The sequence below is a fragment of the Anastrepha ludens genome, chromosome 3, assembly GCF_028408465.1.
Source record: "Anastrepha ludens isolate Willacy chromosome 3, idAnaLude1.1, whole genome shotgun sequence".
In the NCBI taxonomy this organism is placed as follows: domain Eukaryota; kingdom Metazoa; phylum Arthropoda; class Insecta; order Diptera; family Tephritidae; genus Anastrepha; species Anastrepha ludens.
In genome coordinates this window covers 47,041,691-47,163,586 of record NC_071499.1, presented here as the reverse complement: position 1 = coordinate 47,163,586, position 121,896 = coordinate 47,041,691, and the positions used below count along the sequence as shown (strand labels likewise).

The following is a 121,896-nucleotide window of genomic DNA, read 5'->3' as shown; positions in this document are numbered from 1 at the left end:
TACCACAATATACATTCAAGGTTTTAGAACTGAAAATTAAGAAAACATTCAACAAATTTTCTTCAAAATTTAACATTTTTTCACCAGAATTTTTAGACAAATGTTAAGTATGCAGTTTTATTACCCATTAAATTTTAATGCAAGAAAATATCTATTCTAAAAACTTTGATTTTTTATTTATTTTTTCTGACGTTGTTGAGTGTTTTCTTTAACATAAAAAAAAGTTAGCATTTCTGTTATAAGTTTGAGCATTTATTCATTTTATATGGAGAAAATGCAAACACCACCAGCAAAAAAGAAATAATTTTCTTTCAAGTCAGCGCAATTCTTTAGTTACTTGTACTTTGTCATGCCAGAATTCAATGGAGGAAAAGACTACACATCCGAAATTGTTCTAAAAATTTTGCCGAATATTTTTTAAACTTTTTTTTAATTTGCTCTAAGTTCGAAGCTTTACTTTATGTGGTTTTTGTAAGAGAATGAGCTACATTTTTATAAAAAAATAATAAAACTAAATAAAAAACAAATAAATTGTCAGAGCTTAACAATAAATCCTTGTGCTATAGTTATTTAATGGTGGACAAAACTGGCAACTCTGCAAGGCAAAGGTTCACCCCAATTGTATTATGGGAATTTGCGACATAAATGCTACCTAAACAGAGATAACAATAAAATTCGCATATATACAGGCTTACGTATACAGATGCAGAGACATGTAAGTACACAGCAAAACAAAAGAAACAAACCACTCTCAACGCGTACGCGCTCTGTGCTCGCTCCCAAAGCCAAAAGCCAACAGGCGAGTGAATAACAGAAACAATAGTTAAAAGGTGAGCTTAGACACTGACTAGGGCCATCAGAAAAAAAAACAAAAAAAGTGAAAAAATGAGTAACCGACATAAACAAGATAAACAACTACTCTGCGATTACGCAGGCGCAGTGCTGCAACAACAAAAAACAGTGCACAATGAGCAGTGCGAACTGCAAACTGCGCAGTAGCAGCGACAGTAGCAGCTGTTGGAGCTGGTAAGCAACAACATCAAAGGGGCAATGCGAACTGCAAACTGCGCAGTCGCAGCGATAGTAGCAGCTGGTGGAGCTGGTAAGCAACAACACCAAAGGGGAAAAGCAGCAATGAACGCGAAATAAGCAACAGTAGCCATTGTCGACATTACGCAGAGTTGGAGTTGTACTTCAACGCAGAGACAGTATCAGCAGAAGCAGCCGCAGTCGCAGTCGCAGCAGCAGTATCAGCATAATAATGTTGGTGATGGTAAATGTGACGCCAGTTTGTGGCCGTTGTAGTGGTGTTGGTCGTAGTGGCTTTCAAGCTATCCGGCTAAGTGACGGGCAGCGTTGTTATGACTTCAACGCTCGCAAAAGCAACCAGTTACGATTCAACTTTCATTCCGTGCTGACGTATCCGGGCGTGTTGAGTGTGTGCGCAGCGAGCGCTTTGAGTGGTAAGCGACGTCGATAATCGTTCTGCAAAACAGACCAGCAAACAAGGAACTAAATGGTATTTTAAAATAAATGTTTTCGGAATATTTAAATATTTGCAAATTGTACTTTTGTGGTAGCCAGCAAAGTTGTTGGGGTAACATTAGTACACAAAATATTCGCAGCACTCTTATTTGAAACAAAGTGATTTCAAAAGGCTTCAACAATCAAAAAAAAAAAAGTGTAACAATGAGCCAAATAAGTACAAGAGCCAACAACAATTGTGCACAAAAATAACAAATGAATATAAAAACGAACGTCGCGTTGGCCGCTTTTGAGAGCATTCTGCGCATATGTGGGTGTGCAATACGCCAATTGGAATGAAATTGTATTGGAAGTGTTAAATGCAAAAAAAAAACAAAAAAATATATATATAACAAACTGTAAATGAAAACGAAAATCGTAAGGTGTTCGAAATATTCGTTGAATGCATAAAAAGTTGCCTACTCATATATGTTTGCCATGAATGTGTACTGCATATAGGAACAAGTTAAGCGAATGCGATTATTTATTATTCGTGTTTTTTCCCCTCTTTTTGTTAAATGAAATAGTAACACGAGGTCAATTTGTGGAAGAAAACATGCTAAGCCAGGTATTATTTGCTGGCGAAGGGGTGGACTGGTGAATTTAAAACTACGCTAAAGTGAAAGGGAATTAAGTGGTAGGCATGTGGCAAGGAAAATAGCAAAAATGTTAAAGGAAAATGAATTTTAAAAAATTTCATAAAAATATAAACTAGTTTGGCGATATATAAAATGAGTGATTTAACAAAAAGAAATTTGAAAAGTAGTGTAAAGCATAGTAAAACACAAATTATATATCTATTTTCCTTAATGACATTTTTATCCACTATGCTTTGTATGCCTGTCTAAACTGTAGCGGCTTAGCCGCTATTTCATTTTAAACGAAAGACTGAAGCAGCAAACTTTTGTAAAATTTTTACTGCCGTAATATGAACGTTTAAGATCCGCTTTGTTTAAAGTAATGCGATTAAGTCTCGAAGAATAGTAAGAATCAAATGCATACAAACAATTGAATTCAGCACAGTTGTGTACGCGGAATTATCATTGAAAGGAACTTAAATATTCTTCTTTTAATTCATATCTTCAATTCATAATCAAATAGAATTACGTTTGTTTGTGCGTCTTTTGTAGATTAATAGACAATAATTTCGTATGAGGCATTAGTCTGAGGGTCTATTGTGTGAGAAAGAATTTTTTCTGTAGGGCGCGCTGGAGTCGAGGCACTGCTAAATATTTTCTTTTCAGCCCTTTCGGCTTTTCTTCAGCCTTTATATTAAGGGGGGAGCCTGGTTTATAAGGTCAAAAAAATGAATTTTTTTTTTCGTTTTAAGCGATTCCTAATATATTTCAGAATATTCACACAAAGTTACAGAGCCTAATTTTCAATATTTCCGTAGATACAAAGCCAAAGGTAGGCGAGCGTTAGGTAGTTACGCTGTGACCGGACAGCTATAGTGCAAACTTTCTCGACTTTTCATTTTTATGATTTCTTTGAATTGGCGTACATGAATGAAAAAAAAAAACTAATGAACCTTTTGAAATGAATCATAGCTTGTTTCCTTCAGTATTAAATTCTCTTCTATTTGAACTAATAAAATATTATAGATAAACAAAAATTTTTTCAAGATTTGTATACCAAGTTGAAGTGAATTTTTTTTTTATAGAAAAGCATTTTTTTCTTTAAAACCTCCAAAAAGTTGAAATTTTGGAACTTCTCTCAGTTTTCTTAGTTCATCTAGAATAAAAAATTATGATTATTAGAAATCCATTTGAATTTTTTGCTTTAGATAATAATTACGAGCTGTATCTTGTACGCCAGTTGGAAACACCCGCGTTGCAGCGATCTACTAATTTCTATGTTAAACATTTTTTTCAACTTATTTTAACCAGTACAACAATTTTTTATACTTTTGAAATGTTCATTAAAAGATAGAAGAAACTTTGCAGTGCTAAATTAATTTTTTCCTTAAAAAAAAAAATCGCAAAGAGATGTAATTTTTAGACCTCATAAACCAGGCTCCCCCCTTAATTATTCGAAAAGCAAAACATTCTACCATTCCGAAGTGCGTATGCTCGACTTTTCGTGCATGAAATACCAAATGATAAAAACAAGTTTTTTTTAATAGCCGTCACCTCTCGGCAGACAATGGCAAGCCTCCGAGTGTATTTCTGCCTTAGAAACATCTGCCGCTTAGAGGCATTTCCCTCCATTTATTTAGAATGCAGCACAATTGCGAAAGAGGAAGAGCTGTGTCACTGCCCTGCTCTATCCAGACCTAGACTCGCCATTTTGGGTGGGCAATCCTTTATTGAATTAGAAGATCTCGGCTCTGTCGAAATTAAGTATCTTACAAAATTTTTGAAAACTACACATTGGTTTTAGGAGAGATAAGGGCTAGTGCCCCACGCGGCATCACAATGGGCCATGAGCCTGAGTGTGTCCTACAGTGGACAACCGCTTCAACCTAACCTAACCCAACCTAGTAAATTTTTGCGCAGAATTTATCTTACCCGACCCGACCCGACGTTTATGCAAAAAAAAAAAACTAAAAATCCTAATTTTTTAACCTCTTCAGGGACATCGGCACATATGTGTTCGTTTATGTTTTTTTTTAAATCTTTCCATTCATAGATGAACTCTATGTTAAATGGCCACATATGTGGACATTATTTTTTGTTTTTTGTTAAAATTACTATTTTCTATTTTTTTCTTATCTTACTGAATTGTTATAAATGTAAGCTGAATAACTCGTAATAAAATGAAAAATAAAATTAATGTTTTTTACTTTAAAAAATGTTTCCCTGAAGAGGTTAACGTGGAAAGAAGGTTAACATGTTTCACAAAAGTATTCCGCGGAAGATTTTAGTAGGGGTCTTCTCTGCCAAACCCAGTCTGCGGTAACGGACGAAAGTGCACCAATAATTTGTTTCCAACTTTATTAAGTAGAACTGGCCTATATGTATATGATAAATATTTCCAACTTGTTTAAGTTTTTTGTAATCACAGAAAGGTCACGCAGTTTTTGTCTTTTTTTTTGTCGGGACAGACTAGCAAGTGCAGCACTTAGACACAATTACATCCATTCTGAGTGGATCTAAATCCAAATATGAGTAGATCTTGTGATGCCAAGGAGCCAAGATGGTCGCTACTTAACACATCAGTGCCAACGACCTCAATCCTGATTCGAGCGAAGGGGGCAGATGCGCAGAAAGTGGTCCGCCGTCTCATACTCCTCTTCACAAGCTGGGCAGAGTACGATGTCTGAGATGCCTCTTACACGTGTAAAGTGCTATATTCGCTTTCTTTACCCTGTACTCTACATTGGGCTTCCAGCTGAGTTTGGGATATAAGATGACCCCTAGGTATTTTGCATGTTGGGTTAGCGTGAGACTGACACCGTTTAGTTTTTTGAGATTAAAGTTTGGTACCTTGGTTTTCTTGGTGAATAGCATCAGTTCAGTTTTTCTCGGATTTACACTTAAACCACAGTCCGTGGCCCAATTGTTGAGTAATACCAGAGCTCCTTCCTTAATCTCACTGATTGTGGTTGGAAACATTCCTTAGACCATAAGCACTATGTCGTCCGCGTACGCCACTACTTTAATGCCCCTTCGGTGGAAATTGGTAAGGATGTTGTTAGCGACTAGTAACCACAGCAGAGGGGATGAGACTCCTCCCTGAAGGATTCCCCTGTTGACAGAGCGTTTTACCGTGCTGTTGCCTACCTCACCTCTAAATCACAGGTAATTTTTTTGAAGAGCGTTTCCATGTGATAAATATGTATACAATGGAAAGTTTTCAATTGCCACAGCGAGATAAGAATTTTTCTCACAACTTGTTGTTTAATGTCACCAGACACAAAAACGGGACCTACCGAAGGTCCTGTCGTAGTCGGTTCTACGTTACAAGAACGACCCAGGCTTATATCACGCCAAGAACTGTCACTTCCCGTAGATGTATGGGGGATGTTTGTTTACGCTGCTACAATAACCCACCGAACGTAGTCGTGCAGAAGTGGTCAGTGCTGCGAGTGACGTCAGAACAAAAAAACCTTGTTATTTATTTCAAAAAGAGCCAGTAAAGTACAAAGACTTTTACAAATTATAGGGTTAGGAGTAGTCAGAGGCCCGAAAAAAGTATGATTTTCAATCCTTTTTTTTTGCGATTAAATGCCTTATTTTACAAAAATAAAGACATAGCATTAATACATCATGTTTCGACTCGACTTTAGCAAAATTTCATAAAAAAAAATTAGTAATTGTAAAAGTTATCGCTGTTTGTGTGTCCTTGGAAGTTCATCTGAAATCACTCGAGCAAGAGAAATTATTTTTATTAATAGATAACCTTGTGCCTGATCGAAGCATTGTTTTTTTTATCAAAATTAACAATACGGCGGTCTCAGGAAATATTTTTTAGATTTTCGAGAAAAAAACCCACAATTAATTGTTTAACAAAATGGAAATTGAAAAAAAAACCTTCGATCAGTCACGAGTTTTTTATGGTTTTCAACAGCAGTATAAATTTTGTTGAAATCTACCAAGCGGGTTTTAAGTTACAGTGATCACCAGCTAAAAAAAACATAGTTTTGAGAAAAACGCATTTAAAGTTTTGCTATCGATTTATGTAGAGTTATACGAACTATTTAATTACTTACTCCGTGTCATCTATTTCTGGGCCATAAAACAGTTCTTCAGCCATCATAGCAGCTTGCCTACGTAGCATTCTACCTTCTCGAGTGTTGTCGCTAGCTCGCTTATCTGCCACTTTCATACGAGCAGCATCCATTTTTTCAGCATACCGATGAGAGTTAGGCCCACAATTAAGTCCCAGTGTATTCATTATAACCAATAATGAATTTATAACTTCATTGAATAAACAAGTAGCTCTGTATGCAGCAATTTGTACGATACCGATTTACCGTTTTTGGGCATATTTTCCATACTAGTTGATTAGGAGCTGCTGCTAGATACTTGCTCTCGAACGCTCCGGAGCACCCGATCCCCAAGTGTTAATTGTTGAATAACTCAAAAAGCATTTGTCGGATTCACTTCAAATCTTCACACTATATTTTTAAGATATTATACTTTAAAAAAATGTTAACGTTTATTTTAATTCTGACCACCCCTAACCCCTTAAAACCCTCACTTAAAGCTCAGTACAGAAACCACTAAAATAAAATGTACAAAATGCGATGTATTTCAGCGTTCGGTTGAGAAATATTTTCCCGCGCTTTATAGGAAGTTATATTAATATTTCCTTATGACTGCTGAAATAAATGCATAAATCCGCAAATTTTAAATGCAAGACCTTGCAAAATCAAATTTTCTCATCGTAGTGTTTGCATTATTCAATTAAATTTGCATGTGTGCAGTTTCTAATACAGTTTTTAGTTTTTACACAAAACTTAGCATGGCTCTAACCATATTTTAGCCATATTTATTGGTCATTTTGCTCTCGAACATTAAATTGCAATATATGGCTGGAAGTTTTGTACAAAGCTGTCACTCAATGCTGCAGCCGCCATAGAAAGCGTGGGGAAATACAAAATTTTTTAGCGCCTGCAAATACATTAAGCTCTGACAGGTCACACGTTTATACGAAAGACTTAAGGCACAAACTTCACTTGAATTATTTACAATGCAATATCTGTGAAATATTCACACTGCAGCCCAGCTGACAATTGTATTCAAAGTGCAAACAAACATGATTTGATAGCCATTCAATTCCCTTGCATTTCGTGAATTCATTAAAATTTTGCAGTTTGTGTATGCGAAAATTCAAACACATATTTTATTTATTTTTTTAATTCAATTTTTATTGTCTGCTTTAAATGCATTTAGCCTTGAATGTATATGTATGTGCGTGTATTGCAGATACAACAGCAGTGAAGTGAAAAAGTTAAAAAAGAAAAACAAAAAAAGTTGAAGAAAAATAATATAAAATAATCGTTGTGAAAAAACACAGGCTCTAGTGATAAGGCAACATACAAACAACAACGAATAAAAATACATACTAGTGAAATAAAATTAATTACGCGCACGATCACACCCGACCATTTAAAATAAGCTGGTGAATGGCACAAAATGTTTAGCCAAGCGCCGCAAGCAACACAGCCAAAGTTGCTCACATAACCGCCGACAGCAACTAAAATTTGAGTTAACAGAAAAACAAAAACCAAAAAAAGCACTGCAAAAGAAATCAAAAAACAACATTAACGAAAATAAACAGTGTAATAGTATTTAAAAGCGGCAAGCGATTAGCCAACGAAACGTGCAGGGCAGCCGAATAGCGAACAGCGAACAGCGCAACAGCAACCGAAACTGCATAAACTATTGTCCACAACCGGGTTACATACCAGGCATTAGTGGTAGTGGTAGTAGCAGCAGCAGCCGCAGCTGCAGCAAAAGCAGTCAAACTAAATAACTATAAAATATTTGCACTAGTATTTGAGTGCTGCAGTGGCGCCAATACCCGTCGTCAACGAAAAGCTAAAAAAACGCAAAAAAAAACATTGCAAGTTCGGGCAGCAGCGACGCACATCACCTACATCATTTTGCATTTAAAACAGTTCAACAACATTTGCAGTTAGCGCATTTGAAAGGAAAATACAACAGCTGCTCAGCAACAATAGCAAAAAACAAACATCGCCACCACATACAAATTGCCCACAACAAACTCTGCCTATCTCATAACTATCATCAAAATGGCACCAATTTTTCACAGAAACCTGAAATATTTCAATTTCAATTTCAATTTTGGTGAAATCTTCGCAAATCCTGACAGCGAACATGTAAAAGTAAACATAATAAAGCGTAGGCTACAACAACAACATATAGATGCTGCTGCTGCACTCAGACCGCATCAAATGTCCATGCAACGAGTGGGACTGTCGTCGGCGATTACGAGGCTGTCACTTGCATTGCTGTTGATTTCTTCATTGGCCGTGGCCAATTGTCAAAGTAAGTTAGTAGCTATTAGTTGTAGTGAAATGGAAGGTACTTAAGAGATATTGGAAAATATGTTTATTGATATGATTTTACGAAGTCTTTTGGAAGTCGAAAAAGTTGCACCACAATAATTTTTGCTCAGACTTCAGGCTCGTAGTGAGGTGGATCTATTATTTTATTTATTTTGTTTTTTGCTGTGGGATTTATCTGCTTCAACTTGATTTAATTGCTATTGGTTTGCTATTTCGTTCGAGAAAATGCAGTTCAATGCCACTCCAAATTAAATGCAAGAAAAAGTGGCGATTTCCTACACAAAGGCCTTCGATTTCACTCAAATTTTGTAATATACATGAGTTGAATGTAGGCACAAAGTGACGGAAGACCCTTGACTCCGTGCCATCAAGAGTCGAGGTTGACAAGACATACCGGGTGGTGCTGCCAGTGGGTCAATTGTGGTCAAACTCAGAAAATGAGCCCGGCAAACACTGTTTTCGCATTTTCACGGATGCCTACAGGATCGAGCATGGCTCTTCGGCTCTGGGGTCTACGTGGAATTCAGCGGGACAAAACTGCACTTTGATTTTGGAATGCAGGCATCTGTGTTTCAAGCGGAAGTGTATGCCGTTCAAGAAGCGATGAACTTTGTTGTGGAAAACAGATGGAGTGGCAGATCTATATATGTCTGCAGCGACAGCAAAGCTGCGCTCATTGCCCTAGCCAGCCCCCCAACCACATCAAGTGTAGTTGAGTACTGTAAATCCAGGTTGAACCATGTCGGTAGACATAAAAGCCTGATGCTAAAATGGGTCCCGGGATACGTGGGTTTCGTGGGTAATGAGACCGCTGACTCCTTAGCTAGGATGGGCTCTGGGTCAGAGAGGTTGACCACTCCCTTCTGCAGCCATCAAAGCCACGGTTAGCAAATGGGCTACTACAACCCACAAGCGAGCTTGGCAGGCTGAAAGAGGCTGCTGCAGATGGACTAAACTGATGTTGCCTGTCATGTCCGACCGACTGTCGTAAATCCTACTGTCATTAAACAGAGGGGACTGCAGACAGCTGGTTGGACTGAGGACGGGCCACTTTCTGTGGGCGAAGCACATGGAAAAGGTAGGCATCTCAGACAGTGCACTCTGCCCACTTTTGTGAGAGGAGGTTGAGACGGCGGACAACTTTCTGTAAGTCTGCCTCGCCTTCGCTCGAAACAGGCTTGAAATCTTTGGCACTGATGTGTTAAGAAGTGACCACCTTGGCTCCTTGGCACCTCAAGATCTACTCAGATTTCTTCGGAGGCCGGGTAGATTTAAAGAAAATTGAAAGGGAATCCGAGTGCCGTACAATGAACTTAATTGTGTCTGACTGCTGTACTGACTAGTTGTCCAGACAAAAAAAAAACGTCGGAAGAGGGCTTAAAACAACTTTGGTATTTTTTCCATAGAAGATTTGGAGGTGCCGAAAATCAACAAAGGCCGCTAACAAGGGGTGCTAAAACTTTATATAAGTCAAGATCTGTTCCGATATGCCTTGATGGAGTCTCGCTTGAAAGGTGATAAGTTCAAAAAAGTTTTTCGGTTTGATCAACTTTATAATTTTTCGCAGTATCCTTCATACTGTAAGAACAAGTGCCACTAACACATGGGCTGATAAGTCCCTGGCCTGACAAAGAAAGCACGATTTCAAGTTCAAAATTAGCATTATTCATCGACGCAATTTCCATCAAGAACAACGATAGCATTCCAGCGCCACTGTAACATTTCAACGAAAGCCACTATAACTTTTGTAGAACGATTTATCTTTTGGCTCAAAATAACCTCTTCATTCGAAATTTCTTACCGGCGAGCATTTTTATTAGATATGCAAACAGCGAGTAGTCACTGGGAGCCAAATCTGATGAATACGGTGGATATGAGAGCAATTTGAAGTTCAATTCATATAGCCAAGCCCTAGTTTTGATTGACTTGCGGCGCGTTGTCTTGACTTCTTTTCCTTGCCATTTGCGTACGTTTCTTAACAATTTCGGCCTTCAAACGCTCCGATAACGCTATGTAATATTCACTGTTGATGGTATTTCCCTACACAAGATAGTCGATGAATACTCGTATTACACCATGCACAACTCAAAACACCGAGGCCATAACCTTTCCAGCCGATTGTTGTGCTTTCGCGTGCTTTGGACGAGGTTCACCAGTTGCTGTCCACTCAGATGACAATCATTTTGGTTCTGGAGTGAAGTGATGGATCCATGATTCATCCAATGTCACATATCGATGCAAAAATTCCGATTTATTATGTTTAAACATAGCCAAAAACTGCTCAGAATCATCAACACTTTCTTGTTTTTGGTCAATAGTGAGCAAACGCGACACACACTTTGAACAGGGGCTTCTCATAGTCAAATGATCTTGCAATATAAAGACAAGACGTTCTTTTAGGATGTCAGCTAACTCACACAACTTCACTTTTCGATCATTCCAAACGATTTTTCGGATTTTTTTGATGTTTTCTGATGTTACCGCCTCATATGGACGTCCACTGCGTTCTGCATCATCTCCATCATTGTCTTTATGACAACGTTTGAAGTCAGCAAACCATAGTTTTATTGTTGTTTCTGATGGAGTGGAGTCTCCGTAACATTCTTAAAGCCATTGCTACGCTTGAACGGTATTTTTATTTTATATGAGGTATATGAAATTTTAACAGCTGTCATTTTAAGGTTTGCTATAACTGAAACAGAGATGAATGCAATAAAGCTAGTGCCATCTATGTTTTAGGCCCGGGACTTTTGAACCCCTGTGTTATTTTGAAATTCCGTCAATATTTCATTTTTGATAGACTCGTTGAGTTGTTTTTGTTTAGTAGTGTTTACAATTTTTTTAATTCGAGAAAAATGACAAAATGTTTTACTTTTAATGTGATTTTGAAAAAGTTATAATTTGGAAACTAAATACACACTGCGAGAGGTCAGATATTATTTTATCAATCCCCTACGATTGTAAACTCAGTGTTTGCAAATGCTCCATGGCATCAGTCAAAAACATTAAGTCTTGTAACCACTCGTCATCGCCTAATTCTGAAAAGGTTATTTCCTTTATTTAAAAAAGCAGTTATCGGATCAAACACATTTAGAAAATTAATTAAAAAAGAAAATAGTAAACGATTGAATACATAAATAGTAGCTTGATAACCATCCAATAGTGTAAGAGGAACTAATGTCATTTGGAAGTTATTCGCCCTTTACTTCTTCAAGGAAACTTTTGAATTGCCACTGCTCTTTTATAACTTACACTATTTTTATAACATCAGAATATTTTAAATATTTCATTACAAGATGTTCACGGTGAATTATGCAATGAATCTGTATGAATTGTAGAGTTTAAGAATCATCTTCTAGAAGCCTAATAAGACCGATTTTTTACCCAGCATTGCTGGAGCTCTAACAGTTGCAATGCTTCTAAGTTTATTAAGAGAAACATTAAGGGGGTAGTATGGTTAATTCGGTGTAAAACAAGCATATTTTTCGAAATTTTTTTTGTCGACACAGTTGATTTATTCAAAATTTTAAAATTACTTCATTATAAAGTCATATTTAAAGAATATTGTGTGAAATTTTCATTGATTTTTATGAAGAAATGAGTTGGTGGCAGCGAATCTTCGCGGACGTCTCATAAAAAAGTTTTATTGCGGTGTCCCTCAGAACTCATTACTGGATCAACTAAAATCAAAAAACCAAATTGATTTCATCAGCTAATAAAGTTTCGCAGGTAACAACGTCGAATTTTTTTTTTTTTTTTTTTTTTAATTTTTTAAAGCGCTTTGAAGTCGAAACAACAACTCGAACACCGATTTTTCATAATAAAACTTGAAAACTTTGTTGTTTTAAAATATGACAAAATTTAAAAAAAAAAAACTCGACGTCATTACCTCGTGAATAAAGTAAAGAAACAAAAAAACCAAATTTGAAAAGAATCGGTGCAGTAGTTATGAATCTACAGTGGACACCGACCGTAAAAAAGGCAAGTGTGAGAAAAACGCGTTTAAAGATTAGGTAGCTATTTTCGGCAGCGTGAAATCCGGTTGGAGAGGTAGATACTTAATCCTTTGTGTCTTTGTCAATTTTACTCTAATGCACTTCAAACTTTCACACAATAATCTTAAGATGTTATAGAATAATTAAAAAAAAAAAAAAAAAAAAAATGAAAAAAAAAAAATACCGTACTACCCCCTTAAATGGGTTCCGTTGGTTCAATTTTGAATAGCTAATTTAATCTAAATAATATTGGGTTGGCAACTAAGTATTTGCGGATTGGTTTTAGAAAACCAAAGACAATTTTTTCACGAAACTAAATAACTTTATTCTGTAATGTATTGCCAATTTTGATCAATGACCTTTTGCTATCTTTCAAGCAGCATCATAATCCCACATTCATCAAACTTCTGCTTTCTATTAGCAAAAAGCTGAATCAGGTACGATTTGGCATCATTATCATTATTGAAATTTTTACCATTCAAGGAGTTTACCATTTAATTTTTGCCAAGTGACCCAAGATATGTATTACCTTGCATTGTCGTGATGGAATCCAATACCTTTTTGATTTGTCAATTCGGGCCGCTTTTCTTGAACTGCATTGTTTAATTTCCTTAGTTGTTCAATGTAGGCATCAAAATTGATCGTTCGGTTGGGTGGTAAGAGTTCAAAGTGGACAATTCCTTTATAATCCCACGAAACTGATAACAAACCTTCTTTTAATGAATATCAGCTTTTGATGTTGTTTGAGTTGGTTCACCTGATCTGCTTTACGATCGTTTCCGCTTGATATTGCTGTAAACAATCTATTTTTCATTGTCAGTTATCAGTCGTTTTAAACATGGATCATTTTCATTACGTTTCTTTAGCAAATCGCAGCTGTTAATGCGTTGCGTTAAATGCGTTTATTTTAGTTCGTGAGGAACCCATGTATCGAGTTTTTGAACATAGTCAAATAGTTTTAAATGATTTTCAATGCATGTGTGTGATACATGAAGCTTCTCTGCAATCTCACGTGTTGGACTGTGACGATCCGAATAGATTATTGTTTTGATTAGAGCGTCATCAGCTTCAACTGGTCGACCAGAGCGTTTTTCATCTTTGAGTGAAAAATCACCTGAACGATATTTAAAAACCAATTATGACACTGACGTTCTTTTAAGGCTTCGCCATCATAAACAACACATAACTTTTCATGCTTGCAATGCGGGTTTCCCTTTCCGAAAATAAAAAAGCAAAAAATGTCGAAAATGTTCCTTTTGATTTTCCATTTTTCAACAAACGTCAAACGAAAAGTACACAACCGACCAAAAAACTTTTTTTTACTGATTGACAGCTGAATTGTCAACTATCAAAAAACAAAATGTGTTTTACATTTGTACTACATCTGCAAACCCAAAAATGAAAAGGGAACTCGGTTGCATTTATCGAGAGCCAAAAATAATCCTTTTCGAGTCGTTTGTGGCTCGTTGGCCGCAGGTTGGACCGCCCAGATCTATAACTTCCAAAATAATTCCAGATTCAAAAAATTGTCACTACTTGAATTGTCATCCTGAACCAAACAGAAAATTAGTTCCACAAAAAGGATAGGTGAAATGGTTCAAGTGCCGGTCTGGCACTCCTCAAGTAGCACTAAAGCGCCGTTTTGACAAAAAGGCTACGCCTTCCACAAAATGTTGGCTCACCTCATAAATTTATATCCTTACTTTTTAATTTTTTTATACTTTCGAATGTTGCATGAAACAGCGTACCTTTCTAATATTTAAGTTTAAACGACCATCACAGAACATCTAATGAATTTACTTGTAACTACCGAAATTGGTATTACAAACTACGCACGTGGGTTTTTATAAAACATTTTACTTATATTCAGATATTCAGCTATGCGTGTTACAAATTTAATAAAGCGTCGATTAAGCAAAATGTAGCGCTTTAGTCCGCGCCTGAGATGACTGAACTGCTTCAAAACGTTCCAAAAAAAAAGGTCGTTACTGTGAGCTTATTTTGAGAGCGGAAGCGCAAATTAGCTCGCTAATAGCATAAAATTCTACACAGTTTACTCAGCTGGTCTGTTACTTAGTCTGTGTAATTGAAGAGTTAGAATAATTGGCCTTAGTTGGCAGTTGCGGCTTTTTGCACGAAGCGTTTCCACTACAATTCACGCAATACTCAAATATTATTACAACATAACAGATTTTTGCTTTTTGTGAGAAAAAATTATTAAATTTTGTAATCATAGCTAAAGAAAAAAGAAAAAAAAAAATGAGGAAATAACAAATAATAAACTGCTTATGTGCACATTTTGTAGTCTTAATTTTCATGGTAGAGTGAGCAATTGTGGTTGAGTTGAGCAGTCGCCCACACGCATGCGCCCAACACAAAGAACACAACGAACGGCTTTGTTTAGAAATGGTTGCAAAAAGCCCACCGCAGGCTTAGAAAAGAAATTAATATAAATTTTCCAAGTTTTGACCAAATTGACTGAAAGTTAATAAAATTACGTAATTTCGCATAACGCAGTTAAATTTTATTCTTTGCCGCTGCTGTTAATTTCGTGTACGCTTCTTGCTGAATCTACGCTCGGGTATTACTTAGTTAGAATCAACGTAATTAAATGATTTAAAACAAAAATAAATTTTACTTTTCTTTTCACGATTTGTAGCCAACATAAAACAAGTCTTCGAGAAATAAGTCAAAATGTAGAAAAAACAGTACAAAAAAAAAGAGCAAAAATCGCATATGACATAAAAACTGACAAAACAAGTTGGTGGTCGGCCGAAAGCGAAAAGCGAGTATGAATTATTTACAGTTTTTGAAAACCGGTGCCAAACATCTTTTACTTTTATTGTATCAGTTTATTTATTTACCCACTTTTTTGCCTATGGCTCTTGTATCGATTATTGCGCGGCTGCAGCGCAATGAATCAGGCGCTGCGAGCACAAATTTAATGCAAAAGAACTCGCAAAACCAGAAATGATGCAAAATTTTGTACAACTTTTTTTTCATTTTCCAGTTTTGTTATACGCTTTTTTCAGCTATTACTTGTGTTTTATTGTGTTGCTATTGGCGGTAGTAGTGAATTTTCCTGGCAAGCGACTAGCCGCCAGTTGTAGGAAGTGAAGTTCGTAGTTTGCTGCGAAGGATATTTAAATCTCTTTAAATTAGCGCGCCATGTTTTTGCTTTCGTTTTATTTGTGTTTTTGGAATTGCTTATGATTGCGAAATTAGTTTCAACCGAAACGTATAATTAAAAGTAAGAGTTGAAATGAAAGTGAAAATATTGGAATGGGTGGGCAGGGGCGGGAAAAATGTTTAAAGTGGCGCAAGAGTTTGATAATCCAAAAAAAGTGAAATATCGAGAAAAGCAGCTTCGAAATTTTCAATTTACTCTACTTGCCTACGCAAGTGAAACTAAAAGTTAAGACATACATATTTCAACTAATGAGATACTTTTAATCAATATCAGAATGCAATCTTTACGCAGCGTAGAAGCTTGGGGTCATATACGGTTAGGGCGATTCTATGTCAATTGAAAATTGCAAAAATTTGTTTATTTATTTATTCAATTAGTAGTCCAGGATGGTTCCATATGCAGAAGTCCACGCAATTGGGGGAAAGTTACTGATCGCCATTCGCTGGGATTGGCCAGGACGATTCTTCTGCATATGGTTCAAGCAGCTCACAACTCCCGGGACTAGTCCAAGTATCCTCTAAACAGATTCCGAACATCCGTTCGGGAGTGAGCTAAACTGAGAACGTGAAACAGTCCAGGATAGCTGGTTGTGCGCTGGGTTTGGGACCCGCCACTTAAAAATCGCCCCCAATGAAAACAGCAACAAAGCCTCGGATGAGAACTTCCAACACTGATGGCGACCCCTGCAGACGAACGAAGGACTATGATTTGAGCTGCATGCACCTGGAATGTCCGGTCCCTTAATGGGAAAGGTGCTTCTGCTCGGCTGGTTGATGTCCTCGTGAGAGTAAAGGCTGACATCACTGTCATTCAAGAGATGCGATGGACGGGACAAGGCAAGAAAAGAGTAGGACCCTGTGAGGTCTACTACAGCTGCCATGTACGGGAGCGCAAATTTGGTGTTGGATTTGTTGTGGGAGAGAGATTTCGTCGCCAAGTACTGTATTTCAGTCCGGTGGACGAGCGTCTCCCAACAATCCACATTAAAGCCCGTTTTTTTAACATCTCGCTAATTTGCGCCCACGCCCCGATGGAAGAGAAGGACGATGCGACCAAAGATTCCTTCTATGAGCGCTTGGAATAGTCCTATGAGCGCTGCCCCGCCACGACATAAAAATCGTGCTTGGCGACTTCAACGCCAGGGTGGGTAAGGAGGGAAATTTTGGTCCCACAGTCGGAAAATTCTGCTGCGCATGTTACAGAGAATGTGAAGATCCCGATACCCCAATCGTCGACGACGGAATTAACGTTCCGTTACCCGACTATGACGAGGTGAGAATAGCGATAACGCGTCTAAAGAACAACAAAGCCGCGGGCGCCGACGGACTGCCGGCTGAGCTATTCAAGCATGGCGGCGAGAAGCTGGTAAGGTGCATACATCAGCTTCTATGCAAAATATGGTCGGATGAAAGCATGCCTGCCGATTGGAATTTAAGTGTGCTCTGTCCAATCCATAAGAAGGGCGATCGTGCAATTATTATTTCCCAGCGCGAAACAAATAAATTCCATTGGGATCGTTTCCTGGCTTTAAGCTTTATTTGCGGCCATGTCAGTAAGTTGTCAGCTGTCGTTAATTCATCGTGCAGGCTTCGTCGCCAAGATCCTATGGATCGACCTTCACGTCGTGAGTCTTGTGAATTCCTGTCTAAGAACGTTCGGCTGATGTCAGTGGCAAATTTGTGCAAAGTATAATCAATTCATCTCCATTTACGCGCGCAAATCTCAATTTCAACTGACCTTTGCCTACCTCTGGCGAGGAGCGCATTAATATATTTCACAACCAGGTATGGGGTCTCTATATGCCCATATTGACTTTTAGGCAGCAAATTTTTAAGGCTTGAATATAATAAGGAGTAAACTGAACAGATTTTTGCGTTAAATTTACTAATTTTCAAATTTATTAACTTTTGAAAATTTTGGAGTGGAGTTTTCTCGGGTGGAATATCTTCGTTTTTTTAACAAGTCGACTGATCGCTTTTAGCATTTCTTACCCACACTTGAAAACTGAATCAATTTAAATACGATTTCTAATCACTTAATTAATTAAAGTACCATAAAAGTGAGATCTGCACTCCAATTATCGCATCACGTCTGGCCTACTTTACTTTACAAGCGAATACGAATGTACTTATAGACATACCAAAACCCAATTACCTATACACGTACAATAAATATATTTACATATGCATGTATATACGCCTAACACCCCCCTTCACTCATAAGCGCCGCAACATACACATACAGACGCATCTATATCACATTACTCGACATGCAAGTACGTATTGCCCAATCGCAGACGTCGTAAATAAGAAATTGCGCAAACAAAACATCAACTGTCATATGAGCTGTCAAAAAGCGTAAAGAATTCATTTCGAGTCCAACATCTCCCGCCTTGCTTTGTAGTAGACTCTGCGGAGTGCCCAGTAATGGACACCATCAGGTTAAATACTAGTAGATACCTGATATCTCACGCACCACTTACACGCCAAAATATCGGTTGTGTAAACAAAAATGAAATGAGATTTCCGCTAGTCAAAATCATAATAAGTAGATACTCATACAACCGCAATGTGCCACATGAGTGTACGAGCTAAAAACAAAAGTGTAGCGAAAAGTAAGCACAAAATGAGAATTTTTCTTGGTATACACAAAAAGTTCAACAGAGCATGAAGGTCAGGGGTGAAGTGATTAGTTTATAAACTAATATTTTGACACTTTAGCACTTCACATTCGTTCTGTATGCATTAAATTGTGTGTGTGTGTGTGTGTTTGTGAACGATGTATGTGTGTATGTATGTATGAATGTACATAAATATGTGTGGTGCATGTGTGTGTAATATACCCTGCAAGGAAAATCAGGACAAAGTAAATGAAATTTATGGTTTAGAATTAGATTTACGAGGGGTGCCTTTTATATGTCAGGATTAGAGAACAACAACAAATTTTAATCATCGAAAATCACTTTATTGTTTTTCAAAATATTCTCCATGAAGATCTATACACTTTTGCATGCGTTTGAACCAATTGTCGAAGCACTTTTGCCACTCTGAATGAGGCACCTCCAAAACATGCATTCTGAATGCCGCAACCGCTTCTTCAGGTGACGAAAAACGTTGACCTCTCAGTTTTTTTTACGTACGGGAATAAAAAGAAGTCATTCGGTGCCAAGTCAGGACTATACGGCGGATGACCCATTAATTACCATAGATGTTTTAGGTGCTCAAAAACGTAGTTGTTTGAGCCGATGTGTGAGAGCTCGCATTGTCCTGGTGAAGAGTGATCCGTCTTTGGCGATTGGTTTTCCTAAATTCTTGGAAGATAACTGGCAAACAAATGGTTGTGTACCACTCAGAATTTACTGTTCTGCGTTGTTCTAGTGGTACGGTTGCGACATGCCCAGTTTTTCCGAAAAAACAGGCGACCATTGGCTTGAAAGTGCTTCGTGCGCGAACAACTTTTGTTGGATTTGGCTCTCCTTGAAACACCCATACAGTCGACTGCTGTTTACTTTCGGGCTCATACCCGTAAATCCATAATTCATCACCTGTCACGATGTCATAGACGTGTTTCGAAGCCCCGCGATCGTATTTTTTGAGTATTTCCTTCGACCAATCGACACGAGCCTTTTTTTGAGCGATTGACAAATTGTGTGGGATCCAACGCGAACAAATTTTTTTGACAGTCAAATGCTTATGCAATATTGAATGTATGTTAGTCCCACTAATGCCGAAGATTGTCTCAATCTCACGATAGGTCACATGACGATCTTGCAATATCAGTTCGCGCACAGCATCAATGGTTTTCGGAACAACAACTGATTTTGGACGACCTTCACGAAATTCGTCTTGGAGTGAACTACGACCACGATTGAATTCACCATACCATCGATAAACACTGGTCCTTGATGGAGCTTCATCGCCAAAAAATGAATTAAGTTCATCCATGCAATGTTGCTGAGTTAATCCACGTCGAAAGTTGTAAAAAATAATCGCACGAAAATGTTCACGATTTAATTCCATTTTTGTACCGAGATGAATCTTTTAAGTTGCTGTAATCAACACAAATAGCGCTGGTATTTCAAAACATTCTGAGTACGTAAAAGCCAAAAAATATCAAACTTTGCTATACAGCTGTCAGTTGCCAGATTCCAACACCAGGGTTGCCAAGCCCCGTATTTCATTAACTGCAAACCATTTCACTACTCAAATTGACATCTTGACAGGCAAGCAAAAAATCTAAGAAAAGAAGATCAAATGGTATTGACACCTCAAGTCTAATATTTTCTTATCAACAAAGCCACTCGTAAAGACGCGCCGTCAAGCAAACTAAAAACAAAAACTTTAAAAGTATATGAAGACTCGTTACTATCGACTGTGTTAATTCGCTTCGGCCGTACCAGAACAATTATTCTGAACTAAAAATTAGCGATCAGCTTCCATAAATAAAGTGTTTGTGCCATTTCGTGTTCGTGGATGAAATATGTACGTATTAATCACATAAAGCAGAAATCAAGAAGCAGTCGTGACTTCGTGATTCGCAGTGCATAGAAGTCGCCCAGGAATGCCATGACGACAGTTTTTTCTTTGATCCGAACGGTGTTATTCACATGGATTACCTTAAAAATAGTGAAACTTAGGGAATTCGTTGATGGTTTGAAGTAAAGCGACCTCGCTCGACAATAAAAAAAACACTCTTGGACCAGGACAAGCACCAGAAATCAAGAGGCAGTCGGGACAGTCTCTCTCTCGTGGTGAATAGAAGCAGCACAGTAGTCATGACGACAGGTTTTTCTTGGAATCGAAGGTGTAATTCACATAGATTACCTCAAAAAAATAGTGAAACAAAAAAATTCGGCATAAATTTGGGACAAAGCGACCTCATCTATCCCCAGTGCAGAAGCTGTGGATACCCTTCAGAGAAGAAGTCTGTTGAGCACTTTCTCTGTAGGTAGATAGAGTGGCTGTCGCCATCACACTTAGACCTGTGGTAAATCCATTGTGATCTCCTTCTCTGTAAATGTCCAGCTCTGTAAATGGCAGCTAAACGATTAAGGTTACTCTGTGATCTTTTCTTCGACAACCTGGGGCAGTGCGCCAACTTAAATCCCATCAATCTTCTCCATTATATCAACAGCTCTGGCTGGCTATAGTGGAGAAGATTGAGGGGATTTAGGTTGTTAGTCTCAAAATGGTGCCAAAATGTCGCTTTGATGCTACTTGGGGAGTGTCAGACTGGTACTTCAACTATTTAACCTACCTAACTCTCTTTTTTGACAAGAAAAAATTATCTTTCACCAAGACAACGCATCCGACCCAAATGCCTTCAGTCTCAATGGCGAAATTCCGTGAATTAGGTTACTAAATGCACTACATCTACCTAAGATATTATCCAGGTTTTAGGCCTATATCAATAAGGCTAAATTCTGTTTGTAATATGAAAAAAAAAATAGCTCGTAGATAAAAAATTCAGGTCGAATCAAGAGCTTGTCGTTGAAACAAATGCCAATTTATCGGGTAGCGAGAAATTATGTTCTTGCTTCTGCGTCGACCTGACGCGTCCACGTATTGGCTGGTCTCCCACGTCTGCGGCTGCCTTAGGGGTTCCAATCCAGTGCTGTTCTTGTTATGTCATGATGGGGCTTTCTCAACGTGTGACCGATCCATTTCCACTTACGGCGTTGAATTTCTATGTGGACTGGTGTTTGCTTGGTCACGATCCAGAGACCAGCGTTACTAATAACCTGGGGCCAATATATCCGTATAATCTTGAGTAGGCAACGACGTCGCTTGCAGCGACTGTAGTACACATGCCGATATATTACAAGTTTCACACCCATACAACCCTACGGATTTCACGTTGGCATTGAGTTTGGTATGCCTGGAGATGTGAGACGCTCTCCACACCTTATCCAGCATGTCAAATGCAGCGCATCCCTTGGATATACGGTTACGTATGTCAGCAGCTGACCCGCCGGTTTTGGAGATAATGCTCCCCAGGTAGCAGAATTCACCTACATCTTCCAGGGGTGTGCCGACAATCTGAAGAGCTTGCGATTCGCTGGTGTTGATGCGCATAACTTTAGTCTTCGCGATATTGATTTTTAGACCAGTTTGTGCTGCGGCCTCGCTCACCGCATGAAGTTTTGCTGGAGAAATTAAAAACATTAGACAAACATTGAATCGAGCGAAGTTAAAAAATGTCACTTAGGGTGTTGATTACCTTATCAGGAACTTATTGGCCCATCCAAGAATCTTCGAGTATAGATTAGCTTAGGTTGTAGCGATTATTCACTATGAAATACACTTAGGACCATAACCCATTTTGATGCCGCATGGGAAACTAGCTCCGTTCTCACCCAAAACTAGTGTTAAATGATCGAAAACTTTCGAAGATTCTTGATTTCCACTGAGCGCTGAGGTTCAAGGTTGATAATTTCCTAGAATGTCGAAGCTTCGTCCGAGTATACCACATTAATCAAAAAGTTCCCGGAATATATTCAGAATATTCAAAATACAAGTTTATCTCTCAAATGTGATATTAGCGCCTTCAAAGTACTCTCGATCAACTGCAACGCCCTTCTGTGGACGTTTAATCCAGCTCTGGAAACATTTCTGGAGCTCTATTTTCGGTATAGCTATCAGAGCCGTTTTCGATAATTCCATTACTTCTTTTCGACTGTTAAACCGCTAAAGTGGTTCCCCGTAGTGATTTTTTGAATCGATCAAACAGAAAAAAAACAAAACAAAAAAAAACCCAGTGAGCCATATCAGTTAAATGTGATGGCTGTTGGATGGTAATCATTTCGTTCTTGCTCAGAAATTCATGGATAAGGATGGCACTGTGGGATACGAGTCCACGAGTTGTTCTTTCACAAATCCTTTCTTTTTTGGCGAATTGCTTCACGTAAACGCCTCATAACGCCCAAATAATAGATCTTATTAACTGCCTGATATTCTGGCGAAAATTTTTGGTGTAAAATACCGTTGCAATCCATAAAAACTGTGAGCATCGCTACCTTTTTTGACTGAAAATGTCGTGTCATTGTCGTGGTCTTGGTTCATTCGGAGTTCTCCACTCACTCGCCTGATGTCTGGATTGCCTGTTGTACTCATAAACTCACGTCTCGTGGGCTATAATACATTTGACGAATGTCAGGTCGGAATCAGCCTTGAAAATCATGTCTTTGGAAATATCAGCGCGGTCCCTTTGATTTGATAGGAATGCTAATCTATGTGATTATGGAGCTCTAACAAGGAAAAAAATTCAGAACACAAATCAGTTGGTTTAAAGCGTCACCTGGCCGTTGTTTCGGAAAAGTTTTTGGTCAAGGTGGTAGTTCCAAAATCGAAAAATATATCCTTTCCTTCGCCTAATATAATACAATCGCATTGACTGCGCCCCCCAATGCAATAAGCTGCCGTTGTCAAATCTGGATAGAGAGATTATGTGGTTTTCCAATGTAACAAAATTCTTCATTTTCACTTTAGATTAAAAAATAAATTCAAGTATATGAATTGATACGAATTCAAGCACAATTATTGAGAAAAAATTTTAAAATATTAAATGGAGTAAAAATTCAGAGAAACCGCATAGTTAAGCCACATTGTACGAGTGGATACCAAAGCTCTTTCCAGCGCTGGAAGTTCCCGATGGGGTACCAGATGTTGATGACATGAGAAAAGCCACCTTTGTGTCGACAGTACCAAGTGTAGTGGGACTTTTTTTAATTAGCTGCAGTTATGACGAGAAAGAATGGTGATGGTAATGGTTGTACGGTTTAGGCTAAGGCCTTTATGCACTGCGACCAGATTGATCAAGTGTGCGCCCCTAAGGGCTTAATTTAAATTATTTAGTATTGCGAGGAATCGTACCAGCTCCTCAGGAGGGAGTATTTGTAAGCCTGTATCCTCTAGTAAGTGCGAGCCCAGGATTCTGTGTCTCCTGGGACCTGATGCTTCCCAGTTGGTGATTAAGTGTTCCATGGACTCTTCTACATCCCAGCAGAACCTGCATGATCTTGTACTAGATAACCCTATTGTGTTAAAGTGTTTATTACAGGCAAAGTGACCTGTAAGTGCTCCACAGAGTAATCTGAGGCCTTTTTTATCTAGGGCTAGAGCAGATTTCGCTATGTTGGCATTGAAGTTCAAAAACCTTTTGGAGTGGACGAGAAAGCAAAATTACTGATGCGCTTTGTTTAGATCTTTTAGGCGCTTAATGAGCTAATTGAGTAATAAAAGAAGCTGCTTTACAGAAGTATTGAAATCATAAGTTTCTAAGTGACACGCCAATCCTCAATAATACTAACTTTTGTAACAATTTTGCTTCTTCTAAACGTAATTTGCAAATTTTTTAATGTTAGTTTCTTGATACTGAAAGGGTATGCCATTTTATATTTCACTTGTAGAATTGTTAAAGAGAAACAATTGAAAAAATATTTGAAAAATTCATTTTTCCAAGTTCATTCGTTCGACTTATGGATTTTCCTACTGGTTAAGCTTATGCTTGCTTGTGATTTTTTGAATGTACATTTTACTTACTTGAGTGCGGATTTTCGGTTTGTAGTAGTACATAAACCCATTCACATATTTCCTTGAGTAATTAATAAGACGTTATGAGTTTACTTGCTCGAGTACCTGAGCGGCCGCCACATCATTTGCATGTATGTCCATTTTTAGCGCAAAGTTCTGCTGGTTTAAAGTCGACTAAAATGTTAAGCACTTGCATGAATGTGTGTGTATATGCCTGTTATTTACGGAATAATTGTAAAATGCCATTTACCTGTAGTAGTTACATATCTGCGAATCGATTCGATTTATTACTACTACTACTACTAAATATTTATAGCTAACACCCGTCGTGATTTGTTGCGGCTCTTGGTTGAAACATTTTTAATGTGTTCTTAATGCGAGTAAATCACCAAAGTTTAAGGGCAAGTGTATCAAATTTCATCAGATCAGAACAAAATTGTAAATTGGGCAGTTACAACCTCCATAGCCCCCATATTCGGGTTACCGATTGGGACAAGTGCAGATAAGTTGAACGAAGATTGAACAGAAAGTTGTAATTTTAGTCAGGTTGTCACTTGTTACTGCTGTCCTCTCTTCGTAGATTTTAGTCAAGTCACGGCCAATTGCACTTTATGCTCCTGGTGTTGTTGTTACAGCAGAAACTTTACCCTCTCAGTGTAGCGTAATCACCGGTCGTTTCCGTCTAGCTCATCTAACCAGGCCCAGGAAACTTGCAGCTTTGACAGGTTGGGTCCAGAGGGAGAGGGGCGTTAGATGAGTGGGTTTGATGGGACATGTGAAAAGGTGTTTAGTGTGGTGCGGGGTGCCTTAACATGCCGGTCATATATTTAGTATGTCGGGGTCGATTCTGGATTGATAGGAGTTTAACCTGTTACAGTATCCAGAACGTAATTGTGCAAAGGTTACGCGGGGCTATCGGGGAAGTTAGAGCTCTTCGTCTGCAATGGTGGGTGGTTGGACTCCGATGGCGACATTCGGGGGTCGTAAGCTTAAACAGGTGGTAAGAGTCTCTCGATGAGTGTCGTTAATTGTCTATCTGTACATTGTCCGATCCAGTAATTATCGACCTGTTTTGTCCTGACATCCTGTCGCAGTCCTAATGGCAGTGCTTTGACAATTGAATCACTGGCAACAGGCGATCAGACAGGCGCAGCACAGTTTAAAACTGGCCTGCATAGTTCAAAAATTTCGATAGCTAGATTTCTTTGTCTTTTCACCAAGTGCTGCCCGCAAGCGATTTGAGAACCTTGTTGCGATTTTGGACTTTAGTGGCAATAGCGGTTGTATGCGCTGAGAAGGAAAGCAAACTGTCGAAGGTGACTCCCAAGATTTGGGGTTATTTGCAGTCGGAATTGGTGTATGACCGACTTTTACTTTAAGTTGCAGTTTGACCTCCTTTGTTCAGGTGGTGAAGGGTCACCGTGGACTTCGTGGGAGAAAGTTGTAGGCTCTTTGCAGTAAAGAAGCGAGAAAGGCAGGCGAGGTAGTCGTTTACCTTGGCGCACAGGCCATCAATGCCATTGCTCGACGTCATTATCGTGCAGTCGTTGGGTGGGAGGCCAGGGAGACTCCCTTTGGTGGCTGGGGGAATTTCGAGATATAGAAGTTAAAAAGCAAGGGTGGAAGGACACTACCCTGCGGAACTCCTTGCTTTAGTTTCCTCTATTTTCAGATATGGTCTCGAAATAATGCCGACGAATGGCGACCACTCAAGAAATTCGCGGTCCACCTCTTCAGCTCTGGCGGGAGTGTCGACTGTAAAATATCATCTAGTAGCGTGGCATGTCTGACTGCGTCGAAATCCGTTTTTAAGTCCAACGCTACTAGGACAGTCCTCTCGCAGGAGCGGCTTTGGTTGAGCCCGCGGTTTGCCCGAGTGTTAATGACGGTGTGTGCTGTGGTGGCACTGTGCACTCCTCGGAAGCCATGCTAGTGTGAGGATGGCTTAGTATACCGTACCCCTCTATACTTTATGCTCATTGCGCCAGTCGTTTCTTTCTTGTGCTAACCGGCGCCAATTGGGCACACCAAGTGAAGCCAAGTCCTTCTCCACCTGATCTTTCCAACGCAGACGAGACCTTCCTTTGTATCTGCTATCACCAGCTGGTACCGCATCAAATAATTTGAGAGCCGAAGCGTTTGTATCCATTCGGAAGACATGACACGGCCAACAAAGCCTAGGACGGGCTAAAAGAGAGCCTTGTAGAGTGCTAGTTTTGTTCGTCGAGAGAGGACTTTACTACTCAAGTCCCTACTTAGTCTAAAGTCACACTTGTTAGCAAGAGAAACTCCCCATTGGATTTCCAGGCTGACATTATTATTGGTATTAATGCTGGTTCCTAAATAAAGGAAGTCTTTTACAACCTCAAAATCAGAACCGTCTATAGTGACGTGGATGCCGATACGCCAGTACGCCGAGGAGGCTAGTTCGAACAAACAGATAGACAGATTCATGCTTAATGAATAGCCTTTATTTTAAAATCACCAGCAGTCACTTCAGTTTTATGGCTGTATGTGTGTGCCCATAAGTGTCTTTACGAGTATTAGCCAAAACGACTGCATCTACATAAAAGGCTTTAATTAGGTGATTAACACAATTTTGAAGCTTTCAAAGAGTGATCGATCTTTTAATTTGAAACATGCTTTTCGATTTCGCTTTAAGTTCTGCTTCAAACTCTGAGTTCGCACTCGAATTCAAATTTGAATCGCACTTTGTGCTAGTAATTTAAGCTGCTCGCTAAAGGTCATCAAGTCAACAAGTTGGTTTAGTGGTTGGTTGGTCGCTTGCTTATTTCTATTATTCCTACATGCATTCATATGTACATACATACCTGCGCATGTTCTTGTTGTTGTTGTTGAGTAAACTGCACGAACAAGCCAAGTGTGAATTAAGCTGCGCTATGCAACAGTAACAAAAGCGTCAAAATACCAAAGTAAGCAGTGCCGAACTCAGCGGTTGCGTTCGCATTCGTAATTCGAGTTTGATAGGCTTGTCTTGGAATCTGCCAGTGAGTTCACCAACACAAGTAGACAATTCACTTATTACATTGCCTTGTGTGCAGGTTTTTACGTGTAATGCACTCGAAATACGTCAATTGGCTGCGAATTGAAATGGAACTGCGTCGTGTAGCAAGCGTGTAAGTAGAGTACTTGGATGTATGTGTGGTACTTTTTGTAGATATCTGCGTGTAAATATGCGCTTATTCTTCGTATAATCTAATGATAATCTCAGTTTATTTTGAGCCGTGTTTTGCATGCAGTTTAACTACTTCGCTCTGCCAAATCGGCAAAAGGAGAGAATATTTTCAAGTGTACTTTGCAGACACATTTCAGCTTTTTCGATACTTCTTTCAGTACTCTTCATTACATACTTTTGTTTTACGGCAGACAGACAATGAGGCTTTTAAAGTAAAGCACAATAACTAAGTTTAATACAAAGTTCATTATTAAAGTGTTGGCGTCCGGCGGCGTTGTAAGCGAGGGCTTATTATTGTGTTTTCAGTTCCTGTTCGTATTTTCTTATGGCTGCCTACTGGTGTGAAAATTTACGATGCTTAGCTGCAACTGGTCGCACACCGCGCCTTAATTTCCTTGTATATATATATGTAAACGCAAAGTGCATATGTGCACATATATTCTGTTTTTGCTATCTTTGTATTTGGTTTTTGCGCTTTTATGGCTTATGTACGTTGCAGAAAAAGTATTGCGCTTTTAGGCAGATTTTCGTTTCTTAGTTTTCGGGCGAAATTAAAATCTGCGCGAAAGTGAAACTTGAACAAAAATCTCACACTGAACTTCAAGACTTTTTAATGGTTTCTTGTTTTTTTTTTAATAGTTTTTTGTTGTAGTTAGTTGCACACCACTTGGCTAAGAGTTTGCTGAAATTTTGCGGGATTTATTCAAAACCAAAATGCATTTTAGGAAGCCAAAAACAGTCTTCTAGTGCAATATGACTTCGTAGCTGAGCAACATATTCAAGCATTATGATCTTAGCTGCAGTAATAGTAAAGATGCAGCAATATTATTTTACTGATTACCGAAAAAAATTGCAGTAAAAATGTGTTTTTACTGATTAATGGAAAAAATTGTAGTAAAAATATTTTTTTACTGATTACTGATAAAAATATTTTTTTTACTGATTACTGGAAAAAATTGCAGTGAAAATATTTTTTACTGATTAGTGGAAAAAATTGCAGTAAAATTTTTTTTTTTTTTTTGTAGTAAAAATGTCACATTTTTTTCTGATTATTGGAAAAAATTGCAATAAAAATATTTTTTATTACTGATTACCGAAAAAAATTGCAGTAAAAATATTTTTTTACTGTTTACCGCAAAAAATTCCAGTAACAATTTTTTTTTCTGATTACTGAAAAAAATTGCTGTAAAAATATTTTTTTTACTGTAATGTCTCTTTCATAGAAGTCTTGGTCCTTACTGGCGTTAAACTCTAGTAAGCGATTTTCACAATCTTCTTTCGATACCAATTTCCTATCACTCAGGAAGGTTTGAGCAATGGGAGAAAAAAGTGGTAATTGCTTCGTGGCAGGTCCGAACTATATGGTGGATGCTTTAGAACTTTCTCCAAGCAAGGAGTTTTCCCGGAGTTATTGGCGAGTCACCACAGACATGTGTGGCCTTTCGTTGGCCTGATGGAACACAACACCTCTTCTGTTGACCAATACTGGCCGCTTCTGCTCAATCGCTAGCTTCAAACGGTCCAGTTGTTGACAGTAGAGATCTGAATTTAGTGTTTGGCCATACGGAAGCAACTCATGTTAAATGATTTCTTTCAAGTCCCACCAAATACACATTAAATCTATTCGTTTAAGGAATAAGTTGATTTCATGGCGCTTGGCTAAGGCTACGCAGATGGGAATTCGATTCATCTTGTTTTTTTGGTGTTAATTGTTGAGGCACCCAAGCATCGCGCTTCATTTCGCTTCCATTTTCGATGACGGGCCTTCCTGTACGAGCTGCATCTTTAACATCAAAAGTGTCTGAACGGTAACCTTGAGCTCATTAAGACAATTTATCGTTTGTCTACGTCAAAGTTATGGCAAACAATTAGTTTTGACGTCTATAGGGTGGTGGAAAAAAATTGTATTTTCTTTATGGAAAAGTGTCTGATAGGTGCTTTTTTCTAAATCTCTTTTTAATTGACCTGCTCTAATGTTTATTACGGGACAGGTTTTAATAAGAGGCTGATAAAATTGGCAATATATTATATATTTTAAAACTTACTATAAGCATTGGTTAAATTTCAAGAGCCGATGTTGAATGTGAACCACACCTAAACGTCAACGACACCGTTGGACTTCTTTCTTTGGAGTTATTTGAAAGAAAAGGTGTACGTCGATAAGCCAGCAACAATTCAAGAGCTAAAGGATGAGATAATTCGGCTTATTAACGGCATAGAACCTCATTTATGCCTCAGCGTCATCGAAAATTTGGACCATCGGATGGAGGTGTGCCATTTGGCCGATACTTTGTTCCATGCGTAATTGAGCCATACCAGTATTATCATAATAAAGAGAAATGACAATAATTTCTTAAAAAAATTGTATTTTATTTAAAATCAATACCGGCCCTTAAACTTAACCTCCCTTTATTTTAAATTTAGCTATATTTTATGACCTCCACCAAAGATGTTTGGTTCAACAGAGTGTTGCTCGTGAATTGGGCCATGATGGAAATCCCTTCAAAAATCTTTTTACTTTAAACAAGTAGGCAAATTTTATCATCTGCGGCCATTTACTGGAAACAATTTTTATTCTTGACGAGATTTAAGCTATTTTTTCAAATGAAAATTCTGTTTTGAAGTAAAATAATTAAGTAACAGTCACAAAACATGCCAAATTTTATGATTATCTTAGAAAAATGAAACCTCTTTTGTGTGAAGGTTGACGTATCTAAATGGCCAATAAAAGATCGCCGATAATTCAGTTCAGATTAAAAATCTTAACTTGACGCGGCCGTTTAACAGCAGCCGTATCTATTAGTTTTCCAAAGGCATGGCTCTATGATAACAGAAACTTTTGGAGCTTTGGAAATCGAAGCATAAATATGCGTTTTGAAATATCTAGACTCCAGTGCTATCCAGTGACCTACTTTTAACTTGTCACTTGAATCACGAAAACTGCAGAATTTTTCATTTATACAAATTAACAAAATTCAATAATTAAAATAATAATTAACGTAGTATTAAAATATTAACTTAGAGCATATAGAATATAGACTTCTATTTCACCTTTACACTCATATATATGTATATATAAATAAGCGGACAGCACAACGAATTTCTTAAGTCATTTGGTTACCAAACTTGGAAGGTGCTAAAACGGGTTAGAAATATTTAACAAACAGATGTACTTCTCATTTGGCTCTTCACATCTGTAGTAAGTGCAAATGTTCATTAGCTTTTTAAACAAATTTAAATTCATAAATTTTGTGTCATTCTGATAAAAAAATCGTAAAAGTACCGCAAAAATTACCTAAATTATATAAGAGTTGGCAAACTAGTAAAACAGGGGCAACTTCATAAAAAATGATGGCAGTGTTAGAGTGGCAAACCGGTACTACCAAATTTAGAACAAACTGAAAGAACAGAATGCAAGATATATGCACATAAACATATGTATACGAGTATAAGTACATACATATAAATAACTTTTAAAAGAAGCCTTACAGGCTGTTAATACAAGCGCATACATGCATGCACACGTTTGTGACCAGACAGCAGTAAATCAGTGCCACTCCCACTAAAAAAAGGCCAGTATGCAAGCTTCACATCTACATTTTCTAACGTCCTCAAGTTAATAAAGGGTGGTTAAGTTTCAAGGGCCGGTGTTCATTTTGAATAAAATACAATTTTTTTTAGGAAATTATTGTCATTTCTCTTCATTATGATAATACTGGTATGGCTCAATTACGTATGGAACAAAATATCGGCCAAACGGCTGCCGCAGTCTCGGCGGCACACCTCCATTCGATGGTCCAAATTTTCGATGACGCTGAGGCATAATTGAGGTTCTATGCCGTTAATGTGCCGAATTATCTCATCCTTTAGCTCTTGAATTGTTGCTGGCTTATCGACGTACACCTTTTTGTTCAAATAACTCCAAAGAAAGAAGTCTAACGGTGTCAAATCACATGATCTTGGCGGTCAATTGACATCGCCGCGACGTGAGATTATTCGGTCATCAAATTTTTCGCGCAAAAGAGCCATTGTTTCCACATATCGTCCACAAGAACGGAAAAGTAGATTCTTTTGGCCTACATATTTCGAATTTCGAGTTACTCTAAGACAACGAATGAGACGTCGATAAAGCAGATAATTGTACGTTTTGCTGAGTCAACTGGAATTTTTAAACGAATATTCCGTTTTCATATTGGAAGATTTATAATTTTTGCAAATGGCGTCGTACGCCAATCATATCTGACCCTTGTGAATTAGGCAGCTGCGAAATACAAACAGACTAGTAATGGAAAGAAGCCCACTTAGTAGAAATCAACACGCTTACCAGAGTGGAAAATCATGTGAATCAACCTTTTGGTACCCAAAGATGACCTGATCCCCATATCATAGTTTCATTTGGAAGGAAATTTGATGTCAGATGCGTGATGCGTGAGCAATGGAGCAATCCAGAATGCATGCGGGGAGGTTTGACGGATATTTTCTGTACCGATGGGTCCAAGAATGAAATAGGGTCTGGCGCCGGATGGTACTTAAGACAGTAATAAGTATCACTATGCTATGGGGGAAATGGCAACTATTTTCCAAACGGACGTATTTGCCATCCTGAAAGTAGCCGAATGGATAATCGAGAGGAGATGGAGCGGGAAGCAGATTGGAGTTTTCAATGACAGTCAGGCTGCACTTAAGGCCCTAGAGAACGCGAAGCAAACTTCAAAGATTGTTGAAGAATGTAAGAAGAAGCTTAACTCTGTCGCAAGACAGAACTGACTTGTACTTATATGGGTTCCAGGACATTCCGGTGTTCAAGGAAACGAAATTGCCGATGAATTGGCCAACTGTGGATCAGCGGTTCCCCACAAGAGCCAGAAACAATAATCGTAATCAATTCCAAGGAATCATGAATTGGATTAGCGATTATGTATGCAATCTACATAAAGAGCAATGGTCCGGTCTAGAACGCTGCAGAACTGCAAAGTGTATGGTGACAAGTCCGAACAGAAAACTGTCAAACTTTCTACTAAAACTTGGAAGCAAAGACGTTCGGTTGATGATCGGTATTATTACAGGACACAATTCATGGGGTCAGCATATGACCACCATTGAAATCATTGGGGGTCCAATGTGCCTGTGTTGCTTGGAGGAGGCCTTTGCTAGAGCACGGCTACGAGTTTTGGGTTCCGATGTCGTGACAATGAGTAATATTCGTTCTCTAAAACTGCAGGATGTTTACAGATTTGTCAAAGAATCTGGAAAAGTCTCACAGGACTAACTACCTTTATCTCTGTCTCTATTCTTTCCTATTTCTTTCTCTGATACTTTGCTCCTTCCCTCCTTGACTATCTACCATCTTTGCAGAGCTCTAAATACAATGAGCCACCAAATCTCCTGGTGTTCAATGGCTCGACCTTTTCAAATTTCAATTTCAATGGAGAGCGTAAAGGTCAAAATAACATAAAAAATGTATTCAAGAATAAATTGATTAATATTGCGCCACGTTGTAAATCACGTACATTAGGCGTCTCGCCGAGCTTCTCCTCCAATTTGTGATGTGCGTCCTGATGTTGCACTACAAATGAAAACTTTCAGAATTACAAGTAAATGCAGGAGTACGAGTACTTAGCTCACGTGTATTTAACAATTTCTCTGATTCCCAAAAGTGAAAGTATATTTCAAATCAGTAACTTAAATCAGTAATTATTTCACAAAGCATTTTGGGCAGCTGGTTTCGTGGAAAGTAATTTCTGAAGAAATTAGACAGGCAATTCTTAAGCCATATTGCGAAAAAAGTTCCATATATTTTAATCAACGTAGAAATGACACTCAAAATAAAATAAGAATAAATATAATTATTTTTAATGCAATTTAGCGAATGTCTGTATGGCAAAAAGCATGTGCTGAATGCGACAAAAGAAGCTATAAAAATTAGAAGCACTCGATGTTAATAAAAGAAAAATTTAATGTTTAGAGAAATAACCAGCACTAACGCGATGACCATTTGGTTTAGCGATTAAGTGTAAAAAGTGATTTTTGTTGTGATTTCAATTGCCAAAATGTAAGATCACCTGATCAGCTCATACAAAGAATGCCAGACGTTTGGGGTTACTAGATAAATGGACAGCAATTGCGGCAATTATGGGCAATGAATAAATACCAAAATGGAAATGATTAGAGAAAAAAGTGAAACCAACAGCGAAAGAGGCATAAGGTAGAAAGCAATTGTGGCACGCTGGCATGTAAACAGAGAGTGTTGCCATGAGTGTGTATGTGTATGTGTGCGTGTGTGAATGGAACGTTTGGCGAAGCCGCCAAAAATGAAGAAGAATACTTAAAATGACTCAGAGACGTAAATGAATTCAGCATAATTAGAAATTTCCATTTAGAGAAAGTTTTTTTTTGTGGCCAGTAGCCAGCTGTGCGGTAGAGTAGAAGTGGAGGAAAGAGGCAAAAATACAATAAAAAAGCGTTGTTCACAAGTGTCATGAAAATATTCAGAAGTTCATTGCTGCTGACAGACGGCTGGCTGACGTTGGTTTCGTGATTATTCAAGTGATTTCGATGCTGAAGAAAAGAGGCGCACTGTCAATCAGTCAGTCGGTCAGTCGGGCGCGACGGTCAGTTCGCGCCACCACAGATGCGCAAGAACGAGAAGAAAACAGAAATCAAATAAACTGTGTGTATGATTTGTCCGAACGCTGCAAATAGCGGCGGACATCGGTAATACACAGATTTTCCCCTCCATCGCAGTTGTTGGTAGTGGTGTTAGTGTTGTGAGACATTTTCGCCGGCGCCCTCCACACTTCTTAGTATCTGCATTTGTATATGTATAAGTAAGCACATGTACTTTTATGAATACTTTTAACTTCGAAAGTTCTCTTATTGCGCTCACTTTTGCCCGACTATGAGAAGAATCCATAAAATTGAATAAATCGATTGGCCAACTTCAACTCGATGGAAATGGAAATTTGCCATTCAAGCATTTAGTAGGTTACAAATTACACAGATGTGGTGAATAACCGGTTTTTGTTTTCATAGCTATATATGCGTATATATTAACGCATGCAGACATGCATATTCGCTCATACAAACGTTTGGAATCTCATGATTTTGCTACTCTTATTCGAAAATCTCGTTGTGGCGTTTTGACCGATTACTAATCACCCAGATGCGTGCGTTAAATTGCGTGTATTTCAGAATGTTTCAGATTAAAAACGTATCTACAAATATAAAAGTATATTCATACATACATTTGTTCATATAAAAACAACATCCCCATAAAGGGTGGCTCATCAGCTCGAACTATGTCTTTAAAAGTTGAAAATTTATTTCAAATGTGGACTGTGTTACCGAGGCAGGGCAAATTTTAAAAATAAATTCTATCAATTACGTCTTGTACGAACATTCCCAGACCAACCTTGATTGGAATGAGAAGCTATCCAGCGATTTTAGAGCTGTTTGACTGTCAGAGAGAATGTGAATAAGGCACCGCGCGTGCCTCTCCGTAGACATTTTTTGGCACACAGCAACTGCTTTTTTGAAATGTGCTCCGACAATTCCAGCCCCGGCACTGCCTTCTTCCCTTTTGGACCCATCAGTAAACCACACCTGTGCGCTCTGTTTTAAGGATATTTCATTGATTCTCCACGCTGAGCGTTCACTAATGACCACTTTGAATTTTTTGGAGAATTATAATTTCCTTGCCATCTTGTCGTGAACTGTGAGGCACGGAGAGTTCCGGATTGAACCCAGAATCTTTAAATGTTCTGTAAGATTGCCTTCTTTGAGATGGAGTAGATTAGGAAGCCTTAGAGCTGCACTGATTACTTTTTGGCTACAAGATATAATGGAATGAGTCCAGTGACCATTCCTAAAGCCGCTATATGGCATGTTCGCATTGCTCCCGTAACGCTCAGACAGGCTATTCTGTATACCTTGATACCTTGTTAAGTGTTATCTGAGTCTTAGTTTGGTCTACTTTAGGCCACCATACGAGAGGTGCCCCCAGGGGAAGGCTAATTGAAACCGTAGGTTCGCCAGACCTTGTACGGAGTTCGCTATTAAGCTTGACTCTACCCCGTCGAGCAAGCTCATCGGCATAGCTGTTCCACCGTGAGTTTAGGGGTTTTTTTGCTTAAGAGGTAGTGATTTTGTCTTCACCCCCCACTCTCAAGACCGCGCCTTGAAAATGAGAGGTGGAGGCAAAATCCACCTCAGGGAGTTCCTTCTCCCCCGCCCGGCTATCGGCAACCCAAAACTAGCAGCGACTTGACCGTCAGCTAGCCTAACGACCAAACACAACTGCAACTATACGACCGAACAGTGTACAGACAGACATTAAATGACATTCATTGGGAGACTTCGCTACCTTCCTAAACTCCCGACCTCCGAATGCCATTATCGGAGTTCAACCACCACCCATTACAGATGAAGAGCTTCAGATGCCTCGTAAGACTCTCGTAACTTGGGCTCAATTTTTTCATTTTTTTATCCTTGTTCACTCCGTGAGGGAGCATAGGACCTCGACAAGACTCTTCCGTCATACACGGTTCTGGGCTGTACTTTTGGCGCCGTCCCATTTGATGTCGGCCTCTGCTAGCTGGCGCAACATCGACCTTCTCCAAGTGGTCCTTGGCCGACCGCGGCTTCTGCTCCCTTGCTGGTTCCAGTCCAATGCCATTCTCGTGATGCTATCTGGTGGTTTTCTATGCGTTTGATTTGCCATAAGATGGGCTCATCATTTGTTGATCTCCTTAGCGCGTCGTTGCTGATGATGTTCAGCCAGAATATTATGCAGATGGTGAGTAGGCATTTGTTGACGAAAGACTGTAGCCTCTCCAGTACAACAATACTGACTTCACACATGATCTGAATATTCGCAATTTAGATCGCCTGGAGATTTTCGTACTCGCCCATACTGTAGACATTCACCCGAACTCCAGCCTTGCTTTGTTTAGCCTGAAGTTGACATCTATAGTAAATCTGCTCCGTTGTCTGTCGTGCAGCCGAGGTAGCAAAAGCTTTCGACAAATTTCACCGGTCACTCGTCAACCATTATATGTTTCGGTTCAATTATGGCCTGAATATTTGACCATATTAAACTCCTATTTATCTTGAATCGACCTCGACATACTCAATATATTATATTGAGAAGGTCCACCACATGTAAAGGTACATCGCACGATACCAACCACCTATTTATATGTCCACTTAAACTCCTCTCGCCTTAGGCCAAACTTTTCGAAGCAACACGTTTCGCCCCTTAAGTCTGCCGTTAGATGAGTTAGACGATGACGATCGGTGACCACACCGCACTGGCAGCATCTAGTGAACTGCTACAACAACAAAAACTAGATGTGCCCAAGACTAAAAATTGAAATAGCAACCCTCGTGTTCGTTGAGAAAGACAAGCAATTCACGTGAATTTCTGGCCATTTCAGTCAAGAATATTGCTGCCTTTGCCCAAGAATGAGATTTCACAGATTTCAGTGGAAAAATTATAGTAAATTTGCTGAGTGACGTAATTGTAGGTGAGTGAAAGAACTAACAATAGTGTCAAAATAGTCAGATTTTGTAAACAAAAATGAAAAGCTTGATTAAGTTCCTGTAATCAAAAAAGATAATAGAAAAAAGAATTGAAAGAAAAATATTGTTCATTAAATAAATTTAAAAAATAAATAATAAACGCGTACACTTCTGTTAAGTGTTTGGCCGAGCTCCTCCTCCTATTTGTGGCTTGCGTCTTGATGTTGTCCCCAAATGGAGGGGCCTACAGTTTTAAGCCGACTCCGAACGGCAGATAATTTTATGAGGAGCTTTTCCATGGCAGAAATACACTCGGATGTTTGCCATTGCCTGCCGAAGGACGACCGCTATTATGATACAAAAACCTTTTCATTTTCTTGTTTCATGCACGGAAATTCGAGCCGCACTCCGGAATGATAGTCACACATCAACCCACTCGGCTACGGCGGCCATTCATAAGCAATTAATAGATTCAACGGTTGTTCTAATCCCGCCTATTCGCCACGAGGGGTGCAGTACGCTTAACAAACGGGTTTTGTTTGGCGCGGGTGCAAGGAAGACGTGAGTTTAAAAAGCGTCGAGACCCAAAACTGTTTAGCTACGGAAAAAACTCATCAGATGAATCAAATTGGTATTGTATTCTTGATAGTAAAAATCGGGACCGGTATATCAAAAGTGCTGAAAACAGAGTTAATATTATCTTTAGTTGCGTTGGTTGTTGTAGTTGGTTATAGTTGTTGTTGTATTAGCATTAATCCACGGGGAATGCTGCTGGAGAGGTAGCCCTTAGCCGGATATAAATCCAAGTCGCTTTGGTAACCGAGAACCGACTGTCGTGGAAAAATAGCTTTAAGCGTCGAAATGGTTCATTAAGATCGCATTTTGTTGAACGGGATCTTAAATAAAGGGGGTTAAAACGAAACACATCCAATTATGTCAGCTCAAGAGCTGATGCTGTAAATTTCATTGATAGTCGGATAGCGTAAGTCATATAACAAGGCAATATCGGAAAAGCAGTTTATTGGTTTTTTTCTTGAGGTCTGGTATTTCGAATGTCAAAATGGTTGTTTTTTCTTGTTGCTTTGCTTGTTTGTTTAAATTCTAATACTATTTATGTAAATATTATTGCTGCTATAGTGCCACCACCATGTATGAGTTCGCCTAAGTCTGTACTCTCTCAACTCTTGCAGTTTTCGATGGAGTTGAGAACATGAAATTGTCGTAGATCTCAGCAACTCAACATAAGCCGCAGTAGTCAGCAAATAATTCTGACTAAATGCTTGTTGTTGTTATTGTTGATTTGGAACTGCATAAAATTCTTCTTACATGTAGGAGGAATGCTGCTGGAGTGACAGTCCTTGGCCGGATATAAATTCGGTTCATTCCTGTAACGTAGAACCGACAGTCGTGGGAATGTGACTAAATGGCCCATCTTATTTGTTTCTTCACATTCAGTTAACAAAGAAATTCAATTCAAATGGCCATTAACTTTCATATAATTTCTCTGTGTGGCTATGGCGCAGCAGTAAAAGGGCGATGAGTTTGTTAGAAAAATCATCTTTTCATGAGATGAGACTCTTTGTTGTTAAGAGATTTTACCATATTTGGGTCTTTGAAAACCCACGTGCAGTCAAACAGAAGCCAATGACCCCTTAGTGACAGCTTGTTAATTTTTTTCAGAATAGCGGAATTATTGACCAATTTATCTTCTAGAAAGTAAGACTAAAAAAATAGAGAATATAGAGGCAAGCCGCATGCTAACTATTCTGTTTTTGGCAGCACATTGAAGAATGCATGTGGGTGAGTTATGATTTCGGTAAGAAGCCGCCAAATAAGGCAGCTAGCAATCAATCTTTCAAGCTCTAAGTTCGGGAACGGTGTAATCAGCCGTGTTGCTGTCATTCGATGTCCGTTGGTCTCAACTTTGCTTTGACTTGACATTTTTTGTTCGCTTGTAATTATTCTACTATGTCTACACAACATTCCAAGTCTCAGTCTCATCAGTTTGGAGGCTATGAAAAGTTACTTCCAAGCAAGTTTGGGCATTGGTGGTATACAATTTTTTTCGCAAGGGTGTTTTTTTGTTTTTTTTTTTAAATCCATTTCTTTATTGCGATCTGTTTTTTAAATATTAAGAAATATGTTTTTAATGCTACTTTATTTATTTAAGAGAAGAAACATTTATGGAAAACACCCAGTGGTGCAAGTATTTACTAGTTTTATGATAAATAATAGTTTAGACTAATTTATTATCACGTTAGGTTTGCGTAGATTTACTCTTGAGTCTGGTGAAGTTTATTTATTTATTTGCAATCATTTCTGTGGCAAGAGGGTTTGAATGCGATTGGAGCCGTGCGTTCTGTGATGTTGCATATTTTTTTTATTTCTTCAATTATTGTGGTTACTTTCATGTCACAATGAACTTGTGCATTTCTGGTATAATAAGGGGCGATTGAGATCATTCAGAGGGCTTTCGCCTAGAATCTTTGAAGTATATCGATGTTGGAGTAAAGTTGAGTAAAGTGAGGGCTTACTTTCGAAAAGAACACGAGAATTTCGATGTAGCAGCCCAAACAGACTTCTGAGTTTTATTCCTAGAGCCTTCCGTTTGGTAAAAAAAAATTTGCTGTCAAGTTGCTTGACGAGATATTTTGTGACGTTAGTTGGGGGATAATTGAGCTTAACGGGTGGGCAAGTCTTTCGATTTAGTGTAAAAGTGAGCAGCGAAGAGTTTGTCTAGTTTGGCTTAAAGCGGCACTTTTTGGACGAATGAGTTATATTATCAAGTCCTTGCTGGAGTTTTCGGGAGGCCACATGGGGGTGGGAGGTAATTGTAAATACGACAGTGTCATCCCCGGACTATTGTTTCTTCAGAAGCTGGTAGATGGTATTTATTTAAATGAGTATTTAATTGAACGTTTGCGGAATACTTTTTTCTTTACACATTTACAATTTTTGTTACAATGTTAGAATGAACTGTATTTTTATAAAAAAATTATTAAAATTAAATGAGAAACAAACAAATTGTCAAAATTGTCAATAAGTGCTAGTGGCATAGCTTTGGTTGGAAAAGTTGTCTACGAACACTACAAAGACTTAAAAAAAATACTTTAATAAATTTCTCATAAATGAGTGGGTATTTGACACCACATATGACTATGCAGCCACATATGGTATGACTACCGTTATCATGCCGATTCATCAAACAAAAACCAATAGAAGGCTACTGACAAGCTTTTAACAGGCGAAATTGCTCTTAGGCTACATTGGAGTGGAAGAATTGAACGCTGCGTTCTTGCATTATTGCTTGAATTAGGACCGAATGCATCGGAATAAGGTGAAGCAAAATAGAGTTGACCGATTTGGCTACTGTATGACTAATCGCAGCAGCTTTTGGAATAAATTTATTTTCATTCTATTAGTCTTTCTTATAAAGCAAAAGCAAAAAATATATTGGACTATGGTTTTTTACAGCATTCACAGCCGACGACCCACCCTTTGTATGTATGTATGTTTGTTTAAAAACATAAAAAATCCCAGCCGTTTGGTTAAAAAGTGAAAACCTGAAATGTGGTTGCACTCAAACATCAATGAGCTGTCGAAACTACTCACTTTTTTTCTAAGCTAATACTTTTAACCTTGTCGACGCACGCAAAAGAAATTACAATTATTTTTGTTGTACACTGCGTTAAGTAGCCATAGCACTACGACTTAATGACTTGGTTGAAAAACTTATTTCCTTTTTTTTAATTTTAATACTTTTTTATGAAAATATAATTATATAACATCCTCTTCCAAAAACCATACAAATCCAAGTTTCAAACTTTGAGTAAATTAAAAAAAAATATGCAGCAAATTTTAAATGACATTTCACACTTTTTAGTCAGATCAAAAAAAAAAAAGAATTAAGCGCAATGCCCAATAATTAAATTTTGTTATGTTAAAAAAACTAAGGCTCTGAAAGTATTTGACGCGATACCTACTGACGCTGGCAGAAAAAGAGAAGGAGGCCTTTCTGCGTTTGAAAGATCAGATGGAGAAGAACGTGGCTTCACTTGGTGTGTCCAACTGGCCCCGGTTAGCATGAGAAAAAAACGACTGGCGCGCTTTGTTAAACTCGGCCAAAATCGCGTAAGGGGCCCCGGTAGTTAAGAATTTCCAAAAACTCAATTTTCTTTGATATTTCGAAAAAATAGGCTTTTAAGAATATACCGTGAAATGTTTGGATATTCCCAGAATTTTCGATTCTACAGCCGCTTTAGCAGATAGAGTCAGATTCGTCACGCGGCGGGCTAATCACCTACTCAGTGGCCGCATATCCACTCTCAAAACTTTAAACTCAATTATCTTAAAACTACCTTTTTCGACCTGGTGTTGTCAAAAAAGAAAAAACTATTCCACCGAATCGTCAGAAATCTTAATATGTTGTTCACAACAACAATGGCTATCGCCCGTACTAGAATCATATTATTATTTCAATTATTTCGTATTGTTTTGATTAAAAAACTGAAAAAAAACCCGATTTTTAGAGTGTCAAATTCAAAACAGCGCCATTTTGTCATTTTTTTTTTATTCTAGTAGCGGGACATAGCTACAGACATACTGATTTATAATTTTTTTGGTTTTTGTGTTTCAGTTAAATAATATAGAAGAGCCAAAGTGGACAACACCGTCCAGGTACAATTTTTCGGGAGGGTCAACTTCAGCGCCATTTTTTTAAATTATTAAAATTACAAAACAATTTTTTTTCATTTTTGTATGTAAAAGAAGAAACATTTTTTTTATTGTTCACTCCTTTCGGGAGCATAGGGTCTCGACAAGACTTGTCTTGCGTTGGTTTCGTTCATCTATTTGATTTCTGACAGAGTAGGTGATTAGCTTGCTGCTATCAATCCTATGTAGCAGGAATGCCCACCTGTCAGTGCTTATTAACAAGGCCTTTTTAATGGTTCCAGCGCCATCTGTGTGTCACATTTTTCTGACATAAGGATCGCACAGATGGTTGGGGACTTCGCTAAAGTGGTATGTCCACGCTATTACCGCGGCTGCCCGCTTCCTCTTGCTGGCGCCACTTGATGCAATTTGTAACTTTGTGTTCTTCTTTGTTTTTGCTTGTTTTTTTTAGCAGCCACAATGCAAATAATGCGCTGACTATTGTACGGGAGAAAGGATGGAAAGGATAGGTTTTTGGGTTTGAGGAATGACTTTTTTTTTGTTGTTTAGAAACAGGGACAGTAGGTAAAATTGGAAAAGTGCAGGACCGTGCTTTACGTGGGATCCGAACCCACAACCTCGTTAGACTACCGATGCCGCTGAAGCTAAAAAAAAGCCTAAAAAACGATAGTTTTTCATTTTTTTATTGTAAAAAAAATTCGTGAAATTCCACTCGGCCAATTCATTTTAAACTTTAGCTCATTTTTAATTTTTCATTATTTTTTCAATTTTAGAAATTTTCTTTTAGCAATTGCCCAATAAGTTTCAACGAGTCGCAATTGTATACAGTTTGGTGAGTTGTGATGGATTTAAACAACTTTTACCCCGTGATTTGCAGACCAGTTCATAGCAAAGCGGCTATATTGACACGATGCTAAATCGGACCAGAACAGAATTGAGTCTGTATGTTGTTTTATGAATGGCAGCAAACGTTTTTGCAAACACTACTTCAAATAAATGACTTGAGTTTTAGTGCCCGTGGTAAGGAACGTTTTGCTTTTCATGCTACACTAACATATGACTTGCCAAACTAAATATTTTTTAGGGAACTTCTCGAACATTTTTAGCTTAAAGGCACCTGGGACTCCTCCTCTCTTCGTTGCAGCATAAAACTCAGCATCCTGATTATATTAAAAGTCTGCTTTGAATCTGCTTAAACTCTACTCTATCATCCAACCATATTTATGAAAATCATGACTGCATAATTTTTGCGCACTTGTTTTCTCACTCTTATTTTGTTTATCATTTCTATTGGGTGCTACAATCTTTTAACCAAATCGTAGACCTTCAATTTTGCATACTTCTTGAACACATCTTTCCGAAATAAGGCACCTATTTTGCAGCATCCCGTAGTGAAAGGTTACCTGTTTTCGAAATAATGGCAGCATGCTTTGGCATTTTCTTCCAATGCAAATCCTTTTTTTCTCCCACTACCAGGCCTTCGTCCTACCGGCAAGGTTGCATTATACTTTTTTAACACAGAAGTTACCCTACCTTTCGGACTACTTAAAGTTTTTGCTATGCCATTACGTGACAAATGACTATTTGCTTCCTTCTTGCGCACAATTTTCTCCGCAAGCTGACACTTAACCGCACACATTTCGAAGAATACGCAGAAGTTACGAGAAGTGAATACGTCACTAAATAACAACAACAAACACTATGAATATGTATACCTATTTTTTAATTGCAGTTAGTTTTACGCAAGTGATGAGTAAACACAATCGACTAGTTTTTTTCGTGTCCATTCTTTATCTATTCCAAATTATTCATGTTGAAAAAGTTGCATGCAACATAAAATCAGTCTCAGGTAAACAAATCATGTTCAAAAATAATTATATTTGTGTACGCAACACATACATACGTACGTTTATTATAAAAAAAACAATTTTAAACAATTGGAGGGTTTACTTAACTCAAATAAACACAACTACAAAAAATGCATTTAAATTATTCATGAGTCTTTCACAGGTTAGTGGTGTGTAGTTTCTATGTTTTTTATTATTTAAGTTATGTCGGTAACTTGTAAACTAGGCTGAAGGTCATTATTGCTATGCTTAGTTTTCCTAGATGCTTTTTATAATTTGTGCTCGAGTGTATTTCTGCCATGAAAAAGCTGCACATAAAAACCATTTGCCATTCGGAGTCGGCTTAAAATTGTAGGTCCCTCCATGTGTTGAACAACATTAATACCCAAGCCGCAAATGGGGAAGGGGCTCTGCCAATTAGCTAATAGAAGTGCACACGCCAATTATTTATTTATTTATTTTCTTGTTATTGAATTCTAAGTTACTTTCTGAATTTTACGTGTGTTTTTTTGAAAAGTAGTTCTTATACGACGCCGAAATTAGAGAAGTACGGAACATTTTTAATTAAAAAATTTAAAAAAATTTCCGTAAATCAATCAGTGCTCCAAGGGCAGTTTTAATGATCAACACTTCATTTCAAACGCATTTCAGAAATTTTATTTGAAATCAACACTCATTTTCCTTTCACTCACCTTTTGCCCCCTACAAGTACTCAAGTGTCTGTAAATCAATTTGTAGACAAATGTAATTAATTGCTTACCAGTCAAAAGCATAATGCCATAAATATCCAGCAAATTGAAATGTCTATCAAAAGCGTCTAGTGGCGCTCGTTCATAGCAAAGTTGATGATGCTGATGAAAACTAGTCAACGATGTGGGAAGTGTGATAAAAAATGAATAAATATGAAAAAAAAAAATTTTTTATTGTAATTGCAGAAGTACAATATTGGTTGATTTTTGTTTTCTTATTTTTTTTTTTTAATTTTGTTTTTGAGCCTGCAAGCAGCCAAGAGACTGCAGCATAAAAAGTAAAAAAAGGGCATTGATTGCTTGTGCACAACTTCTTTATCATTTCTCATTTCATCTACTTAGTGACGCTTCTCACTGATTTCTCTCAACTTCAAAAGTTTCACAATGCAGCAGTCGAGTTCAGGCGATAAAAATCGCCAAATTGTTGCTGTCAGCATGTTGCAACGCAGCTGTTGTTGGGTCAAGAGAGCAACGAACTCTTGTTATTGTCATGCCGTCTCAACATTTCTTAAGAGCATTCCCGATTTTTGAGCAATTTGTATGGCGGCGTCTGCTTCATAGTTTCTAAGAAAATTTCACAATGTCAACAAAAGTTGCTTTGCAACAGTAGCACAAGCTGGCCACATACCGGCCAGTTTAAGAAATTTGCTTGCTAAATGCTGGCGACACACTTCTAGCCGGATATGTTTGTACAAGGCCTTTCAAGTTCGAGTTAATTTTTTTATTTGGTTATTTATTTATTTATTTATTATTGCTTGATAAGTATTTTGTGTTAATTTTTGTTAGTTTCTAATGTACTTTGTTCTAATATATAACACAAATTACTTATTGAGTAATTGGGTTTAAAACCCTTGCAAAGGCAGATCTGAGTAAATTAAGTATCAATTGACTGCGATTTTGAGAGGTCACTGAATTCTTAAAGTACTTGGGAAGTAGGTGCATTACCCACAAATTTAGCTTTGTTCAATCGCCACAATAAGCCCAGAAACTCCGAGACTTCTTTGAAGAACATCAACGCTTGCTTGCTCAAGTAAAATTGTGTACCAGATACCCCATTGACTACATTTTATATGAATGAAAAAGAAAAGAAAAAACGTCTCCTTTCACACAAGTCGGAAGTTGTGCGATGGAACAGGAGACTCTAATCGTAATCAGAGCATTGAATGTTTGAGAAAATTGTCTCAATTCTCATTCTAGCAATGTTTTGTTTTGAATGCTGCCACAGTTTATTGTATTTAGTACCTTTTAACAGAGGTTTATTAGAAAATCTACAATTTACTAAAATGAATTTACTAAACATTTTCTAAACCTAACGGACGACATGCACCGGGAGGACCTCCAAAACGATGGAAGGAGAGCTGGATATCCAAGCCAACTCAAGACACATAAAATACTTTTTATTATATTTTATTTCTATTTTATTATATTGGAACTGTGATTTTAATGAATTTTCTGTTTCCTCGTGTAAAGAAATTTAATTTATATTGCGTGAAGAAAACAGGCAAAAAGCCCATAATAAAAGACAAAGAAGAATAAGAATTTGATTTCGTTCGGGATTCAATAAAAAATATTAGTTAAAATCAACTTGGAAATTAGTGAAACTTATGAAACTTTTTAGTGAAATTGCAAACTTGCAGAAATTTTGGGCTAATATGACTCAGAATAAATATAATTTATCTAAAATTTGCTCTGCATCAAACAAAATACCTCAGATTATAAATTTGAAATTTATGTGTGCCATCCAATTTTCTTTTTCAATAACTTTTTTACCAAATAAAAAAATGCTTTTGAGTGATGAAAATCATTCAGTGTTACATTGCTTATCTGTTTGTATGCTGCAGCTGTTTAGTTCACAAGTGTCAAATATGATTGAGGTACGACGTTATTTGAAAAAATTACAAATCTGCCAATAGCAAGGCGCATTCATTGAAGGTGGTGGCATTGGACCAACAACAATGTTCTGTACGTTTGATTGTCAAGTAAGTGTGGGAACACACCTATACCTATCGGTTTGGCCACACTGATTTCATTATTCATTTTTATTCACTATTCAATTTAATTTGACGTCGTTATTCATTCTAAGAAAGAGATAATTCGAGAAGCGTCCTTGCAACTACAAGATAACAAAAGATAGAGTTCCTTTATAAGTTATAAGTTGTATATGAGCAGTCTTGAATTGTCATAGGAAATAAATTAATTTATTTTAATATAAAAGTATATGTGGAGTTTTATTCCCCCACATAAGTATTGAGAAACTAGAAAACAAATAATGAATTCGCCTTGTTTCATTCTGAGCTGACAGCCACATGGACACGACGAAAGAAAAAAAAAAATAGCTGATTTACCAAGACCACCTTTAATACATAGATTCGCCTTGGCCAATAGGGAGATTAACTTCCCTCCGCCTTGTATTTGCTGTAAAGGAGAGCATTTGTATAGATCAATAATTTTCAATTGAAACGTGAGACAGAAATAATTGTATTTGTTCGAAATAATTAAGAACTTTAACTTTGTTGTTTTAAACTTTATTAAAAATCAAAAATTTTTGATTTTTTATTTTAATCTTTAATTTTCTAAATAACCGAACTTTGTACCTTTAATTCCAAGCTTATTCTTAAAATACCTAAAAATTTGTTTTCCTGCTTGTAACTGCTCGATATTCGCAACTCTTCTTATCTCTAAATTCTATTCAAAAGATTTAATGCAAAAAGACAATAATTCCGAATACTCCAAAGGTCGCTTTCCACGAACTTCATCACGTTTTTTCAGACAAGATTTTATTCAAATATAATTTTTTGTCTCAGGGCAAAACGCGTTTTATAGAAGTCTTACTATTTCTCATTTAAGCTACTCGAATATCAAATTCTTTTGGATCTTTTGTTTTCCATAAAGGAAGAAAAATATCAAAAGCAACGAAACTTAAAGCAAGAGTTGCGTAACCGTATTTACTTACTTAAGTCTACGGGAAAGTGAGTTTGTGGCCAAGACGTAACTCGTTCACAGCAATTCGCCGTATTTGCAACCCCGAAATGGTGAATTTTTTGTAAGGATTTGGCATTGAAGACAGAAATTGAAGAAGCCATACAAACATCGGCAATGTCAACATTATTTTTTTGTTTTGTTTTTTTCATTTCATAAAAAATGAAATGGTAAATAAAATAATATTCTGGAGGAAGCTCATTTCCATTTGAACGGGCACGTTAACAAAATAAACTGTATTTAGCAGTGGAAATTCGAGGGTAATATGTTGAGAAGCCTGATATTCCACTCCTGTTGCTGTTTGGTGAAGGTTTGGGTCTGGTATTGACATTGGGGGTAAAATGGACCAAATGCAGCTGAAAATGTGCTTACCGTAAAACGATTTTTAGCCTATTTTTGATTATCTTCAATGCATAAGGAATGCACGAAATTTTTTTATGGGGAAGGAAACACCCATTAGCCTCTGCAAAAAAATTTACAAAACTTAGCCTGATTTTTGAGCCACATGAAACTTGCACTTTCTTATATTGAAGCTAATAGTTTCAAACTTTGTACAAATTGAAAAAAAAAATCCAGAAAATCAAAATTTCACACATTTGAAATTAAGAAAAAAATCAAGAAACTTTTATAAAAATTTCACTCATTTGAAATCAAGAAGAAAGTCAAGATATTTTTATAAAAATTTCACAAATTTGAAATTAAAAAAAGGTAGAAATTTTTATAAAAATTTCACACATTTGAAATTAAAAAAATTAAGAAATTTTTATAAAAATTTCACACATTTGAAATTAAAACAAAATCAAGAAATTTTTATAAAAATTTCATACATTCGAATTATACAAGAAAATCAAGAAATTTTTATATAAATTTCACACATTTGAATTTAAAAAATTCAAGAAACTTTTATAAAAATTTCTCACATTTCAAATTAGGAAGAACTTCAAGAAATTTTTTATAAAAATTTCACACACTTGAAATTAAAAACAATTAAGAAATATTTATAAAAATTTCACACATTTTAAATTAAAAAAACATTCAAGAAATTTTTATAAAAATTTCACACATTTGAAATTAAATAAATCAAGAAATTTTTATCAAAATTTCACACATTTGAAATTAAGAAAAAAATTAAGAAACTTTTATAAAAATTTCACTCATTTGAAATCAAGAAGAAAGTCAAGATATTTTTATAAAAATTTCACAAATTTGAAATTAAAAAAGGTAGAAATTTTTATAAAAATTTCACACATTTGAAATTAAAAAAATTAAGAAATTTTTATAAAAATTTCACAAATTTGAAATTAAAACAAAATCAAGAAATTTTTATAAAAATTTCATACATTCGAATTATACAAGAAAATCAAGAAATTTTTATACAAATTTCACACATTTGAATTTAAAAAATTCAAGAAACTTTTATAAAAATTTCTCACATTTCAAATTAGGAAGAACTTCAAGATTTTTATTATAAAAATTTCACACACTTGAAATTAAAAACAATTAAGAAATATTTATAAAAATTTCACACATTTTAAATTAAAAAAACATTCAAGAAATTTTTATAAAAATTTCACACATTTGAAATTAAGTAAATCAAGAAATTTTTATCAAAATTTCACGCATTTGAAATTAAGAAGAAAATCAAGAAATTTTTTATAAAAATTTCACACATTTGAAATTTAGGAAGTTTTTATAAAAATTTCACACATTTTAATAAATATTTCTTGAATTTTTTTTTTAATTTGTACAAAGTCTGAAACTTGCATTTGTATAGTTTTTTAAGCAGACTGAAATATATTTTCATTAAAAATTATTCAAATTAAATGGGGGAGAAATAAATTGCCCAAACTTGGCAAAAAGGTCCCAGTGCTATGGTTATAGTATTTAACGCAGTGTATTTAGTTTCCACAACAGGACATGCAAGACAGCCAAAGAAACAATCAATTCATTGGAAACGATATTCCCAGAGAATCAGTTTCATGATAATCTGCGACACTTGAGCCTCCACCAGCACTTTTACTTGGGCCAGATATATAAGTACGAGTATATGTACACATAATCATAGTTCCATTCAATTGAGAGTTACAAGGTGTTAACAATGGAAGTCAGCAAAGAGAAATTTCGGTACATTTTCCAGTTTTTCTTTGATAAAGGCGAAAATGCCAGCAAGGCCCGTGCAATTGTGAATGGTGTTTATGCTGCCAATACTGTAATAGCTAATTACGTGTAATTTTGATTTCGTCGATTGCGTTTAGGCTTTTTTGATGTTAAAGATGCACCTCGCACAGGCAGACGCGTCGGCGAAAATGTCGATAAAATCACAGAAATAGTCGGAAGTTGCACGGTATGTTAGCAGTCATAGCAACGCCCAGGAGATAAAGATCGCCCATAAAATAGTTTTAAACCATTTTCGCAAACAAATTACGCAAAAATAATGGATCCTTTTGGGTTTATTTTGTATTTGGCCAGCAGGTCGGCTGCTTGTGGTGCGCGTCTTGGTATTTCCCTACAAAACGAGGGAGCTTCAGCTTTAAGCCGACTACGAACGTTAGATGACTTTTGTATGAATAGCTTTTCCATGGCAGAAATACACTCGGAATTTTGCCATTGCCTGCCGAGGAACGACCGCCATTAAAAATATATTTTTCTATCAGTTGGTGATTTAAGCCCCGGATTTCGATCCTGTGCACTTCCGAATAGTAATCACGTGCTAACACCTTCGGCTACGGCTGGAGCCATACACTATACAGGGTCCGGTACTTGAAGTGTAACCAACATCAGACCACCGCTCGTGCAGCTGATGCACGGGTATCAACTGACTGTTTGTTGGCTAATTGACAGTCCAGAGTGTAGACATTAAAGTAATTTTCCAAACTAAATTTATGACCTTTTTAATTGGTTACACTTCGAGTGCTGGATTTATGTAAATAATTCAGAAATATTTAAAATTTTCAAACATTGTATTCGGTGTGAAATTGCAGATATAGAACTCGAATTATAGCAAACCTGTAAAAAAAAAAGTCACATAAAAATAATCGCATCTGCAATTTGACCTGTCATTTTGTAATTCATAAACTAAACACCCTTTATTAAACTTGATATGAAAACAAACTGATAATGAGTTCTCATGTATTTAGTTTCCAAATTGATACTCGAGCTTGAGAGACCCTCTAGGAGTATGCCAGAAATCATATTTCACAGCGCAATATTCTAACTTTCGCAAAATAATGTGATTTCGAGTGATTTAATTTTTTTTTCTTGCTTAATTAATTTCTGTAATTGCCGGCTGGCGTCTATCTCATAACTGTATATCTTACCTTTGCGAAATTCCCTCATAAACCAAATGACAATCACAACCATCGTCTGCGTTTACTTTAACAGCTTTGTAAGTGTGTCACAATTGCAACATAACACCGTGCGACTGGTGGCGACTACACAGAGCTACATGAATGAATGTGTGTGTGTTGTCCAACAGCTGTGCTCACTGACCGGCCGTCACTTATATACTCGTATATGCGGGAAAAATGTCAAAAGCTAAGAAACAACTCAAACTGGCTCTGCTGACTGGCTTATCCAATTGCTAATGGCGAGAAAGAACCTAAATTACACGAATATCAAACAAATGTTTGCATGAATATGACTGGGACATGGTCGTCATATGAATTTTAAGTTCGTGACTGCAGTCTTTTGTTTTTGTTTCTTGTTTTTTGGATTTTGATTTTATTTTAATTTTTTCCACCAACTCCACGTACAGGTCGTTCGCTTGTGCGCGCTTATTTGGCAATGAAAAGTCTTTCGGTATGTTGGCAGCAGTCGTTGGCTGTGTGTGAAATTAGTGGCGTTTTCCAATACTTATTCGTGTAGAAAGTTGCGTGTACATACCAACACATAACGAGGCACCAGCACACACCTGCCTGTGCTATGCATTCGTGGCATCTAAGTGGCGTAAGTTATTTACCTTTAAGGCCTACCTTTTTTCTTAGTGCACACTTACATATTTGGGTCAAGCTTATCGTTTTTAATCGCTATAACTAGCTTTAGCCGTAAGCTTGGCTGGTGTGATTTTCTCAGTGACAACGCCACAGCTGCAATGCTGTAGGGTTGTTGAAATCGTGTGGTGTCATTGAGGGCGCGCTTAGGGACCAACCAAGTTGGTAATTTTCTGTTGGAAAGCATTTTGATAAGTTTTCAATTTGCTGATATTATTAATGAACCAAAATGCGAGAAGCAATAATACCAAGAACACAAACATTACCACCAACAACAAAAACAACTACTAAAAAGAGGAACAACAAAAATAACAGCAACAAAAATGAACACACTTGCATGCTTAATGGCCGCATGGCTACCCGATCGTATATTTATAGTACTTTTTGTTACGACACGCGCACGGGCCAGTTGTTTTATAGCTAGAACTTCTGCCTGGTAGACCCGGCAGTAGTCTGGTAGTCGAAAGGATACTTCAAGTCCTAATTCCTTCGAAAATACTCCATAGCCAACCTCATCATGTTGCTTGGAACCATCTGCATAGAAATCTAATACCCCTATTCAGTGATTATCGTATGTTCATCGGAGATTCATGAGTTCAAGGAGAAGCCTTCCGACGCATCTGAGAGGCGGTTCGCTTGCTTTGATGGTTCATAGCAGCACCACAGCAGCAACTGCTTTACGGGCTATCAGTTTGAGAGCTTACTTAAATAAGTATGCAAGTGATATTCGAGTGATATCAGAAAGACCCTTAAGTGTTGTATACTGACAGATCTGTCCATCTACTCGCTGCATCCCATTAGGCACATCAATAAACCAAATAATAGCAGTGGAGCTGTAGATTCGATCTTTTTTATTTCCTTCTGGGCTCTCTAAATTGTCTAAGTTTATTTAGCTTTTACTCTGTTGTTGTTCAGAGAATTCAAGCAATAATTCCACCCACAAATTTGACATTTCGCATTTAACATTCTAGAGAACTCAAGCCTTAGTCTTAAGGATCAAATGGGCGCTGCATATTTCATTACCAGCCGTCGCACAATTCAAATACCGTTGATATTGCGAGGTAATCCAGCTATCATCAAGTATGTTTTAAAATTCATTATTTATATATGTAAAGTAGTAGCTTGTAAAACACAGTAGCCTGAGTCTGGCGCTTTTCACTTTCAACCAAATTGCTGTTGAAACAAAACCTCATACACTACCAGTTGCAGTTAATAACAATAAATAACTGACATATTATGCGACGTTGTGTTGCACAGTCTCAACCTCATTTAAACCCACCACAACAACAATTGCAACAACAAGTCAACGTGACAACGCGTAAGATACCTACGAACCCAATCGCATAGGCTATCGGTCGGCCGGATGAACGCGATTGTGGGACAGACGGGTGAACGTTGAATTGTTACGGCGACAATGATGGCGGCGACGAGTGAATTTCTCAAGAAATGCGAAATGAAGGCTTACGTAGCCAGCGGACGCACTTTCGTGTAAATTTACTCGTACTTACATGCAATGTTTTGTACAGCCTTGTGCCTTACATGTCTTGAGAAAAGTTACGAGCTCTACACGGAGTTCGAAATGTAGCAAACCAGATAAGTAATCAAGTAATCATGCATTTATTAACGTTCGCAGTTCAACGTTTGCCAGCCAAAGTACTTGGCTTTGTAGTTGATCGTTTATTTGAGCTGCGCATTCATTCACTGCAATCAATCAATCACATTAAATGCGAAACTTGTATAACGTCCAATTTTATAGGCATTTGTGTAAGCAAATAATGCCTGGGAAATATCTGAGAATTAAGTAAAAAAAGGTGATTGGAAAATTGTTGGCTATCGCAATTGTGCGTTTCTGTTTGCAATTTGATATTGCCGCGGAAGTTCATTTTGTTTGAAAGGGAAATCGCTGATTTACTCAGGCCAACGCTCAGTCAAATCAGTCAATTGGTACTAGGCAGCTATCGGAAAACAAAGTTAAAAGTGAAAATACGGAAGTGTATACGGGCGGATGGCTTATTTGCTCAAATTAGTGGTTTTTATTGGATTTTCTATGCAATTAATTACATAAAAATGTATGCAAATGTGGTGATGTGGTTTTAACGATGGGATGTGGGTATTGGAAAGTGATGTAGGCAAAAAAAGGTACGCAATGAAGGAAGCAGCGAACTGAGCTGATCAGATAAATGTAAGTGGGTATATCGTTAAGTTCCTGAGCAAAGTTCCACCACAAATGAAAATTTGCAAAATTTGCATATAAGGAAGCAGCTTTCAGAAGAACGCGCACTGCTTTTCTTACTGACCAAAGGCCATGAAGTCGCAGTGCAAACCTTCAATAAATCTAATAAACTGAAATGCGAAATTGAAATAATGAAATTGAATTTCATAACAGCAACGAATATGGGAATAAATGAATTTGCTGTGTTCATAACTGGGGAAAAAACCTTCACACCAACTAAACAAACGTTAGAAAACTTTGAAAAAATCGCATGCTGCGTACAGGCTTTGCACTTTTGCCTGTTCAGGGTTGCCCATATTCGACGGACCCATCTGGCAATCCTGTATCTTTGACAGAGACGTCAGATCGCTTAATGACATATCGCGTTGGAAGCGTCAGTCCAAGCAGATTTTTACCATGGAACAGTACATGCCACGCGAGCGCTCCCAAATTGTTGAAATTCACATTCAACAAAAGAAGCCAACAAAAGAAGAAAAAGAACAAAATTATCATGTCCGATGAGGCTCATGAAAATCCTCACGAAATTCAGGAGGTACCTCTTTACGACGAAAAAGTCACTGTTTGGTGCGGCGTCAGTGCGAAAACGATTATTGGGCCGTTTTTCTTCGAAAATGAAGATGGTCAAGCTATTACCGTCAATCAGGAGCGTTATCGCGATATGATAACCACTTTTGTGACCCCAATTATTCGTCGAAAGCGTATGAGGCAGTTCTGGTTTCAAGAAGATGGCGCTTCACCACACACAAAAAAATGGCGATTTTGACTGACCACCGCGTTCGCCCGATTTAATGCCACCTGACTTCTTCTTGTGAGGATATTTAAAATCAACGGTTTATATTAATAAGCCAAAGACCATAGAAGAGCTCAAGAACAACATCCATGCGGAAATAGCCGCTATTCCAGCCGAAATGTTAGCTATAACTATGGAAAATGCTGCAAAACGGGCACATTACGCCGTACAGGCTGGGTCCGTCGAATATGGGCAACCCTGCATGTACTTTTGACTCTCCATGCGACTCCCGCAAATAAACATTTCGCCGACGCCATCAGCAGCCATGCAACCCCATATCATAGTTCTGGCTCTCCCATGCTTAATAGTGGGTACCAGCCTACGCCAACTCGTCGTCTCACGAACGTCACACCAGGTTTTCCAAATACCTGAGGGAAAGGAAAAAAATCGTTTTGTAAGGTTTATATTATTTCCTCAAAAGCGAACTAGGGTAAAAAGCTATGGTTGTTGATATTTTGAAACGATGTAAGCTAAGCTTATCTCGAAGTTCACTTCATCAGACCACAGGACTGGTCAAATGTCTTCCTCCGTCAAATTTAAGTATCGGCCCTTCCAAACTCTTTTCCCAATTTTTTCTGAAAGCCACGTCTCCTTTCGAGCTTTGTATTCTTGTAAACCTGCCTATCGAAGCTTTTCAGAAGCTGTTAGAGCACTGACGGATTTTCCAATTTCATCTGCAAGGTTAGAAAAAGATTTTTGCGATCGGTGAGAGACCCGCTTCCACTTTCTGATTTAATATACTATGATGGGATTTCGTCTCCGCAAATCACTTAATACTGAAAATCCCACCATATTGGCAATCGCCACCTTAGACTTCCCTTCCTCACTTAAAACTTGGATTCTCACTCTTTTGTCGTAACAAAACTTCACTTTTTTTAGGCATTTCGATAAAAAGAAATTTATACCCGTTCGATAATTCGATAGCAAAGAGGTGAGAGCCACACTTAAATCTTAACCCCGGGCAGAACAGCTAAGGAGAAGGTGCTGAGATGATTTCACCTCATCCTCCATACAATTGACGCAAAAAGGCCTCGAAGTAATGCCGAGCCACAGCATGTATACCTAACGGCCAATGCCCTCTAAGGGCACCCACAAAATTCAAGAGCTGAGATTTTGTTAACCTCAGAGATCCCTCGGTCGCCTCCGATTCATTCGTGACCAGCCCGAGAGTTTTAAAGCTTGTATACTTGCCCAACGTTCGTTGAGGTGACGCGAAGCCTACCTCTCCAGGAGTATACCGCAGGTAGTCAACGGAATCCCAATCCTCTCGTTTCGCGGGTCAACTACCTCACAGGTGGCCTGTCTAGCCAACTCACCCATCTCGCAGTTTCCTGCAATGTCGCTATGACCAGGTTCTCAGATGTGCCTTATATCGAAGAATTTGAATGCGGTCAAAAGTGAAATCAAGTGTTCGCCAACCAATTTCGATTGCACCATCATCGAGCCCAGGGCCGTGATTGCCGCTTGGCTGTCGGAGTAGATATTAACTTCAGTGACAGTTACTAAACAAGTCAGCAGCCAATCAGCTGCTTCTTTAATTAGACTAGGCTTGGAATACACTGAGGCTTGAATATGATGAGGAGCTCCTTGCAGAACACTCCTCCACCAACCCTTCCATTTATCTTCGAGCCATCCATGAACGGATTCACCAGGCCTTGTCTCCAAATATTGTACCTCGCCCACTCTCCTCTTGAAGGAATGTGAGTAGAGAAAGCAGGAGTGCGCATTGATTAGTTGAGAAACTGTTACAATCAGAAATTATTTCAACATTCAAGACTTAATAAATCTTTTCAAATAATGAAGCTTTGCATGAAATCCCGCGGAAGGTCTGCATGTACCTCTTCATTCTTCCACCCATCCATTCCGAAAACGTTACTTCAATAGCTCAATCTTCATTCAACATGCATGCCTTGTCAAATTGGCGTCCATCAAGAAACGGACTAATCATGTAAAGCTACACCGCCTAGGCCTTTTCTACGTTTCCTCCGCTGCCCAAAATTTCATTGTTTCGAGCTGTTTACATGAAAAATTTCAGAAATTATCTGTATATTGTTTTGTTTGCTTTCATTTGTGATTTGTTTTAATAAAATCTTACCTATCCGATACAACCGAAGCCTCTTGTTAGGCTGCATTGGCCTTGAGTGATCGCCAAGCAAACAGCATCCCCCATCCCAAGCTTTGCAGCGACGTATAGGAGGCCGAAGCTCTTCACAATTATGTTTTTTTTTTTGTTTTCATAGAACACACACAATTCACAAGGTGAGAACTGCTACATTGCTATATGCAAAAATTTTAAAGAAAATTCCACATATGGATCCGTATCTTCTCAAATCTGATCATACCGTCAATAATGTACCAAGAGTACGCAGTTTTATAGATCATTGAACTTTGGTACAATAAAGTGCAAGTTTCCAATGGAGAACGGATAATCTCTCTCAGCCTTCAAGTCCAACGGAGAGTCTCTCTTACAATCAAGTACTGCTTTGACCTAAGTAGGCAATTGAGTAGTAAATTCCTCTCTCGACGAACAAAACTAACATTCCACAAAGCTCTCATTATGACCGTCCTAACGTATGGCGCAGAAGCGTGGATGATGACCATATCCGATAAGGCGTCGCTTGGAGTGTTTGAGAGAAAGATTCTGCAGAAGATTTTTAGACAGTGCACGTTGACGACGGCGAATATGGCACAAGATGGAACGAGCTGTATGAGCTTTACGACGGCATAGACATAGCGCAGCGAGTAAAAATCCAGCGGCTACGTTGGCTGGGTCTTGTCGTCCGAATGTATATAAACACTCCGGCTCTGAAAGTATTCGATGCGGTATTAGCTGATGGTAGCAGAGGAAGAGAAAGAACTCTTCTGCGTTGGAAAGATCAGGTGGAGAAAGGCTTGGCTTCACTTGGTGTGTCCAACTGGCGCCGGTTAGCATGGGAAAGAAACGGCTGTTATACTTGACCAAAGTCGCGTAAGCGGTTAAAGCGCCAATCAAAGAGCAGAAGAATAAGATTTTTGAAATTTTTTTTTCGGTCCCAGCCTTGTGAATTTCTTTCATTCAACGGCTACTCCAAAGTTTTTTTATATGGAAGAAAATACCCAAACCGTAAGCAGAAAAAAATTTCAAAAGTCAAAGCAGTTTTTGAACTACAGCCTGTGTCAGAAGAAAAGAACAGGTTTTTTTCTTGTAACTTCAAGATATATGTCATTCTGCTTTTTGCTACATAATACTCCCACTCAAAGGCTACGACGCCAGTGCTAACTAACTTTTCCGAGCTCGGCTTGAAGCGAGTAACGACAAAAAAGCAGGATAAAGCGATCGTCCAATTTTTTATGCGAGATTCTTCTTTGTGACTTCACCAAGCACGATCAGGTCTTACTAACAAGGGAATAAATGTAAGTGTCATCGAACGTCTACTTAAGGAGGTGAACTTATTCTACCGTCCCACATCATCAATACTACTGCTCTGAGAAAAACACATTGAGAAACAACAAAACAAGAAAATGGGAGCACAGCGTTGGACTGCACTTCCCAGTCCCCAGACGCCAACCCAATTGAAAATGTGTGAGGAACTCTGAAAACGCATCTTGCCGAAAGGCCAGCCCCTGCTTTAAAGTAACTCATGCGTCAAGTTCGCAAAATCTAGTCCTGTTTTTGTCGACGAGCTACGCAGAAAAGCTGGTTCAAAGCATGAAGAAGATGCCAGGCTATACTCGACAACGATGAAGACTACACGGCTTATTGAGTAATTGCGACTCGTAGTTTTGCACATACTTTTATTTAAAAAAAAAATTTACCTTTTATAATTCATGAATAATCGCGATTCCTTTTTTCTGACACAGACTGTACTTGAAACTTCCACTTTATTATAACAAAATTCAGGGACTTATAAAACTGCATACCCTAAATTTTACTAAAAATTCTAAGTAAAAAATTGGATGCCTTTTTAATATATTTTTTTATTGTAATATGCACCATATTTTACAAAAAATAAAATTACAAAAAAAAAATGTGGTGCTTATTACAAAATAAATAAATAAATAGACAGAACTTTTAAATATGCTATGTACACTTTATTTTGACGCTCAGAGTAGATGCACATATCGATGGTTTTCGAGAAAAGTGACACAATTCAAAAATACAACATACTGAGGTGGGTCAGTTTTCTAGATAATTCACGCGCCAATTCGATCACCTGACAAAACGACACTATCGCCATCTCTTTGAATTGCTTCAAGATTCGCTTATGACGCTTTTCCAGATAAAAATATATAAACTCTGTAGTTGATTTTCACTTTTAACGGCAAAACTCCGAATTTGAGTTAATTTTGAGTTGTGTCGCTTTTCTCGAAAACCATCGATATACATACATATTTCAAAACCCATTTTAATATATCACGCAAGCAACTTTTATTTTTAAAGTTTTGTCAGTAAAAACAAAAACTTTATTACTCATTTGACTATGACAATAAAATAAATAAGCGGAGATAACATTATAAATTAGCTTCAGATTTATCTATGTATGTACTTATATACTTACCCACTACGCTTAATTATATAGCTACACAGCTTATGCGCTCAATTTAAATTATTCACTGTGCAAATGCATCACATAGTTACACACACATACACAGCTGCGTATGCGCATAGACGTGCCTATACCTGTGTTGACGAAGTGGAACAAACCCTCGCAAATAAGGAAAAGCATTGCACCCGTCGCTCCAATTGCCGGCTGAATTGTGTCACGATTTAAAATCAGCTAACGTTCGATGTGCTCATACAGTTATTTATGTATGCGTGAGTATGCTTTGGAAGCACATATTTATATTGGTTGCTGGTGCGCTAGTCGTTTCGTTAATTGGTTTCGTATCAATGAATATTGGAATATTGCGGCGACTACTTTGGCGTTTTCTGTATTCAGTTCGCGAAATAGACAGGTGAGATAATGTTGTCGCTGCTGCGAGTATTGATGGTGGCATCGAATAAGTTTGGAATTCAATTGAAACGATACGAATAGCCAGAAGGAAGATAAGGTTACGAATAAGCTTGTGCGTGAGCACTATTTGGTAGATTCCGGGTTCGAAACCCACTGTGGATATGAGACTTCAAGTAATAGAAACAATTGTTTCTGATATATAGTGGTCACCTTTCCTAGGTGGTGGCAACAGGGATTTCGTTAAACAAACTTCAAAGAGTCCAGAATTTCCAAAGAGCTGACACTGATGTAAAATTTTTCAATACCGTTACAATACGAGTATATTCATAATCTCGCCTTCCTTGGTTGGCAGTTTTACTTTAATTTTTTCCTTTAAAGCCGCCCAAGATGTCCAATGGACAAATAAAAAATTGATAACAAAAAAATGAAATTCTTACATTTATATAATTTATAAAGTCAGCAAGTCATTGTATCAAATGCATCTCTGCATTAAATCATATTGTCAACAAGTCATTAAAATATAACTCTATGCAACAATCGCAATTATAGGAATCAGTTGGGCGCAGATAAAGCAGGAAGTCTGTTGCGGACGTTTAAGCTTACCTCAACGGCTAGTAAACAACTTTTCGTGTTTCTTTTCAATATTTTGTCAACATATGGAGAAACTAAATTTAATTATTTTATGCAAGTAAAATGGTAAAGACATACATCTGCAATACCTACACCCCACCATACTTAGCTTACTTCCCTTTTTCGGCTAAACTATATTTCTAAGGCAATAAGAATTGTAGGTAAACCATTCCAAAGCTACTTTAATGCCAAAATAAGGAAAATCGATAAAATTTGAAATAAGTTTGACGAGCTTGGCAATTTGAGGACCAAGAGACAATAGCCATCGATTGCTGAAAAGCATCACCTGTCGGATTATCAAGACAAAAAAGCAAATATCGTTGGGAAGATTTTGTCGTGGTAGTGAACACCCCTAATATTCTTCAAACCTAGTCAAACGTTAAGGCTGCATTTTGTTGTCACTTCGTGAATATCTCTTAACGAAAATGACTGTTAGATTCTAAATAAGAAAAAGATTCCAAATAATTAAAAATTAAAAAAGAAAAATCTCTAGATGGTTTAACCTAAAAATAGGACTACCAGGTGCATGAGTTTGTCGAGAAACTACTATATTTTGTAGCATAAAAAGCAGTAGCAAAAGAATATAAAGAGTCTAAGTGATTTCATATCTTAAATTTTTGTGATGAAAAGGAAAGCTGCGGTTTGAGTAAAACAGGAGTAAGTTTCACAGTACTTTCTGGATATAAGTCCTCCCGGTGAGTGGATTTCCCTCTCACGAAAAATTGACACGAGCAATATAGAGGAAAAATCCGGGTTAATGTACATATTTCCTGCCTAAAAAATGTACCCCGGCATTTGAAAAAAATCTTCGGATAAAAAAAAAAATTAAAAAAAAAAAATGGACAGCGTTGGAATTTTTTTTTTTCTATTTTTGGCACAATTTATTTTATTAATACAAATAAAAAATAAATAAATAATTGGCGCGTATACTTCTATTAGGTGTTTAGACGAGCTTGTCCTTCTATTGGCGTGCGTCTTGCTGTTGTTCCGCAAATGGAGGGACCCACAGTTTTAAGCTGACTCCGAACGGCAGATATGAGGAAGGTTTTTATGAGGAAGGTTTTCATGGCAGAAATAATAGGTCTATTTATAAGTTCGTGCGGTTTTACAACAGATGGCGTAACTTGATTATTATTCCATCGATCCACATTTCCAAACATTCATTGGAGAGCTACTGTCGTAAGGCACAAACGTCAGTATAAGTTTTTTATTTGAAGCGTAAACAACAATATTTTTACCACACTTGAAAATGTCGAATTTCGTGCCAAATAATGTGTTTTTGCGGGGAATTCTTCTTCATTATTTTAATATGAAGAAAAAAGCAGCCGAAAGTCATCGTATCTTGGTGGAAGTTTATGGTGAGCATGCTCTATCTGAGCGAACGTGCCAGAAGTGGTTTGCACGCTTTAAAAGTGGTGATTTTGGCTTGGAAGACGAAGAACGCGAGGGTGCGCCGCCAAAGTTCATGGATACCGAATTGGAGGAATTGCTCGATCAAGATCCGGCTCAAACGCAAGAAGAGGTTGCAAAAACTTTGGGAGTTGATCAATCAACCATTTCCAAACGTTTAAAAGCCATGGGAATGATCCGAAAGGTAGGCCATTGGGTGCCGTATGAATTGAAGCCAAGAGACGTTGAACGCCGTTTTATGGCATGCGAACAACTGCTTCAACGGCACAAAAGAAAGGGTTTTTTGCATCGAATTGTGACTGGCGATGAAAAGTGGGTCCATTACGACAATCCAAAACGTCGGGCAACGTATGGATACCCTGGCCATGCTTCAACATCGACGTCGGCGCAGAATATTCATGGCCTGAAGGTTATGCTGTGTATCTGGTGGGACCAGCTGGGTGTTGTGTATTATGAGCTACTGAAACCGAATGAAACGATTACGGGGGATGTCTACCGACGACAATTGATGCGTTTGAGCCGAGCACTGCGAGAAAAACGGCCGCAATACGCCGATAGACACGACAAAGTTATTTTGCAACATGACAATGCTCGGCCACATGTTGCACAAGTGGTCAAAACATACTTAGAAACGCTCAAATGGGATGTCCTACCCCACCCGCTGTATAGTCCAGACCTTGCGCCATCCGATTACTATCTCTTCCGATCGATGCAACATGGCCTGGCTGACCAGCACTTCCGTAATTACGATGAAGTCAAAAAATGGATCGATTCGTGGATTGCGGCAAAACCGACCGAATTTTTCACAAAGGGAATCCGTGAATTGCCAGAAAGATGGGAAAAAGTAGTAGTAAGCGATGGACAATATTTTGAATATTAAATTTGTAACCATTTTACGTCAATAAAGTTTCAAATTTCGAAAAAAAACCGCACGAACTTATTCATAGTCCTATTACATTTGAAGGTTTGCCATTGCCTGCCGAAGGGTGACCGCTACGGCTGCCGCATTAATATTGCCGTAATTAATAAACGAAATATTGCCTTTATAAGGGTTACTAAAAAGCACAAAAATATTACCTTTTAAGACTATCGTTTTGAGGTACGGCAACTTAAGGGGGAACACCACTGTGAACGCGTGAAAATTAAGTGATTTTCATGAATTTTTTTATAAGTAGGGATGATTATTTGAGGATCGGACAGGTTATAATTTATTTATATTAACATATGTTCAACTATACTGACACAAATTTTTATTAAAAAATATTCAAAATTACAACTGTTATTAATATTAATGTTTTCATTGGCTCACTACCTGCACTCACTACCTGCACTTATTTTATTGGGTATAACTTCGTCAATTTTCAAGATTTTAAATTAAACTTTTTTTTGGATATTTTTGAATATACAATATCTACTTTAAGAAAATGCAAAAAAAATCGATTTTTTTGAAAAATCACAGTGATGTTCTCCCTTAATCAAAATGCGAAGAAAAAAATTAATAAACTTCATATATCAAAAATTTTAACTCTTATGCTTGAACCTGTTTTAAGTGCCTAATTTTGGGAAGTGAAACTAAAACAGTTGAATTTAACGTTCTCCCAAACAATTGTGATTTTGGGGTTACCTCCTTGCATGTGCCGAAAAAATAATATTTTTCATTTTATTATCTAACACGTCACCAAACGTCTCTCTCCTTCACTTGATGTGGCACCCAGTAAACACCTGCTTTGTGGGCCATTCCCATCGCGTGCAAACGTTTACCGATGGTTGATCTGTGAACCTCCAACTCTTTAGACATATCATCAAAGGTTCGATGGTTCGACATGCGTCTTCATCCAATAATTGTTGTAGTTCAGTATCTTCAAACTTTTTCAGTGCCCCTTCGCGATTTTTATAACTCATGTCGAAACTGACGCTTTAGAAGCGTCGAAACCACCATTTACATGTTGTATTGATGAAGCGTGGTTTCGGTAAATATTAATCAATTTACGACACATTTAAGCTGCACTTTTCTAGGTAAAAGGTGCAATAATAATGAAGCATGACTTCCCGCAAATACTGTATTTTCGGTATGAACGTAGACATTTTTGACGGCAGATAAAAAATGATCTTTACGCTTCAAGCGAATGTCAACTACTGCGGTCGAGACCTCACATATACACCTTCAAATCACCAGTATATTACTAGAGCGAACACTAAAGTAGTATCAGCAGCGACACCTCTAACCAATACCTGCCAGATCTCTCCGATGCTCAGAGTTTCATCTTCCATGCAAGTGTTTTGAAAGCTTTGTATGCACGAAATGATCCCATTGGTAGACCCAAAGTTGAGTTCAACAGAACTTAGAAATAGGTATGTTGATATTGATTGTCCATCTTCAAAAAATCCTTCACGAACTATTTTTATAAGAAGTGGTGGCGAATATTGTTAAAAGATAAAGTACTTAATTATTTGAACATAAGAACATATTCATCTAATACTAATTCCTGTTCATAGAATAGGAAGAACATTACCATAGTTAGAAATAAGAGATCATTAGTTTTTAATGCTCTTTTAATACTCTTTTAATACCTCTAATTGTTCATTTTGCAACTCGTCCAATTCTAGTTAATTTCGTCCTAGTATGACTTCTTCCATCAAATACCATTTCGCGGCTCAGAATATTTGCTGAGTAGTTTTGCTTTTCACAGCAGAGGACTTATTTTTTATCCTCTTTCTTAAAGCAGTTAATCTACTGTGGGCATCATTTAATGTGTGTAGCGCATGTATGTAGGATACAGTTATATTTTATTACGAATAAAACTGTTTTGCGTTACCACCACCTCCGATAGTTTGTTATTTTTCTGGTGGAAGTGTGTTGGCTGTTGGTCCGAACAACAAAAGTATAAATAGCTTTGTCATGTGAACAGAATATAAACACACAAATGCATTTACTCATAAAGGGTCTTTCAAAGGTGACGCCTAGATGTCGGTAGTAAATAATTCCTTGACGGTCATCTTTGATATTTGTCAAGTAGACGGATGTACAATTTTACACGATAGAACAGATCCTTAAATTATTGAATCTTATTTGGAAACTGGTTGATATTTAAGAACAACATATCGTAAAATTCGCGATTTGTTTTGTGGAAACAATCGTCCGAATAAGTCGACAATTCAAAGGTGGGTGAAAAAGTTTCAAGAAACTGGTGCTGTTGAGGATAGAAAATGGCAGGTAGACTGAGAAACCAAAAACTGGGCGTTCTGTTGAAAATATTGCTGCTGTCGCGCACGGTGTTGCTCGACGTTCAACACTCTCAACAATTAGGCATTTCAATAATCGATTCCGGATTTTGCCTAAAGACACGATTATGGTGGGCATTTAAATTATGTCATTCTTCACCTATAATTGTTAAGAGCCGTACTTTGAATAAGAATAGTGAAACCTGAAATAATCTAAATTTCTACACGTTTTATATAAAAAAAAAAACATCTCGACGCATCTTTTGAAAGACCCTTTACAAGCTCATATAAAGTTTACAACACGTGTGTTATAATTCTGCGAACCTACGCGAAAATAGTGCAACTGAGCAAAAACTAGCGAAGCTTAGAGTTTTTATTCACCACTTCGCGGCGGGCGTAGATCTGCGTAGTTGTGGCTGCCTTAAGAGCAAATAAAATCTTGCCTGGGTTCCATTTTAACTACTCAATTGAATAATAGAAAAGCGACTTTTTTTATACGTTCACAACTTTGAAAGAACTACTATGTTAAAAAATTACAGCAAGGATACTTTTGATCTTTATAATTTTTTAATATTTTTTTTAACTAAAACATAGTTCATTCTTCTAATATACAAAAACTATAAAAAAAGTTATGCGTAAAACAATCAACAAATAATAAAAATTCTTTAAAAAATGTCTTGTATGTAAACTGCAGCCCATTGACTTTTAGTATAAAAATGTGGAAGCTTCAAGTAGCTCAAAAATCCGTTTAGGTTAGGTTAGGTTAGCCAGGTTGTTTGTCTAAGACATTACACTCGATGGTCCTAAGGCTTATTGTGGCACCTGCATTTGATGCCCATCCCCTAACTAAGTTGCTTAGACCACTTAGATCTTTTATAGAAGGAAACTGGACCCTCCAGTGAGATATTTTGCAAGTTTCCCAGGTCTTCGAAAAAATATTCGCCAAGATATTTGGCACGGCTTCTTTGAATTACAGGCCATTTACAGAGGAGGTGTTGTACCAACTCAATTTTTTCTTCATCGTCACAGCTCCTGCAGAAGCCATTGTGAGGTACATCCATTCTACCTGCTATGGTGCCAATAGCGCAGTAACCCATTATAACAGCTGTGAGAGCACCGGTAGTTGATCTATTGAATCCAAGTAGATATTTTGTCCTTTTAAAGTTCAGTTTTGACCAGAGAGCCTTGGAGATTCTGCAGTTAGTAGTCGTATACCACCTTCTATGGGATTTCGCGATTACGGTCAAGTCATTTGCAGTGTACAGTTCATTTGGAGCAATGCTTATGTCCTCTACCATTCACTGAAGATCAAGCTCAGAGCCTTTTTTTGAACATCCTCTCTTTCATTTTCCTTCACTTCAGAGTGGCCGGGGATCCAACAAAGGGTGGTGTTGTGTTGTTGGATAAGCTAGAGCGACCTATTGAATTCTTTAACACATCTTGTATTGATGGGCGTTGGTAGTCTTTTTCCGATGCGTCTTGCAAGTGTTCCACATTTAGGATAACTGATGCATACATGCAAGGTAAAGTCCAAAATAAACCAGACTGAGCTATACATAATATAAACGACAGAGGCTTTTTCTGATAACTTCGAGTTTATTTATTCAAAATAGTCCCCTCTGGCCTCGATACACTGTTTTGGGCCATCTAAAAGCTTTTCGAAAGAGCGTATCAGGTCATTGACCGGAATGTCTTTCAGGATGTCGGTACAAGCCTTTTGGATAGCCTCTACGCACGCAAGACGTTTTCCTTTAATGGCCAAATGCAATTTACCCGAATAGGTAGAAATCACAGGGAGCCATATCAGGCACGTACGGTGAGTGATTGATGGTTAAAATGCGATTTCTAGTCAAAAGATCAGTCACAAGAGTGGATCGATGAGATGGTGCATTATCATGCAATAAACGTCAGCTTCCTTCTTCGCGGTATTCAGGGCGAATTCAATGAAAATTGCGTTGACGGTTCGGCCCCTTGGCACGAACTCCTTGTGGACAATTCCCTTGGAATCGTAAAAACAAATGAGCATCGACTTGATTTTTGACTTCTCTAAACGCGATTTTTTGGGAGTTGGCTTTTTGAACTTTGACGCTTAGGCTCATATTTCTGTTAGTCAAATCGAATTACCTGCTGTCAACACACAAAGAGTCTTCATATCTTGGACAATTTGTCAGCCTTGATAACCAGCAATTGAAGTTTGTCCACCTTGGGACCAGCATCAACTACAAAAATGACGTCAGGCTAAAGATCAAACGGAGAATAACTCTTGCCAACAGGTGTTACTTTGGGCTCAGTAGGCAACTGAGAAGTAGAACTCTCTCTCGAAGTACTAAACTGACACTCTATAAACGCTCACCATTCCCGTCCTAATATATGGCGCAGAAGCATGAATGATGTCAACAGCTCATGAACAAGTTTTGGGAGCCTTCGAGAGAAAAATTCTACGCAAGATGTTTGACCCCCTTCGCGTTATTGAGGAGTACCGCCTACAGTGGAACAGCGAGCTGTATGAGCTGTACTAAAGGGACATGGACATAGTTAAGCGTGTAAAAACACAGCGGCTACGCTGGCTTGGCCATGCCAGACGATTCTTCAACGATCTTTTCGGAGGTTATTCTCGTATATGCCTCATTCCTCATCGTCGGTTACGGTTTTTCGCACAGATGGTTGCTAACAAGTCCATCAACACCCGAGAGGCTTGTCATTCGTCAAAGAAGATTCTATAAAAATGATTGTGGAATGCCGTTAGTAGTTCTGCGTGTCTGCTGATTAGAAATTGGCATGTAGGTAGCCCTTTAAATACGGTTAGTTATCTTCTACATACCACGAGTAGCTCTTATGATATTTTAATCATCCTCTTTAGCCGTATGAGCTTGGTTCTATAGCAGGTTCTAGCGTGTTTCCACTGCGTATGTTCTTTTTTAAAGAAGAAGCCCTGATCAACTGTCATAGGACAGAAATCAAATCAAATCATAGGATAGGATAGGATAGATAGAAACCTCCAAACGAAAAGAGTTTTCAGATCCTTTGAATTCTATCGATCCATGATTCTCTGCCTGTTCCCTGGCGAGCTGTACTAAGTTGTGTTGAGCAGATGTTGGATTTGTGTGATCACTGTGAGCTATGCTCCTCATTTATATGACCGGGTATGTGAAGTTGGTATACTCCCACACTTCGACACTACTTTCTTACTTGTATTTTCTGTTATGTTCCGACACAACGTACTGCAAACCTATCTAAGTAAAATATCTTGTCATAGCACGTGATGCATAAAGAAAGTCGAAGCAAAGCGAAAGACGCGGAGTTCATCTAGCTCGAATAAACGTGACGATATTTTTAAGTTATTAACTGTTGTACATAACATCTTGTTGCGAATGTGATTGCCTTGCAGTAAACTGGCACTGTTCACGCATACAAATATCATCTGTTTGGCCAGTTTTTAATGGATAAATAAATAAATGACGCGTACACTTCTGCACGGTGTTTGGCCGAGCTCCTCCTCCTATTTGTGGCATGCGTGTTGATGTTGTTCCAGTCTTTGGCTTAGGTTAAAAATAGTTCACCTAAATACAAAACTAGGGATGTCAGGCAATTTGTTTCAATAAATGCATAGAAGAGGTGACTATAGAAAATTATTGTTAATAATTTCCATATATAGCGCAGCGACTTAATGGAGTATTTGACAATTTATTTGTTTCTTATTTAATTTTACTATTTTTGAATGAAAATATTACTCATTTTCCTACAGTATATCGAAGTTCAGACTTTGAGCAAATTAAAAAAAAATGTAATAAATTTTCATAAATTTTTTTAGTTTTTAATTCGAATTTTTCGAAAAATTTTATATAGGTAATTTTATAGCCTACTGAAAATTAGTATAATAATGTGCAAGTTTCAAGTGGTTCTAGAATTGCGTTGTTTTTTTTTTTAATTCTAAACTGATATGTACGCCTTCTTCATATAATAAATTCCCAATATTTTTTTTCTATATAAGTCCAGAAAAACAGAAAACACCGTCTGGAGGCATGATTCAGTGATAAAAGGTTTGCTCAGTAAGCAGCTTTCTCGTTCTCTCTTGACAAATCGGCTCCCTTAGCAAGAATACTGTGTTGCTAGCTCTAGAAATTTTGAGTAAAAGTGGAGGAAAAGTAAAAGTTGGAGAAAACACATTTCATTTTCCATCTGCTTACGAGCAACAACTCGCTAAAGAGTTCTCATCGGTGTGTTCAGGACTATGGTGGTATGCCATGGAATACATACCGCTTAAGTCAGGACATGATAGAGTATTTGACGTAATCGATGAGTGGAGAATTTACAAAGCTTTAATTCTTGTAATGCGTTGATTTAGAAGTAATTCATGTTTTGCAAAGAGCTAACATATCCCCAAGAGTTACGACAGGGAGAATAATTGGATAGTATCGACGCGACCTATAACATTGCATACCTCATTATAAAAAAGTTGGGATTGACGGAACTTGCTCCCAATGAGCCCACCTTTCCAAGGATGGATGAAGTGTCCAGAGGAGGCTTAGCAAAGTACAGTACCAGCATGAAAAAGCTCCTCGTAAAAAACCATCTGCCAGAATCGGCTTAAACCTGTAGATCCTTCCATTTGTGGAACAACATCAAGACACGCGGTACAAATAGGAGGAGGATCTCGGCCAAGCAACTACCAGAATTGTACGTGCCAATTATTTATTTATTTTTAACAAAACAGTTTCATATTGGCGAAGCTTCGCAACTTCGCGATCGGTTTTAAATTTAATAATTAATTCACCAAATAAAATCTTGGATTAAGTGAAATAATTTCTTGTTTTAATATTAGACTTGGAAATTTCCGCTAATAACTTTTATTTGTACCATTATTTACATTCAAATATTAATTAAAATGAATTTTTTAAGTTGTTCGCAGTTTGTTTCCATTTAAGTAAGAAAATACTTTTTTGCTACCATTTTTACTAAAAAAGATTTAATTTGTTCCACTTTATTCACCTTCTTAAATACAACCTTTTGTAAGGTCAAAAATCGAATTTCACTAGTGAGCAAACCTTTAATAATTGAATCATGGTCTGGAGGAAAAAAATTGTAAAACATCAAAACGAGCAAGAAAAGGATGCAGATAGTTGCTTATATATCCTTTTCTTTAGCGGGCTCACGCAATAAGCATGCAAATTCAAATGGTCTAATGAATAACCTAGCCAAGACCGAACTAGTTCTGTTCGCTAGAAGATATAAGATACCGAGTTTTCAGTTACCGTCTGTAGAGGGAGTAACACAAACCCTATCGAATGAAGCCAAGTATCTTGGCGTAATTCCGAACTCAAAGGATTCTTGGAAAAGGAACGCCGAGGAATGGATGAAGAAAGCTTGTAATGCTCACATTATCTGTAAGAGGGCATTTGGCAAAAATGATGGAGTCTGAAACCGCTTTCGTGTGCTGGGACGCGGTGCAGACACAAACCTACCTAAAGAATCTCATAACAGTCTAGCAATTAGCTTACGTAGGAATAACAGGTGCACTCCGACCGACGCTGGAAATGATCCTACATAGTCCACCCATTTATATGAATGTTAAAGCAATAGCGGTCAAATCTTTATTTCCAGGCTTGAAGCAGCAGGCATGCAAAAAGAAAAAACGCACCAGGACTTATACAAGGTGAAGTCCACAATAAACAAGACTGGCGTCATAAAAATGTTTTTACATGTTTCATAGATGGTTGTGAGGACATAAAGGACAATGAACTTACGGACCGGACCGCCCAAAATCAGTAATCAACGATAACTCCATTGAAATTGTTCGTAAATTTATCAAAAATTAACTGAAATCATCGCTGAAATTCATGCAATCGGAGTTGAATATCTCCAGAACATAGATTTATTGCTTTTTATTTGATCATTTGGGCTTAAGAAAGATCTGTGCGCATTTCATCCCGCACAAGTTAACTGAGGACCAAAAATTGCTCAGAATTCAATATTCGAAAGGCCTCATTAAAGAGGCGAGCAAAGACGAGAACTTCCTTTACAACTGTTAAATTGTAAATGGTGATAAAACGTGGTGCTTCCAACATGAACCTAAAACTGAGCGTCAATATGCCGAAAGCCAAAAAATCGGGTTTGGAGAGGTCAAAAAACAAGTCGATGGTCATTTGTTTTTACGATTCCAAGGAAATTGTCCGCAAGGAGTTCGTGTGTAGAGTACCTTCACTTCACTTTCAAACTTCATTCGAATTCTTTAAATATATTTTAAATAGGTAAATGAACTCAAACTTAAATTATGTAAACCATTTCAATGTCAATGCCATTGTTGTCAAATAAACACTTTAATTTCATTGATAAAATTCTTTTCCTTTTTTTTTTGAAACCCGAAACATAAGTAAACACATGGCACACACCAAATACATTTTTTCTGTCATATGATACCTTACTCCAAAGCAAAACCATAGCTTACTGTCAAGTAAGTCTGCCTAAGCAAAATTTAAGTCAGCCTAAGCAAAATTTTATTGTATAGTATTTTTATGAATTTATAATTTTGTTATTGATTTTTATTGTAACAATGTTTAGTTGTAATTATATATTTTATTGATGAGAAGACAAAAAGAAAGTATAAAATAAAGCCATTCTATCAGAAGGCGGGCAATTCAGTCTTAGCCTGGTAGTTGGAAGGCAGTCATTTACCCTAACTAAATAAAAAAAATATTTTATTTAAAAGGAACCTTTAGTCGGCAGGTTTGCTCTAAAGCTCTTCCCGGATAATAAAGACTTCTCGTGGCGAACCTTTAGTCGGCAGGTTTACTCTAAAGCTCTTCCCCGATAATAAAGCACTTTTCACGTGCTTACGGGCCAAACCGTGAATGCAATTTTCTATCTTGGCCTTTTGAAGCGTTTGTTGCATCGCATCGTCGAATTCGCCCTGAATACCGTGAAGGAAGAAACTGACGTTTACTGCATGATAATGCACCATCTCATCGATCCACTCTTGTGACTGATTTTTTTACTAGAAATCGCATTTTAACCATCAATCACTCGCCGTATTCGCCTGATATGGCTCCCTGTGATTTCTACCTATTCGTGTAAATTGCATTTGGCCATGAAAGAAAGACGTTTTGCGTCCGTAGAGGCCATCCAAAAGGCTTGTAGCGACATGCTGAAGGATATTCTGGTCAATGACCTGAAACATTCTTTCGAAAAGCTTTTAGATCGCGCAAAACAGTGTATCGAGGCCGGAGTGGACAATTTTGAATAAATAAACTCGAAGTTATCAGAACAAAGCGCCTGTTGTTTCTATTTTAGCGCAGTCTTGTTTATTTTGGACTTCTCCTTGTGCACCAGAAATTGATCCATAGTGTTTGCTGTGAAGGTCGATCATAAATTCCGGAACTTCGTATACGATTTGTAACATTTCTGCTGTATCGCTGCAGAGTCGTTGGACGCTGCTGTAATAGGCGCATTTTTAATTGGCAAATGACAACTTATTAAATATGATCAAATGCAATATATTTAATTAATTATAAATGGGCGCATTGCATACGCAACTGCGTTTATTTTTAATTATATGCTCATGATTATATTATTACGCAATCACATAATAAATGGAAATGAAAATGGTATGAAGATAACAAAAAGTGAACGTACGGTCTATTAAAACATATTTGATTGCAGGTTATTATGCAAATACTTACAACTTTTCTATCATGCAATATTTTTCCGATTCGGCTTTCATTATTTTGGTTGGTTATTGCAAATTTTAATTCACTATTTTACACTCTGCGCTGCTCCAACCTCAAAAAAGTCAAAGTCTCAAAAACAAAAAAAAAAAGAAGGCCAAAATGTTATTAAAAGAAAAACACGTGAAAATATAATTATGTCATTTTCCACAACATACATAAAAGAGAAATATGAAAATGATGCAATATTTTTGGCAAAGCGCGCTGAAAACTACAAAAACCGACGAGCCTATGCTTAATAATACGCACGTATGTATGCGCGTGTGTGTGTGTAAATAGAGCGGCAGCCGTCAAAGGTTAATCTACTTAAAAGTGGAAATGCATGTAATGCGGCGCATTACCACAGTCACCGACAGTGCGTCTACCGCTGCTACACAGAGTTTATGTATGTATGTGTGCTCAGCCGTCTATCTGTTTGCACGCATTTCACTTGCCGCATACGGCATAATATTTATCTACTTGAGGACTCCGGTCGCCCACACAGCCCCATAGCCACACCTACAGATTTACATATGTAAATACTCATAAAATAGTGTTAACAAAGCTTACGTCTTTGTTACACTGAATTTTTCAACTCCGCATCCGTGGCTTATTTTGTTGTGTGCGCTGCTGTTTCGGCTGTTGTGGCTTAGCGGCGCTTAAGCTCGCGGTTTTGTAAAAGTTTTCCGCCTAGTTGCACTTTCTTTCACCTTTCGCTTCTTCATTGCGTCTTAAAGTTGTTACTACATACAAGTAATTATAGCCTCTTTTTAATCTACTCCTAATTTGCGCGTACATTTTGTTTTGGGAAGTACCTGCCTAATATTGTATGTTTCGCTAATTTGTAATTACACCTTTGGCGTAGGTAATTGTGCGCATAAATGTTACCCATCAGCGCCGCTTAAATGCAAACATACGCGTGTACATTTGTCTATCTGTGAATGGCACATTGAAAGGGATGTGTGCGAAAGTCAAAATTATGAATATTTGCAAACATTTTTTTTTCATAATTTTTCTGGAATTTCTCTTAGTGAATTACCATTTAATTATTGCAATTATAACAGGTCAGTCCATAAGTTCGTGCGTTTTTTAAAGTTGGTTTTAAAATTAATACAAAAGATGTTTAAAATATTTATTAATCAATAACATATTTTCCTTCATTATTTACAATGTCTTCCCAACGTTTAGGCAAATTTTTAATTCCCTGCTCAAAAAATTGTTTGTCCTTGGAGCCAAAATACGCTTCGATATCCCTTTTTATAGCTTCTTTTGAGGAGTAGTTCTTATTGCTCATATGGAATTGAAGTCCACGGAAAAGGTGGTAATCACAAGGTGCAATATCCGGAGAGTATGGTGGATGCGGCATTAGCTCCCATCTGAGCTCGTTCAGCTTGCCTAATGTTTGCCTTGCGGTATGAGGTCTTGCGTTGTCGTGGTGAAACAAAACTTTGCTTCTATTCACTAAAGACGGTCGATTTTTGTTAAGTGCCTCATTCAGGTTTGATAGCTGATGGGAATAATAATCAGCAGTTAGCGTCTGGTTTGGTTCCAGAAGTTCATAATAAACAATACCGACCATATCCCACCAAATAGACAGGAGAATCTTCTTTGGGTGAAGGCCATCTCTAGGGGTCGGTTCTGGTCTTTCATCTTTATCTAATCATTGGCGTTTGCGAACATAATTATTGTAAAATACCCTCTTTTGTTTTCATTACCCGCCAGTAATGATACGGTTCAAAAAACTTTCATTTTCAAGCCGTTGCAGCAGCAGAGAACACACATTCACTACCTGCTCAAGGTTGGCGACAGAAAGTCTATGCGGAACCCATATCCATGTGGTCCCTTGCAAAGTCACGACAGCGTTGTTTACGAAATTTAATCAAAGGCGGTTTTTTTTGTAAGATTTTATGCTTCAGATATAGCGCTTTAAGAATAGCCCTTTGCACGGTGCATTTGCTGGCTGCAACATTTTTCATTTCTTAAATTTTTGCTGTTTGGAAGATTTTACGGGTTTCCTTCGTTGTTAAAGGCAACACAGTTTTACCTTTGTAGTTTGTATATTTAGATGCTGGTTTATTTTTGAGTAACTGGTACTGCATGGAGCCGGAGCGTTTGTATCCATTCGGACGACATGACCCAGCCAACGTAGTTGTTGGATCTTTATTCGCTGCGCTATGTTTATGTCGTCGTAAAGCTCATACATCGCCTGCGATACTCGCCAAAGCCCAACGTGCAAAGGACTACAAATCTTACGCAGAATTTTTCTCTTAAACAGTCCAAGTCACGCCTCATCGGATGTTGTCATCGTCCACGCTTATGTGCCATACATTATGACGGTCATGATGAGAGCCTTATGGAGTGTTAGTTGTGCTCGCCGGGAAAGGACTTTACTACTCAATTGCCTACTTAGTCCAAAGTAACACTTGTTGACAAACGAGATTCTTGGTTGGATTTGAAGGCTGACATTGTCATTCGTGTTAATGCTGGTTCCTAAATAAACGAAGTCTTTTATAACCTCGAAATCATAACTGTCAACAGTAACGTGGGTGCCGATATGCGAGTGCGCCGACTGTTTGTTTGATGACAGGAGGTACTTCGTTTTGTCCTCGTTCTCCACCAGACCCATTCGCTTTGCTTCTTCATCCAGTTTGCAAAAGGCAGAACTAACCGCGCTGTTGTTAAGGCCCGTGTCATCGGTATATGCCAACAATTGTAGGCTCTCATAAAATATTGTGCCTGAGCGATTAAGTTCTGCGCCTCGCACGATCTTTTCCAACATCGGGTTAAAGAAGTCCCTTGACCGCGAGTCCGCCTGTCTGAAACCTCGTTTCATATCAAATGGCTGGGAAAGGCCTTTCCCAAATCTGACGACACTACTGGTATTGCTCAGCCGCATTAGTTTTGCCGGGTTACTAAATTGAGACAACGCGGCATGTAGACAACTCCTTTTCTACGGCTGTCGACGAAGGCTTCAAAATCAATGAAAAATTGATGTGTGAAAGAGAATCGTTCCTTTCATGGCCGTTTTCCTAGACTTGGCGTATTGCGAATACCTGGTAGATAGTGTGTATTTTCCAGGTGTAAAGCCACATGGATAAAGTCTTATCAGTTGGTTAATAATGCACTTCAGTTTTTCGCACCATACGCTCGATAGAATCTTGCACGCGATACTTAGAGGATTAGTCACGCATTAGCTGGCAAAGATTGCAGTATCACCCTTCTATGCATTCATCCAAACATATTTTGCATAGGAGCCGATGCATGCACCTTACCAGCTGCTCAACGCCATGTTTGAATAGCTCAGCTGGAAGTTCGCCGCGTTAACGCTATTCGCACCTCGTCATGGTCCGGTAGCAAAGCGACAGTCTCTCGGTTAGGTAAGCATCGCGTCTCCTTCGTCAAGTACTTACGTATATTCACATCTCGTTGTTCATTCTGGCATCTCTCCCAAAATAATCTAGAATTACGTTAGCTCAACAGCTGATTCTGTCAAATGCACTGAAAGCCGAGTTGTGGTGTGTGCGGAAAGCGCAACTTTTCATAGCTGCTTAGCTCGTAAGCAAATTGCTTATATCTCATTGCTTCCCAGTACTTGTATGTATGTATGTATGTACATTAGATATTGGAGTATTGCATGATTTTAGCTTTTTGTCAATATTCTGCACAATCGCAAATAAAAACGTAATTGCCTACCAAATTTAATCGTTCATTGTCCACTTTTATATTTTGCACTGCATTTTTTGGTTTTGTTCACTTTTTTTATTCGCACCGAGTGCTTTCATAACGCTTTTCTTTGTCAGAGCTGCCATCCATCCACATACTGGCGCATTATTCACCGCTCGCTAAGTGGCTGGCGTATCGAAAGACGATTGTATACATGGAATTATTAGCATATAATCACGCATTCAAATTTGATCACATAAACATTGTTTCACATGATTCAATACGAAGTACGAAACAATTACGAGTATTTCTTCGAATACTCTCACGACAGCAGCGGGGGAAAATGTCTCTGCATAGTAAAATCACATGCAATTTTTTCTGTTTGTCTATGTAAATATGTATGTATGCGCGATGTACTTTACACAAACCTGTAAATATTTATGCACTTTTCTTTAGTCATATTCAAGTAAAAACAGGTGCGCTGCATTTGGACTATAGCAATTAAATAATTACAATACTATTCATGAAGTTTAACTATTTTAATTGGCAAACTCTAATGCTGACTGCAGTGTCTGGGTTTAATGCATTCCTCCAAAGTGTTAACTTGTGATTGTACTTCAATATTATAGCCCCTACACAAATATGTAGATGCTGTGCGCATGAAATTCCCATAACAATGAAGTGGTGGAATTCAGGTTGTCAGCTTTGAAGTTGAACTACAATATTTGCAAAATTTTTTTTTTTTTGTTTTTTTTATTGAAATGTTATAAATTTTTATTTACATTCCATAAAGATTACATCTAGTACAAAACTAATAAGTGTAACTTAAACAATATTGACAACTAAGTCTTGATTTCTTTCTTTTTAATCTTCTTTTTACAGTTGCTTCATCGCTTAGTACGGAAGCTTCTGCGTTAATGTGTTTTTTTAACTTTTCAGCATGCTTAACTGCACAGAGATTGGCTGTGTCTGAGACGGTTTTTAAATTTAAATCCTTGTGCAGATCTTCATTACGCACGTACCAGGGAGCTTTAACGATTCCCCTGATTACTCTATTTTAGAGGCGCTGTATAATGTCGATGTTGGTCTTTGCAGTACATCCCCATAATTGAAGTCCATAGGTCCACACCGGCTTTAGCACTTGGTTGTAAATGAGGAGCTTATTTTGAGTTGATAGCTCAGAGTTTCTGCTAATTAGCCACTGGAGTTATTGCGTCTAGCCATTGGAGTTTTTGCAAATATATTTTTTTTCTACTTAACCGTAGTAGGTACCATCTTTGTCCTAGGCACATGGCGAAATTAATTTTTCTTTTTCTTATAATTTTTCTTTTTTTTGCTGCATATTTCCAGCGCAAACTTCGTGACTTTTATTCCTTTCGAATCTCTATTAAGGTTTTCAAAAAAATTATTAAATCAATATTAGGGCACGTTGAAATTTTTATGGAAATACGCGCAAAAATGTATGTATGTTTATTAGGCCGGGTCGATTTGGGGGGAGGCAAAAAAATCGCCCATTGCTCTGTGAAAATTATATTCTAGGGATCAAAATAAGAAACTTTGCCGAAGGAACTATACCTCTAAAACGAATTCTGATGTCCCCCAATTTGGGTCGAACTTTTTAGTTTCTTTTCTTATGTAATGGCCAAAAATTGTGATATTTTGAAATGATTGTATAGGGAACCCCCCAGGGGAGTTCCAGGGGGTGTGCCACTGGCATGGCTGGATTGGCCATCCAAAGTTAGTGGAGGTCGGCCATACATTTGGGCTCGATTGGAGCACTCTAAATGGGTCAAAGTGGGATTTTTCGTTCGACCCAAATTGGGGGACATCAGAATTCGTTTTAGAGGTATGGTTCCTTCGGCAAAGTTTCTTATTTTGATCCCTAGAGTACGATTTTCACAGAGCAATGAGCGATTTTTAAATCGATCAGCCCTAATGTTTATCCTTTTTCACACACATCAGGTTGGGAAATAAGTTCCGTTTTTACCGAAGACTTTTATCTAAACGAAAAGCATTAATTATACCCATAAGTGAATCAATTATATATTTGCTCGTTCCTGATTGCAACCTCTTCCCACTTCTCGACCGATTTGTTGATTCCGTTCCGCCAAAAATCGCCTGGTCGGGTGTCAAAGATGTGGTTGAGCCAGTTTTTAAAGACCTCTTTTTTATTGAAAGTAACGCCCCTCATATGGTTTGACAGGGAGTGGAAAAGATAGTAATCGATCGATGCAAGGTCCGGAGAATACGGCGGATGCTGAAGGACCTCCCATTCCAGCCCTTGGAGTGCGGCTTTGACGACTTGGGCCGCGCGTTGTTGTGAAGGAGTATGGTCTGACCAAGTCGATCAGGGTTTTTCAGTCCAATAGCCTCATTCTTGCGGTGTAGCTAGATAATGTGGAGCTTCTTGTTGATCAGGGCATTCTTTTCGAGTATTTCCCAGTGCACTATGCCCTCCCAGTCCCACCAAACACATATCACGATCTTCTATGGATGAAGATCCGACTGGGCTCTCGGCTTCGGCGTATCTCCTGGAGCTGCCTACTCCTTTCTTTGCTTCATATTGATGTATAGGTACCATTTCTCATCTCTCTTGACGATTCGAGATTTAATTGCATGCGTTAATGTGATCTTTCAAAGGCGTAAGGCAGATTTTTAAGCAATGTTGACTGAGGGATTCACAATTCTTATGTCCTCGATACTTTTTCTCACTGGCACAATTACTTTCAATTCTGAATTTATAAGTGTTTGTTAGCGGTGGAGAATTTAAATTGTCATCAGTGTTTTCTGTAACGGGCGATTGCGATTGGATTTTGACGTTGCTTTAGCTTGGCGTGTGATGGCGAAATGAACAAAATGACAACGCCAACTCCAACTCATGTGCTCCAATATTCTGCGAGGGCATATCGCCAGACCATTTCTTAACCTCCCAGTTAATAACAGCTAAATTAAAATAAATGCAGACAAATATTGAAACATGCAAACTAAATAGCGCATTAAGTTTTAATTCTAATTTAGTTTAACTTCATTCAATTCTGAATTAAACTGCAATCATCTCATTACTTTAAATTAAAAATTGGAGCACTAAATATATTCGATTACCTCGATATTACTTGTGAGCTTTAAATCAATTGAAAATTCGCACGCAAGCCAGGTATATTTATTCTTTCTAATATCTCTACCCATACATACTCGTAAGTATGTATGTATGCCCATTTGTGTTATTTTTTCTGCAAATATGAATCATGCATACAAATGGATATAATATCTACACACTTACGTATTCCATACGTGTATATGTCTGCCAATACATATAAGTTTGTATGTGTCTACCTAAGAGTTATAAAATATTTAAATGTAGTGCGCGAATGGAATGAAGCGTGACGTTTTGCTCCAAAAATTATCCACAATACAATATAAGGTTCATATTTAACATAAACGCATCCGTATAGTTATATGAAATATTTGAATTAAAAAGGGTGAATCAAAAGGTATGAAGTGTACCATAAGTCACTTGTTTAAAATGTTGGAAAATGCATAAATATTTGCACGAAAGTAGGTAGGCAAGATACAACAGGAAGCAATAAAAGCAATGTGTAGACTCCATAAATATGGTTTCTGGCACGAAGACGGAACTTCGGGACACAGAGAAATCTTTAAGTTGCTATCTGAGTAGTATCCACTGTTTTTGGCACCTAAAGACGACCTGATACCCATAGTTTCATTTGGAAGGAAATTTGATGTCAGATTTCCATTGCGTGAGTAATGGAACAAGCCAGAATGCATTCAGGAGGTTTGACGGATATTTTCCTTACTGATAAGTCCAAGAATGAAATAGGGTCTGGAGCCGAATGGTACTTAAACGATAGTAATAAGTATCACTATGCTATGGGGGAAATGGCAATTTGCCATCTTTAAAGTAGCCAAATGGATAATCGAGAAGAGATGGAGCGGGAAACACATTAGAGTTTTCAGTGACAGTCAGGCTGCACTGAAGGCCCTGGCGAACGCGAAGCAAATCTCGAAGATTGTTCAAGAATGTAAGAAGAAGCTTAATTCTGTCGCAAGACGGAACAGGTTTGTACTTATATGGGTTCCAGGACACTCCGGTGTTCAAGAAAACGAAATTGCCGATGAATTGGCCAACCGTAGATCAGCGGTTCCCCCACAGGGACCAACGGCCTCTGTGGGTAGACCTCATGAAGTCGTCAATCCATAGTTGAATCGATGCGGAATTGACACCTAGAAAGGGTTCAGAGCATAGTGGCATACTTGCAGAGCCTTCATTTGCCAATTTATCAGCTAACTCGTTCCCTGCAATACCGCAATGTCCAGGCACCGAAATAAGGCTAACTTTGTTGTGTTTTGCCACACTGTTCAGTTTTGTCTTACATTCACCGACTAACTTCGAAGAGCAGCGTGACTTAGCAACTGCTTTCAGTGCAGCTTGACTGTCACTACAAATTCCAATACTTCTCAATTAGCCAGTACGCCACATTCAAGACGGCATAGACTTCCGTAAGGAATACCGCGGCTAACTTAGTGTCTTCGTCTAAGTACCATCCAGATACCCTTCCATCACTGGTTTTGGATCCTTCGGTGTAGAAAGTGTGCTGATATCCCATTAATAGCTTCTCTGGACTTAACCATTGATCTCTATCGGGAATCAAAACATCATACTTCCTACCGAAGCTAACGACAGGCACCCGATTGTCCCCCGGCATCAAGAACAGCGTGCACCGCTCCGACAACTGGTGGTTTATCTGACACTGGCCAGTGCTTACTTCATTTCCGCAGACTCCGTTTAACTTGAACCTGTACGCCGGTTACGGTATGTACCGTCTTCTAATCGTATAGGGTCGAATATTCTTCTATGAATTTTGCTTTCAAATCGCATCAGTAAATTCACGTCATTAACTTTAAGGACCCATGTTTCACAGCCGTAGGTGAGAACCGGTCTTATTGTAGTTTTGTACATTTGGACTTTTTGTTCCTTTGATATCAATGAATACTTCATAAGTTTGATATGGCCAAAGTATGCTCTGTTAGCTGCCTGAATACGGTATTGTATAGATATGGACATATTCTCATTTATGCTGAGTGCTACGCCAAAGTATTTAAATAATAAGAATAATAATAATTAGTATATCGTAAATAATTCGTATCTGCATCACACTTGAATCACCCTGTGCAATTGCACAAAGCCTCTAAGTCCGAACTACTTTAGTCTAAAGTTATTATGCACATATCGGCACTTTGCGTTCGACTTAGAAAATAACGTCACTAAGCCTTACAAAAACGGTAAATGAATAACGATGCATACACTTGTAAACTAGCGTATGTGTGTGTGTGTGTGCGTATGTTGCTCACGCCCCTTCAGTCAAATGCACCACTTAATTGCAGCCCACACACTACTCCACCACTCACCACTCACTCTTGCGTAGACATTCAGTCGTAGATCATTCCCGGCTGTTGAGGTGAGACCATCATTATAATAACCGTAAATAATGCGAGCAAAATGTAAAAAAAAATATACACAGATGTACATATGGAGCGAATTTAATGAAAAGCACAAACATACAAACAAAATAATAAAAAACATAGCAAATTGACGTTGCTCACGAAGTGAATGTGAAGCAGCAGTTAGTTGACAAAGTCAACCGGTGTTCGCAGCGATTGTGGGTTTTTGACGTTGTTGGCTGTGAAATGAACTGAAAAAGCAATTGTTTTTTTGAGAAATATTGCGTGACAGTTCAATAACCTAACTGAAGATATACAAGACAAAAAAAAAAACAAAACGCAGCAGCAAAAACAAAAACAAAACGCAATGCACTCTTGCGCTCATAAATATGTATTTTCATGTAATTCTTTTGCCACGCATTTTTTATATTGGCGCATTTGCGGAATTATTACGGTATTTCGGTATTTAGAAATGAAGCGGCTCTTAATACCGTTTATTGGAACATGTTTTTGAGATTTTGAAAAAATCTTCGTACAAGTAGTCTCATACATTCGCAGATGTACCCAGTTACACTGGAAGCATTAAAACGGCCAAAGCTGTAGGAAATTGTACAGTAATTGTTGTTAATTAACTGTGTCTGTCTGTGCCGGTAGCACCTTATCCGTTTACTGTAAATACCTACATCGATTGTAATTTGTTTGTAATGCGGCACTAGCCGAAATAGCGCTTATTTGCCAACTACTTAGCAGTCAAGTGTTGCCGGCCTTTGCAACCTAGTTTACTTTGTTATTGTATTTTTAGTTGTGTGTGTGCTGATTGACACTTTTCTAATAGCGCATTTCGCGTTGTACGCACACACACATCTACAGTGGCTCACAGCTTATTTCGTGTGGCTGTATGTTAAACTAAAGAATTGTAAAATTATTTTTATTTGGTTTACTTTAAAAAAAATTTAAATGCACAATCAAAGATAAATTTTTTCTAATTACAAACATGTATAAATGCATTCAAATTTTTTCTGCTTTAGTAGAATATTTACAACAAAAACAGAATACTAGGTAAATTGACGTCACAGCTTATTTCGTGTGTTCACTTTTACCGTTATCGGCGCCAGTAAACCGGTTAGCAATTATAGGAAATTTGTTTTGTATAGTATATTAGATTATATCCTTATTTAGTTTACACATTGAAAGTAGTCGGTTGTCCAGCTTAATTTAAAAATACCGTGATGGATCGTCGTACGTCGATTGAAAGGCGCGAATTAGTGATTACGCATTACAAAAATGGAAAGTCGCAGAAAAAAATTGCTGAAATTGTAAATTTAAGTACTTCCACAGTACAGTACATTATTCAATGCTTTTCTCGTGAAAAAAGAGTGGTTGACAAAGGCCGCCAAGCTCCAAACAAAATTTTTACAGAAGCTGATGGAAGGTGGATATTAAGAAAAATTAAAAAAGACCCACGAATTAGTGCGCCAGCTTTGACAAAAGAGGTTGAAAAAGTACTTGGTAAGTCATGTAATCCTGAAACAATAAGAAGAATTCTGCGCAAAGCTGATTTCCATGGTCGCACAGCTCGAAACAAACCGTTTGTTAATGAGCGTAACAGAAGATTAAGGATGGAGTTTGCCGAAAACCATGTTAATAAAGACCAAACATTTTGGAATGACGTTATTTTCGCCGACGAAAGCAAATTCAACCTCTTTGGTTCCGACGGAAAGTCTTTCGTTTGGCGTAAGCCCAACGCGGAGCTGGACCCGAAGAATCTGCGCGGTACAGTAAAACATGGTGGGGGCCATGTAATGGTTTGGGGCTGCATGTCAATAGCTGGTGTCGGAAACTTTTTTTTTATCGACGAAATTATGGATAAAACAGTTTATTTGAATTTATTAAAAAATAATTTACTACAAAGTGCTGAAAAATTAGGCATTCGGGACAGGTTCAGGTTCTATCAGAACAATGATCCGAAGCATAAGTCGGAATTAGTGCAACGGTGGCTTATATGGAATTGCCCTCATGTGGTAAAAACGCCAGCACAATCACCTGATCTCAATGTAATTGAGAATTTATGGAATATTCTGGATCAAAAAATTAGAAAACATAACAAAAGCAACAAACAAGATCTAAAAACAGCATTGCAAGTGGAGTGGGAGAAAATATCTCCTGAATACACTGGAAAACTTGTTAGCTCCATGCAATCCCGGTTAAAAGCTGTATTAAAACAAAAAGGCTACCCTGCAAAATATTAGATTAGTAAAAACTTAATAAATTAAAAAAAAAATCATGTTTCTTCTAGTTTGGTTAAGCACACGAAATAAGGTGTGGCGTGGATTTACTTATAATTTTGCTTTTGCTGTAAAAATATTACTTAAGAAGAAATAATTGAAGTTTATTTATGTAGGTTTGTAACAAGAAATAATTTATCTTTGAATGTACGTTTAAGTTTTTTTTCTAAATAAAGTTTATACAAAAATATAAAACGTTTTTATTTTGATAAACGGGCACACGAAATAAGCTGTGAGCCACTGTACATGCGTAAATACAGAATTTGTTTAATACTTTTTAAGGTATATAATAAACATTGAGTTTTTCTCAGTTTTCTCATTTTTCATTTCTTTCTGGCGCGTCGTTACTGATTAGTGATATTTACTTTTGTGTTTTTTCTTTTCTTTTTCAGTTTGCGGACAGCCTGCTGTGCCACTTAATGCCAAAGTACAGACCATCTCCGGCGACACGGGTATTATAGAGGCCAAATACGAATGCGATTCAGGTTATGAGCTCTTTGGACCGCGAACTATTAAATGCGATCCGTTTAGCGGCTGGGAGCGTGAATTGCCTTTTTGTGGCACCAATGTTGCCTATCGTAAGCCGGTCAATCAGAGCTCATACACACGCGCGGGCCCGGCGAATTTCGCTAACGATGGCAATCCTGGGAATAAGGTAAGTGTGATGGACGAGGTTTCAGTGGCAATAAACTTAAAAAAAAACTAGTTTACTTGCGCGTTTCTTGCAAAAATTGCTTGATAGAGAAAAATTATATTTTTAGGAAATAAAATAATTTGAAAAATATATAATCAATACGCACTACTATCGCACAGTGATAGAAATTCTATCAATTAAAACAAGCGTTTGCATATAAAGGGTCTTTCAACGAGTGCACACGATGTTTACCATTCGGGTGTTTTTCAGTTTCATGAGAACCATCGACATCGATAACTATGGCTTGACAGCTGACAATGGCAAAGTGTTCTGATATTTCTGTTCAATAAGTCTTGACCGCGTCTATTGGCATTACCGGAGCATGTAGAACTTGCCCCAAAACTTGTCATTTTGCTCTTACTTCCCATCAACTTTTAGGTTATTTCCATCGTTGCTCAAAGTGCAATCAGGTAAAAGCGGGCTGGCCCCTGGAGACAATAACTTAAGGGACATCGTAGCATTTAGAGGCAGTTAACACCGTATTTCTCTGGACTTCGGACTGATCTCTCTATCCGCGAATTGCAGTTTGAGGGTCGTGTCAGGGCAAGCTTTCCAAATAGGTTGCAGCGAAGCTGGTAGTTTTCATTTTAGTACTTTTCAGGAGAATCCATTTTTTTTCTTGTGCTATTTCGAAAATCCTTCGGCCGCAGTGCAATAGACGGAGAGCTCAGAAAGACCTAAGGACTCCACGCCATTCACTTACTAAACTCGTAGTTGGACGATCACGACACACGCAGAAAAGCTAGGTTTACCATTTAACCCCCATTGCAGAGTCTGTGGGACCTTTCAGAAAAGGAGACACTTTGTCTTTAAATGTCCGGATTGGCAGCTATACGATTAAGGTCACTGGGTGCTACTTTCTTCGGCAGCGCTTTAGTGCTACTTGGGGAGAGTCAGAGCGGTACTTCAACCATTTCACCTACGTGCCTGCTTAAGGTTTGGCAAGTCTTCATGAATCGTTTGGCGCTAGAACAAAACTTTCAAATTGTAGAAGTTTACTTTGAATAAACAAAAAAATAAATAAATCTGTTCGTGAAGTCCATAGAGCCAATGAGGAAGAAGCTGCCATTACGGTGAATGGAGAGCGCTATCAAACCATGCTGACTGAATTTTCGTTTCTTAAAAGTAATCAGCTAAACATCGACGACATTTGGTTCCAACTTGCCATACAGCGCGCTTAACAATCGATTTATTGAAAGATTTAAGCCACCATTGACGCCACACGGCCAGATTTATTGGAAAAAGTAGTCAAAAATGGGACTGATGAATGGCCCATGTAACTCGTAGCCGCGGCGAACCTTTACCGAATATCATTTCCAAAAACAAATGCCATGAAATTATCTACCGGATTATAATAAAAAATCATTCCAAGAATATTTCTGTTTTGTATTATCATTTTAACTTCTCCTATGCAAACATCGGACAGATCGGCCAACTTGATAGCACTACAACTGAGCGATTCTATTCCAAGTTATCCAAGTATTTTGGACATCATCGTATGATGTTTTCTGTAGGCTTAAGTGGAATAAAAAGTAACCTTTAAAATAAAATAAAAAAATATAATCTTGAGATTTATTCAATGTTGAAGATTTTGGTACACCATAGAGATTTTTAAAGGAAATATCCGAGGTTTTTTTAACATTTAAGAGAAAAAAAATTTGTATTTGTGTGGATAAAAATATATGTATTATTTTAAATAAATTAAAAAAAAAGATTTTTTTGGATAAAATATTCTTAAAAATTTTTTTTTTGGAATTTAATTCTTTTGGGAAAAATTTCAAAAGAAGAATTAAATTTACAAAAATGTTTTTGGGAAAAATTTAAAGTAAGAATTAAGTTCTTTTTAAAACAAAAAAAAATTATTTGGGAAAATTTAAAGAAAGAATTAAATTCTTTTCAAAAAAACGGTAATTTTTTTAGAAAATAAAATTTTTTTTTTTTTTTAAATAAAGAAAAAACAGTTTTTTTTAAATAAAGAAAAAAATTTTTATTGAAAAAAGAAAAAAATTTTTATGGAAAAAAGAAAAATTTTTTTCGGAAAAAATAGAAAAAATTTTTTTGGAAAATAAAGAAAACATTTTTTTGCAAAAAACAAATATTTTTCGGAAAAAATAAAACAATTTTTTTTGGAAAAAAAAGGAAAAATTTTTTTTGGAAAAAAGAAAAAACCATTTTTTAAGAATTAAATTCTTTCTTTAAATTTTCGAAAAAAATTTAATATTTTTCTTTCAAATTCTGGGGAAAATGTTTTTTTCTCAGTCTTGCAAAAGCGTCCCTTAAAATTTTTTAAATTTTTTTCATTAAATTCAAAAATATATGTATATGTTTATATGGGTAAAAATATATGTATTTTTGAAACTAAATTAAAAAGAAATAGATGTTTTTGGATAAAATATACTTAAACATTTTTTTTTCGAAAAGAATTTAATTCTTTTTCACATTTTTCCCAAAAGAATTAAATTCTTTAAAACAAAAAAATTCTTTGAGAAAATTTAAAGAAAGAATTAAATTCTTTTCAAAAAAATGAGAGCGACATTTTAGAAAAAAAAAATTTTTTTTTGTAAAATAAAGAAGAAACTTTTTTTGGAAAATAAAAAAAACATTTTTTTTGGAAAAAAAGAAAGATTTTTTCGGAAAAAAACGAAAATTTTCTTTCGAAAATAAAAAAACATTTTTTTGGAACAAGAGAAAAAAATTTTTTTGGAAAGAAAGAAAAAATTTTTTTGGAACAGAAAGAAAAAATTTTTTTTTCGGAAAAAAGGAAAAAAATTTAATTTTTTTAAGAATTAAATTCTTCCTTTAAATTTTCGAAAAAAAATTAATTTTTTTTTTAATTTCTAGGGAAAATGTGTTTTTTTTTCAGTATTGAAAAAGCGTCCCTGAAAATTTTTTAAATTTTTTTCATTTATAGCTGAGACTATGCTCAGTAATTTCCAATTATAGTATATATGTATATTCAGTTACGTGTAGTGAACCAGTGCATTGTTTATACTGTCTAGACTGTTTATCTGCTTACTCATGTACATTTCGTGGCGTAGAACTTAGAACAAGATTTTGCGTTGATACTTATTTTAATATAACTCGACAAGTTAATATGAATCCAATATGAAGCTATCAGATTTTCTTGAGCATAATCTCAAGTAATAAAAAACAAAACGAAAAAAATTAAAAAAAAATCTCAAGGGTAAATTATGCAAAAATGTCAAAAAAATATTTCCTGGAAAATTTGGACCAACCAAAAACCTAAATTGTCAATAAATTATATTTTACCCCTAAGAATTAGGGGAAAAAAAAAAGATTTTAAAAATGCTAAAAAGAACCGAAGATATTTCTTTCCTTAAAAAAACTCTATTCGAAAACTTTCAACATTGAATAAATCTCAAAATTATAAGTTTTTATATCATATTATACAAATAAAACAATTCTCAGAAAAATTTACAGCAATGTCAAAAATACTTGGATCACTAGGCATGGAATCGCTTATTTACAATAGTTCTGACCTTTAACCAGGGAATACTCCATGATTCAACACCGGATTCGTTTCATTATAATTTATTATGAAAATTAGTTCCGTGCGCAAACTTAGTGGGAAAAATATTTTTCTGTGATGAGTCTCATTTCTAGTTAAGTGCCCACTTTTGATGTGTATTTTGGTTTAATGGTGTCTTCTCTTCCTCTTGATGCGCTTTAAGTGCTTGCGTGATTTCGGCCAAGTTTAACAAAGCGCGCCAGTCGTTTCGTTTTCGAGCTAACCGGCGCCAGTTAGACACACCAAGTGAAGCCAAGTCCCTTGAACGCAGAGAAGGCCTTCCTCTTCCTTTGCTATCATCATTGGCAATTTCTTACAACTGTATATGGCAGCTACGTCATGTGACCATCGCGATAGAGAGTTGGCTCCAATTTCATGTACGAGTATTCGCGTTACTCCCGTTCGCTTCACTATTTTTTCGCCATCAGGGTACCAATCCATGCACTTTAGAGTCTAAATTCAAAAGTATAGGGATCATTTCCCCAACCATTTCGGACTGGACAGTTGACTAGGAATTTCTAGCCGAAGCAGATCGCTTAAGTCATTGAATCAGAAATCCGCTACCTTTCCAGTCAGCAGTGCTTCATAGATATACATTTTTTCTAATAAGTTGTGTAAAGCTAAGTCGTGTCAGACCCAAAGACTGATTTTTTATGTTTTTTTCGACTCAAAAGAGACTAAAAATTGTTTGGGGATAGTTGCTTAGTTTCTTGGATAAGTCATGACCACTTATTTATATGTCGGTCTTTCTTAAGTTTTTCTATGACTTCATTAATTATTTCTGTGAATAGTCGACCACGCTGGTATTCTGAATCGAAATATTCAGAACGAAACATCCGAAATAAGTTTTTTTACTTAAATTTTGTGTTTACAAATCTACAGAACACGAGAATAAGCTTTCGAAAATAGTTGAAACAGCTCAAAGAGGCACTTCCAAACAGGTGATGAAGTGCCTTAGTAAGCGCATTACCAATAAAGTTCATATTATTTGTGTACAGCACCAATTTGACATTGAAGGAAATGAGATTGCAAACAGGCTCTCAAAGAAACTCTCTTCAAATGTCTAAATCCCTGCTCTGGATTTGACAAGGGAGCACCATCCAAGGCACAAGCTTGTAGGGGACTATAATGGGGCCCTCTCTATCAGACTTGAAATACTACAGATCATTTTTCAGGCCTTACTACCAAAAACGTTTAAGAAATGCATGAGATTATCCAAGAATAACCAAAGCATTATCACGAAAAATCTAGCAGGACGTAGTGGGCTGCACTATTTCTTCACCAGTTCACAATTTATGCGTGTGAAGGCATAGTAGGGAACAAAAATGTAAAACACATGCTTGAGCAATGTCCCACATGAACGCATAAATGGAAAAGAAGCCTAAGTGATTATCTCATAACAGACGGCACGATCTATTCTAGGAGCATGGAATCATACTAAAGTTCCTCTCGGAAGCAGTACTAGACCTAATTCTTTAAATCCCTGAAACGGCACGAACGATATGAAGCTTGCAGTGCTCTATCCTCAAAACTAATAACCAATAATCCAATAAAGTAACCTATTGAAAATCGCCTATTGGTTAATCGCACTTTTTAGGCAATCCACTATTCTGATTGATAACTACTTTTCTTACATTCCGTCTCATAAAACTTTGCATAAAAAAGTATCATCTTGTATTTTATTCTGTTCCTGTACTTTTCTGTTCAATTCTTCCAGAATCCCGATGGCCAGCAATGTTCCGAAACGCAAAAGGAGCCATCGCCATGGTGGCGCGTGGATCTGTTAGCTCCACAAGCTGTTCGCGTAGTACGGATCACCACACGCGGCTGTTGTGGTCATCAGCCACTACAGGATCTGGAGATTCGTGTTGGCAACAGCAGCGCTGATCTGCAACGTAATCCACTGTGCGCCTGGTATCCGGGCACCGTGGAAGAAGGCATTACAAAAACATTTTCCTGTGCGCGTCCGCTCATTGGCCAGTATGTGGCTATACAATTGGTGGGTGTAGAGGGCAGTCTGAGTTTGTGCGAAGTTGAAGTGTTCACCAATGATGAATTCTCCGTCGATCGTTGCCTCAGTCCGAATCTGAGTGTGGAAACGGTGTTGACAACCTTCTCGAAAACTTGCTATGAATTTCATGTGACTAAGGGTGAGAATTTCGAGAAGGCGCAGCAAATGTGCAAATCAACGGGTGAGTGTGAAATTGTAAATATTTATTTACGTACATATAAATATTGCTTTTATATATAAACATGCAAATTATTCGCACATTCAGTTAAGAAAATGGGTGTACTATATTATAGTTCGCACGAATTTAAAAAAAAATGGTTTTTTTTTTGCCTTGTTTTTGTTGTAGGCGGCAATTTGGTGCACGATTTTCGTGGTGCTGCCAATGATTATATACTCGCCGAATTGGAACGCCGCAAGTCGGAATTAAAGACGCAGCTGGTATGGATTGGCGCACAAAAGGAGCCCGGCATTACTTCGCGCACCTGGAAATGGGTTAATGGTAAGCCGATTGCTTTTTCATACACAAATTTATTCCAAGAAAATGTCATCGCCAAAAACATGTTGAAGTGATGTATGTTTTACTGTTTTTTATATGCATACACATACATTTATATACACACACACGCACACACAGTTTCTATACCAGAGATGTATGAATTTGCACACTCTTAATAATATCCGACACCAATGCAACCCCAAACAGATGTGTGTGCGTGTGTACGCATTGTCACGAAATGTTAAAATTAGCAAAATTGAAATTTATTATTACTTTTATTATTTTCTTGTAAACTAGTCGCAGCGCCCAGTTTTTTTTTTTTAATTTTTTAGGTTCAATGGAGACTTCTTTTATTTGAAGTTTTATTGTAACCGGTTTACTTTTATTATGAGCTGCATTTAGTGACACACACCTAAAAAATATATACCGATAAATATATTAAAATCTAATTTGCAGTTTGGAGAGTAGTGGTGAGAAAAATTAGACTAATTAATTGAAAAAAGTTCGCCTTTATGGCAAAAACCTTGTACCCCAAATGGTAGCTAACGCTTTGAGTTGATGTTGGTCAATGAGCTTCGAAGGCAGTAAGCGATAAATCATGTATTGAAAAATATTGAGTGTCTCATTAAGAAAATCTATATTGAATTTAGCGCAGTTTCTTGCGTTGGCCTCGACCTGTAGAGCCATTTGTGTCACATGCAATCTTAAGTGCAAGATACTGGCATGGCAAGCAGAAAACTTCTTCAACTCCTTTTGTAGCGAACATTTAGGTTGTCAAAAAAGTCTTGCGATATTTTTATTGAATTTTCAATTGTTCATAAAATTGGTTATAATAATGCGATTTATGTCAAATATGCGCCGTTTTGTTCGATGACGAGTTCCCAACGAGATGCCAACTTCATAATGCCCCTCTTATAGAAGCTCGCTTCCCTATTGTCAAAAAACTCGGAGAGCAAATTTTCACAGGACTCTCTTGTGGACAACTTCCGACTACCAAGCTCGTTCGCCATGGACAGAAATAGGTGGTAATCACTTGGTGCGAGATCCGGACTATACGGTGGATGCAAAAGAACCTCCCATCCGAGCTCCCGGAGCTTTTGGCGCGTCACCAAAGATGAGTGTGGCCTGGCGTTGTCCTGATGGAAGACAATTCGGCATCTGTTGATCAAAGATAGCCTCTTCTGCATGAGTGCTGCATTCAAGCGGTCCAGTAGGGGAGCAGCTCATAGTGGATGATTCCCTGCCAATCCCACCAAACACACAGAAGAACCTTCCTGGCCGTCAATCCAGGCTTGGCCACCGTCTGGGCAGCTTCACCGCTTTTCGACCACTACCGTTTGCGCTTCACGTTGTCGTAAGTGACCCACTTTTCATCGCCAGTCACCATCCGCTTCAAAAACGGGTCGATTTTGTTGCGATTCAGAAGCGATTCGCATGCATCGATACGGGCAAAAATGTTGTTTTGCGTCAAGTCGTGTGGCACCCATACATCGAGCTTCTTTTTGAATCCAAGCTTCTTCAAATGGTTTATAACGGTTTGATGACTCATGCCCAGCTCTTGGCCGATGCTACGGCTGCTACTATGCCGGTCTCTTTCAGGCCTTCCGGACCGTGGCGCATCTTCGACCACCTCTGCACCAGAACGAAAACGTTGAAACCATCGTTGTGCGGTGGAAATGGAAACTGTATCGGGTCCATAAACTGCACAAATTTTATTGGCAGCGTGAGATGCATTTTTGCCTTTATCGTAGTGGTACTGTAAAATATGCGTTATTTTCTCTTTATTTTGCTCCATGTTTGCGACGCTATAACTCACGAACGACTAAAAGCAAACAACAATTAATCAAACACGTATTAGCACGTGAAAAGAACTTTCCAAAAAGCTCTAGCGTGAACCGATGCGACGAATACAACTAGAACTACGCGCTTGCAAAGACAAGCTTGCGGAAATACCGTAAAACTTTTTTGACAACCTCCCGTGTGAATAGCAGAAAAGTAGTTCAGTAAAAAGCATTAGAATTCATGGGCAATTAATTTGTAAACTCAACTTGAATGACCCGACTGGAGTTATCATAAAGTGAAACATTCTCAACTTGCTGGTTGAACGCATCATTTGAAAAGTATTGTCAAACCACAAACAAAGACAAACAAAGATCCAAATTACCTCTTTGTGATAACAAATTTTGGCATGCATTTTTTCATAATTTATTTTTAACTAATTTCCAATAAAAGCATAGCTAATTTTTTCATAATAACCATATCAGTTAAAGTTCTAAACTCTATACGAAATTCAGAAAAATTCATCAAATCCACGTTTCGAAAATGTTAATACGAGATTAGTATGCAGTTTTATAGCTCAAACAAATTTTCGTATAATAAAGTGAAAGTTTAAAGCGCTTCAAAAATTGCCTACATTTTGGAATTTTTTTTCCGCTTTTCTCCATACGCAAAATTGTATAAAAAATACAAAAAAAAAGTACAAAAAATAGTACAAAAAAAAGTACAAAAAATAGTACAAAAATGTATTAGTGTTTATAGCCCATTAAATTTTAGTATTGGACATGGGAATAAGTTGTCCTTCTTAGCCAAAGTTACGAATTTTTAAAAAAACTAAATAATACACAATTTTATGTGAAGTATGTGCCATTGGAAGCTACAATTTTACTCAATCTTTCAGGCAGCAAACGAATTCCTCTGACGATGAATTCGAGTTCTTTTGACTTGATTTATTCTTTGAGCCAGTTTGCGGAGCTCTTGTAAGAAGTGAACCGCTCTCCAAAAGGACTGACTGCATTGATCGGAACAGATGGTAATCCGCAGGTGCAACGTCTGGGAAATACGGCGGGTGGGGCTAGATTTCCCAATTCAGTCCCCCTAAATATTTCTGAACCGATTTAGCAACGTGTGGCTTGGCGTTGTCTTGCAGCAAAATCAGTTTGTCAAGTCTACCGTCCCATTTCGGCCTTTTCCGTTTTTTTTTTAGAGCTCGATTAAAAAGCATTAGCTGCCGATTGGTAACGATCGCCAGTGATGGTTTCAGATGGTTTAAGGAGTTCATAATAGATAACACCCTTCTGATTCCACCTGTTTTAAGGAGTTCATAATAGATAACACCCTTCTGATCCCACCTGGTGCACAACATAGGCTTTGAAGCACAAATATTTTTCTTCGCTGTCGATGGACTTGGTGCACTTGGCAGGCTCCAACATTTTTTACGCTTAGAAAAATAATAGATTGATAGATAATAGATCCATTTTTCATCGCCAGTCAAAATGCCATGCAGAAAACCTTTTCTTTTCTGCCGTTCAAGAAACATCTCACACGTTACCAAACGTCTCTCGACATCCCTCACCATCAATTGATATGGCCCCCAGTTACCTGTTTTCTTCAGCATTCCCTATCGCGTGCAAACGTTTACCGACGCTTGATCAGTGAACATCCAACTCTTTAAATATGTCATCAAAGGCTCGATGGTTCGACATGCGTCTTCATCCAATAATTGTTGTAGTTGAGTATCTTCAGTGCCCCTTCGTGATCTGCATCACTCATGTCGAAGTTGCCACTTTGGAAGCGTCGAAACCACTTTTTACCAGTTATATTTGATGGAGCGAGATTACCGTAAATATTGATCAATAGACGGCACGTTTCAGCTGCACTTTTCTTTAAAAGGTAATAATGAAGCATGACTTCCCACAATTACTGTATTTTCGGAGCGAAGGAAGACATTTTTGACGTCAGATCAAAAAGAATCTTTACGCTTCAAACGAATGTCAACTACTGCGATCGAGACCTCGCATATACACCCTCAAATCCCCAGTATATTACTAGAGCGAACACAAAAATAGTACCAACAGCGACACTTCTTTAACGAGGGCGGAAACTTATTCCCGCACCATAAAATAAAGTGCAAACTTGAAGAATTTGAAAATCAACGCGATTTTGCAACTTATGTTTTTTTTACTTTCGATGTTGAACTTTTCCTCCATATAAAAAATTTGTTTTATAAGAAGAAAATTCACCTCACCATCTACAGCAAAAAAAAAATCTGAAGTTAACGCGATTTTTTAATCACTTCAACCTTTACTTTATTATACTAAAATTGAATGGAAAACCGCATACTCAAAAATTTACTAAAGTTTCCAATTAAAATGCTAAAAATTTTTGCGGAAAATTTAAGAACTTTTTTGAATTTCATATACAGTTTGGAACTTTAGTTCATATCGCTTTTATTAAAGAGTGAACTAAATTTTTATTGAAATTATTGCTATCTGCTTGATCAAGTTTCTCCTCTGGCGGCCTACACTTTTACGCCGCCCCTGCCATAGCGGCGATATAAAAAGGCGTTTCAAAGTAAAACTGCACTCTAGAAAAAAATTGGACCTGTACCCCGCTTAGTAGCAAAGCCCTTAACCAGAACTTCAGAAATTTGTCACTAGTACTCACAAATTCAACTGAACTCTCGGCCTACTTCAAAACTTCCGCGGCTTCTGGCGGACCCCAAAGGCACATCAATAAGGTAGTAGTAGTATTGCAGGACCAACAATGGCTTGTATTTTGTTGTTGCTTGAATTTTCTAGACAACTACAAAGTTAAAGGTAAAAAAAACGCGTGTAGCGCAGTACACATAACAGAAGTGAAACTTTCAAGGCTGTCAAAGAAAGAGGAAGAGACCTGAGAGAGAATGAATGCTGTACGTCTACGCGTCACTCTCTTTCTGTCTCTGTTATATTCTAACGCCTTGTATATAATGAATACGTTGTTCTCTCTTGCTCCTACGACAGGAGTAACGTCGTACGACCTAGACTAGAGCCTTAGCGTAGGAGTGGAAGAAAAGACGAAGGACCGCACAAAAGGAAGACGTGATTAGCCTAAGGTGTATATATAAGGTATATCTCTCTGCTTTTCCTCTAGGTTATACCTTTTTTCTCTCTCGCGGAACGAAAATGCCCAAAACGTTGCATGGCCTTGAAATTTGAAGTTTCACTCCAAATAGTTGACAGTTTGGAGAACAAATTAAATTAAAAATCAGCTACTCTACTGCTGCTATTTTGTTGATGCGTTTAGGCTGACTCCATGTCACTACTCCTAGTTACGGGCTACCCACCTCCGCTACATAGAACTGGAAAATTTCGGTGTAACGTTTAAAATTAAGTTATTGTACGTGTTTTTTTGAATTTCTTTCAAAAATTTGCTCCGAATTTTTGTATTTATTAGATTACTTTGTTCAGCTAAATTTGACATATGGTTGCCTAGTTTGCTGCTATAACTCCACCGAATGGGCCAAAACACCACTGCATAACACCAGAGGAGTGCATGTGCATCCCTGGGGCGTTTAGAGCATGCCCCACTGACATCCTTAACGTCATTCTGCATTTATTACCCGTTGATATTAAAGTTCAATCCATTGCTGCTCAGAGAGCTATTAGGTTAGGAGCGCACCAGGTTCGCTTCTGCAGGTAATCTCCTGTAGGTAATGGTAACATTTCATGAGGCATATTTCTCCTAACTTCTCAGTACTTCGTACAGAGTTTTGGCCTACTTGTTTTCACCGACGGATCCAAGATGGAATCTTAAGTTGGAGCAGTGATTTTCTCTAAATCAGCCAATATTTCAGTATCCTTTAACCTGCCGAAATCTAGTTACGTTTTTCAAGCAGAGGTCTTCGCGATCCTGCAGGCATACAAAGTGCTTAGGAATCGCTGTAGAGAGGGAGAAGTAAATATCTTTTCCGATGATCAAGCTGCGATCAATACCCCGTCCATCGCAATGTTGCAGCTCTCTTCTGGTCAACTCGAACCTACAGAAAATAATTCTCTTATCTGGGTTCCAGGGCATAGGAACATAGAGGGAAATGAAGGTACCTAGAGCTTGCCAGGAAGGGTTTGACGGAACCAGTTTCAGTTGCCCACATCTCAGGCATACGGAGACCCTGTTGTTAAAGGAAAACTCTACAATTTTTTTCTTAAAAAAGCTTAACACAGAAAAAGTTCTATCTTATCGTGTGCTATCTCAATTTGGCTTTAGTACGACATATTCAGGACGCTTAAAGTGCTTGGGATCCGCTGTCAGTGAATTGCCAAATTCAGAACGGCACTCACGGGTCTCTGGGTGATTGTAACTCATGCTGACTCAAGCTTGGACTTCCGCACAACCCTCATTACAAACGCTGTGGGGAAAGAGACTGTTGAACACTTTCTTTGCAAATGTCCGGGTTCGGAGACTAGGCGTTTGAGGTTCCTTAGTGTGCCTATTGGGAATAACCTGAGGCAGCTCTACAGCCTAGATCCCTTTTCTCTACTCCACTACATCAATAACATTGTATGGCTCTAGATTCTTTTGCTTCCTTTTAGTTTTGTAACTTTTCGCAGGTAGTGGCCTACGTTATGGTATCAAAACGGCACCCTGGTGCTACTTGTACTGTACCCGTGGTACGCTTGGACAGCTAACCTACCTGCCTAGATTACTTTGTTGAGTAAACTAATTTATTTATTTATATTTATTTACTATATTAATCGTGCAAATATACAGACAAAATGAAATATAAAATTAACTTAACTACAAACTACTTACCAAGATCAAATTTAGATATAAAAATTCTATATATATTTTCGGTACCCATAATCGATACTTTCAAAAATCGGGTACTGCCGATTCTTTTGAGATTCGAGTAATTACTGCTTTAAAGGGTTCTGGTGGTCTAGAGCTCGAAAATTTTTGGTATTTTCAAGAATTTTTTTTTCACAATAAAAAAATGAAAAACGAAATTTAAAGTGTTTAGACTTTTTATTTAATTTCTTTTACATACAAAAATGAATAAAAACAAAATTTAACAAAATGGTGGGTTTTTGAATTTGACACTCTAAAAATCAGGTTTATTCAGTTTTTTAATAAAATAAAAAGCCGAAATAATTGAAATAAAAATATGATTCTAGTGTGGGCCATAGCCATTGATGTTGGGAAAAATATATTAGAGGTTCAGACGATTCGGTTGAATTGTGTTTTTTTTTTTTTTTTGACAACATTCAAATCGTTTCGAAATAAATGAGTTTAAAGTTTGATGTGCAGCAGCGCGCGGACCGCTCTCTACCTAGTTAATGGCCTGTAGAAGCTATAATATTGGGAATTTCCGCATGAAAATGTAACAGTATATTCTTACTATACTTTTGAAATATTGGAAAAAAACCGATTTTTGGAAATTTCTACCCGGTGCACAGTGGTTCCGCCATAGGACATTGGATGAAAATAGTCATGCTAAAATTATGCAGCAATATTTAGCTAAATGATAGTTCATTAGTCATAGTGACTTAGAGTACAAAAGAAATTTCAACTGCACAAGCAATTCACTTATAATTGGGCCTCCAAAGTAAGAGAATTTGAAAAGTGATAGTTAGCGTGGTCTCCGCTCCGTACTTACGCAGTTCCGGGAAGTGTTATTTTTCTAAGCATTACTGTGTTTATGACCTGTTGTACAATGGGAATTCAAGTTGAAGGTATGTACGACATGTTAAACGTTTTGTTATCTTTTTTAATTATTATTTAATAGGTTTTCAGACCGTACGAAATACGTTCTTTCAAATTTGCCGTTTATTTTTTTTATAAGAAGTTTGTAAAGTTTTAACTAAGTTCGCACGAATCTGCACAAATGAAACATACATTAAAATATTCTTACGTATGCCCTCTTTAAGGAAAAATAATTTCCAGCTGCGATGACCTGCGATTGCGCTTGATATAGCGTCTAATCTGTACCTATGTGACTCATCTACGAGTAAATGTTAGATTTGTGGTGCGACACCTAAAGAAATAAATGACGTAGAAAAGTGTAGAAACAAACAAGTAAACTCCAGTAGATTTGAATTTGGTTTATCACCCCTGCATTCTTGGATTAGATTTTTTGAATACTTTATTCATGTTTCTTATAGAATCGAATTTAAAAGGTGGCAAGCACGTTCATCTGAGGAAAAAGCACTTTTAGCTAAGAGAAAGGAATTCGTTCAGAGGGAGTTTAGAGAACAATTAGGCTTGATAGTTGACAAACCGCGAAGTGGAGGAAGTGGCACCTCTAATGATGGAAATACAGCACGAAAATGTTTCCTTCATTCAACCATATCATCCGAAATCACAGGAATAGACAAACACGTTATTGAGAGATGTAGTTATCTCCTACAATGTCTTTCATCTGTTTTTAAAATTAATTCGAATAAATTCAAAATATACGCAATAGACTCTGCTAAAATTCTAGTTAGTAAATATTCATGGTATAATTTACCTGCATCAGTTCATAAAGTGCTCATTCATGGGTCGAAAGTGATCGATCATTGTTTATTATCAATTGGAGAATTATCAGAGGAGGCAGCTGAATCATGTAATAAATTAGAGAAACAATTCAGACGTGACAATACCAGAACGCACTCAAGAACTGTAACTAACACGGATCTTTTGCACAGGCTTCTTCTTAATTACGATCCATTTATATCTAGTCTACGAAAATTACCATGTAAAAAGAAATCTATGATGTCAAGAGAAGTGTTAGATTTATTGAGTTAAAAGCTTTGTATTTCTAAGTACATAAACTTTTTTGGAAGTGAATATATTATTGTTTTCATAAATAAGAATAAGTTAACTGGCATCAAAGTATACTTCATGCTCATCCTTTCGGAACTTAATGTTTTTTTTCTATTATTGTTTATAATTTAAGATTTATGCAAAACTTTAAACGAAACAAACAAATATTATATAAAAAAATGTGTGTACCTAATTTTCCTTTGACTTTTTATATTAATTATATATTACTTTATTATATATTATTATTATTATATCTTATATATATTCTTATTATATATATATTACTTTTTATATGTTTTAATGTTTTTTTAACAAATAAAAACATTTCTCAACTTAAAAACGTACTAAAAAGTCATTTATCACGCCAAAAGTTCTTATGACCGCTCTTCCTACGCGGCGGGACCTCTGTGCGGTGGTCCCCTTAAGTAAATAAACAAAACGTCGTCAAAATGGTATTGAATATACATTGCCACAAGCCATAAGAAAGTGGCATTGAAAACAAATTTTGATGACCATAGTCGACATACCAACTTGCCTTCCAACAAAGGTAAACAAACAACAACAAAAAAACAAAAACACCCCAAAAACAATAAACAGCGAAACCCGATATGACATTCATATTCGAATAAATTTATAGAAAATCAAGTTAACAGAAAACAATACAGTGCGCGCTAAAAGGAAAAGGTCGCACTTTTGAATGCTATTTGGATGAACACACGCATACACACACAGCTATCTACACATGTAACTACAATGGGCGTGCTTAATAAACGCTAATTGTATGCAAAAGCAGCTGACCAAGGCGTCTTTGTACGCTTAACTTACAGCCATGTTTGGTTAGCCGTAAAATGTTCTTTGAAAAAATGAAAGTCTTTTGCGTGCCACCGCGCATTTTAAAAACTCATTTTCTATGTGCGAGTATCGATTATTAAAAGTGAGATTATATGAAATTAATTGTATTATATAAGCCATGCACTGTACGACTATTGGCTTTGTTCATATGTAAAGCAGTAGTAGGACCGTTAAACGCCATTTGTTGGCCTTGTGCGATTGCAAATTTTCGAATAAATAATAGCTTTGTTGTATAGCCACATTAAACGAAATACTTGTTTGCAAATATTTACAGGCGAAGTGGTGCAGAAACCGGCCTGGGGCAAAGATCAGCCGAACAACTATAATGGCGAGCAGAATTGTGTGGTGCTGGATGGCGGGCGCAACTGGTTGTGGAATGATGTGGGCTGCAATTTGGACTACCTGCACTTCATTTGTCAGCATTGTGAGTATTACAAGCAATTTGTAATTGGAATTAGTTATTATTTAATTACACACTAACACTTACCACTCACCTTGTATTTCGTTGACGTTTAGCGCCCCTTTCCTGCGGCTCACCAGACTCGCAACAGAACACCACAATCGTTGGCCGCAACTATACGCTGGGCAATAAAATCACATACCAATGTCCAAAGGGTCACTCGCTGATCGGCGATGCGGAGCGCACTTGTCGCACTGATGGCACTTGGGGCGGGCGGGCGCCCACCTGTAAATGTGAGTGGTTGAAAAATTTGTATATTGCAATTATTTATGTAAGCGCCGCGACTTTTTATTCAAACCACCATTCTTCGCTGCAGATGTTGATTGCGGTGCGCTGCCGGAACTGGAGCATGGCGCCATTCTACTTTCGGAACAACGTACCAGCTATGGTGTGCAAGCGACCTACACTTGTCACGAGAATTATACGCTCATTGGCAATGAGAATCGCACTTGCGAGTTGACTGGTTGGACGGGCAAGCAGCCGGAATGTCTGGTCGATTGGTGTCCTGAGCCGCCACGCATCGCCGGCGGCAGTGTAAGTGTGACGGATAAACGCGCCGGCTCAACGGCCACATATGAGTGCGAGGCCGGTTATGTGTTGGTGGGCGAACCGGTGAGTCAACTTTTGTTTTCAATAACAAATGCGCAACGGCATTAATTATTTATGCGCAACTGCCACACAGCTTGATTATGAGCATAACTTGTTATGGTATATGTTTTTTTTTTTGCCTTTTTCGCATAGATCATTTCCTGTGGCCTTGGCGGTGAATGGTCCAGCAAGCCACCTTCATGTCGCTTCGTGGATTGTGGTGCACCAGCGCGCCCCGATCGTGGTCACGCAATGTTGGTGAACTCCTCAACCACTGTTGGTTCGATGGTGAAATATGAATGCGAAGATGATTATTGGTTGGATGGGCCATCGGAGTTGTACTGCACAAAGGAGGGCAAATGGTCGGGTGATGCACCGATATGTGAGCTGGTCGCCTGTGACACGCCACATGTGCCAGCTGGTTCATTTGTTGTTGGCTACGACTATAATGTGCACTCAAAGATTCAATATAATTGCGATCCGGGTCATGTGCTGCGCGGCAATCCCACTCTAGAATGTTTGGAAACCGGAGAGTGGAGCGCTGATGCGCCATTCTGCGAATGTGAGTGCCGCGGAAAGGAATTTCGTAGTTTGTACACAAATTCATGCAAATCTCTAACTTGCAGATATTGACTGTGGCGTAATCACACCAATTCCATATGGCTCCGTAAAGTACACACAGAATACTACGTATGTGGGATCAGAGGTTACCTTCAGCTGCACACAGTCACACAAGTTGAGTGGCGTACCCAAACGTGTTTGCTTAGAGTCAGGGGTTTGGAGCGATGCCTCGCCCAAATGTGAAGGTTAGATGCCCGTCTAAGACCTACAACTTTTTTTTATAAATTTTTTATCAAATATTCTTTTATTTATTTATTTACAAAATTGTTCACTCCTCCAGAGATTCGTTGCTCGGAGCCGGTATTGGCAGCGCACAGTTTGCTTTCTGTCACGGGCAACGACCGCATGTACGGTCGTACACTGATACGTACCGCCGATTCGACACAAAATAGCGCTCAGACTTACAAGTGAGTAAAAAAATCGCTAAATGGATTTCTCCATATCACTTTGACTTTTATTTCTATTTAGAATTGGCGCGCTGGCCAAATATCGTTGCGAACGTGGCTATAAGATGGTTGGAGAAGCTCTGGTGACCTGTGAAGACAACGGTCAATGGAGTGGCGCAGTTCCGGAATGTGTGTGTAAGTAAATGAGTAGAAGCGGAGCTCAAATGGGGTTGAATAAAATATTACGGGGTTCATTTGAAAAGTCGCTGCAAAGTCAGAGAGATGGCACTATTGGTGCGTATCGAGTTTATGTTTAGTTAGTAGCATCTCTTGGAAGAACACACACCAAATTTCAGCCGGATCGGTATATTTCATTGTGTTTGACATTCGTTTGAATCGAGGAAGTCGAGTGATTTTACTTTTCCATCACGACATCGAACCAGCTCACGCCTCAGCAGTTGTGGTCACAAAATTGTAGGAAATATGGTTGCAACTCGTTTCATATCCGCCCTCTTTTCCAGACTTAGTTCCGTCGGATAGTAGATTTCCTCTTTTTGCTTTCCTTTGAAAGAATAGCTGATTCGAAAAAGGTTTTATTCAAACGAGGAGGTGATTGCAGAAATCAGTTTCTATTTTTTTAGACTTGCACAAATCATATTATTCGGAAGGGATCAACAAACTAGAATGGTGTTGGACGAAGTGTATAAGCTTAAAAGGAGACTACGGCGAGAAATAAAAAAGCTTAGCCCCAAGCAATTGAATAGTTTTTATTAGAGGTGTAAAAGTAACGAAAAAAAGCAAACCCGTAATGTTCGTTACTATAACGATGAGTACTCGTTACTATCGTATCGTTACGTTACTCGTTACTTTTGATACCTTATCCATAACGCAACGAATCGAATATGTTGTTGTATCATCATTGTATGTTATATGTATCATCGGTATGATTCGCGCACAGTATGACAAGAAAGTGTAGAACTGCAAATGACGTATTGGCAGAATCTCCTAAATTATAATGAAAAAGACACAAATAGGTGTCAAAAATTATTTATTGACAATAACATTTAAACAACAAAAATCTTTCGTTCCTGAACTGAAATTAAACATTATATAAAAACATATTTTAGACAAAACAAAAAATATTTTTGATAAACTAAATTATTAATATATTAAAAAAATTATTGCAAGAATCTTTGGTTAATATTTGAAAATAAAATCTTTTCCATTCTCTTTGGCTGAATAGAGCTGCGCTTCTCGCTTAATATTTGGCCCGATTTCGAAAAAGTCCTTTCAGATGGTACAGAAGAAGCCAGAACTGATAAATATTATATTTATCAGCCAAGCTCGAGAGCTCCGGGTTTAGAATTGCCCGTGCTTGCCACCATTTCAAAGGACACTCATTTCGAGATATAATTTTTCCTCTAAATATTGCCTCTTAGTAATAATACTGCTGCTAACTACAGAGTTTGAAGCTGACACTGACGTCACCACAGCGTCAAAATCTTTCCAAATTGAGTCGTTATCAGCGTCAGTGTTGCTAGTAGTTATAGCTAACTTCGATTCAGTAGGTTCTATAGATTGCTGATGAAAGTTGAACTCGTTTTGCAGCTCAGTTTTCAATGCATCTTTCGCAGACTTATAACTTGATAAATCAAACCTAAATGCGGGTCTAATAGTGCTGCTTTAGATAACACAGGGTACCTGTAAGAATTCTTAAACCTACTTTTATAATCCGTTAGTATTTTTTCCCCCAGTTTCTTTCCTGTATCTGTTATTATATTCGTAGTTAAACTGACCAAAATTCTGGTCATACTTTCCGTCGAAGCCAGGATCATTGAAACAGTCACCTTTTTTCTGAAGACATTTCTTCAGTGAGTTCTTTGAATGGCTTCAGATTTTTATTATTTCTGGCAGTGTATGCCATTCGCCTTCTGAAAGATTTTCTACTGGATTGTGTAAGATTCCATGAGACGCTTCTAAAGTTTCTTGAAGTGAATAAATCCTCTCAATCATATCTAGGGTACTGTTCCATCTGGTCACTACCTCCATTTTAAACTTTAATGGTTTTTGATTAGTTGCTCCTGCATGACAATTAGTTTTTTGGTAGCTATTGGGATCTTGTGGAAATGTTCCACAAAAACACGGTAAATGCTCACAATTTGTCAATCGTATAGCAGCCTTCATGTTCGCTGCGTTACCTGTAACGCTGGCAAATATTTTATTTTGTATGTCCCAATAGCAGAGCAACTTATGCAACTCATTTTTGAAGTATTCGGCCGTATGTCGCTCATGGCACTCTAAACATCCTAGTAATGCAGATTTAATCTCCCAATTTACTAAATAATGGACTGTTACAGCTTGGTAAGAAGTTGTTGCTCTTGAAGTCCAGCCATCGGTGGTAATCGATACATATTTAGCATTCTCGAATTCTGCTTTTAATTGTTTTTGGACTTCGGAGTAGTGAGAATCCAACAAAGTATTGCTTAATATATATCTTGAAGGTATTTTATAACTCCTTATGAACCAACTGTGCTGGCCAATAAAGTAACTTAAATGCTATCGAATCAAGCTTTCTCGCTTTCGCCACTAGTTACAGTTGGCCTCCTGCATTGCTCTGATATATACAGTATTTAGCTCCGTTATGACTGACAGACATCGAAAGCTGTAAGGGGCTTAAACTGAGGGTGCACCCTCTCTCAGAAAGTTTAGTCCAGAGCAGATCGCTTGCCTTGAAATGGTTGTGGAACTGACGTCAACTAGGGCGTTTCCTAACTGGTGGGCGATAAAAAGCCTAAATGAGTTCGGAATGCCTGACAACCCATACAGTAAAATACATTTTGGGAGTCAGTATAGCCTTAGCAATGGATAAGAACCGGGCATTTGTGGAACCGCTGTGTGTTGAGTCGAACATCTGAGCTTTTGACATTTAAAAAAGGCATGCAGAGCCCAAACATAGCGAGCAGAGAAGCAGCGAATCAAAGGTGCATAAAATTTACGCGATTTAAAATAAACAGGAAGACAATATAATAATGGCCGGTGTGTAGTGTGATTAATGCTTTCTTTACTCGTTGTTATATATTAGGTGCGCAACTAAGTTCCCGCTGTTTGTCAATAGATGCCGCCAGCAGTGTGTGCTAGTCGATTCTAACATAACCTAAGCATCATATTCACACTGCGAAGGTAATGCTATGTATTTGGTGGGACCAAGTTGGTGTTATTTATTATAAATTGTTAAAACCAAGCGAAACCGGGAAAACTGGGGATCGGTATCGACTTCAACGGAGACACACGCGGAGAGGCATGAAAAAGTGATTCTACAGCATGACAACGCTCGGCCTTACGTTGCCAAAGCCGTTAAAACCTACATGGAAACACTGAAATGGGAAATCTTACCCCACCCGCCATATTCTCCAGATGTTGCGCCGTCCGATTATCCCCTGGTCCGATCGATGACACATGGTCTAGCTGACCAGTTCCATTCATATGTAAGACTTGAAAAAATCGCTTGATCCGGGGATAGCCTCAAAAGATGAACAGTTTTACTGCGACGGTATACGAGATCTACCAGAAAGAAGGGGAAAAGTAGTAGCCAGCGATGGGCAATACTTTCAATGATTCACTTGTAACCATTTTTTCAGAATATAGTTTTGCCCAAACAAAGTGTCTTCGAAAAACCAAGCTATTCGCTGATCTCAAATAGGCTGACGATCCTTTAAAGAAAATCTGAAAAGTACTTCAGGAGATTCCATTAAATATAATTTCTCACTGAGATCAGTGCTTTCTGTTCGTAGGATTGCCTTCAAACTTTCCTAATTTATTGAAAACGAAAAATTCCTCCTCTTCTTAATTTGGAACTGTAATTGACGGGGCGACCTCCGTAGCTGAATGGAATGATGCGTGGCTACCATTCAGTTCAAAACCGCGGGCATGAAGCACCTAATGAGAGAAAACTTTTTCGTCCCTCGGTAGACAATGCAAACCATGAAAAAGCTCCTCATAAAAAACCATCTACCATTCGAAGACGGCATAAAACAGACTTACGGTCAAAACAAAAGCAGGAAAAATGGTTATGGTTTTTCTTTTTGGGTAAGGAGTAGCATGTGGGACATGCTCTCACTAACGCTTTAACGATTGTCCTCCTCGGCAATTTTTACCCTGGAACCGCGTTAGCATTTCTTCAACGGGGCGCCACGTTTATGTGTATTGACAAAAAAAGTTCCTGCCTACCAGTTCCACTCCTGTCGGCGCATGTAAGCCATCGATAGTATCAATTCCTACCACTCCTTTCATAAGCGCGAAATAAAACATTGGAAAATGTGCAACAGTCCGATACTCACAAACTATTGTCTTTTTTTTTTACTTTGACTATTGTCTTGTTTTTTGATACTTTAGTGAGTGGTCGATTCGAGCGTCTCTATCTATCGTCGGGCTGTCTAAAATAGTTCATCCCCACTGCCAAGCTGTTTCTACTGATGTTGGCGTTGTTGTTGCAGCTGAAGTTGTATCTGCTGCAGTCGTTTCTGGTTCAGTCCTCACGACTGTAGCCGTGAACGTTTTTACGGTGTCCCATTTACCGATGGACGTGCACTGATCCAATACAATTCTTGTGTGAAACCGCACGTTTGCAGTGAAAGGCCTCGTGCTCTGTGCTGTCAACTGTATTCCAGCAACTGGGGCAAAAAGTGCTGTTAGTCTGCTGGAAATTGCGGGAAACTGCGAGGCGGATGAGCTGGCCAGACAAGGGACATGTGAGGTGATCTCCCCGCGAAAGGAGAGAATTGGGATTCCCCTGACTACCTGTGCTCTGCTCCTGGAAAGATGGGCATCGCGCCAACTCAGCAAGCGTTGGGCAAGTACACAAACTTGTATGGTCGCTAAATCCTTCTGGCCACGTGTGGACCGGGGGCGCTCGGGAGAGCTTCTGAGGTTGACACAATATCAGTTCTCGCATCTCGTGGGTTTTCTCACAGGTCACTATGCATGCTGTGAGGCTTGGAATTACCTCAAGTTCTTTTTGCTATGGATGTATGGAAGATGAGGTGGAATCATATCAGCACCTTCTCCTTAGCTGCCCTGCTCTGGCGGGGCTAAGATCCAGGCATATTGGCTCTTACTTCTTTGCTACGCCTGCTGATATAGAAGGCGTTGATATTAGAAATCTGATGAATTTCATCAGTAGCACAAAGCGGTTCACGCAAACTCAGCACAGTCATCGTTCGTAGTCCCTACACTCTAACCCACCCTCCTAACCATCCCAGCACCGCCTCTCCCCGCATCCCATCGGTCTTCCTCTCTCACCTCACCTCGTTCATAATGGTATCACAAAGGGCGTATCCGTCTTTCCTCGTTCAAGTGTGCTCATTCGTTGGGCAAGCATACCAACCTAACCTAACCTAACCTGCTGAAAATGGTGCTGATAGTCCAAGAAGCAGGAGTGCCCTATGAGCATCTGAGTTAGGTAATAGTCGATATCGCGACGCTTTCTATTCATTCACCCTTCGAGATTTGGTATGAGCTTGTAAGTTCACTGGCCTTTGGTTGACTCTTCCTATCTTCTTTGCCATTCGGTAATCGATCGTGCCTTCCTATAGCTTTTCGGTTTAACTTTTTGCACTCCACATAAGCGATACAGCACCATCGCATGGATGTTAACTGGTATCTTTCTGGCAACAATGCATATTTATGCAAAGTATTTATAGTCGTATTCCTGCAATTCAACGACAGCGCCGGTTATGATTCATTATTTTCTTTGATTTTTTACCCATTGCTATTCCTCCGCTGATAAATTTAGAAAAAAAATCCAAAATCTTGCCATTGTAAATTCCCTCTTATTCAAATGAAATGTAGGAGTCATAACCCATTCAATTAAAATTACCTTTTAATAATTTGTTCTATTATTTTTTTACCACTTAGATGTCGAATGCGGCGTTCCAGCCAACATCACGAACGGCAAAGTCACCTTGGCTACAAATGTCACTTATTATGGCGCAGCGGCGCTGTACGAATGTAATCCAAATTTCAAGCTGGATGGCGTATCACGTCGTCTATGCGCCGAAGACGGTACCTGGAGCCACGAAAAACCAGCCTGCAGAGAAATCACCTGTGATGAGCCGGACATCAGTGAAAATCTAGTAGTCGATGTAGCCGATCACTCGGTAGGCGCACAAGCGAAGTTCAAATGCGCCAAGGGACGAACACTAATCGGCAATGATACGCGGGTTTGCCAAAAGAATGGCAAATGGGCGGGCAAAAGTCCCAGTTGCAAACGTAAGTAGCACAAAGATAATTTTTGCGTTATTGATGTCAGCAATAAATTAAATTTCACTAAACTTATAGCCGTTGACTGCGGACGCCCACCAATGATAGAGAATGGTCGTGTGATAGTTGTGAATGAATCCACTTTATATGGTGGCTCCGCCGAGTATCACTGCATACCGAGCTACAATCGTATCGGGCAATATCTGCGGAAATGTACAGAGGATGGCACTTGGAGTGGTGACGAACCGCGTTGTGAAGTGGCAGCTACCGAGGCGCAAGAGAGCTCCAGCCTAGGTACTGGCATTGCGATCGGTGCGACTGTCATCATTGTGCTACTCTTCGTTATTGGTCTGATATTCTTGCATCGTAACAAAGCGCGTCCGGTGAAGAATACCGAGAATGTGCAGGCGGCGGAAACCAAAGACGAGCGCAATGCGGCAGTGATGTCCTACTCCACACTGGAGGCGAATAATCGCATGCATTTGGATAATGGACCACCGGCGACATTCAATACGTTTCAAGTAAACGGCAGAGGTGGAGTGAATGGCAATGCGTCTATTGGACGGAAACCAGGTGGGTGAGAGGCGCGAATAGTAGCCTTTTTTTGTGGAAATAATTAAAACTTGAGTTTACTAATTTATCTTCTGCACAGAGAACATCTACGACCAAATACCCAGTGAGCAATTCTATGATGCGCCATACGAGATGCGCACCAACGACGAAGTCTACGAACCGGAACCAACGGCCGGAAATGTCATCACCATAAATGGCATATCTGTGCGATGAGCAGCATGCGGCACCGAAGTCAGCGCGTTGTTTGCGAATATTTTAATAAATATTCCATAAATTAAGTGCTAAATTAATGTGGAGCATTTAAAGTGTAGTGAACTTTTAAAGATTCCTATTTTTTGTTTTGTTTTTGGATTTCTGTGTGCGCTGCTCTGTTTTGAACAGGTGTTGATCAAAATATGTTATGTGGGTACATTTTCGAAGGGCGCAATGAAGTGTGCAACTATGTTAGCTAAGTGGGTTCATTCATATGTGAGATTTGGACTGATGTATGCGCTGGTCTGCACAAAAAAAAATTATAGCTCGCGCACTGACTTCACACCTGCTGATTCTTATTTAAAATTAACGTCCGGTCTACGTATAGGGCAACAATTAGATGAGTGGGTCGCCCCGGAAACTAGTGAAATATGGAGAAAAGTGCGCCATATTTGAATTCAGAAGGGGTGTCTTGCATAGGAAGAAGTCAGCTTAGGGTTAGTGCAGATTTTTGTTGCGCAGATCAGTGTTATTTAAGAGAATTGCCTAAATTGGCGGAGTTTTTCCAAAGGAATGAAGTCTAGCATAGAAATCTGTTAACTGGCAGCTTTTTCGCTATTCCTTTCTAAATGTTCACTTGCATATCGTAGTTGTGTATAAACATATTATATTTAAAGCATTACTCGACAGTTCTTTTTTTTTCGAAAATTATTTTCATTGAAAATTCAGCCTAGTGGCTTATAAACATTTACGTAGGTACCTATTTTATTCAAATAAATGTATATCGAAATGGCCCTTTAGTTCTAGCTATTCTAATGTATCGATAATCGCTCACATAATCCTATGAATATACATACATACATACATATACATAAATAGCGTAGATATAAAATTGTAGATTTTGTAAATTTTTCTTTAGTACTAAGCTAAAAATATATAATACATACAGACATATGTGTAGACATACATATGCACATCGAGTATAAGTTGCCTTGTAAATATTACGTGATCTGTTTAATTTTTAATGTTAACTAAATATTTATTACTGGTCTGTGTCGCACAATAAACAAATTATAAAGAGAAAATAATATATACGATTAATAAAATAAAACTGAGTATAAAATAATGTAGTGGGAAAATTTATTTTTTTAATGATTTTTGAATGCAGCGATTAACCTTTAAGGGAACAGATACCTGTAAACGGCCATATTTTCCCTGATTTTCATTAAAATTGCTTAAAATGAAGAAGTCAATATATTTTTTTCAAAAATGACATACAGTTTATTTATACATCAAAATAATACATTGGCTGTACAACTAATTAATTTCGTATTTTTTTGTTAAAAAAAAAAACCATTTATTTAAGTATAAAAGTGAAAAAAATATTTTATTCAAAATATTGTCCATCGGAAGCGGCAAATTTTTCCCATATTTCAGGCAATTTATGGATTCCATCGTAAAAAACTTCCCATCTTTTGCACCGAGAAAGTCATCAAGCCATTTTTTAATACCTTCAACATTGGTGAACCGTATTCCAGAAAGGTGATTCTGCATCGCCCGAAACAAGTGGTTTGGGCTATAAGGCGGGCGAGCTAGAATTCCCCATTCGTCATTTTCCAAATAATTTTTGACCGGTACTGCAACATGTGGCCGATCATTGTCATGATGGAAAATCAATTTCTCGTGTCTGGTCGCCCATTCTGGCCGTTTTTCGGCTATTGCTGGCTTCAAACGTATTAATTGTTGCCTGTATAGCTCTCCCGTGATCGTCTGGCCCAATTTTAACAGCTCATAGTACAGCACACCCTAAAAAAAGAAAGTAAATAATTGGCGCGTACACTTTTGTTAGGTGTTTGACCGAGCTCCTCCTCCTATTTATGGTGTGCGTCTTGATGTTGTTCCACAAATGGAGGGACCTCCAGTTCCAAGCCGACTCCGAACGGCAGATATTTTTATGAGGAACTTTTTCCTGGCAGAAATACACTCGGAGGTTTGCCATTGCCTGCCGAGGGGCGACCGCTATTAGAAAAATGTGTTTTATTAATTTTGCTTTCACCGAGATTCGAACCAACGATTTCTCTGTGAATTCCGAATGGTAATCACGCACCAACCCATTCGGCTACGGCGGCCACAGCACATCCTTCTGATCCCACCAAATACAGAACATTACCTTCAAATCATGAATGTTCGTCTTTGGTGTCGATTTGGCTGGTTGGCCTGGCTTCACATACATATAACCTTTTACGCTTTGGGTTGTCGTAATGATTTCTTTTTGTGGCGATTAAGCAGCATTTCACACATGCAAAATCGTCTCTCAACGTCTCTCGACTTCAATTCGTGTGGCACTCAATTTCCTTATTTGTGAATGCATGTATCTGGCTGCTTTTAAACGTTTAGAAATGGCTTGTTGAGTGACTTCCAATATTTTTCAAAGTTCAACAACTGCTGCTGCAGAAATAAACACTGTTCACGAAGAGGATACCGAGAGTGTAAGGACTGCGCAAAAGTGGTTTTCAAAATTCCGAAGTGGTAACTGCGACGTGGAGGATTCCCCGCGCGCTGGTCGTCCTGAAGTCTTTAACTCCGACGCCGTGCTCGAACTCGTGGAAGCTGAACCAAATTTGACAGTCGATATGATAGCTCAGAGGTTAAATTCATCGCATGGAACAGTTCACAGGCACCTGGTTCAGTTGGGAAAGGTTTTATAGCTGGAAAAATGGGTTCTGCATAGACTTTCCGTCGCCAACCTTCAGCAGAGAGTGAATGTGTGTTCTCAGCTGTTACAGCGGCTCAAGCCTCCTGATGGCCAATCGACTACTCAAATTTTCATATGAATGGTTGGTCAAATAAGCGCTATCATTTTGGGAGTTTACGAAATGCTCAATTTGAAAAATTTTCTCGTCAAAAAACACAATATTCCTAAATTTACCGTTTTCGACCAAGTGAAGCAACTCCTTCGCTCTCTCAAGTCTGACTAGGTGCGCCTTTTGGATCTTGTAAGGCTTGATTTTGAGGTAATTTTTCAGTTAAGGTGCTCATGGTCACAAACAATCGATTCTGATTTTCCAGCCAAATATAATGCAATCACACTATTACGTTTGAAATCCATTTCTGTTACTTTTTTCGCGTTTACTCTCGGCAAGTGCTTCCGCGCTTGTAAACAATACTCTGGACTGTCCTTTAGCCAACTAACAGGCAGCGGATGCCCTCTCATCAGCAGCGCGAACGGTCTGAAGTTGGTTACACTGCGAGTGCCGGACCCTGTAATCTAAGCAGTTTGTCGAAGTAAAAAGCTGGTCCATTCTCAGTATGTCTGACCCAAAAAAATACTATTTAAACTCGTTTTTCTCGAGACTACACTTTCCAAAAGTTGGCCGATTATACCGATTTAACTGATTTAAAAAAAAAATTGATTTGTTTTTTTCTTTCTAAAAAGTTGTTATATGTGTAGGTTTTGCAAAATGGATATGTCACACGAAAATCTTACGTACTTCAATAGCCTTTCACAAGTATTATCAGGTTAATTAGAAATCAAGTATTGGGTTGCCCCAACACGCGCACTTCTTAAGTAAGACTTAATCGGAAAAAAAAAAATATTTCTCTGGAAAAAAATTTACTTTCTCAAGCTTTTGAATTCTAAATTTGAGAATTTTGTTTTATTTTTCGAAAAAGTTGTGAATTTTCGAAATTTGTCGAAGTCTAAACTGAAAATCTCGTCTAAAGAAGAACAATCAGCAGGCATGGCTGTACTGGAAAAACCAACTTATCGCAAGAATCTAAATGAGCTACGTTATTCGACTGATTTGTAGACACTTGAATCAAGGTGCCAGAGGTTACCCATGGACCTTAGAACGGTTCAATGTGAAAATCCAGTATTGAAAACCAGTATTTGAAAAAAAAATAAAGAGAATGATTAAAATCGTTATTGAAATATCTAATTTAAACAATAAGCGTATGAAAAAAATACAAAATTACCATTTTTATTATTAGGAAATGAGATCCCTTACTTGCGAAAAGCAATACTCATTTGTAGACATTTACTTTTCCTCCTACTAGATCAAGCTGCCCAAAGCCATGTTAAGAAAAGCAACCCCATATCCGTTTGTTCCCGTCACGAATAACCGATTTGCGCAAACTCTACTCGTTGAAGCGGCTAACGAGATTTCTTTTTCTTTACTAAATAAAAAAATATTTTGGGTGATGTTAATCTTTATTTTGACCTTTACGCCTTCCATTTCTTGTCTGTTTGTATACTGCAGCAGTCTACTTCACAAGTGTCAAATAAAGCGTGATTTTTTTAAGAGCTATTGGAAAGTTTTTCAAAAAAACACACGTAAAATTCAGAAAAATGCATGCAATTTTTATTTAAATCGATAGTACAGTCCATATAATTTAATGCTTGAAGATTATTTCATGCAGATTTTGACCGCGACTGCGCTTCAAATGGTCCATCCGCTTAGTCCAATTTTGGCATACTCTTTCCAATGTTTCGGCCGGTATCGAACATATAAATGCTTTAATTGAATGCGTTAATTGAAGCAGGCTTGTCTGAATAGCTGAATGAGCCTTAACATAGCCCCACCAAAAATTATCTAAAGGCGTTATATCGCACGATCTGGGTGGCCAATTGACAGGTCCCGACCGTGAAATAAAATGTTCACAGAGCTCGCTTCTCAACAAGTCCATTGTTACGCGTGCTGTGTGGCATGTGGCACCATCTTGCTGAAACCACATGTCATGCAAGTCAAGCTCTTGCATTTTGGGCAAAAAAGCAAAACAAGTTGGATATATTTTCACGGTAGCGCTCACCATTCACAGTTACGTTACGACTCGCAGCATCTTTGAAGAAGTACGGTCCAATGATACCGCACTAAACTGTGACCTTTTCTGGATACATTGGTAGCTCTTGCAAGTCTTCTGGCTGATCTTCACTCCAAAATCGACAATTCTGCGTATTTATGTACCCATTGATCCAAAAATGAGCTTCGTCGCTGAACACAATTTTTCGACTTTAAACTTGCTTAACAGAACACGCATTTTTATAATAAAATTCAATGATTTGCCAGCGTTGTTCGTTTGTAAGACGATTCATGGTTAAATTATAGACCAAACTGAAAATGTTTGACACCGAAATGAAACACGAAACGTGCGTCAGCTGTTTAAACCAACTGTTTAAAAAGATAATAGCTTTTTAACCTTTTAATCACCCTTTATAACTGACCATTTGTAGAAATTTTGATATAAATCTTCCAATAGAGGGATTAATTTTACGCCACCTTGTAAAACATCCCGTCACTACAGAAAGCAGTGCGTTTATATGGTACGATAGAATGGGTTTTTTCTCACGAAAGAATAATCCAATTTGACATTTTTTTGCTTAAGGGGGGAGCCTGCTTTAGAGGCTTCAAAAATCGATTTTTTCGTTGATTTTTTTGAGAAGGAAAGAAATAGTCGGTTGAAGCGAAACATTCAAGTTTTATTGTTATATATTTCAACAGTCTTCTCAAATTTTTTCATTAAAATATATGTCATGCAGGTCGCAATTTTCATCAAAAAGCCCAAAAATTTTTTATTTTAGTATAGTATAGCTTCTAGTTAAACCAAGAAAATTAAACAAAAAGTGAGAAATTCAACAATTTTTCGCTAATTAAAAAAAAAAAAATCATTGTTTTGGAAAAACAAATTCACTTTAGATTGTTTAAAAATTAAACTTTCTTGAGGTTTTTTAGGTTCAACTAGAAGAGAATTTAATTCCGACTACAATCAATCTTATCTCGTTTCGATAGGACGTTTAACTTTTTCCCTATCTTTTCTGCCAATTAGGAAAAATCGTAAGAATAAAAAACCGAGAAATCGCGCGTCAAAGTTTTTGCATATAAAAAATCCGCTCGTATACCTGCTCGACGCTTGCTCACAATTTCTTCTGTAACTGCGAAAATATTTTGAATTTGCTTCTGAAAGTTTGAGGGCACATTCTGGGCTAGTTTGGGAAGACATTTATGCAAAAAAAAATATCGATTTTTTGAAGCCTCTAAAGCAGGCTCCCCCCTTAACTCTGGCGATTTGTTACATTTCGGTAGTAAATAGTAGCTTTTTGGCTGCTCATTACGCTTTTCAACTGGTATCCCGATGGCCTCCAACTAACCGTTCTCGTGGTGAATTTGCTAACAACCAAGGCGAGTGCATGAAAGGTGGTGCAAAAAGAAAGTATTTTACTTGCAAAGCCAGTTACGTTAACTTCCACGAATTTCTTGACTTTCTCTAATTTCAGTTTGTATCAGATCGCGGATTAAAACAGATCACTTTGGCATTCAACAAAAGAAAACAACGATTTAGCTGCTCTAGCAACTGCACCTTCAACGTTTTTATAAAATCCCAACTAATATTTTTAAAATTTTTCAAATAAATTGAAAGCTGATGCGCTATATGGACTGATCTTTGCTAGAGTAGGGCTTTTCACGCTGCTGTGAATGTTTTTTTTCAATAGATTCAGAAACATGTAAGAGCCATTATAAAAATCTCCAATGGCAGTTCCATAAATTTTGTGTTTAACTCTAATCGGATTCCTCCTCTCTAAGGTATAGATAAATTTCATTATCATATAAGAACATTTTTTTTAGCGAAAGTGTCAGTAGAAAAAACTGTAAATACTTGATAACGCATGCTTATGCATCAAGCGACCTCAAAGATTTCAACCGCATCGAAGAGGAGTAAATCAATATTCACCTTTCAAAAACCTGTATTCGATAGAAAAGACAAAACTTTACATATTAACAATCAAATATTCGCAAATACCAGTAATGAGGCAAAAATAAATTTGTCAGCCTAACTTGTTCTAGAAGTCACACTGTGAGACGTAAAATAAAACCAAGCTAACGACGACACTAAGCCACTACACAAAATAAATACCACAAAGCAGTGTAGAAACCATTAGAAGAGAGTATGAAAAAATGGCAACAAAATACAAGAGAAAAGCTGGTGCTGATCTGTTAAAGAGAGTGTGAGAGAGAGAGAGAGAGAGAGAGGCTCAGTGTGAGAAATGTATCATTTTATTTCAATTAATAATGTATTCAATAGTTACATAGATATGTATGAAAAAGTATGTATGACAGTGGTTTTGCTCACATAAACAATTGAAGGAATGCGAGTAAGTATGCATGTGCGTATGTATGCGTATGCATACACACATATACACCCAGCCGCAAATGGTAATTGTTTGAGCAGGTAGACCATAACTGTAGACTAATGAAAACCTGAATAGTGCCCTATGCCCACACTGAAGGATTTAAGGGGACAGATACCTGTAAAATTTTGGAAAACAAATTTTTTTTTTTTCATAAAATTTTAATATAATGCTTTAAAAAGGAGGGGCTGTCGATCAACCCTAACAAAACCACAATAATCCCCTTCACAAGAAAAAGAAAGTTAGAGTTTCCTACATTAAAAATAAATGAAACAGTGATAGAACTAAAGGAACAGGTCAAGATCTAGGTTTAACTTTAGATAAAAAACTCACTTGGGAATCACATATAAATAATATAACAAAAAAAGCCACGAAATCCTTGTGGACAACCAAACAATTACTAGAGAGATCCTGGGACCTCAGGCCTAGTATGGACCTCTGGATATACACCCAAATGGTTAGACCAATCATACTGTATGGGGCACTAGTATGGTGAAGCAAATCTATCCAACAAACAGCGATAACCAAACTGTGAAAAGTACAAAGGCTTGTTTGCCTATGCATCACAGGGACTATGAGAACAGCTGGCATGGAAGCACTCCTTAATCTCCCACCACTTCATATAGCAATCCAAGAGGAAGCAGCTACGCAAGCACTCATACTACACATGAAAGAAAATTTCAAATTAGGCAACCTCACCGGTCACCTAAGTATCCTAAATAAAATCAAAAACACCATAAGCATGGCTCAAGTCTCAGACCACATTGACCCAACCCTCTGTTTCATAAATGGATACACAGTTACCTTTCCTGAGAGGAACGAGTGGAAAAAACCCCAAAATGGATGAATGATGATTCACAAAAATGGTACACTGATGGATCAAAAACACCTTATGGTGTAGGAGCAGGAGTAGTGGGGCCCAGAATCCACAAATCATTCACTCTCACCAGGGACACCACCATCTTCCAATCGGAACTATACGCAATAATGGAAGCAGCAAACATCATGCAACGTAGAAACCACAAAAGAGTAAAGATTAAAATACTCTCGGACAACCAATCAGGGGCAGTTGTAAACTTCATCGGACCTAGTCCTATGTTCGGATTCAACAAAAACAGCCTAAAACAAAAAGAAAAATACTGGGCGCGAACTTTATTAAATCAGCATTGGAACAACATAGAGGGTCTTAGACACTCCAAAAAGTTCCTAAGTTTCAATGCTAAAGGAGCTAACCTGGCTCTCACGTTAAACAAAAAGAGTATTCGCACTCTCACAGGCGCCCTCACGGGCCACTTCACCTTCAACAAACACTTACATAAATTAGGCACAACTAACACCAGCACCTGCAGATTTTACTGCGAAGATGAGGAGTCTATAGAACATCTCATTATCGAATGTCCGGGGTTGACGCATAGAAGGAAAATGTTAAACAAGTTCATGCTTACAGATGAAGACCTTCAATCACTCCTTAACCTCCCCTTAATAATAATAAAAAATCATTTTTTTGCAAATTCTAACTGTATATAACCTCTTAATGTCTGCTATAGCTACACCCCGGCACCCTATTATCTTTTAAGAAGGGTAAGGTATTAAATTTCTCTTTTTGCGCAATTCTGATTTTAAAAATTTTTTTTTTTATCCCTAGAATATACATATAACAGACATATACATATATTTGAGGGGCCGCTATTCCAGGCGGAGAATAAACTATTTAAAGTTTTGATTTGAACAAACTACAAATTATTAAAATCCATTAAGACTTTCGTTGCAAATAAAATCATCATACATAAATATTCTTTGGCGAATGGAAAAAACTAGGAAGGAGTGAATTTTTTATGATGAAGAAATATGCAAGAACTTCAAATGAATCTTATGTTTTACCTTCTTCCCAAGGCATTGCTTAATAATATAGATATTTTTCTACGCCTTTCTTCAAACATAACAACTCTAACTGAAGTAACGAATCTATTTGCCATCGGTTACAAACAACGACTAAAAAATCATGTCAACGATGCAGCAGACAGCTAACTTCAGCGTAATTATTCTCGAAGACGATTAAAACGCACAACGGTAGCAGACTTTATGGAGGGCGATTTTCTTAACAAGTTAAAATATCAAATAAAATTGCTTGTTATATTATTATTATATTATATATTATATATTGCTTATTGCACTTGTACAACGCTTCTAAAAAATGTGGAAGAATTGTTAGTAAGATAAGAAAAAAATAAAAATTAAGTTTCTCTAAAATTCCTCTGAGTTCGGTCATTGGATTGCTAAGTAAAAGTCGCAAACTAATGACAACACAATTCACTGGCTTTATTTAATTGCAATACGTAAAAGGCTGATTTTTCGGTCCTAAGCACAGATTTTGAGGACCGGTTAAAAATTCAGAGTATGTAAATTTTTTCTACCAGAAAGTATGTATATTCAAACAAATAATAATCCTGGGACAAAGTACAGAGTGGGGGAAAATAAGACCTACTAATGACTAAAGGCATACTGCCAGTATGCGCAGTTGCTCCATCTTTGTTTTTTGACATAACCATTTAAATGGAAATGCGCTTCATTAGACATCAAACCATTATTTAAAATATCAATTTGTGTGGCTTATTGTGTAAGAATAGAAAAACTCGATGCTAATAATAATAATAAATTTCCTACAATTCAATTATAACCTACAAAAAGAGAAAAATAAATATGTCAAAAAATAAAGAAAATTATTTGTGCTTAACATTAGTAGGTCTTATTTGTCCCACCCTGTATATTCAAACAAATTATTTTTTGTCACACAGTAGTATCATAAGAAAATAATGTGAACTAGGCATGCATAGTTCCAAATTCATAACGAACTCACCCGCTAAGTACCAGTCAATTTCGTTTTACGCTCGTTCAACTTAAGTATGCTCTCACATGTAAGCTGAGCATTTGAAAACAATTCGTATACTTACTCGTACATACATATGAAAGCAACACTTGTTGGAAGTCAAAGCCATGCATACACACACTTACATATAGTACGTATGGGCCTGCCTGTGTAGGTTTCTCATTGTTTGTGCATTTTTGATTTCGTAATCTCTCAGCACAATAACTTTGTAATGGATAACAAAACAATGCTGCCCTGGCGAGAGTGTGTATAGGTGGGAAATTACTCATGCGTACGAAAGCCCAGTAAAGACACAATTATTGTATGGCTCTTGAAAAGCAATCGAAAATCGATAAGAGAGTCATGCGATGGTCGATGTTTTCAGTACAGTAATTTTTATGTAGATCGTAATTTATGACGAGTGTAACCGCCGTAGACGGTTCGTTTATATGTGACTATTATTTGGTTGGTTCGAGCTTGAAGCCTACGTGGAGCCATAAGACATAAAATTATGGGAAAGGCTTTTCCTAATAGTACATTTCTGTCATGAAACAGCTTTTTATAAAAAACATCCGCCATGCATATAATGAAAAAACCACGTCCCCAAAACTATTATAAAGGCACCACGTATTGACAAATGTTGACTAGTTACTTATTTATTTTTTTATTTTAATAATTTTTTTTTATAAAAAAGTAGACTATAATAATCAAAGTTTCAAACAGTCTACAAGATTTAAGAAAAATCTATAAATTTTCATAAAAATTTCACAATTTTTAATAAGAATTAAAAAAAAATTGGGCACACAGTTTTATAGCCCACTAGGTTTGAAAACTTTATTCGGTTCTTTTTTAATAATGATTTTCATTACGTAAACATCCAACTAAATCTCTCACAATAATTCCTCTGAGTTCGATCACTGGATTGCCAAATAAAATTAAGAAATTTATGACAAGTTGTGTGCCTTATTTTATTTCCAACACTTAACTGTTTACTTTACAAGTGCATGTTCACCTTACGAGTGAATTACTCTATTAATTTTCGTTTCCACGTTCAAGCCCTTAACTTATGACTATCATAATTTCTAGATCTAGCAGCACGTATCTTCTGGCAAGTTCTGGCCCGAGTTCTGCTGCCGCCATCAAGGCGAATTCATCTCTTCGTTTGGGCATCTCATTTGCTCGCTATTGTTGCCAGTCGGTTCCCTATTTCGACTTTCGGCAGACCCCACTAACGCACAAGTGATACACTCGTTTATGGAGCATTTCACACCAACAAGATTTTGTGACTCAGCGCCATACTTAAAAAATAATAATATTCCGTTTTTTTTATTATCGATAACTCTTTAAGCAAACATAACCTTTCGATGTAGTCTCACATGCAAGTTTTAATAGAGGATCTTCATTAGTGTTCCATATGCAAGAGCGATGCTTGGCGGTCTACCCATCTCATTTTATTTATCGTGAAATTCATTGCATATTAATCGAGGCTGCACGTATTACCATCGCTATGAGCTGTTCACTGCTGGTTCACCAAAGATATGCCAACTGCAAGAGCTACTTGGAAAATGATCATTAGAGTGTAACGGAATGCGGCACAAGGCACAAGGCTGCACTGGAAAAAATTTTTAGTTGAGTATGTGATACATTATGTTATAAATACTCGTAATTTTTTTTTGGCGGTGAGGTTGGATTAAAAAAGCCTTCGCACCATATAGTAACCGTCGCAACAACGTGTGTGGTGACTCCACTAAAAATATCCCTCCTCTTCTCTTGGATGTTTCACACCACCACGGGACTGCTTCCGCATTGCTTGAGGTAGAGGGCCAAGACGGCGTTCTAAAAAGGGCACTTGCTTACTCACCCTGCGTCCAGGGTCGCCTGTTTTGAGAAACCTATGATCAATGCTTTTCGGCGTAAGTTTCCATTTAACGCTTCTTTTTTCGGATACTATTTTCCACAAAATTTGCGACATCATTCCATTTATCTACGTCAGTCATCATTTTCTTGATTATTTCTTCAGATGTAAATACACCAATCGCTCGTCGTTCTCTCTATGTTCCACCTCTTGCATTTAAAGAAGGCCAGCTCCGCATCATCATACTCAGTATCTCCATAAATGCAGTTTGGTAGGCTCACTTTTCCCATTCGCCACAAATACTTGCAAAAGGACCCATGTCCGGACAAAAACTGTGGGAGGTAATAGTTAACCCCTTCGTGCTTTTTTCTACCCACTTTTTAGTTCGGGACTAATATCTCGCTGTCCGTCTGCCGTACCGTTTAGAATTCCATCTTGCCTGCCAAAGTGTGAGCGTTTGAATTCTAATGTCGGAGAAGCGTGGTACAGGGATTCCTGTGATTTTTGCCTTCCATCTCCGTTTGCGCTCTTGAGCTAGAATATCTATAGGGATGGTTCCGCTGATAACTAAAATCGCTGCTTCAGATGCTGTTCTGTATGAAGAAGTCACTCTGAGAGCTCAGATGCGTTGCACAGATTGCAACGTTTTCGCCGGCATTTCGCCCTTAGCGAATCTGTCCATATTTCGCATGCGTATAAAAGAACCGAGTTCGTCGTGTTTATTAAATGTTTTCGTTTTGTGCGTTGGACCTCCAAGGTTTGCCATGAGCTTACTTAACATGCCGCTTACTTTGGCAACTCTTGTGGCAGTATGATTTATGTGCGCCCACTAAGTTAGCCTTGTGTCTAATTGCACTCCTAGATACTATTTTACCACTTTGTTTGTCGATAAAGTGGCATCGAGTGCTTGTATATCTACTTCTAATGGGATACGTCTGTTGGTTAGAAGAACTAGCTCTGTTTTTTTCTGTGGCCAGCTTTAATCCGTGGCTCTCTTGCTATGTATGTCTGAACTCGGATCATAACCTGATTTACCTTCCTTTTATCTTCGTCAGTGTTTCGAGCGATTATTACAGCTGCAATGTCATCTGCGTATCTCCCTAAATGCACATCCTCAGGTATCTCTATTTGAAGGATTTCACCGTAGCTTATATTCCAAAGTTCAGGCCCGAGTATTGATCTTTGGGCCTCACCTGCTGTCATTTGTTAAGTCTCGTAATAAGATCTGATAAAATAATATAATAGGTATGAACCATCTTTTTGGAACTTCC

General features: G+C 37.8%; 1 protein-coding gene across 7 annotated transcripts; it reads left to right on the top strand.

The window, feature by feature from the left end:
• Nucleotides 1-1,366: 1,366 nt before the first annotated feature.
• Nucleotides 1,367-109,831, top strand: LOC128857885 (sushi, von Willebrand factor type A, EGF and pentraxin domain-containing protein 1). 7 transcript variants are annotated; one of them, XM_054093692.1, is made up of 15 exons: nt 1,367-1,519; nt 7,398-8,483; nt 83,892-84,154; nt 89,440-89,914; nt 90,080-90,232; nt 99,918-100,067; nt 100,160-100,336; nt 100,420-100,715; nt 100,845-101,253; nt 101,318-101,497; nt 101,593-101,719; nt 101,781-101,893; nt 107,612-107,965; nt 108,035-108,529; nt 108,609-109,831. In XM_054093692.1, exons 2-15 carry the CDS (start codon nt 8,228-8,230, stop codon nt 108,740-108,742), a joined length of 3,582 nt encoding a protein of 1,193 aa, XP_053949667.1. In that variant the 5' UTR covers nt 1,367-1,519; nt 7,398-8,227; the 3' UTR covers nt 108,743-109,831. The 7 variants fall into 7 exon arrangements, with proteins under 7 accessions (XP_053949667.1, XP_053949671.1, XP_053949669.1 ...); XM_054093696.1 differs by having other exon boundaries at nt 7,365-8,483; XM_054093694.1 differs by having other exon boundaries at nt 1,367-2,092.
• Nucleotides 109,832-121,896: the final 12,065 nt, after the last annotated feature.

Bases quoted from the DNA above. Each gene is read 5' to 3' on its own strand.
- LOC128857885 (XM_054093692.1), top strand. From the start codon at position 8,228: ATGGCACCAATTTTTCACAGAAACCTGAAATATTTCAATTTCAATTTC. The intron at 8,484-83,891 runs GTAAGTTAGTAG...TTTCTTTTTCAG, and splicing joins GGCCGTGGCCAATTGTCAAA to TTTGCGGACAGCCTGCTGTG. The intron at 101,894-107,611 runs GTAAGTAAATGA...TTTACCACTTAG, and splicing joins CGCAGTTCCGGAATGTGTGT to ATGTCGAATGCGGCGTTCCA.